The following is a 144,179-nucleotide window of genomic DNA, read 5'->3' on the forward strand; positions in this document are numbered from 1 at the left end:
GATCTGAAAATAAAGTAACCTAGCTGTTTGTTAATGTCATGTGGTATTCTGATGGTTAATTATATATGTAAACTTGGCTGGGCACAGTGCTAAGATATGTGGTCAAACATTATTCAGGATGTTCTGGTGAGAGTGTTTTTAATGAGATTAACATTTTAATCAGTGGACTTTGAGTAAAACAGATTGCCCTCCATAATGTGTGTGGTCCTCAACCAATCAGTTGAGAGCTTCAATAGAACAAAAGACTGATCTCCCCTTTCCCCACCCCCCCAGCAAGAGAGAATTCTGCTAGTAGAGGACTTTTGAACTTGAACTACAGATTTTGGACTTGCTAGGTTCCATAATCATGTGAACTAATTCCTTAAAATAAATCTCTCTGTATACACATCTTATTGGTTCTGCTTCACTGGATAACACTGACTAATACCTATATGGATTGATTTATTTAAACTCCTATACAATATTTATCAAATATTTAATGTATACCATACACAGTTCTAAGCAACAGGGATAGAGCGATGAATGATGTAGAGAAATTCTTGACCCCATGCAGCTTACATATTGGTGTGGGATAGACAGACAAACAGCAAGACCGCATAATTTCATGTAGTAATAAGTGTTATGAAAGAAAAGAAGCAGGGAGGAATGACCAAGAGTGCCTAGTGATGGAACACTAAAACAGACTGAAACTGATATCTTTTGTCTGCCCCTTCACATCCACTCTCCCCCTGTCCCTACCCTTCTCTCTGCTTTGGAAGGAGACTGACTCAGGAAGACTACATTGATTGGTAACCTAAGGTTTCTTGAGGATTTGGCTTCCTATAGCGATTGGAAGAAAATGAAGTCTGAATATTTATTTATTTTTGCTGCTTTCCTGTAAGGTGACCTTGGCTTGGCTTTGTCCTTTGTGTATAGGTTACTGTTCCTAGGACTCTACACAGCTGTCCTTCATTCTGGCTTCTGGTAACTATTACTACTCTGCACTATCACTTGGGTTTCCCCATACTCATGTTTATAAATAGTCTCCTTAAAAGTAAATCCTCAAATTTTCCTGTTTTGCATGTGTTGTCTGTGTCCTGTTGGTATCTGACAGATATAAAACCATCACAGAAGGTCTCATGGGGGATGATCTTAAGCTGAGGCCAACATGCTGAGAAGCAGCTAGCTGTGTGAAAATATTTGGAAGAATATTCCAGGTAGAAAGAAGAGCAAGAACAGAGGTCCTGGAGATAGAGACAAATATGATATCTGAAGATAGGAAGAAGGTCAATGTGGCTGGTGTGTTGAGTGACAAAGAGAATGTGGGTAGAGATCAGAATAGTAGGTAATGACATATACATTGGCTGGAGTAAACAAGATTAAAGCCTCTGAAGTGTTTCAAACAGAGGAGTAGAGCAATATGAATGATTCTTTTTATAGTAGAAGACCTCTGTAGTGGGCTGAGTGTGAGGACCTCCCCAAAATATGTCCACATCGATCCCCTGAAACCTGTGAATATTACCTTTTGGTAATTTGGAAAAAGAGTCTTTGCAGATGTAATTACATTAAAGATCTCGAGATGAGATTTTCCTAGATTATCCAGGTGTGCCCTAAATACGATGACAAGTGTCTTTGTAAGAGAAAGGCAGAGGGAGATCTGGGACATATGGAGGAGAAGGAGGATGTAAATATGGAAGTAGAGATTGGAATGATGTGCCACAAGACATGGAAGCCAAGGATTGCCCATAGCCACCAGAAGCTGGAGGAAGCAAGGAAGGAGTGATCCTCCTCAAGATCCTCCAGAGGAATCATGACTCTACTGAAACCTTGATTTCAGACTTCTGGCCTCCAGAACTGTGAGAACATTTCTGGTATTTTATGCCACCCAGTTTGGGGTAATTTGTTATAGCAGCCTCAAGAAGCTAGTACAACTTCCATGAAACCTTCATATAACTCACTCTGAAGATTAACCTTAACTTTGTTTTACCACTGGCTTCTCTTTGTTGCCTTCAAGCAGCTTGGGCTCCCAAGAGCATTTGAAATGGATGCATACCAAGGGGCAGTTATATTTATCTCCAACCTGTTTATACCAGTTCTACTTGTTTATACAATTATTTAATGATACAATTCAGCATTATGTAAATTAATGGGATGTAAATATGCATAACTACTTGTATAAGAGGATGAGCAGAGTTACAAATAGACTTAAAACTCATACAAAAACATCATGTGAGCAAATCACACTGGGTTTTCTGAAGGGATAAAAGAAGGAGCCCAGTGTAATCAGGAGAAGATTAGAGCAATAAAGAATAGGTCAACAAATGACAGATGGAGGCTCAAGATTTGGGGCTTCAAGATTCCCACAAGGAGACAGATAGTTGTGGATTATAGCTTAAGAATAAATGAGTAGGTTATCTGAGAAAAACAGTGACCTTCTCCTAGATCCAGTCTTATACACATAAACTTACAGCAATTCTGCTTATGATAGGGGCTAGACGTGCATCAGGATTCTATCATTTGGATCAGGGGCACCTTTACATTCTTTAGGTCAGTTTCTCTGAAGCTTTTATGTTAGATTCCCTAGAGCTTCTAAAAGTCAAGCTAACAAGGTCTTGGTCTTTTGGTTTATTGTACAGAATTCTAGAAAATGAATGAACTAATCAATAAACCAACTAACCAACCTGCTAACTAACAAAATAGAAAACAGAGAACTATAACAACAGACTCTTGAGAGTCATCATTTCTTTGAAAACTAACCTGAATATCTTAGAATAACTTACAAAAAGAGAGTTGATTAAAAATATAAATGTCAAATTATGTATTAATGAGACAACTGTAAACTGCAGAAAAATATTTTAAAAGTTTAATTAGATTCTAATCACGTATTGTTTTGAAAGTATCTTTACATTCTGACCCACTTTAAAGACACTTAGGCTGGAAATCATAGATGATTCACTGTGGGCGTGGCTTATAAAGGAAACGGGAAGCAGGACTCCAGCAGGAATCTGGACTCCAGGGAAAAGTGTTCAGTCTATGACATAAGACTAGTGAATCTATATACATTAGTAGTTTCAGGTTAAAATAAAATTCATGTACAAGTTATGTGTGTATCATTTATATCGTTAATATAAATTAATATTTTATACATTAATAAAACATTTTTTATGAATTTACCAAATACTGGTTCTTATCAGATTAAGAAGGCCTGTCTTTATCAGTACTGACAAATTTTTGGGTTACGAACACCTCGAGTTTTTCATTTTGAAATGTATCACCCTTTTTTCCCCATGTCTCTTTCTCACCCAACACACCACCCCAGTCTGCCTCAAAAAAAAAAAAGAAAAAGAAAAAGAAAACAGTCCGCCTTAATTTTACAACAGTCCAACACCTAGCATACTGCCTAGTGCAAAGTAAGGTCTGATAAGAGTTATTGCTTTAAACCGATTTGGGCATTGGCCTTCCGATTTGTTAAGTCAATCATTTCCTACTTGTTATTAGATTTTTTTTTTTCAGAGAAGGCTTCCTGATCTTTCAGTCAATTTAAAAATGGTTAAAGTCAGAGCCAAGGCTAGTGAACAAGAGTTGTGATCTGGTTAGGAAATACTGATTGGAAGTAGATAATGATGAAATAAAACAGTAGGGCAGCACTTCCTGTTTTGCTCACAAGCTGATTCTGAATGTCATTGTGACTTGAAGGAATTAAAATTTAGAGTGGATGCAAATAGGTGTTTGTACTTTTCCACTAAGCTCCTAAAGTGTAAGAGTTGCATCTATTTATTTAATAAATAAATGAAAGTTTGTTGAGTACTTACTGCTTGTCAGGCACTGAAAGTAAATGCCAAGGGTAATTTTATTTAATCATCCTACAAGTCCTGATCATGTCTGGAAACAGCATGGATTATGGGATCTGGGAAACCAAGTGGGAATTTCATCCCTAATCTGGTGAAATGTACTGAGCACCTAACATATGCCAGTCACTGCTTTTAGCACTTTACTTGTATTTCCTTTTCATTCCTCACATCATTTCCATGAGGTAGAAAAGTGTCATTGCACCATTTTCCTGAGAAGATTCAGAAGCACAACAAATAATTATTTTTCAGCTCAGATAAGTGACAGAGGCTTGATTTAAACCTGGGCCAACTCTAGAGCTTTTGTTTACATATCTGGTTTCCTTTTTCCAAGATTTTACTTTTATGTTAACCTGATATGCTTTATACTTAGTTTCTCAGTTTCCTCAAATGTAAACTGGGGAAATGAGAAATTTTGTGCAAATTAAAGGAGCTTGTTAGTGACTTGGCTCTAGATTAAAGCAAACAAACAAAACTAATGCCTACTCTTGTACACATGAGGTAACTGAAGCTCAACAGATTGAACTGAATGATGCAGGCCAGCGAGTAAGTGATAGAGCTCTACAAAATCCTTTGCATTATGACATTTTGATCTTTATATACCCACAAGGGTTCACCCTATGTTGTGAGTGTAGTATGTGCTCAATAAATGCTTAGGAAATCCAACTATTTAAAACTATGCTGATCTTCGATATCAGCATAGTATTTCGTAAATGTAAGTGTAAATGACATCGAAAAGTATTTCAATGTCATTTACACTTACATTCATATGCATTCATATATTCTGAGGTTTGCTCAAAATTGCTTTGTAGTCTTACCACATATATTCAAATTTATTAAAAATGTGGGGCTTCTAAGTCAATCTTCAGTCACAGTTGACATTTATGTTGTCACAATATTTATCTTGTTCTTTTAGGTTACAATAGATTTTTCAATTTTTTATTTTAAAAATAAACTGCAATAACATAAAATCGAGATATAATCTCCATCTATTTGAAAGCAGGCCCTATAGCTCTAAGACCTTCTGTTTTTGGTCATTTATACTCATTTCAAAGCCATCATTCAATGTCAGAGTCCAAAACAAAGGATTAAGGAGTACGGAGAAAGCTTTAAAGTTACAGAAGGCTGGAAGTATTTTTAAAATTGACAAATTGGATAAATTTAGCATAAAAAAACCTTGAAAACAAAGGCAAAGTTTGAGATACTAGAGAAATAAAAACAAAAACAAAAACAAATTTTCAAAAACATCTATGAAAATCAATGCACAAATCTATGAATTAATAATAACAAAAAATTATTCACGACCATTTTAATAGCTAAATTATTCACAATTGTATTATAATTATGAGACTCAGTGAGTGTAGGTAATATTCAAGGCATACAATTATTCATCATTCATTCATTTAAAAAATTTTTGAGAATGTACCAAATGCTTAGCATCATTAATTCAGGCAAGGATGTGGTGTTTACTTTTTCTTCTTTTGTTTGTTTAGAGCAAGGGTCTCCAAATGAGTGTGTGTGCCAAAGGAAGTATTTAGTATAGAGATTAACACCAGGAATCTTGCTTAGCATTCCAGATGGTTAGATTAGGGACTTGAAGTGGATTGAATAACAGACCCTAATTCTTCACTTTTCTCTGCCTCTCTCCAGTTCTGTCGCCTCATTGTGGGTAGATTGTATTCCCACCTCTTGATTCTGGGCTTAGCCATGTGACTTGCTTTGTCAAATGGCATGTGGCTGGAGGTGACAGTGTGTCAGATCTGAGCCTAGGTCTTAAGACATCTTGTGTGTTTCCATTCTCTTTCTCATTTGTGCTTTTGCCATCACATTGAAAAGAATATGTCTCTGCTTCCCCTTCAACCTGGACCCCAGAATAAATGCACAAAGATTAGAGTCACTCCAGTCAGCAAGCAAACCTGTAGGCTAAGACAGAGCCACCCAGCTGAGCCCAGCCTAGATCATTCAATACTCATCTGAGCTTCAGATGGTTAAGAGCAAATGATTGTTGCTTTTAGCCACTGCATTTGGATGTGTTTTGTGATCAAATGTTCTAATGGCAATGGCTGATTTCCCATCTGTTAGCTTAATTCTGCTGACCTCTTCCTATCCCCTCACTTCTCCAATTTCCTGATTGGTGAGTTTGGAAAAATAATTTGGAGACCTATAGTCAAGTAATTTCTTCTTCCTTTATTCCATTATTATGGGTGCACATGTTGGAGGAAGTCTTTGAGAGAATGTGACCACTGGTTGACCCTCAAGCTGGACCCGGCCAAAGGGTGGCTCTCCACCCTCTCTCCTGACCTTAGCATATGCACTTTGCTTGCCTTCCCCTCACTAAAAGCTATCTATGGACAATGCCTTGAAATAATAATATGTTGTTGGAACCATCTGGATGTGTACACGACTGAGCCCACTTAACGCCTGTATATAAACTTTAAGATTTTGGTGGGCAAGTTCGAAGCCTATTGGCCACCCAAGGCAAGCTTTGTAGGTAAGTTCACTTTTTTATTAAACTTGCCACTGATCAATCTGGAACTGTCTGCCTCTGCCTCTTTCTTTGGTCTCTTCTTGCCCTATACATATGGGGGCTGGTTTCAGATTACACCCAGGAGGCTCCTGAGGTTATGAACTAACTACTGTACATGGTACCTGCAGGGACATGTATTTTACTCCACTTCTCATCTAAGTTTTACAGAGTGGAATACAAACACACACACACACAAATACATATGACACATGTATGGAGACCTGTTCCATTTGGGACAGTCAGACTGAGCGGGTAAGTTGCTTAATTTTGAGGTTCAGTATCAGAAAGCTTACAAGACTACAAATATAAGCCATATTCATTAACATTAGCTTTATCAGTAATAAAATTTGTGTTTTAGCCCCATCTGCCATATGTTATCTTATTTCTCAATTTGTTCAGAACTAAGGAAAGAAAGGAGAATGCTAATCTTTGAGTCTCTTCAAACCCCAAGATATGAAGGTTGGGCCTGAAGGATTGGGATAGATGTTCCATGCAGTAAGCTTGGTGGAAAAGGCTCTTCCTTCAAGGTAGTGGTTATGGCAGTGAAGGAGCTGGAGTTTGGTCGAGTTCATTTCATTTGGGTGCATTAGGCTGTGAACTTTGAGAAACAGGATGTAATTGATTAATTAATTAATGTATGTATGTATGCTTGATAAACACTTATAAAGTGCTTGTTATGTGTTTTACAAATATGAAGTCATTTAATCTTTGTAACAATACTATATCATAGCATTATCATACATTACCATATCGTGTTACTGTATCATAGTGTTATCCTAGTTTAAGTGATGAGGAAAGCATCATTAAAACACAGAGGAGGGAAGTAAATTTCCCAAAGTTACATACTTAGTAAATGGCAGAGCAAGGATTCCAATCCTCGCATTATGTCCCCAATATTAATATTCTTAGCACTAAACTTTGTCTATACAACAGATATTAGGTTAAAAAACAATACTTGGAAATATTTTTGTTGTGTTCAACCAACCTAGTGTTGAGCCTATTATGTGGATATGACATGTTAAGCTTCATGATTTTTACAGGCATATGCTGGGATACAAGGCCATTTTTTTTTAGTTGAATTTTAACCACTGTCACCTGACTACCTGATTTAGGCCTTAGAGCATGTGGGCTTTTGAACTTAATTGATCTCTACCATTTAAGACAATTTTTTGTAAAGGCAAACAGTACGCTTTATAGAAGCACCACCAGATATATAAATCCCCATGCAGTAGGGCTTAGGCTTTGTTTGTTTTCTGCAAAAGTGAACCTCAGGAAAGATGTGGACCATGGAGTTTGGTATAGCAGCCCCTGGATGTAGTAATAGCATAGAAGTTCTGACTCTTCAGCAAAACCATGGAGACTGGTCTGGCAAGCAAATATTGGACACACTAGCTTCTGCAAGGAGAAGATTTCCGTAGTTATGGATTGCAGGCTCAATGATAGAAGGCATGGGGTAGCTGTTAAACCTTGACCTTACACTTACAAAAGCTTTGGCCTTAGCACATAGGTTGCTGTGGAAGTTAAAGTCATGCACTATCCTCCAGAGTGGCCACAGCACATGCTAGCTCTGTGGATCCTAGCCACAAACTCAGGTGAGGCTACAACTGGCCTCAGCAGAGGAGTGGGCCAACTTTCTGTGCCTTGATATTGAGCTATGAAAATGCATCTTTTCTTGAGCAGGGTTGGGCAAGGCAAACATTTCATCATAGAGAAAGAATCTTCTTAGCCTTTTAGATAGTAAAGGAGAGGAGTACATTTTTCCTTTCAAATGTTTGGCACATGAGTTGCCCATGAACTAGACAAAGGTACTAGGGCCCCAACTTCCAATTGTTAGTCCCAGGAATAGTCATGTAGTGGTAGACTAGGGGATCCAAATTGTATCCTTCTTTTAGGACCAGAGGCTAACCTTGGATGCATGGAAACGCTTCTGCATAAGTTGCTTTATGGTGCAAGTAACGAAGCATAGGCCTCAGGGTCCCTCTTATGTAGTTTCCCTCCAAAGCTCTCTGAAATTTCCTAGCAATGTGTTCATAAGGCCGTATGTTTTATAAAATTGGCAAAATTAAGCTATCTGAGCCATAATCAGTTATGACCATTAGTTATCTAGACTCTGAATTTCCCTCATCTGTCTTCCCCAGCTTATGGATGAGATGGAAGTTGCCATGGACATTTTTGGAGATCCAACTAAAAGGAAGTTAAAACACAGACACGTAGTTTGGACTGAGTGGGATATATGCATGTGGCTCACGATCACTTTCATGAAGGGTCATAGTATTTTTAGGCATCCAGATACAGGCCATGATTCCAAGAATATCCCTTCCATCTCTGTGCTAACCCACCGAAAGACATTACACACAGGAGCAGTATCAGAGGTCATAGTTTGTTTAGTAATTGAAATTCCATGTTATTTTTTGTTAATAAGAGGATGTTGCAAATTGTATAAACTTCAGACCCCACAAAACCTGAATCTGACCTTGTCCACAGGTTCACCTCTTCCAGATGGTCTCAAGTTAGCTCTTGATTAAATAATTCCCTGTGAGGCAAAAAGAATAGCTATGACAAATTTCACAGTGAGAAGTAGTAGAAGCAGGCACTGGGGCAAAGGACTAAAGAGGGAAGAGTGCACATTATGTCACTAGAAAGAATTCATGCATTAGCAATTATTTTCAAGGATAAAAGGAGAAATGGGAAATAAGAGAGATATATATTGACACGGTTATAAATATGGATATAGGTATATTTATAAATATATACTAGATGGGAGAAAAAGTTATTTAAAATACGTGGTGACCTGGGCTACCACTACTGAACATTTCTAAAACTTGCAAGAAGCTAGTAATAACACGTATGACATTCTCTGATGGTCAGTGCTTATAATGTGAATTCTATTTAGACTCCTTGAGAAATAAGATAAAGATAGAATTTACCGTGGAACTAAAACATAAGGGGAAGGAAAGAGACAGAGATGGAGAAAGAGAAAGACAGACAGAGACATAGATAGACAGAGACAGAGACAGAACGAGAGGCTTCTGGCTACTACAAAAGGAATTTTGGCCCAACCAAGCATCAAGAGTGTCTTGCTGAAACTGAGCCGAATAAGAAATGGGGAAGGATGAATTTTAAATTTGAATTTTCTTGAACTTTAATTCACAAGGAAGAAGAATTTCATTTTAGGCATTAATTCATTGTAGACTTTAACTTGTAAAATTATTCAGTTTTTAATTTTTGGATTTAAATACTTCCTAAAATTATGGGACACAGTTTAAATTAAATTTGGGACCATTTTCATACTGTTGACATTTTGAGTGTCTTAACTGCATTTAATCTTATTGTAGCATCACTAATAAGATACATTGTACAACATGGCTAGACATAATTTGAGATGGAAAGTAAATATAGAATGCATTTTAAACTTTAGGTTCTGACCGTGATTAAATGAAATAGTGCAGAATTACCCTCCTGTAATATAAACAAAAAAGAAATGGACAAAATATAGAAAGTAACTATTTTAACATGTTGGACAACATTCAGCATTTTTATTGATGCCTGAGAAACACAAAACAAACAAGGTGAGCCCTATGATTGTCCCAGCTTTCTGACTGGAGGAAATTACAGAATGAGAGTCTGTCAGGTGATGCCAGATTGACCAGCAATCTTGCTGAGTAGAAAAGGCAGGGATAAGAGTAAGGAAGGCCAAGGCAGCTATAATATGTGGAACTGAGTGTCCAAGAGAAAGGAGATGTCTAGAAAAAACTCTGAAATGTTTTTATAAGTGGTCTTCTTGAGTCTTTAGCTGAATACCAACCTGTTCATGTATAGAGTGGAATCCCACAAAGCAGATAATAAAAACTCAAGGAAAAAAGCATTACTGTGGACCTGTAAGCCAAATAATTCTCAGAGATCACACAGAGTTGGATATTATTATAGACCCCTATGGGAGACACCTTGTTGAATACACAGAACAATCAGTAGAGATAAGAGAGGAGCTATGCCATAAAAGATAATTTTTCCATATTAAATTCTGCTCCTCCTCAAAAATAAACCTTTAAAAAAACAATCTTCATGGTTTTTAAAACCCAATGCTTATTTTGACTTAGTATTATGCTCATCATTTATTTTATCATAGAATCACCCTCTATGGCAGAGGCATAACAGTAATTTTCATTTTCTAGGAACTGTATGACATATTAAAATGTCTGTTTGTGTAACAAGGCAGTTTACTAAGTATTAAATTAAATCTTCATTTACATTATTCTATAAAACTCTGGCAAGGACTATGATAAAATTATCTTCAATTGGATGTAATAATAAGCCATTTTTCAGTAAATCACAGTGATACCTTCCTTTAGAAAAATAAATGCAATAAATCAAGTCGATTTAAAAACAAGAGAATCAGATAATTTAAAGAAGCTTGGGGCTTCCCTGGTGGCACAGTGGTTGAGAATCTGCCTGCCAATGCAGGGGACACGGGTTCGAGCCCTGGTCGGGGAAGATCCCACGTGCCGCGGAGCAAATAGGCCCGTGAGCCACAACTACTGAGCCTGCGCGTCTGGAGCCTGTGCTCTGCAACAAGAGAGGCCGCAATAGTGAAGAGGCCCGCGCACCGCGGTTAACAGTGGCCCCCTCTTGCCGCAACTAGAGAAAGCCCTCGCACAGAAACGAAGACCCAACACAGCCAAAAATAAAAATATAAAAATAAATAAACAAAAGATTACTATTAAAAAAAACCAAACCTACAGTGGTCTTGAAATGTCAAATGAAAACCTTTAAAAAAAAAAAGCTTGTATTTTTTAAAACTTGCAAACCTTTCTGTAAAATAAAGAGTAGTCACTTGCCTTTCACTTAAAAAATCCTCAAAATTATTAAACTAAGACAAAAGTAACAAAACTACCTGCCAGATAAGGCCACTGTTCTTTAAAATAGTGAAGTAAAATCTATCAATTAAGAACATAACATTCACAGACTTCATTATTCAAATAAAAATCACTAGATTATAAAAAAGCAGAGAAATGTGGCCTATGAAGAAAGCATTTTCAGTAGAAACAGATCTCGAAATAACAGAGATGATAGAATTAATAGAAAAGGACATTAAAACAGACAGTATACTATGCTCCAGATATTTAAATAAGTATCGGAAAATATGATTACAATTTTAGAATGGAATATATAAAAAGATCCAAGGGAACCTGTAGAGATGAAAAATACAACACTGGAATGAAAAATACATGGAATAGGATTAGTAGCAATTCGGACACACATGAAAAAAAATCAACACACTTGAAGACACAGCAATAAGAATTATCCAAATTAAACTGAGAAAATAAGCACCATGTATAGTGAATTTAGCTTAGCCTATATACTATATATAAGATTGTTAATTTTATTAGTCCACTTAAAAGGTCCATGGGGGCCCAGATATTTGGTCACACATTATTCCAGGTGCATCTGTGAGGGTGTTTCTTGATGTCAGCCCTTGAATCAGTAGACTGAATAAAGCAGATTATCCTGCCTAATGTAGGTGACCCTCATCCAATCAGTTGAAAGTCTGAATAGAACAAAACAGCTGATCCTCCCTTGAGTAAGAGACAACTGCTTCTGCCTGACTGTTTGACCTGGAATATCAGTTTTTTCTGCCTTTGTATACAAACCAAAACATCAGCTCTTCTTGGGTCCCCAGCCTGCCAGCTTTCATTTTGGAACTTACATCATCGGTTCTTCTGCGTCCCAGTTTGTTGCCAGATCTTGGGACTTCTTAGCCTCTGTAGTTACTTGAGCCACTTCCTTATAATTAATCTCACCCTCTCTTTCTCTCTCTCTCTGTCTCTCTGTCTCTCTCTCTCTCTCTCTCTCTCTCTCTCTCTCTCTCTATATATATATATATATATATATATATCTAGCTCTCTGGCAAACCCTGCATAAACTAATACACTAATACTATATGTATATTGAGATGATTTTAAATATACTCCAGAGTGTGTCTGTTTATATATATATATATATATATATATATATATATATATATATATATATATATAAATATATAAATTGTGAACTGTAGCACAATATAAAGTGAGGACCCTCTTTTTGGCAGATGACCACCTTCTCGCTGTGTTGTCAGGTGTCAGAGAGAGCTGTAGCATCTCTTCCTTTTCTTATAAGGACACTAATTCCATTGTGAGAGTCCTACCATCATGAATTTATCTAAACCTGATTATCTTCCAAAGACCCCATCTCCAAATACAACCACATTGGTGGTTAGTGCTTCCACCTGTGAATTTGGTGGGGAGGTGCAGTTCAGCCCACAGCATCAATTATTTCTTCAGGATAAAAATTCAGATATTGCATATTTTGGTAGTTTGAATATATAAGAAAATATTTTTTTTTAAATATTAGAAACCTACCCTCTGAGAAAATTGCCCTGTGGCTCTGTTATATTTGCTTATGAAAGTGCCTGTTTCTCCAATGCTAAATATCATTTACTATTTTTTGCCAATATATTAAAATAACATGATAACTTCTTACCGCATTTATAAAGTTCTCATTAGTAACTAATGGAATAAAAATGATTATGCTTATTGGTTATTATTATTGCTCCATTTACTAATCATACACTTTGCCTATTCTATATTAAGATTTTACATTGTTTTATATTTTTGTTTTAGATTTTAAGCTGTCCTGTATCTTATTTATCAAACTTTTTCTATCATATGTTAAAATATTTTAAATCATTTTGTGCACAACATTTTCATTTTATGATAACTTATCATAACGTCAACATTTTTATGTTGAAATATAAAAATCAACCCCGTTGTGTAGCTTCTAAGACAGATTTAAGTGCTATCAGCAAGTGATGGAGGTGAAATATGAACCCAAGTGTTCTGATTCTGGAATTTTTTATCTTATTTCCCATGTTATAATACTATGTGACTCTAGGCAACTAGCTTAGCTTCTCTGATTTTTCATCAAGAGGGACAGGATAGCAGTATGTATTTTACAGGGACTGTGAAAGATAAAAAAGTAAAGCACTGAACACATGGTAGGTACAGAACAAATGTCAGTTTCCTCATTAAAAAGGATAAATTAACTCTTTGTATTTGGAAAAAGCATGTTGTTACCCAGTATAGCTTCCAATATTATGTAAATTGAAATTTCAGTTAGGATAGTCTCATGCTTCTTTCTTCTTCCCTCTACATCTGAAGGACCTGATGATACATGTAGGAGGAATGTAAAAAATGAACCATTTTTAAAAATCTCTGTGCTCTGAAGGAGTTTCTCCAGAAGGTGAAGTTCCTTCATTAGAGGCAGTTAATGACATTCTTTATAAAGCATTTCACATTAACCGGTCTTAAAAATCAAGCTCTTGTGTATGTGGTCACATTACCTGAGCCAACATTCTAAGCCTCCTGCAAAGCTAAAACTTATACATACTCCAGGAAGCACCAAGCCTGAGCAGTTCTGACTACCAGTGGAAAAACAGGCTCAAGGCAGTTCCAGGAAACTAAAACAGTAAAGTGGAAAGAGACAGTGGAACAATTCATTCCCCAAATTTACAAAAGAATCCTTGGTGGGGAGGAAAGCAAAGTGTTTGCTTTCTTTTAACTGCTGCCATTAAAAATGAAATTTATATTTTATTTTTAAAACCATGGCATTCCAAGCTGAAGGTTGACATTAGACCACACACCTTTAGTTGTACAAATAAACACATTAATCTCAGTGGAGCTGTGGATTTGCTTGTTTTGTATTAGTTCCAACCTGAGAATGTGCTCTGATTGCTTGGTTTTAAAGAAAACAAGATGTTAAAATTGGGTGAGTTGAAGCTTGCATGTTAATGTAATTCTTTGGGATTAATATTAGAAAATTGCTCTTCTATTTAAGGCGGTACCTGATGTGAGTGTTTCTTGTAGTTTTTCAGGACATTGTTTTATAAGTGTAAGTTGAGAGTAGACCCTGATATTCTCTGAGGGAACAGTTGCTACTTACATCTGATTATGGCTATAAGATGCTATGAATACTATATTATATGCCACTAGGTTTGCAGAAGGGAGAATGCTATTTTCCTCTAGGCTGGAAACAGATTTTCCAAGAAGGGTAAGTTGTCCTTCTCATCATCCTCATCTCCTGTTGAGGAGATTTTTCCTTCTCATACTGGAAACCAGAACGAAGAAAGAACTCTAGGTGGGGGTAATATTCTTGGTCTTGAAGAGGAGGGGTCCTGATGACCAGGAGAAGGAAAATGAAGATAGGTGTTGGGATAGAACTAATGATGTGGAAAGGCAGGGGGATTGAGAATCGGCCCTTCAATATGTGTGACAATCAGGGTTCATGATGCCTATGATATCTCTATCAATATGTACAAGTTAACTCTGGAAACTTGAAAAGGTCATTCTTTCAAATTATGTCATTTATATCCTATCATAATGACACCAAGTGACAAATCCAAGCCCATGAAGCTTAGGTGAAAGGTACTGAATCAGTGAATCTTGATTTCTTGGCCCAGCACTACTCCCTCCAAAAAATAGTGCCTTTCTTATTATTTCATTTGCTCCACTTGGTCAGAGTTCAACTTTCCAGCCTGATTATTTTCTTCCCAACAAAAAGGAATTTCATTAGAGTTAAGTAGTGTTCAATGTGTAAGCCCTTGGTTTCAAACCAACTCCCTTGTTTTTCAGAACTACACAAGGAAAGATGGTAGCACTGACAAATTGAGTTTGACACTAAAATAAAGCTCATATATCAGGTTTTCAGTGTAGACAGAACAAGAGAGACAGGATGAAGAGGTAAAGTCAGCAAACATCCTTGAGGACCAGAGCAGCACCTGTACTTGAGAAACAGAGAACACAGATTCCCCACTGATGTTTGGAGCTGAACAAGAACTGATGGAACCAACATGTCTTCTAAATCCAGTGGTTCCTGGAATGGAAGGGTACATTGAAGGCAGAAAGGACACCTTTATCTGTCACAAACGAGTAAAAAATGCAATGCAGGGAAAAGGCCGTTGACGCTGGGATCAGATTGACAAATATTAGAACACTACTCCTTCCACATCCCAGGTAACTTATTGGTCCTACTTGAGCACCATTTTCCTAACCAATAAATTGGGGTTAAGAATAATACATTAGAGTTGTCATAGCTGTCAAATGAACTAAACCAGAGGTCTTGAACTTCAACCCATGGCCAAATCTTGCCACTGCCTTCTTTTATAAATGAAGTTGTATTGGAACACAGCCAGGCCCACTTTTTTACATGGCTACAACTGCAGAGTTGGGTAGTTGTGATGAACACTGACCCTATTTGCCTACAACTACTAAAATATTTACTATCTGACTCTTTACAGAAAAAAATTGCTTTCACTTGAACTAAACTATGTAAATGAAACTAAACTAAGTAAAATACCCATGATCTGGGCACAAAAGTAGTAAACACTTTTGAGCAACTAGTGTTAATTTTGTTATTCCTGTTATTACCCATGAATACTCTACCCAGCTGATGAAAGCAATTGTAATTGTGTTAACTGTGACTTAAATTCTAAATCCACAATCTCAGAAAACTTGATTAGCTTTCTACCTTTGTGCTTAATTCATGCACAGTTTAAGCATATGGAATAATAATGTTCTTTATGACAATCTAACATGCAACTGCTAGTGTTTATTAGTTTCCCACCATAAGGAGCAGTTCTAAACTATGTGTTGTCATTAAGAATAGCATTTCTTCCTTCAGCACAAAGTCTAGATTTGAGGTCAGTTTAAAAAAAAAAAGCCTTTTTTCTATTTCTTACCTTGTTCTTTAGAACTTTTCTCTCCAGCTGTGTTCAAAGGAAAAGGAAGCATTGGCATTTCCCTTCTGATCAATTAGAGCAAGAATCATACACTCTATACCTCATTTCTCAAGGGTCTCACTCTGGTTCTCCTCAGTCTTCCCAAACTCTAAGCATCTCTCCAAAAGGTAGCACTCCCAGGCAATATGGTACTATGCCTGCTATATGGTGAAGCCAAAAGTGGGTGTGATTCTTACTAATGTATTAGAATGAGTAAAACCTAAGAGGAAGCTTCATGTCCCAATCTTCTTGCCACATATTAGTTTTTTTCTTGAAATATTAGTAGTTTGACTGTATCAGGATAAGAAAGTATTAAGTGAGAAGCACAAGAAGGAAGAAATGTTTGACAATTTTTATAATTTTCTATCTCTTTCACATCTTTCCATTCCTTTATGTATCAAAATTGCCAGTCATTTACTTGAAGACACTACTGAGTATTCTCTAAGACTCCAGTATGTTCTTGGCCCATACTTTCTCCTACCCAATGATGGAATTCTGAGATAGGGTGAACTTGATCTACCTGAGAGCTAACACTGAGGAAGTACACAGCAAATAAGAGCTGAGGAAAAAGCCTTCAGATTTGGAAATCTAACCCCCCTTATGCCACAGACTTGGGAACTGAAGTCCAGTGAGTCACCAGCTTGCCTTAAGCCATGCGGTAGGGAACGCAGAGGTGTCAGGTACCCTACAAATCTCAAGTTGCCTTCTTTATAAATGGTTAGAAAATATATCATCATACTATGTTTTATATAAAAGTTCATCAATATGCTGCATTTGGGGTAAATTTTTTATGAATAAAATAATATCCAATAAGGCCTTAAAATTATTTTTTATGCACCAATGTTTAGAGAAGAATGATGTTTATTCATTCCAGAGATATTTATTGACCGATAACCAGGTGTCAGAGATACATGAATAAATAAAGCAGATGAGAGTATCTGCCTTATGGAACTTACATTTTAAAGAGAGGAGCCAGAAAATTAGACAGTTGGCTTTCCATATCCATGGGTTACATACTATGAGCATACTATGTTTACCATCTTTGGTTGGTTAAATGCGCAGATGCGGAACCCGCTGTTAAGGAGGGCCAACTATGGGACTTGAGCACCTGCAGATTTCCACAGCAGCTCCTGGAACCAATCCCCTATGGATGCCAAAGGAGTACTATAAATGAATAAGATGTACAGTACTCTAACGGTGATAAGTTCTATGATAATACGTAAAGCTGAGAAGGGGAAGGGGTTGCTGGGTTAAAGATATCAGTCACCATTAAGTAGAATGGTTCACTAAAGCTGGGAGATGCTCAGCAAAGGACTAGGGGGAGGGAGTCAGCAGGTGGTGTGGAATTTGGGGAACGAGATTTCCAGGCTATAGGAGCATCAGAGAGAGGGCCTAGTGGCTGGATTCAAGTGAATGAGAGGGCAGCCCAAGAAAAGCTGAGAAGAATGAATGGGGAAGTCTGCATTGTTCTATAAGCCATTTTTAGTTGGACTTAATTTTGAGTGAAATGGAAGTCATTAAAGGTTTGCAGAAGTGTTAAGTGGTCTGAGTAAAATTGGCTGCTGTTTGAGAATAGATTTAAAGAGAAAAATATAAAACATGTTCTGCTACAGGAAAAGAAAAATGTTCAAAGTTCCTACCTGGTATAAAAGACTTTCCATAATCTCGTTCTATTGATACACTCACTCCATGTGACCTTTCCTCCAGTCAGATTACCTTCAAACTTGCCCAAGATCCTGCTGGCAAAATGGTGCTCTTTCTGCCTGTTCTTATTTCTCCATCTTCTCAGCAAAAAAAAAAATGTCTATGTAGTTTTCAAGATCCAACTCAATGAATTTTGACTCAGCTGCTAGAATACCTTTTTCAGCTGTGTTAGCTTGGTCCCTTTTCTCTGGGGATACGGCAGCATTGTGGGCATGCCTCAACCCAAGACTTGGCTCAGTGAATTGTTCTTATCCATTCATGTGTCTGCTTCTGCAGCTGGACTCTGAGCATGTAGACAACCAGTCCGCAGCTTGGAGCCTGTGCTCAGTGTATGTGCAGTAAATAAATGACTAAATAATTAAAAGAAAGAATGGATGAATAGGTTCTAGAAATATCTGTACAACATCGTTCCTATAATTCTCAATATGCTATTGTTCACTTCAAAATTTGAGAGGGTAGATCTCATGTTCAGTGCTATTACCACACACACACACACACACACACACACACACACAAACACATACAAATGAAAAAACCGAAGGACAGAGGAAACTCTGAGAGATATTTAGGTATTTTCAGCCATCATGTTCCCTAACCCCATGACACTGATGTTCTTAAACCTCAACATGGCATGCTTCTCCAGGCTCCCTCTCCTTTTTTTCATCTACCTTCCTTCTCAACAGCCTTGACTAGGGAGACTCAGCCAATGAAATAATTTTTATAGACATTAAATTTGAAAAAGCTCTTTACACTACCAATACAGAATGTGTTTCTTTAGAAGAAATGTGAGCATCTTTGATGAACTCTGTATACATCTATTTCTATGTCACCTGAGAGTCTTCTCACTTTTTTATCTGACCTTAGATCCTGATGTGCCATATTTAATTCCATCAACACAAACTCCCAGAATAAGGGAGCAGGGTAAAATGAAGAAAAATAAATATGAATCAAGATGCATCAGCTGATAGCTCACAGAGGTTCTCTGCACTGAACCATTAATTATGACCTGTGCAAATTGAGTTTAGACATACACAGACACCCTTCATACTATTACCACCATAATGTGGTGTCAACAAAACTGTTGAAAAAAAGAAGAAACTGAACAAATCAAGACCTGTACAAATGCCCCTTTCTTTCTCTATCTTAATCAGGTCATTTTCATCACAAACTATCTAATACTGGTTTTATGGAATTTTCTAAGTACCATGAGGTCATAAGACCATAGAAGAGTAGGACTAAAATTACATGAGGACCAGAGGGGAGAAAAAAAATAAAAGGTTATTTTGTTCCTTAAAAGTCAGTCTAGCTGGGCGCCACAAATTGATTTTTTGAGCTACTACAGTAAAACAAGTCTCAAAAATAAATGTAGTATAGGCAATGGTATATTTTCAACCATCGAGCTGAGCTTTAATTCCAGAATGCAATCAATAAGGTTTTGTGTTTCCATAACAGAACATGAGTAGAAAATCTGTGATGGGGGCATATGTGTTTATACAGTTGCTGATATTTCAGGCCAATGACTGCTTTGACAAATGACACCCTGCTTCCAATCAATAACTCATAAGCCACAATTTACTTTTTCTTTACCTTGAACTATAACCAAAAGGAGACAAACATCACTATAATTTCCACTTAAAACATGGGTAAGAGTTGATTGTGTGTGTGCATATATATGTGTGCATGGCTCAAAGGACAAACTGTGACCAATAAAAGCAGTAGATTCTTCTGTTGGGAACTGTGTGAGGACTTATAATTGTGGAGGGAGGACATACTGCTAGAGAAATTTGACAATATACATTATGTTTCTTAAGTACCTCATGTCCTTTGAATCAGAATTCCATTTTACTTGAATCTATCCTATGGAAATAACCCATTGTCTTGGGAAATGGAAAACTATATACAAATATGTTGATTGCAGCATATTTATAACAGGGGAAAATAAAAGCAAGCTAACTTTCCAGCAATAGTCATGGTGAATATCCTGATTTGGGTAGTACACAGCCAGTATTAATGCCCTGAGAAAATGCTAAGAGAAAAAAGTGAAAGAGAAATTTGGACCCTTGGTATTATTTCAAACATGCAGAAAAATATACAGAGCATGAATATAGGACATAAATATGCTAAAATATGTCCAGTAATGGTTTAAAGGTTTTAGGAATATGAGGACTTTCTTATCACTATGTATTTTCCAAATTTATTATCAATATGAGTAGCATTATTATTAAAATAAAATCTCTGACTTAATAACTTGACTTCCTAAAATAGTAAAATCAAGGAAAGAAACTGTAAAATAAAAGGCTAATACATTTACTTTCTAAACATTGATAAGGACAATTTCTTATTTTAAAAAACATTATAAATAAAACTAAATGTCAAAGTTCAAACTGGAGGTGGGACACGGAACATAGATATTAATTTTGTTAATATTTTTAATATTGAAAACATTTTAAAATAATAAAAAGTAAGTATTCTTAATATATTATATAACATTATTTATATTAAGAATATTTACTCATATGACGTTATAATATTAAGATTCTATTACATAATAATAGAATATATGTAAGTATGTATAGTATATAAAAATTCTTAGTATATAAAACCAGTAAAACAGACAAATCAAACATATCAATATAATAATCAAACATAAAATTTCTAAAAGAGGAAACACAAATGGACAATAGCTGAGGTTAATTCTAAGGGTAACCACTGAAAGTCTACTACACCAATACCAGGGACAGATTGAGACCCAGAGTGGACAATTCTGAGTCAGTACAGTGAAGTACGTTTAAACCCAATATTCTTCTGAACCCTCTGAGCTGCAGAAGTAGCCCACTTCTTCCGTTAATGGCTAGTGCTCTCCACTTGCTTACAGACAATGCAGAGAGATCTACGTTATAGAACAGCATGCAACTTCTTCAGGATTTCCCCCTACTTTCTTACCTGGCCATCGGACCAATGATTTAGATCAACTCACTAAACAACTTGACTTGGGAAGTGATGAGTCTGTTAGGTGAAAAAAAGATTAATTGACTTTTATAGTTAAAGAAACTGAGATATAGGTGCTGATTTTCACTTAGTATGGTTATGACAATTTTACATGGTAAAGAAGAAACACATCTTGGTTTTCATCTTCAGTTCTAAATTGCTGCACTAATTATATGTTTACTGAGATTTGTAAGAGAATAGTACATACCAATCCTGGAAGTATCAACAGAAAAATTTGGAGTTTTGTGTTCTCTTTTGCTAAGTTTTCTGTCATGATCTGTGATGAAATACATTTTTATTTATGGAGTGTTCATGCCATAAATCACTAACTGTTGAATTTCTAAGGATATTCAATCATTGCTGTTAAACTTTCAGTAGGCAATTATATTATGTATATTATATAGAATATTATTTTGGAATTCAATTATATATTATTTTTATCTCTAAATACAAAAAGTTACAGTAAATTCTAGAATAATGCAAATCAAGTGGGAGAGGAAATTTAGCCAATATCTGTATGGAATCTCATTTATTGTACCTTGAATTATTTTTCATTTTACTTGTGATTGTTTTTCTTACACCTAGGTCTTTCATATACCCTTCATATTTTTTGGTGGATTCCAATCCCTGGCATAGCACCCTTTCCATAGAACTTTATTGATTTTTGTTCCTAAGACTAAATTAATGACTTGAAAGCAAATTATATGTGCATTGCGGGATGCAAGCTCAGATACATTCATTTATCCATGGGACATGTACTGAATTCTTACTTTATGCCAAGAAAACTGCTAGGCACTGAGTATACTGTGTTGACTAAAGCATGATCTTTGTTCCCAAGGGACTCACATCTCTAAATGCCTTGAAATTAACAGACGCCAAAAACAAAACCTACTTGACAGCAAAGATCATCTATGAATGTTGGCTCTAGGTGGCAATAATAACTTAACTTCCTAGATAAAATCTTTGGTCTGGTGTTAAAAAAAATAATAATTAGATTTCATCACAACTCATTGTGACACTCAAATTGCAAATAATACCCCAAATTTAATACCATACTTCAATGTAATTTATATTATTCAGATCCAAATTTTACCAAAACTGTTCAATAATCTGTTATAGTCTATAATAGGCTCCTTTGCATACATTATGCAATATATTTAGTGCCTCCTTTCATTTCATCTTTTGTGCAAAAAGCCGATCACTCGACCCTGCATTGTACCAGCCCTTAGAACATAACAATGAATAAGATATTTCCTGCACTTGATTTGGAAAACATTAGTCTTATTTTAAGGCCCATCTCAACAATAAGTCCTTCTATGATGCCTTCCATGATTCATCTTAAAAGTATAAACCACTCCTCTGTTTTTACTCCTGTGATTCTTTGTGTTCATACTCAGAGAAGAAGAGGAGATATTAGAAAAAGATTTAACAGAAATACACAAAGGAAGCTCCTCAGTTCATGATATGAGCACAATTCAACATGTCATTGAGTTCAATGTTTCCTATTGGAAGAATGTATACATTGTTTTTAATAACTGTTCAATTTGAAAGTTGATCTCAAAGCATACCAGAGAAACATGGTCCATAATTCTGATGGTTTTGAGGCTTTGTGTCCATGCAGATATAAAATATTTACAGAAAACATAAAATGATTAGTGTGCACTCAACACGATAGTAATGTTCAATGCTTGTTGCAGTCCTCCAAATTTGTATTCAAGTCATAAATTCTCTACTCAGTACACCAAGTCTCAATGATCTCATCTGCAAAATAGTAATAATGTTTAACTGCATAAATTTATGGTAAATAATAAATGGCACAAGGAAAGCAAATGGCTTAAAATAGTGCCTGGTTATAAACGGCACTCAAAAAATGTTGATTTTTGTTTTACTAACTCATGCTTTTAAGTAAGGTGAGCTTCTATCTTCTATTTAGTGAACCATACTAAGAAACTTGCTTTCTGGAATTTATAGAGTGATGCTTATTCCTTGCTAGACCCATGTATACCTTTTAACTTTATTTTCTGCCTTCTGTTATTTATTTACTATTTTTCTAACTGAAAAATACCATACAAATGTAAGGGAAGTTGAAGTTGATTATAATGATATTATTTTGTACAAGATAATGTGGCTAAATAAAAATTGAATAATTTCTTAAATCCTAAATTTTTGATTAACAGCGTTTACTAGGTCAGTGACAATAGGAAAACCACCTTTAAACCATGTTTTGGTAATATATTATGCATAAAATATGTTGCTTGGAAGTTTCATATATGTAGTATCATTGTTTGGAAAACAAATTTGTAAATCACATGTTATTGTCATTTTTCAGTGAAGAAATTGAGGCTTCTAAAAGTAGTTAGTGAAAGTAACTTGGCTAGGATATGTGTGGTAATTCAACAGTGAGTTTCATGTATTTCCCTCAACCCCACCCAAGTTCCTTGTCCACAAAATGTAGGTGAGAATGATATTTAATTTTAGGGTAGACATGAGAATCAAATTAAATATGGTATATATAGATGTTTTGTGAAACATCTATTGATACAGTCATGCTATTGCTCTTACTCTTACTGCTGTTATTATTTCACTGATTATTTACTTCTTCAGTATTCTTTTACTTTTACCAATTTTTATCTTCTCTAAAACTTATCACTGAGGCTGTTCCTTCAGTCTTCTTCCATTCCTTTTAAGACCAAGCATTTCCAAATCAGTGTTAAAAGTATAAGTCTTCAGGTTATACTATTTACTGCAGTGAAAGTGTTGAAATCTCAATATATTTTGGGAAGAGAGTTTCCAATCTGAAAACATCACTGTAAGTCATAAAGCAGTGGAAACAATACATAAAAACCTTCATTTCACTTAATCTTCTGAGTGGATGTTGATCCTCATTCAGAAAGAATATCTATCATTTTGTTTTCAATTCAGACTTGCGAAGGAATAAGTCAAAACAGAAATAATCACAGAAATTGGCAGATATAATAAAATAATATTTGGCACTTGTCCTGTATTTTTTTCCTGTTGAATTAACCTCTGGTTGTTGAATGTCTGCACTTAACCAAAGAGAAAGAACATAGAAATAAAAGGAATACTTGAGAGAAAATCTCTCAGAAGGAGGGAAAAGCCATAACCTATGTCTTGACACACACACAATTTAATTTCCTTCTGTTGGATTCAGTTTAGAAGGTACTGAAGGTTGGTCAAAGTGTTACAGAATATTTATTCCTTGCAAAGAACACTGTGAGGCCCTGGAGTCAAATACAAAATAATAGTTTGTTTTCAGCATTCCATAAATGAAGTGACTTAATGCAAAACAATTCACGTTCTGAGATTCACTGAGGTCAATTTTGATAGAAGGTCATTGAATTGAATGATGTCTAGGTTACTTCTACCTCCAAATTACAAGGTCGTGAGTGACTATCGTAAATAACTTGAGGAAAATGGAGCTTTTTTTTTAGAACTTCCTAACATATTGACCTATCAACATTCATAATGAATTTTAAGTACCAATGTATGTATGTATGTATTTTCTAAATTCCATTCAAGTATGGTTTACAAGATACTGAATATCAGGCAACAAGGGACAGTGATCCTGAGAGCTGGGAAACAAGGGAGGTGAGTCCTACTATTTCCCAGTTTCATTGCCTTGAGTGTTTCCTGGATGCAGTGCAGGGATGAAGGACCCCAAGAATTCTTGCAGTATCTGTGAATTAAGGAAATAGGGTTGAGAGCTTCAGAGACACAGACATCTAGAGTTCAAATTCTGGAATACCTAGAGGAGAGGACAGCACAGACAAAAATCTCTGAACATCTGAACATAGTTATCTTTGAGTATTCAGCAGACCAGCACATGAAGGTGAAGAAACTATCTGAGACCGTGGGAAAGAAGAACATCAAACAGAGTTTGAAGACCAAAATTAGTGCCTATTCCCACAAGCCAAACCAGAAAATCCTCATGATTCTTGGGACATTGGGTCTTATCTCCAAGAAGAATTTTACACAAAAAGGTCTTGCCTCAGTAGTTGGTAATAATTAGCCCTAGATTAACAACTATTCTGACCATACCTAACAAATTTGAAAATAATTGGAAAGGATCCAACTATTTCCAAGAAACTGCTGTGTCCAACAAGAATGCTCAAGTGTTTTTATCAAAAATAGAACCACACAAGGTAAAATTTATAAAGTTTGGCATCTATTCAAAGATTACCAGACATAAAAATAAGTAAGAAAGTACAAACCATAATGAGAAGAAAAATCGATCAAAACCTGATCCAGTTGTGACAGATGGAAACCAGTTATTAGCAGACAAGGACATGAAAATAATTATTTTAAACGTATTCTATGTGTTTAAAAATATAAGTACGGGTAGAGAAGATATATTAAAAACACAAACTGAACTTCTAGAAGTAAAAATTTGAGATAAATGATATATTAGATGAGATTATTGCTATAATAAAGATTGCAGAGGAAAAGATTAGTGGACTTGAAGATAGAACAGTAGAAACTCAAATAAAATGCAGAGATAAAAGTGAAAACAACAGTAAAAAAATCAACTGAGCATTAGTGAACTGTGAGAAAAATGAAAACAACCTAAAATGATGTTATTGGAGTCTCAAAAGCAAAAGAAAGAAAGAAAAAAATTTTTGAAAAAATAATGATGGAAAATTTCTAAATTTGATGACCTCTATAAGCTCAAAGATCCAAGGAGTTCAATGAATCTAAGTGTGTTTGCTGCATGCATGTACACAGACACACAATATGAATAAAACTGCAGCATGCACAACATAATCAAATCGCTCAAAATTAATAATAAATAAATCTCAAAACCATAAAAGGAAAGTAAAGAAGGAAATTACAGAGGAACATTGATAAAGGTGATAGAATATTTCTTGCTCAAAACAATGCAAGTCAGAAGACAGTGGAGCAATCTTTTAAATTCTGAAAGAAAAAAAAAAACGGTCAACTTAGAATTTTATATCCAGATAAGTTATCTTTAAAAATAAAAATAAATTAGTTTTAGACAAATGATGGTTAAAAAATCACCAGCAGAACCACACTGCAAGGAATATTTTAAAGCTCTACAGGATGAAAGACAATGACATCAGAAGGAAATTCAGATGTACATAAAAGAATAGAGAGCAAAGAAAATAATAGCTACATAGATAAATACATAACATAGTGTTATTTTTATTTAAATCAATCTAAAAATAATTGTTTAAATAATCCTGTAATGCAGGTTTTACACCATATATAAAAGTAAACTATATAGCAGCTGTGACACAAACATTGGGGAGAGTTCAAGTATTGTATTGTAAGGTTCTTAAACTATTTGTGAAGTCATATAATATTACTTGAAGGTAGAGAGTAATAAGTAAAAGATGCAAAACTAAATAAACCACTAAAATTTTTTAAAAGATTATAGTTAATAAATCAATATAGGTAAATTGAATTATACAAGTTATTGAATTAATAAAAATAAAGTAGAAAAATAGGAGAAAATGAACAGAGAAACAATGGGATAAACAGAAAGCAAATAACAAAAAATTATATTGAAAACTAATCAGATCAATAATCACATTACATGTAAATAGTCTAAATGACACAGTTATCTCAATTTGACTCAACTTATCTCAGTTGGGATAAAAAAGGACAGCCCAACTACATGCTACCTAAGAAAACACCTTTTAAGTATAAAGGATCAAACAAGTTAAAAGTTAAAGGATGAAAAATTATATTCTTTGCTGGAGGGGGATTTCAGAGCAAAGAATAATGCTGGGTTAAACAAAGTCATTTCATAATGTTAATGAGATTAGTTCAACAAGAGAACATAGCAATCCTAAATGTTTATGTACCTAATAATAGAACCATAATACACATGAAATTAACAGTAATGAAATTGAAGAAGAAATAGTTAAATCCATAGTTAAAGTTGGAGATTTCAACATCTCTTTCTCAATAATTGATGGAATAATTAGACAGGAAATCAGTAATTATATCAAAGATTTGAAGAGTATGATCAACCAACTTGACATAACATTTATAGAACACACAATGACAGCAGACTATTATTAAGATAAATTAAAGAAGATTTAAATAAATGGAAAGGTATGCCCTGCTCATTAGTCAATAGACTCAATGTTGTTAAAATATCAATTTTCCCCAAATAGATCTATAGATTCAATGCAACCAGCAGAATTGGTTTTTCAATGAACTGATGAGTCAATACTAAAATATAGATGGAAATACAAAAGTTCTAGAAGGATCAAAACAGTTTTGAGAAAGATCACAGTTGGGAATTTGACTACACTATTTCACATAGTATTATGAAATTATAGCAATCAAGATAATGTGGTATTGTCAACATGGTATTTTCAGTGAAGCAGGTTAGAGAGTCTAGAAATAGAATATAAATATATGGACTACTGATTTTTGATAAAATAAAAAAGTAATTCAGTGGAGAAAGGGTAGCTTTTCATCAAATAGTGCTAGAATAGTTGTATATTCATATGCAACAAAATGAATGTCAATATGTACTTTATATCATGTACAAAAATTAAGTATAATGTATCATATGCCTAAGTGCAAAACCTTGAACTATAAATATTCTAGGAGAAAACTATTGTGACCTTGAGTTAGGCAAACATTTCTTAGCTACAACATCAAAAGCATGATCCATAAAAGAACAAATTAATAAATTAGACTTAATAAAAACCATGAAGTTCTGCTCTTTAAAACACACTGAAGAGAATAAGAGGACAAGCAACAGATTGGGAGAAAATATTTGTTAATCATATGTCTGTTAAAGGACTTACATTCATAAGACATAATTCTCAAAACTTTGTAAACAATCCATTAAAATTGGGCAAAACATTTGAACATTATTTTTCGCTAAAAAGATATACAGATGACAATTAAGCATATGAAAAGATGCCCAGTGTCACCAGTCATTAGGAAATGCAAAGTTAAACTTACAATGGGATACCATTACACACATATCAGAATGGTTAAAATTTTTAAAAAATGATTGAGCATGCCAAGGAAACTTATGAGTGTTTACAGAAACTTTATTCATAATAACCCGAAACTGGAAACGACCCAAAACGTCTATTAAGAGGTGAATGAGTGAACAGTGTTCCTTAGTATCCATATAATAGAAAACTATTCAGTAACAAATAGGAATGACATTGATATATGCTATAACATGAAGGAATCTCAAAATAAGCCTGGGTAACAGATGCCATACAAAAAATGAAAATGTATTGTATGATTCCATTTCGACAATTCAAAGAAAATTAAAGCCAATCTAGAGTGACAGAAAGCTGAGCACCAGTTCCTTGGTCGGGGGTGGATGTGTGGTAGGAAGGAGCTGGTCAGAAGGATTGCAGAGTACTAAAGAAAAATGGGTAAATTACATGAGCAATTTTAATTTGGAAAATTAAAAAATTTCAGATGCCTAATTAACCAAAATGTTCGGCCTTGGCACTAATAAATTAAAGTGAAGTGCTTTATCATAGGGAATATTTTTATTAGTCAATTGATCAAAGATTAAAAATAGGGCTTCCCTGGTGGCGCAGTGGTTGAGAATCTGCCTGCCAATGCAGGGGACACGAGTTCGAGCCCTGGTCTGGGAAGATCCCACATGCCGCGGAGTAACTAGACTCGTGAACCACAATTACTGAGCCTGCGTGTCTGGAGCCTGTGCTCCGCAACAAGAGAGGCCGCGATAGTGAGAGGCCCGCGCACCGCGATGAAGAGTGGCCCCCACTTGCCACAACTAGAGAAAGCCCTCTCACAGAAACGAAGACCCAACACAGACAAAAATTAAAAAAAAAAAAAAATAATAATAATAACGATACTCCATGGTAACAAGAATAAAGGAGATGGCCACTCACATAATTATCAATAAATATATAAATTGTTGCATTCTGTCTGAAGAACAATTTGTCTCCATGTAAAGCCCTAATTTTTTTCTTCAAATCATTGCCTAAAAGCTAATCTGAAATGTAGATACCTATTGATTCCAACATCTTCTCAACATTTTTATAATAGCAAGGATTTTATTAAAACATAAATGTCCAAAATTGGATACAACTTATGCCAAAATGCTTAAAATAATATTTTTGCAGAATATTGAATAATATGAGAAATTGTATGGTTATATATGTTCAGTGGAAAAGATGGATAAATATAAATGGAATAATTACTTGCAGTATAAAAAATATGTACTAAAAAATAAAGGAAAACATAGTATACTATAAAAAGTTAGTTAGGTCCATTAATGCTTAGAGATGGGACTGGAAGGATAAATGACAAACATACATGATGCTCTTAAATCAAGGGAGGGCACTGAACATTGGGAGGAATAGGAGAGGATATTTGGAAGGTGGACTTCGATGTTTCACTCTCTCTCTCTCTCTATATATATATATGTATGTTTAGCTACTTAACAATATGAATGTATTTGTACATAATATCCATAATATGCTAATACTTTTGTATGTGCTGAGGACTTCCGCATTACTACTGCTAGTCTTGACCTCTCCATTAGTTCCAGATGTATGCACACTTCATGAAAAGATGTAACTGTTATTCAGATTTAAATAATAAATTATTTTAAATAATTTATAGACAAATTGCCATATAATACCTGCACGCACATGTGCACACACATATACACATACACCCTTGCAAAATAATCTAGGGACAGATCTCTTAAATCAGGTTTATTTTGCAAGTAACCTAATAAGGCACTTTTTGCATATTGTTCACTACATCAGTACTCTATTCTTCAATTAAACCATCCTGGGAACCCCCTGGTGGTTAATGTATGAAGAAAATGGTACTGAGCACTTTTACTACTAATGGAAAGGGCGAAAACAACATGAATGGAATCTCAAGGATTTTGCAGTCTTGTCAGGATGACAGATAATGAAGAAAATGCCTTAAAATCAATTTCTCTTTGGACAGTATCGTTCTGAGAATACATTGCTTGAGTTTCTGTTGTTGAAGAGAAAAAGTGCTATTGATAAAAATCAAGTCAAAGCCATTTGGAATTAATTGGTATGAAATATTTGGCATGGACATTTTACCTAGTTTAAAACTTAAATGGGTATTTGGAAAAATCTTTTTATTGCTACTCTTATTAAGCCTCTAATCATTCCATTAACATTTATTTAGTGCCAGCCCTTGAGCAGCTGAAATCACACCTGCTCTGAAAAAAACTTTATTTTTCAAAGAATTTGCTCTGCTTAAAGCTCTGAATTTTATAAATAAGCTTTATGCACTTAAAGAGAGAGCATGCAAAACCCAGATAGTCTGTGAGTGGAGTTATTGTTGCCATGTAATGATGTATAATGTGTTCCATATTAACACCCGTAATTTTTTTCCTTAGCATTTCTGTACTCTGTGCCCTTGTGGTTTTCCCTTCCCAAGAAAACTCAGCACTAGAGAATCACATTACCATTCACTTGTCAGCCTTGAGCCCACGGCCTCTGAAAGTAGGCAGAGTTTGTTCTAGGCTGGGAGCCCACTGGGACCTGGTATTAGGAAGTAAGAATCACTAACTTTGAAGAGCCCCAAGGCTCCTCAGGGCCAATTCTACAGTGGAGCACTAGGCTACTTAACGACCAGGAATAAACCAAAGGCCACTCTGGGCCAGTCCCTTTGCTTAACTGAACCTTGATACTGTGCCTAATGGGTGTACCAAGGGACTTGGAGGGAAGAGCATGGTTATCTTTGTAATAAATAACCCTCTTCTATATTATGTGAGCATGAGAGATGTGCTTTTTCAAAGATCAAAAGTACCTCACAGCTGAACAAAAGTACCTCACAGAGGTAACTCTGTGACCTCGGGCAAGGTGCTCAGTCAACCTGAGACTCAATTTCCTCACCAGCCAAAGGAAGCTAATGATAGCTGTCCTACCTTGTCTGATGTGCAGTGACACTCTATGTAATTAATTTAGAAGCTATGAATTGAGGTTTGGGTTTGTGTGTGCCAGATTCACTAAATGAAAGCAAGGACACAACATGAATAAAACATGTCCCTACTCTAAGAGAAGAAGCTCACAGTTAATCAGGAGAGACAAAAAGGTAGCTAATGGTGCTAGAGGGTGGGGATGCCATGATGAAGCTACAGGATATATGCTATGGGAGGCTTAAATGAGGGAATAATTAGTTCTGCTGTGAGACAGGGAGTATGAGGAAAGTCTTTAAAGAAAGGATGATTTTGTAGCATCATCTTGAGAAATGAGTAGGAGTTTGCGAGTTAGAGAAGAGTTGAAGGACATTGCACAGAGTAAAGAGCAATCAATAAAGAAACTGCACAGAGAAGAGGTATGTGAGGAAAATGTGTGCATATCATGACATGCATGCAAGTGCTCTGCCAAGTGGTATACAAGTATAAGGTGGCATTATTATCAAAGCCACAATGAAGTTGTTTAAGAGCAAAACTCATCTCTCTTTCCTCCCATGCCCATGGCATAATTACTGGTCTGGTATTCATGACTTCTCTTCTTGTGTGGTTCTGCTAAATTCTTTACTTATGAAAGTTCATATATGCACCGAATTTGAAAAATTCAAGTAGCACTAAAAGTCTGAAAACACTCTACTCCCAACTCCCATTCCTCCCAAATCACTTCCAGTTATTATAGCTATTCTCTTTGGTATTTGTAAATAATATATCTAGACTGAGCTTGTTTCTTTTTTGCTTTGAGATCTTATCTATCGACTTCTTGTTATGAAAGATACAATTATAACCCTCTTTCTCCATCACTCCCCATTACATTTTGCCACTCCTATGCACCAAAAGTGATTATGTAACAGTTATCTCCTAAGTCATTATATAGTGTATATAAATTATGACTACATAAATATTGTTCAAAGGTGAGCCTTGTTGTGTACTGTCGTGTATTATGACAAATCATTTCCTTCCTTGTATGATACTATTAATTTACTCATCTTACAGATTGCCTTGATTATTTTAGCTTGGGTTTCTATGTATATATCCTTAATTATCCTCTCCACAAATAGATAATGGAAGTGTGAAACTGTTTTAAATAAGGACAAACACATAAGACCTTTTGATTTTTTCTTTGTCTTTTGTGGGGTTTGGAGGGGATACGGCTTCTTTTTCCAGTTTTCATTGATTTCTTTTTAGCCCTAATTTAAATGGAAATTTCCTTCTGAGTAGTCTTATGTGGAATGTCTTGTTTCCTGGATTACATGACTTCCTCTTTCTTGGTTTACTTCCTTGTTCAGGGAATTTTCTTCCCAGATTACTTTCCTAGGATATACAAAAAATTATTATGTTGTTAAGATATCCATGACTTAAGAATTTCTTTATTCTTACCCTCATTCTTGTTTGATAGTTTAACAAATAATAGAATTCTAGTTTGGAAACTCCTTCCACTCAGAATATGAAAGCATTTCTCCCTTGTAATCAAGTTTCTGACATGTGGTGCCATGGAGATGTACAACTCTGATCTTCCTGAAAGAAGGAACTTGAATTTGCCTGGGATTGCAGTGATGTTGTGATTACTGTGACATTGGGGAGAGACAACATTTCCCTGGGCATCTACAGCCAATGAGTGAGCTTGGTGAAATGATAGGAACTGTCCATTTCTCCCCAAGAGAAGGGGTCCTTGAATGGGCAGTCTTTTCTGGGGAGTTCCGCTTTGGGTCCCCTGAAACTTTGTCAGACCTATATTGCGATATGAGGTTCTTCCTACCCATCTCCAATTCTTTGCCTCTTCCTTTCACAGGTGTCAAATTTTCACCGTGGTCTTATCTATGTGGAGACTTTTTTTAAGACCTCATTTTTAGCCCCTTGCCTTACAGTACCCTCCACTTTGCCTGTTGTACTTAAGTTAGTAGGCAGGTAAGACTCAGCATTGCCCATTCTACTCTTCTAAGTCAGCTACAATGTATCCAACATATTTTTAATATTGTTCACAACTCTTGTCTGCTGAATCATTATAATGGGAACCTAGACACTCATTTTTATTCCAGCTCTCAGGAGTTCTGCCTATCATGCAGAAGGCTCACAACTGAGCCCTTCTCTAGTAGTTGCACTCAGCCTAACAGGGGCAACTAGTTTCACTGGAGTTCATGTCTCTTTCTGGTGGCAGCATGCATCCAATCACTGATTAATGTGTGGTTGTGATTATGCTTCAAGATGGCAGAGGAGTAAGACATGGAGATCACCTTCCTCTCCACAAATACATCAAAAATACATCTACACGTGGAACAACTCCTACAGAACACCTACTGAATGATGGAAGAAGACCTCACTTACCAAAAGGCAAGAAACTCCCCATGTACCTAGCCATGTGGCTTCCAGGGTCTTGGTGCTTCAGCCAGGTGTCAGGCCTTAGACTCTGAGGTGGGAGAGCCAAGTTCAGGATATTGGACCACCAGAGACTTCCCGGCCACACGTAATATCAATCAGCAAGAACTCACCCAGAGATCTCCATCTCAACACTAACACCCAGTTCCACTCAATGACGAGCAAGCTCCAGTGGTGAACACCCCATACCAAACAACTAGCAAGACAGGAACACAAACTCACCCATTAGCAGAGAGGCAGCCTAAAATCATAATAAGGTCACAGACACCACAAAACACACCATTAGAGAGAGTCCTGCCCACCAGAAAGACAGGATAAGCCTCATCCACCAGAACACAGGCACCAGTCCCATCCACCAGGAAGCCTACACAAGCCACTGAACCACCCTTACCCACTGGAGGCAGACACAAAGAACAACGGGAACTACGAAATTGCAAACTGTGAAAAGGAGACACCAAACACAGTAAGTTAAGCAAAATGAGAAGACAGAGAAATACTTAGCAGATGAAGGAGCAAAGTAAAAACCCACAAGACCAAACAAATGAAGAGGAAATAGGCAATCTACCTGAAAAATAATTCAGAGTAATGATAGTAAAGATGATCCAAAATCTTGGAAACAGAAGGGAGAAAATACAAGAAACATTTAACAAGGACCTAGTAGAACTAAAGAGCAAACAAACAATGATGAACAACACAATAAATGAAATTAACAACTCTCTAGAAGGAAGCAATTACAGAATAACTGAGGCAGAAGAATGGATAAGTGACCTGGTAGACAAAAGAGTGGAAATAATTACCACAGAGGAGAATAAAGAAAAAAGAATGAAAAGGATTAAAGACAGTCTCAGAGACCTCTGGGACAACATTAAACACACGAACATTTGAATTATAGGGGTCCCAGAAGAAGAAGAGAAAAAGAAAGGGACTGAGAAAATATTAAAGATATTATATTTGAAAACTTCCTTAATATGGGAAGGGAAATAGTTAATCAAGTCCAGGAAGCACAGAGAGTCCCATAAAGGATAAATCCAAGGAGAAACATGCCAAAACACATATTAATCAACCTATCAAAAATTAAATACAAACAAAAAATATTAAAAGCAGCAAGAGAAAAGCAACAAATAACATACAAGGGAATCCCCATAAGGCTAACAGCTGATTTTTCAGCAGAAACTCTGCAAGCCAGAAGAAAGTGGCAGGACATATTTAAAGTGATGAAAGGGAAAAACCTACAACTAAGATTACTCTACCCAGCAAGGATCTCATTCAGATTTGCTGGAGAAATTAAAACCTCTACAGACAAGCAAAAGCTAAGAGAATTCAGAACCACCAAACCAGCTTTACAACAAATGCTAAAGGAAGTGCTCTAGGCAGGAAACACAAGAGAAGGAAAAGACCTACCAAAAAAACAATGCAAAACAAACAAAACAATTATGAAAATGGTAGTGGGAACATACATATTGATAATTACCTTAAATGTATATGGACTAAATGCTGCAACCAAAAGACATAGACTGGCTGAATGGATACGAAAACAAGGCCCGTATATAAGCTGTCTACAAGAAACCCACTTCAGACCTAGGGACACATACAGACTGAAGGTAGGAGATGAAAAAAGATATTCCTTGCAAATGGAAATCAAAAGAAAACTGGAGTACCAATTCTCATATCTGAAAAAATAGACTTTAAAATAAAGTCTACTACAAGAGACAAAGAAGGACACTACATAATGATCAAGGGATCAATCCAGAATGAAGATATAACAATTGTAAATATTTATGCACCCAACATAGGAGCACCTGAATACATAAGGCAAATGCTAACAGCCATAAAAGGGGAAATCAACAGTAACACAATAACAGTAGTTGACTTTAACATCTCACTTTCACCAATGGACAGATCTTCCAAAATGAAAGTAAATAAGGAAACACAAGCTTTAAATAACACATTAAACAAGATGGACTTAATTGATATTTATAGGACATTCCATTCAAAAAGAACAGAATACACTTTCTTCTCAAGTGCTCATGGAACATTGTCCAGAATAGATCATATCTTGGGTAACAAATCAAACGTTGGTAAATTTAAGAAAATTGAAATTGTATCAAGCACCTTTTCCAACCAAAATGCTATAAGACTAGATATCAATTACAGAGGGAAAAAAAAGTAAAATATACAAACACATGGAGGCTAAACAATGTATTACTAAATAACCAAGAGATAACTGAAAAAAATCAAAGAGGAAAACAAAAAAAAAATACCTAGAAACAAATGACAATGAAAACACGATGATCCAAAACCTATGGGACACAGCAAAAGCAGTTTTAAGAGGGGAGTTTATAGCAATACAATCCTACCTGACAAAACAAGAAAAATCTCAAATAAACAACCTCACCTTAAACCTAAAGCAGTTAGAGAAAGGAGAACAACAACAGCAAATAAAACAGAAAATTAGCAGAAGGAAAGAAATCATAAAGATTATATCAGAAATAAATGAAAAAAAAATGAAGGAATTGCTCACAAAGATAAATAAAACTGAAAGCTGGTTCTTTGAGAAGATAAACAAAATTGATAAACCATTAGCCAGACTCATCAAGAAAAAAAAGGAGAAGACTGAAATCAATAGAATTAGAAATGAAAAAGGAGAAGTAACAACTGACACTGCAGAAATACAAACAATCATGAGAGATTACTACAGGCAACTCTATGCCAATAAAATGGACAACCTGGAAGAAATGGACAAATTCTTAGAAGAGCACAACCTTATGAGACTGAACCAGGAAGAAATAGAATATATAAAGAGACCAATCACAAGCACTGAAATTGAAACTGTAATTAAAAACTTTCCAATAAACAAGAGCCCCAAACAAGATGGCTTCACAGGCTAATTCTATCAAACTTTTAGAGACGAGCTAGCACCTATCCTTCTCAAACTCTTCCAAAATATAGCAGAGGGAGGAACACTCACAAACTCATTCTATGAGGCCACCATCACCCAGATATCAAAACCAGACAAAGTTGTCACAGAAAAAGAAAACTACAGGCCAATATCACTGATGAATACAGGTGCAAAAATTCTCAACAAAATAGTAGCAAACAGAATCCAGTAGAACATTAAAAGGATAATACACCATGATCAAGTGGGGTTTATCCCAGGAATGCAAGGATTCTTCAATATACACCAATCAAACATTGTGATCCACCATATTAACAAACTGAGGGATAAAAACAATAGGATAAACTCAATAGATGGAGAAAAAGCTTCTGACAAAATTCAACACCCATTTAAGAGAAAAACAATCCAGAAAGTAGGCAAAGAGGGAACTTTCCTCAACGTAATAAAGGCCATATATGGCAAATCCACAGCCAACATCATTCTCAATTGTGAAAAACTGAAACCATTTCCTCTAAGATGAGGAACAAGACAAGGTTGCCCACTCTCACTACTATTTTTCAACATATTTTTGGAAGTTGTAGCCACAGCAATCAGAGAAGAAAAAAGAAATAAAAAGAATCCAAATCAGAAAAGAAGAAATAAAACTGTCCCTGTTTGCAGATGACATGATACAATACATAGAGAATTCTAAAGATGCTATAAGAAAGCTACTGGAGCTAATCAATGAATTTAGTAAAGTAGCAGGATACAAAATTAATGCACAGAAATCTCTTGCATTTCTATACACTAATGATGAAAATTCTGAAAGTGAAATTAAGAAAACACTCCCATTTACCATTGCAACAAAAAGAATAAAATATCTAGAAATTAACCTACTTAAGGAGACAAAAGACCTGTATGCAGAAAAGTATAAGACACTGATGAAAGAAATAAAGATGATACAAACAGATGGAGAGATAAACCACGTTCTTGGATTGGAAGAATCAACATTGTGAAAATAACTATACTATCCAAATCAATCTACAGATTCAGTGCAATCCCTATCAAACTACCAATGGCATTTTTCACAGAACTAGAACAAAAAAATTTCACAATTTGTATGGAAACACAGAAGGCCCTGAAGAGCCAAAGCAATCTTGAGAAAGGAAAACTGAGCTGGAGGAAGCAGGCTCCCTGATTTCAGACTATACTACAAAGCTACAGTAATCAAGACCGTCTGGTACTTGCACAAAAACAGAAATATAGAACAATGGAACAGGATAGAGAGCCCAGAGATAAACCCACGCACATATGGTCACCTTATCTTTGATAAAGGAGGTAAGAATATATAATGGAGAAAAGGTAGCCTCTTCCATAAATGGTGCTGGGAAAACTGGACAGCTACCTGTAAAAGAATGAAATTAGCACAGTCCTTAATGCCTTGTACAAACATAAATTCAAAATGGATTAAAGACCTAAATGTAAGGCCAGACATTATAAAACTCTTAGAGGAAAACATAGGCAGAATACTCTATGACATAAATCATAGCAAGATCCTTTTTGACTGATCTCCCAGAGAAATTGAAATAAAAACAAAAATAAAATAATGGGAACTAATGAAACTTAAATCTTTTGCACAACAAAGGAAACCATCAACAAGACAGCCCTCAGAATGGGAGAAAATATTTGTAAATGAAGCAACTGACAAAGGATTAATCTCCAAAATATACAAGCAGCACATGCAGCTCAATATCAAAAAACAAACAACCTAATCCAAAATTGGGCAGAAGACCTAAACACACATTTCTCCACAGAAGATGTACAGATTGCCAACAAACACATGAAAGGATGCTCAACATCACTAATAGTTAGAGAAATACAAATCAAAACTGCAATGATGTATCACCTCACACAGGTGAGAATGGCCATCACGAAAAATTCTACAAACTTTAAATGCTGGAGATGGTGTGGAGAAAAGGGAACCCTCTTGCCCTATTGTTGGGAATATAAATTGATACAGCCATTATGGAGAACAATATGGAGGTTCTTAAAAAACTAAAAGTAGAACTACCATATGACTCAGCAATCCCACTACTGGGCATATACCCTGAGAAAACCATAATTCAAAAAGAATCATGTACCACAATGCTCATTACAGCACTAGTTATGATAGCCAGGACATGGAAGTAACCTAAGTGTCTGTCCACAGGTAAATGGATAAAGAAGATGTGGCATATATGTTCAATGGAATATTACTCAGCCATAAAAAGAAATGAAATTGAGTTATTTGTAGTGAGGTGGATGGACCTAGAGTCTGTCATACAAAGTGAAGTAAGTCAGAAAGAGAAAAACAAATACCGTATGCTAACACATATGTGTAGCATCTAAAAAAAAAAAAAAGAGATTCTGAAGAACCTAGTGACAGGAGAGGAATAAAGACGCAGACACAGAGAATAGACTTGAGGACATGGGGAGGGGGAAGGGTAAGGTGGGACGAAGTGAAAGTTTGGCATGGATATATATACACTACCAAATGCAAAATAGATAGCTAGCGGGAATCAGCTGCATAGCACAGGGAGATCAGCTCGGTGCTTCGTGACCACCTAGAGGGGTGGGAGGTTGACGCAAGAATAAGGGGATATGGGGATATATGTTGACATATAGCTGATTCACTTTGTTATACAGCAGAAACTAACACAACATTGTAAAGCAATTATACTACAATAAATATGTTTAAAAAAAAAAGTGTGGTTGCCAAAACCTGTAACCATGCCTCATTAGGGACAATTTATGGGGCCTTCCTAGCTCCAGAGATTCCTATAGGATCAAGTGAGTTTCTTATTTACAATTAGAATCACAGTTCAATCTCTCCCTATGCCTGATACTTACTTCCTCATAGGTCTTGATCCCAAGGACACTCCCTAATAAACTTTTTATCACACAGATCTCCATCTTAGAGTCTCGTTTTCCCAAGGAACATGAACTTAGAACACATCTCCATTGTAATTTCTTTGTCCTTTTGGTTTATTCCTTTTGAAAGCTTTTTCGTGTTATTTTAGTGAGGTTTTAGAGGAGATCATTCATACATTGAATCTGCCATTGTTAAACAAAAGTTTGATCCACATCACCTGTCCCAGTTTATGAAGAATAGCTGATAGCCCTTTTTATTCTTCTATTTACAAGCTTTAAGAGGAATTGGGATCAAAATAGAGAAAAGGTCCTCAAAAATCCATAATTAGCTCTATTTATAAACGTGGGGAACAGGTTTTCTAGTAGAAGGAGAAATAAAAGGACCAATGGTTCATGGTTTCTTTTTTATGGCCAAGAGCTAAATCCCTGACCAAGTACTTACCATGAATTTCTCAGTTTTCTAAGGATATAAGCATGGGGAAATTTAAGAAAAAAATTGAACTCTTTATTATGAGCTCAACATTTAGCCCAGATCTATTTTGGTCTTTTCTTGGAGATCCAGTGGAACTATGCTCTTTAGAAGTAAGACCTATTTTAGCATCTGCTTAGTATTGACCTTGGCTGGAACAGCTGACCCATGTCCTCTTTCCCATGGATGTCTACTTGGACCTACTTGCTAAGTCCTGCTAATTGCATTGCTGTGAAGCTGCCTTCCAAAATGGACAAAGCTCCAGGTCTATCTGCTCACCATGAAAATGGGACATGAAAGGGAGAGGATACAGAAAAACTTCTCTCCTCAGACATACATATATTCCCTTCTCTCTTTTCTCTTAAAATAAATCTAGAAGATCATCGACCTGTAGAATCTTAAGAAATTCACTTTGCTCTTGACCCTTCTCGCAAAATTTTACTTACCTGAATGGAATGTGGGAAAGATTCCTGATCTTTCCTTTAGGCTAGAATTCAAGCAAATGCAAAACTAATATATGCTCGGCTCATTGTTAATTTGAGAGATAGATTCAACATAGGTCTTATTTTATCGTAAGCATTTCCCCTTAGGATAGGAGTGCAGCTTGGTTTATAAGAGAAAAGAATCAGAGTAGTTGACAGAGCAGCAATGCCTTCTGAATATAGTTGACATTGTGAAAACCAAAATAGGCTGAGAAGAAGGATATGGGATATCCAGTTCTTAGCACTGCTCTACTAGGAATGGGTGGCTTATACTACAGCAGAAGAGGAATGAATTATTTCAACCCAAGCTGCATAAGGTAGTACTTCTGTGACATTTCTTAAGCACATTAACTGGTTTAATACTGCTGAAAAGGAAGTTCAGTCAGATGTCCAGACCAACAACAAACAAAGGTTTTGGTTACTTCTTTATCATTCCTGAATTTCACTGATCTTTTGTACCATAATGTAATGAAAGATGTGTTTGCGAGTCTTTCATGAAAAGAAGTGGAAGTGAAGAGGATACATTACTATTCATTGTATCCTTGCTATTTGCCATTCACTGTTATAGTTACCTTATCTTGTTTAATTCTCTTTTATTTTTTTTGCATTTATGATACTGCAGCTGCCTAAAGATGAAAAAACTAAGGTATAGATAAGTTAAGTAAGTTATTAGATATCACATAGCTGATAAGTAGCAAAACAGAATTAAAACACAGGTTGATGTGACACCAAAGTCCATGAGTTTTTGCCTCCCAGCACATTTTGTTAAGTTTAGTTGTAATGCTTATTTTTATTTTATAAGCAAAATGATGACGGAAAGAATGAAAAATGAGATTTGGACAGCTGTTCTTAATAATTTGTTCCTTTTTCATTACTTTTATTTCTTTTCACTATTTGTCTCAATAAATCTTTCTTCTATTCCAGCTCATTGAAAAATAAGATAGAGAACTCATCTAAAGAATAGAAGCAACACAGACGCAAGATAATCTGTCCTGGTAATCATATACATGACCATTATCCTTGAAGTCAAAGGCAGTTTAAACTCTGTTCTTAGCACCTCCAGGAGAATCATACATAAAATCTAAGATGCATCAGGATTGTCCCAGGAGTACAGACTGGGTTATTACTTATTGTTGATAAGCAGTTCACAGTACTTCATTTTTAAAGAACATATTGAGAGATCTACAATACAAAGTAAGTTATGGAAAGAACAACCTTACTGAAGAGCAAGTAACATCAATATACCACTAACTCTCTGAGAAATTATGATAGAAACATATTCTTCTCAGTTCCTGTTATAATAATATTAGAATAATGTTGTCAGAGTTAGATCTTTTCTTATATAAAATAGGATAAAATGATATAGTGAAATGGTATTATTTTAGAGTCAGAAATTCCAGGTTTAATTCTAGTTCATATGTTTATGCCTTGAGATGGAAATCAAATCCTGCTGCTTTTCTGAGCCTGAAACAGGGCTTCAAACCAATCTAAATCCTGGGCATGTTTGCAGCTCATGGGAATTTGACCTTTGCTTTACCCAGGTTCATGCTAAGTACTCTGGAAAGTGTTACCTGCAGGAAGTCCTCAGAGAGCATAAAGCTAACATGTCCAGAACTGTGAGGGGAGGGTGTGAGGGTGTTAAAAGCTCTTAGGAATAGCCTCAACACCTGATGTGAATCCCTGTGGTGAAACCCTACCTCCCTCTGTTGTAGGGAATGTTTTTCTACCTTATCTCCAGGTTTTCCATTAATGTTTGTCTTTAAAGAATAAAACAAGTTCTCTACCCAGGACTCTTGAATGTCTTTTTCAGTCACATTATTGGCTTATTATGTCAAGCATGCAGATCCCAAATTTATTTGCTTAAAATGAATTATGAATTATGACATCTTACATCACAGAATTTGTGTATTGGAGTTAGTTAGAATAAGAGTGACCCTCTCTGTGCATACCTGGCTCTTGCCTGCAACTGATTCACCGAAGGGTGAGCAAGTGACCAAGATATGCAATTAGAATTCCTTTCCAAACATTTTTGAACTAGAGTGAGAGAAAAAAATTGGTCTCTCTGATGGCAAAACCACTTGTTAGGTTAAGGAAATGCTGCTTTGTTTAAAAGAATAATGCCTATGTATAACAATGTATAGGGATGAGAGAGAGAAAATTAGTTCTAGTGGGTCCAGTTGTTCCTCAAGCCTAGCTAAATGCCTGCTCCTTACATTATTTGCTTTATCTACCTATGTCATCTATATTTTATTTAATTACATAACCCAGGAAATTATCTTTTTATTTAAATTATTTCAGTTTTGTTTCTGACTTTCGGTAAACAAGGATTCCAGACAATCTCTGTGTTTATAACATAGTTTGTAAAATGTGATGGCAATAATAAAATTATCATGATGAATGAATAAATTGATAAAATACTTATATGAAGCAGAGTATAATACCTAATGCTCACCAGCTGCCAACCCCGTTTAACCATTCTCTACTTACATAATATATATAATAAAATAACATCAAATGAAACTATTCATTACTGGTTTGAAATAAAAAGCGATTTATGAACAAAAATATAAATATATCAAAATATATAGCAGAACTTAAGAGATTTTAGAGGAAGTACATTTTAACCTAATTTTATAACTTTCTAAATGTGTGATTTGGGGCAATTTGCTTAACAATTTTGCACCTCCATTTCCTCATGTGTAAAAAAGGAAAGCTCGTTCTCATTTCACATTACTGATATGAGATGCAATGACAGGGCAAATGAAGTAAATACTCAAATGATTTTACTTTTCTCTTTTCCCTGAAAATGTCTATTCATACGTAGTCTGACTCCAGCTGTGATATGAAGTTTATGAATATAACTTCATAGAGTGACTCATGATGTCCAACATCAAGTCTATATAATGTATGTTCAGATGAGACAAACATAGAAGATATGATCCATCTCTTTACTCTTTTATATTTTTTTTTGAATTTTTGAATTTTATTTTATTTATTTTTTTATACAGCAGGTTCTTATTAGTTATCTATTTTATACATATTAGTGTATATATGTGAATTCCAATCTCCCAATTCATCCCATCACCACCAACCCGCCCCCGTCACCTTCCAAGTGGGAGCTACTCTTCCTTGCAGTGCGTGGGCTTCTCATTGCAGTGGCTTCTCTTGTTGCAGAGCATGGGCTGCAGGCACGAAGTCTCCGTGATTGTGGTGCATGGGCTTAGTTGCTCCACCTCATGTGGGATCTTCCCAGACCAGGGATGGAACCCGTGTCCCCTGCACTGGTAGACGTATTCTTAACCACTGTGCCACCAGGGAAGTCCCTACTCTTTTATATTTTAATGGTAAAAAAAGGGAATCCAACCCTTCCTTGGCATGGGGGGTGGAGCTTCCACCTGAAAAGAGTCAACATGCTATTCTGGGTTTTCATTCACTTTCAATTTCTTCCTCATATGAAGTTGATTTGGGTACTGATATAAATGTGGATGATAAGTAGGAGATTTAAGCCATCTCTTTTTTATGACAGGAGGGAAAGATAAATGTAGTGTAGATAAGAACAGGTGTATAGGTTTGCTGGCATCTGAAACTAACATGTATAAAACTGATCTACTTGTATTTTCGCCCAAACCGGCTCCTCTGCCATCCCTCCATCTCAGTTAAGGGCAACTGCATTCTTCTGGTTTTCAAGACCAAACATCTTGACGTCCTTTTTGACTCTTGTCTTTGTCTTATGCACTACATTCAACCTCTCAACACATTCTGGAAGCTCTATCAACCAAATATGTCCACTATTAAACACTTCTCACCCTTGCACTGCCCCTTTTGATCTGATCTACTTTGACTTCTGGCTTGGATTGCTGCAATTTTCTGTTTAGGATATTTTACCTAAGAAAATAATCTAATATATGGAAAAACTTTATCCAGAAATAGCAGATACTGTTTCAAAGTGTATGAACATATGTCCCTAAGTTTTATATATATTCTGTTAGTTGATTTCTAAATTAGAAATAACAATTTGTAAGGGCACAAACATTATTTCCTGATTACCAGTAATATAATGTACTCTTTATAATAATAAAAAAAGGGATGTGTTCAAATTTGTATTTATTTGATTACCATGATCTGAAGGCTTCCCCAGATGTGATGGCCCTTTATCTCTCTGGCCCCATACTCTATTACTTCTATACTCATTTAGTCTTCTCTGGCTACAGTGCCTTCCATAATAAAGGTCATAATTTTCGTTCATGGAATCTAATTAGGCAAACTTTCATAAGGATAAAGACTAACCTAGGACTTAGTGACAAATTTGAGCGTAGAACACAATTGCTACAAGAGAATCTCAATTTCTCTCTACACGTGTCTCTATTTCTTTTCATTGTAGATCAACTATCCTCATATGTGATAAGAACCATCACCAATTGCAGCTTCCAAATGACACACATATAATCTTTTACCAAAATTAATACAGAATTATTTATAGAAGTAAAGGACATTGGGACATAAATATAAACTATCCTGCTATAACCATTTTTGTGCATATTGATTATAGAAAACCTTAAACATTCACTGAAGTAAAATATAGTCAGAAATAATTGTTTCAAATACTTTTAAGTGTTGTGTTCTTTTTTTGCCTTAAATTGGTGATTTTTAAATTAATTTTATTGGAGTATAGTTGATTTACGTTGTTGTGTTAGTTTCTGCTGTACAGCAAAGTGAATCAGTTATACATAAACATACAACCACTCTTTTTTAGATTCTTTTCCCATATAGGTCATTACAGAGTACTGAGAAGAGTTCACTTTGCTATACAGTAGGTCCTTAGTAGTTATCTATTTTATATATAGTAGTATGTCTATGTCAATTCCAATTTCCTAATTTATCCTTCCCTCCCTTTCCCCCCGGTAACCATAAGTTTGTTCTCTACATCCGTGATTCTATTTCTGTTTTGTAAATTAGTTCATTTGTACCACTTTTTTATATTTCACATATAAGTGATATCATATGATATTTGTCTTTCTCTGTCTGACCTTTTTTGTTTAACAAAAATTTTCTATTATTCGACAGTGGTGTTCTGAGATGCGGTGACAATGTTTTCTCATCTCCATGTAGCCAGCTTTGACTTTAAAGGTGATGTATTTCATCCAGGGAAGAAAATATGGCAACATAAAGAAATTTTGACACAGAGCTGATGAATCCTGTTTTTCCTAGCTTGGACAAAATGATTTATAGAGTTAAAGGATATCAGTAAACATGGATCTGAAAGCTGCTGAAATATATGAATAATTTGACTGTGTATTACATTTTATGTCTGTATCTAAACACATTGAAAAATAGAGGGTCTAAGAAATAAATGCTTGAAACTCCAGAAGCAATAATCTAAGATCTTTCCCAATGTTTGTGGCCTGAGGTGAGGGGGCTTTTTTTTTTTTTTTCAAAGGACTGTGAGACTGCCAAACCTGCTTGTAGAAACTGATCGCAATTTTTAATCTAATGATCTGTGGTATTTCGTTCTACAGAGTTGGGTTGAATTCTATGTCTGACAACTAAAAGTTGCATGACTCTAAGTGTACCATTTATTTTTCTCAACTTGAATTTTCTCATTTGTAAAATGAAGTGTAGTGTAAACCCCAATAGGATTTTTGTTGTTGCTTTGTTTTTTTGTTTGTTTTTTGTAATGCAAGTGCCTGATTTAAATTTTGATTGTCCAGGCATCTATTTCAAAGGGGCATCCACTTCAAAGATCAAGCTATCTCAAAAAATCACACTGCCAACCTCCCCACACTGAGGCTTCTTTGTTTTAGAGATCTTGGTTAATTTTAATAACTGACCAATTGAGTTGCTTGTTCTCTTTTCTCTTCCCCTGCTTTAAGTTCCTACTCTTATGTTTGAAATTTGTTAATAAAGGATGAGCCCATGAAAACCTGGGTCACCACCCTTGACCCCAATAAAAGCAGAGTCCCAAATCCTCAAACCCGTGCATTGTCTCTCTACCTGTGACCTTGCTCTGTGGCCCCAGGTGTGCTATGGAATTTTCAGGTCTTGTAAGTAATAAACCTTTATTTTTTCACAGTTTCCTGATGGTTATTGCTGAGGGTATTGTTCACTCATAACAAGAACCACAAGAGCTAGTCCAACCGCAACATTGATTATTGATAGGCCAAGACTGGCACATAACAGGGGGAAATACCCATTTCCAGGGATGATGTTCAAAATATTAATGACTGGTACAGTAGATGCACTGATTACCCAGAAAGGATGCTGGTTACAGCACTGGTGCAGGTAATTGGAACCCCAGCTGGGCAAGTGTACCTTCTTATTTGCTGGATTGTGGGGAGCTCAGAAGAATATTGAGATATCTGACCAGGAAAGAACCAGGGCACTCGAGAAGTAGCTATTTATGATTTGTAATGGAAGCATTTCAATATTTTGACAACCAGGAGGTCTGCTCTTGTGTGTGTGCCTGATCTTCGGTCCTATATCACAATTTGTGTGTGTGTGTGTGTGTGTGAGAATTGCATGAGCAAATACATTTGAAACATTTTACATTGTGCTTGTACCTTAGTAAGAATTTGATAAACAATAATAGTAGTATTGGTAAGTTTAGTAAATCCTGCTACATAAATCACTTTAAGGAGACTATAATGAAATACAAGCTTTAGACTATAAGGAAGAAAACATGAGGGGATGGTGGAGATGGATTTTTAGAAACAATTCTTTTTGCTTTTCTTACAACAAATTCTTGAAGAAGCACAGTCCATCCACCAGCAATTGGATTCACGTGGGGCTACACCAACCACATGTCTTGCCTGCTGTACCCCAGAGATGGGCACAGGATCTGAATTACACCAAACACACACACTTGTGGGAACTTAACCCTTGAAGGAAGTGACACAGAATGTTGTTGAAATACTCAATTTTCCCAAGATATGACATCTCCCTCTATTAATCAATACATTTAAACGGTTTCAATAAAAGTCTCAATATACTTTGATGCCTGATTTATCAAGTGAGTTTAAAATTTGTGTTAAAAATCAAGGTTCAGATTAGCTATGATATTTCTAGAGGAGAGGAGAGAATACAGGAGAAGTAGACTTACATTACCAAACACAGAATTTTAAAGCTGTATTGTTCAAGGCGGTGTGATATTTGCAAAGCAAGATACATGGAGAGATACAGAGGCTAGAAATGGGAACTCAAGTATTTATGGTAATTTGAAATCTGCTAGAAATACCTGTGGGGAAAGGACAGACTGTCATTTATTTAATATATAGTATTTCGATAAAGGTTCTTTTCCATATGGAATAATAACATAATCAACTCATGTTACACACTAAAATAAATTATATATGGATTAAACACACACACACACACACACACACACCTCTCTACACATATATGAAAAATTATAGAACATCTTTAAGATAACAGAAAAGGGAAGGATTTCCTAAGACAGAGAGTGGAGACACCATTGAGTGTGGAAGGCCAGGAGTACCCCCTGTCCCGGTTGGGAGGGCCAACCCAGGGCTGCGTGGGTGCAGAGGGGCTGTGTTCTGGACACATCCTCACACCTTCACTTGCACTCTTGACCCATCATGCAGCCACCAGAATCAGAAGAATGGCCTCTTCCTCCTGAAATGTCCCTCTAGCGCCTCTACTGGGAAAGCTTAACATTGTGGGCTACACTTTTCACGGTAGAACGCCCTTTACAGTCAGAACTTTCAACATAAAGAAGAAACGCTTAAAATGCTTAAAAGAATTCTGTGCAGTTTTAAAGGAGTACATTCAGAACTAAGAGACAAGAAATATATAACTGGAATAGTATTTATTTAGCTCTCATGTCTGTGTGTTGGTGTTTTAGGCTGGGCTCAGTTTGATGGTTTTTCTGGTCAAATGTGGGCTTGCTCTTGTATTTGTGGTTTGGCTAGTTTTTGGATGATCTAAGATGGCCCTGACTATGGTTGTTAGGTTCTCTCCATGTGACTCATTTTCCAGCAGACTCACGAATGTCTATTCTAGAAGTTATCATAGAGAACAAGAAAGAAAGCAGATAAACACCGAGTTTTGAGTTGAGTTTTGAAATTGGCACACCATTATTTCTAATGCATTCTGTTAGCCAAAGTAAGTTCACAAGACCAACCCAGATTCAAGGAATAGGGAAATAGGCTCTGCCTTTTTTGACAGGAACTGTAAAGGGGAAAAAACTCAGAGGAAGATTTGGGCCATTGATCCAATTAATCTACCACATCATTATTGCTTTATTGTGCATATCTCTAAATTCTAGTATCTGAAGTCTGATTGTTCTGTTCCAGCCCACTTTTCTTGCTTAAGTGTTGTTTTCTTCTTCATATGCCTGGCTACCACTGACTAATTATTGATCATTGCTCTTGAGAAAATATTTTGGGGATTTTCATGAAGCAGGGGTAAACTTGCCCTCCTCCAGAGGCTCTATGTTTGCTCTATTAGGTGCCTGGGGATGCCACCATTTGGAGACTACTGCAAACCGAGGTCATGACATGTTTCTGGACCCACCCAGATGATGCACATGGGATACTGATGCAATACACATAAAGTTGAGTCTGTGGACTCAATTTTTCAGAAACAACAGCTCTTCTCTTCATTTCTTTTTTTTCCCTTTGTTCAACATCATGGCAGCCATATCTACAGTAGCCTGAATTTACAATAATATTGTTTATCTCAGGTTTATCCTTATCCTGTGGGTGAAGAGTTTTGGAATCCCAATAAAGCTGTTTCTAATGTTTTTTGCATATTGTATACTGCACAATTTCAGGGCACACAATTTACACTGTAGTGTAGTGGGATGCTGCCTCCCATCTTGGAGTTTTGCAATATAAAACCTGTGCAGTGGTACCTGATGGGCCTGTTCTCAGTTTAATATGGGAAGACTGGCTCCAAGATTGTTTTTGTTGAGTAGCCATTGTGACTGAAATTCTGTCCTCATCACTCCAGTAAATCATACAACCTTCAGTTCAAGCGTGCGGTATGTGTAAACAGCCATTATGTATGTTTGATGTTACAATAGTCTGATTAGTTCCCTGGGTTCAATCAGTTCTCCAAAATTCTGCCTGGCATTTTTGCACTACTTCTTCAACTCTTCCAAGCCTTTATGGTGATTAACAAATGTTTTACCTGATAATATTGATAGGTATTTAGTGGAAGAGTCAATGGGGTTATATGTACAGCCTCACTCACAGCCTTTTGGACTATGTTTTTATAAGATCATTTTTGGAAGTTGTGTGAGGATGAGTGGAGACCAAGGATGAGAGTAGGAAGACAGCATAACCTTTTTTAAATAATGCAGGCAATAATCTGGACCAAGGTAGGAGGGATACAGTTGGTGAGAAGTGATTTCTTACTGAGACAAGTTCAGTAAAATGTTTCTGTGACTTCTGCATATCCTAGTATCTGAATGATGACTTTTAGACCTTCAAGGTTGTGGACCAGGGCTGCAGTTTGATCCATGTTACCAGATGAAAGATAAATTCTTTGCGGTGTACTCAGGCATATCTGAGTACAAATTCCCTTCAATATCAAGTGTGATTAATGTTGTGCCTATATGTTTTAGAGTGTTATTTACAGGGAGAGAAATGATGGATGCAATAACGCATTTTATTCCATGATGTCAAATCATTAGGGTTGTAATGTAATCAGTCTAATTTGATTGGCAAAAATGTAAAGTTATAAGTAAATCAGTAGAGTGGATTTGCTTTTCCTTTATCCTTTCTTCCTGAAAACTATGCATTAAAATATTATAGTCTTATTTCTACTCTAAATATTAATAATCATAGCTCATCTTTGTTATTTAGTTTACACATTTATAAATATGCTTTTGTAATACCCTTAGATAGGGATTTCTGATTACTACTTCTGCCACTGCAAATACTAACAGCTTTTTAAGCAATTCCCTTGCTTACCCAGTGTGCTAACTCTAGTTCCAGAATCTAGCTGAAATTGATTGATATATAACTGTTGACATGTTATATAAATAGTTTCATTAGCAGGGGGAATAGGTAGTTTTGCACATTTGAAATTAAAGCATAACCAATTTTGTATTTTGCCCTTCATCATTTATTATACAAGTGGTTTGAATTATTATATCATAAACATGTTTTGAAGGTACTGTATCATCATTTATAATTATCAAATTAAGAAAAGAAAACCATTGCGTAGAGTTAATGTACCAATTACCCCTCATTCAGATAATAAGAAACACAGTCTTTGAGTGACCTAAATGCTTTCACAGCTAATTTAGGCAGAGATGGACCCAGTCTCCTAATTTCTTACCTAAGTAGCCGTGCTACTGGGTCCTACCACAGAGAACTCCTATCAGAGCATATTTATAAGTATGTAGAGGTGACATAAAAAAGTATCTCAATGAAGACAGTTTATAGCCAAAGAGGCTAAATTGAGGCCTTCTAAAAGTTTAACTCACCTATTTAGAAATATTCTCTCCTTTATATTTCTTCTTATTTTTTTTTTTAAATAAATTTATTTATTTATTTTTTGGCTGTGTTGGGTCTTCGTTTCTGTGCGAGGGCTATCTCTAATTGCGGCAAGCAGGGGCTACTCTTCATTGCGGTGCGTGGGCCTCTCACTGTCACAGCCTCTCTTGTTGCGGGGCACAGGCTCCAGACGCGCAGGCTCAGTAGTTGTGGCTCACGGGCCTAGTTGCTCCGCGGCATGTGGGATCTTCCTAGACCAGGGCTCGAACCCGTGTCCCCTGCATTGGCAGGCAGATTCTCAACCACTGCGCCGCCAGGGAAGCCCCTCTTCTTATTTTTAAAACACATATTCTAAAATCTTGAAGTCCACTTGAGAATGACTACTATTTTAAGCTGAATTACAAGAGTCGTTTTAAATACATTTTTCCCCACTCTGTTTGGGAATTTAGACATAATCTCCAAGAGCTATGAGGTTAGGTGTTCAAGAACCATTGACCTACCCTGTGATCTGGTCCAGTTTCTTCTAATAGCTCTTTTGGGCCATGGAACAGATGGCCGGGTTAACCTGATGACCATCCCATCTGTTTGAATGAACTAAGTTCCCAGCTGACAGAGTAATTAGAGGCCATATTAATGCCCGACCAGGTCTGTTAAAGACTGGTTGGGTGGTCTGTTGGCTGGATATGAACAATCTCAATATCAGTTAGACTCACAAGCCAGACATTCCCAAATAAGCCAGAGGCATTCAGGAAATTATAGCTTTAAATGGTGTTGAAAAGAGTTTGTTTTCACTTAATAAAATGAACTTAAGTTAAATTGGACTTTAACTTGGAGAATTGGACCTTCTCCTTTTTTAATTCAAGTCTCTTTTAACTTCATTGTACATTTTTATAGAAAATATGAGCTTTCCCTTTGGAAGCTAATTGCACTGAAAAGTTGATGGGTGATAAAACCAACTAACCCCATAAGCCTTTGGTGGGATATCATGTAGGCTACAAAATCATATTAATTTATTTCAAAGAATATGTTCTTTCAAGAGGTCTGGAATATCAAAACTGATTTGATGCCTTGATCATTCAGAGGAATTCAGGAGAATTCAATTTGCCACCCGACATGTATATTGAATGTTACTGCTTCAAAACACTTTCACTTTACTTCATTTACTCTTCACAAAGATTATTCTCTTCAATTTTTAGAAGAATAAATGGGGATAAGTATAATGGGGCTCAGAGAATGTAAGGAAATGTCAGAATGGTCATAATTTTTATTGTTTTTAGTTTATTAGATGTTCCCACCCCAGCTTCCTAGTTTTCTGAAAACCAGGCAGAGTTGCTGGATCCACAACAGTTATACTGCACAAGTATGAGAGTAACATTCTGGGGTGGTGGTTCCCAAAGACTCTTTTGGTGACAATCTTTCTAAACAACCCCTTCATTGTCTTACAAAGCATCCAAACTCAACACTGTCTCAGAAGTGTATGCAGATTTCTCTTCATCCAGGCCAATGGGGGGAGGGACATCTGGCAAACCCCACATGTTGCATTCAAATTAAAACAATTAAATACTATTTATGTACTGATATACTTATTGGTTTTGTTTTTTTTTTTTTTAATACACATCAGTGTATACATGTCAATCCCAATCGCCCAATTCAGCACACCACCATCCCCACCCCACCGCAGTTTTCCCCCCTTGGTGTCCATATGTCCATTCTCTACATCTGTGTCTCAACTTCTGCCCTGCAAACCGGCTCATCTGTACCATTTTTCTAGGTTCCACATACATGCATTAATATACGATATTTGTTTTTCTCTTTCTGACTTACTTCACTCTGTATGACAGTCTCTAGATCCATCCACTTCTCAACAGATGACTCAATTTCGTTCCTTTTTATGGCTGAGTAATATTCCATTGTATATATGTACACTTCTTCTTTATCCATTCGTCTGTTGATGGGCGTTTAGGTTGCTTCCATGACCTGGCTATTGTAAATAGTGCTGCAATGAACATTCGGGTGCATGTCTCTTTTTGAATTATGGTTTTCTCTGGGTATATGCCCAGTAGTGGGATTGCTGGGTCATATGGTAATTCTATTTTTAGTTTTTTAAGGAACCTCCATATTGTTCTCCATAGTGGCTGTATCAATTTACATTCCCACCAACAGTGCAAGAGGGTTCCCTTTTCTCCACACCCTCTCCAGCATTTGTTGTTTGTAGATTTTCTGATGATGCCCATTCTAAGAGGAGTGAGGTGATACCTCATTGTAGTTTTGATTTGCATTTCTCTAATAATTAGTGATGTTGAGCATCTTTTCATGTGCTTCGTGGCTGTCTGTATGTCTTCTTTGGAGAAATGTCTATTTAGGTCTTCTGCCCATTTTTGGATTGGGGTGTTTGTTTCTTTAATATTGAGCTGAATGAGCTGTTTATATATTTTGGAGATTAATCCTTTGTCTGTTGATTCGTTTGCAAATATTTTCTCCCATTCCGAGGGTTGTCTTTCCGTCTTGTTTATGGTTTCCTTTGCTGTGCAAAAGCTTTGAAGTTTCATTAGGTCACATTTGTTTATTTTTGTTTTTATTTCCATTACTCTAGGAGGTGGATCCAAAAAGATCTTGCTGTGATTTATGTCAAAGAGTGTTCTTCCTATGTTTTCCTCTAAGAGTTTTATAGTGTCCAGTCTTATATTTAGGTCTCTAATCCATTTTGAGTTTATTTTTGTGTATGGTGTTAGGGAGTATTCTAATTTCATTCTTTTACATGTAGCTGTCCAGTTTTCCCAGCACCACTTATTGAAGAGACTGTCTTTTCTCCATTGTATATCTTTGCCTCCTTTGTCATAGATTAGTTGACCATAGCTGTGTGGGTTAATCTCTGGGCTTTCTATCTTGTTCCATTGATCTATGTTTCTGTTTTTGTGCCAGTACCATATTGTCTTGATTACTGTAGCTTTGTAGTATAGTCTGAAGTCAGGGAGTCTGATTCCTCCAGCTCCATTTTTTTCCCTCAAGACTGCTTTGGCTATTCAGGGTCTTTTGTGACTCCATACAAATTTTAAGATGATTTGTCCTAGCTCCGTAAAAAATGCCATTGGTAATTTGATAGGGATTGCATTGAATCTGTAGATTGCTTTGGGTAGTATACTCATTTTCACAATGTTGATTCTTCCAATCCAAGAACATGGTATATCTCTCCATCTGTTGGTATCATCTTTAATTTCTTTCATCAGTGTCTTATAATTTTCTGCATACAGGTCTTTTGTCTCCCTAGGTAGGTTTATTCCTAGGTATTTTATTCTTTTTGTTGCAATGGTAAACGGGAGTGTTTCCATAATTTCTCTTTCAGATTTTTCATCATTAGTGTATAGGAACGCAAGAGATTTCTGTGCATTAATTTTGTATCCTGCAACTTTACCATATTCATTAATTAGCTCTAGCAGTTTTCTGGTGGCACTTTTAGGATTCTCTATGTATAGTATCATGTCATCCGCAAACAGTGACAGTTTTACTTCTTCTTTTCCAATTTGTATTCCTTTTATTTCTTTGTCTTCTCTGATTTCCGTGGCTACGACTTCCAGAACTATGTTGAATAATAGTGGTGAGAGTGGACATCCTTGTCTCGTTCCTGATCTTAGAGGAAATGCTTTCAGTTTTTCACCATTGAGAATGATGTTTGCTGTGGGTTTGTCATATGTGGGCTCTATTTTGTTGAGGTAGCCTCCTTCTATGCCCACTTTCTGGAGAGTTTTTATCATAAATGGGTGTTGAATTTTGTCAAAAGCTTTTTCTGCATCTATTGAGATGATCATATGGTTTTTATTCTTCAATTTGTTAATATGGTGTATCACATTGATTGATTTGCGTATATTGAAGAATCCTTGCATCCCTGGGCTAAATCCCACTTGATCGTGGTGTATGATCCTTTTAATGTGTTGTTGGATTCTGTTTGCTAGTATTTTGTTGAGGATTTTTGCATCTATATTCATCAGTGATATTGGTCTGTAATTTTCTTTTTTTGTAGTGTCTTTGTCTGGTTTTGGTATCAGGGTGATGGTGGCCTCATAGAATGAGTTTGGGAGTGTTCCTTCCTCTGCAATTTTTTGGAAGAGTTTGAGAAGGATAGGTGTTAGCTCTTCTCTAAACGTTTGATAGAATTCACCTGTGAAGCCATCTGGTCCTGGACTTTTGTTTGTTGGAAGACTTTTAATCACAGTTTCAATATCATTACTTGTTATTGGTCTGTTCATATTTTCTGTTTCTTCCTGGTGAAGTCTTGGAAGGTTATACCTTTCTAAGAATTTGTCCATTTCTTCCAGGTTGTCTATTTTATTGGCATAAAGTTGCATGTAGTAGTCTCTTAGGATGCTTTGTATTTCTGCAGTGTCTGTTGTAACTTCTCCTTTTTCATTTCTGATTTTATTGATTTGAGTCCTCTCCCTCTTTTTCTTGATGAATCTGGCTAATGGCTTATCAATTTTGTTTATCTTCTCAAAGAACCAACTTTTAGTTTTATTGATCTTTGCTATTGTTTTCTTTGTTTCTATTTCATTTATTTCTGCTCTGATCTTTATGATTTCTTTCCTTCTGCTAACTTTGGGTTTTGTTTGTTCTTCTTTCTCTAGTTTCTTTAGGTGTAAGGTTAGATTGTTTACTTGAGATTTTTCTTGTTTCTTTAGGTAGGCTTGTATAGCTATAAACTTCCCTCTTAGAACTGCTTTTGCTGCATCCCATAGGTTTTGGGTCGTCGTGTTTTCATTGTCATTTGTCTCTAGGTATTTTTTGATTTCCTCTCTGATTTCTTCAGTGATCTCTTGGTTATTTAGTAACGTATTGTTTAGCCTCCACGTGTTTGTCTGTTTTACATTTTTTTCCCTGTAATTCATTTCTAATCTCATAGCGTTGTGGTCCGAAAAGATGCTTGATATGATTTCAATTTTCTTAAATTTACTGAGGCTTGATTTGTGACCCAAGGTGTGATCTATCCTGGAGAATGTTCCATGTGCACTTGAGAAGAACATGTAATCTGCTGTTTTTGGATGGAATGCCCTATATATATCAATTAAATCTAACTGGTCTATTGTGTCATTTAAAGCTTCTGTTTCCTTATTCATTTTCATTTTGGATGATCTGTCCATTGGTGTAAGTGAGGTGTTAAAGTCCCCCACTATTACTGTGTTACTGTCGATTTCCTCTTTTATAGCTGTTAGCAGTTGCCTTATGTATTGAGGTGCTCCTATGTTGGGTGCATATATATTTATAATTGTTATATCTTCTTCTTGGATTGATCCCTTGATCATTATGTAGTGTCCTTCCTTGTCTCTTGTAACATTCTTTATTTTAAAGTCTATTTTATCTGCTATGAGTATAGCTACTCCAGCTTTCTTTTGATTTCCATTTGCATGGAATATCTTTTTCCATCCCCTCACTTTCAGTCTGTATGTGTCCCTAGGTCTAAAGTGGGTCTCTTGTAGACAGCATATATATGGGTCTTGTTTTTGTATCCATTCAGCCAGTCTGTGTCTTTTGGTTGGGGCATTTAATCCATTCACATTTAAGGTAATTATCGATATGTATGTTCCTATGACCATTTTCTTAATTGTTTTGGGTTTGTTTTTGTAGGTCCTTTTCTTCTCCTGTGTTTCCCACTTAGAGAAGTTCCTTTAGCATTTGTTGTAGAGCTGGTTTGGTGGTGCTGAATTCTCGTAGCTTTTGCTTGTCTGTAAAGCTTTTGATATCTCCATCAAATCTAAATGAGATCCTTGCCGGGTAGAGTAATCTTGGTTGTAGGTTCTTCCCTTTCATCACTTTAAGTATATCATGCCACTCCCTTCTGGCTGGTAGAGTTTCTGCTGAGAAATCAGCTGTTAACCTTATGGGAGTTCCCTTGTATATTATTTGTCATTTTTCCCTTGCTGCTTTCAATAATTTTTCTTTGTCTTTAATTTTTGCCATTTTGATTACTATGTGTCTCGGCGTGTTTCTCCTTGGGTTTATCCTGTATTGGACTCTCTGTGCTTCCTGGACTTGGATGGCTATTTCCTTTCCCATGTTAGGGAAGTTTTCGACTATAATCTCTTCAAATATTTTCTCTGGTCCTTTCTCTCTCTCTTCTCCTTCTGGGACCCCTATAATGCGAATGTTGTTGCGTTTAATGTTGTCCCAGAGGTCTCTTAGGCTGTCTTCATTTCTTTTCATTCTTTTTTCTTTAGTCTGTTCCGCAGCAGTGAATTCCACCATTCTGTCTTCCAGGTCACTTATCCGTTCTTCTGCCTCAGTTATTCTGCTATTGATTCCTTCTAGTGTAGTTTTCATTTCAGTTATTGTATTGGTCATCTCTGTTTGTTTGTTCTTTAATTCTTCTAGGTCTTTGTTAATCATTTCTTGCATCTTCTCAATCTTTGCCTCCATTCTTATTCCGAGGTCCTGGATCATCTTCACTATCATTATTCTGAATTCTTTTTCTGGAAGGTTGCCTATCTCCACTTCATTTAGTTGTTTTTCTGGGGTTTTTTCTTGTTCCTTCATCTGGTATATAGCCCTCTGCCTTTTCATCTTGTCTATCTTTCTGTAACTGTGGTTTTTGGTCCACAGGCTGCAGGATTGTAGTTTTTCTTGCTTCTGCTGTCTGCCCTCTGGTGGTTGAGGCTATCTAAGAGGCTTGATGGGAGGCTCTGATGGTGGGTAGAGCTGCATACTTATTGGTATATTGATATACCTTCAGACTGGCAAAAGTTAAGAAGTCTGATAATATCATACAATGACAATATGTAGGGAAATAGAAACTTTCATTCACGATTGGGAGTAGTCTAATTAGAGCTACTTTGGGGAGCAATTTGGCCCACCTAAATGTCTGGATGAATGGATAAAGATGTGGTACATGTATACAATGGAATATTACTCATCCATATAGACGAAAAAATAATGCCATTTGCAGCAACATGGATAGACCTAGAGATTGTCCTACTGAGTGAAGTAAGTCAGACAGAGAAAGACAAATATATAATATTGCTTATATGTGAAATCTAAAAAATGGTAGAAATTAACTTATTTACAAAACAGAAGTAGAGTCAGAGTTGTAGAAAACAAACTTATGGTTACCAAGGGGGGAAGGGTGGGGGAAGGATAAATTGGGAGGTTGGGATTGACATATACACACTACTGTATATAAAATAGATAACTAATAAGGACTACTGTATAGTACAGGGAACTCTACTCAGTACTCTATAATGAACTATATCAGAAAAGAATCTAAAAAAGAGTGGATATATGTATATGTGTAACTGATTCACTTTGCTGTATAGCAGAAACTAACAACATTGTAAATCAACTATACTCTAATAAAAATTAATTAAAAAAATAAAATGCGCATTCCCTATGTCCTGATGATTTCTCATCTTTATAAATAGCTGAGAGAAACTTACATATTTGCTCAAGGAAACCTATAAATCTATGCTCATTTCAACATTGTTTCTAAAATGATTTTTTAAATAAAAAATTCTAAACATCCATTAAAGAGTATGAGTAAGTAAAATGCAATGTATTCATGTGAGAGAATAGTATATATTTTAAAAATAACACATTAATTATTTTATCCCCTTGATGTTAACATTAAAAGGATTCCAAAACTAAAGTTGAATATTAAAAAATCAATTGATTAATGATGTGTTTATGAATTTAAATATACATAAAACTATACTAAGGAGAACCTATATTTACTGAGTGCTTAATACATGCACTCTTCACAGGACTTCAGATGTTCATAATTCTTATGATATCCTTATATCCTTTGAGTAGGTAGCACAATTTCCCCACTTCATAGATGAGAAAAACAAGTTCCAAGGATAAAAAATATTTCCAAGTTCCCACAGCTAGAATAAAAATGAGTCTTGTTTTGCACTCTTCCAATATTCTGCAAACAATAGCAAGCTGGTCATAGGTGTGTGTGTGTGTGTGTGTACACGTGTGCAGATGCACATGTAAATTATGAAATGTTAATGACAACTTTGGTTAAGAAAGGAAAATTGGACTGGAACTGTTCTTCTAAAGAGACTGTAATGCAAACTCTAATGTTTTAGTTTATCATTTAAAAAATAAAAAAAAGAAAACATGGTGGAATATAAACACTGGATGACTAATATTATAAAACATGTATTCTATGTACCTCCTTAAATAATTAGTGCAATTAGTACTCTTACACACACAAGCTATGAATAAAAGCATAAACTACAATATATAACAGCATTTTTCTTCCTATAGGTGTATGACAAAATTTCCCAACACAGTAACTACTTAACGTTCTAGATTTTATAAGTGTTTATATCCAAGAGATGGCATTGATCTTTAGTTTCCTTGGGATAGTTTAATGATAAATGCAGGCTTGAAAAACATCAACATATTGCCAGTTTAGCAAAACAAAAGGCATTTGTTTCAGATGGAATTAAACAAAAGGGACTCAAATATTCTCTATGCAAATGAATGCATTGAGAAAAATAAAACCTCCCTCCCATGCGCATAGTTAAGAGATCCTGAGACTCACTCATACATCTGTTACAGTGATCTCAATCAAGCCACTGCAATATTCCTATTGTTTTTTAATATGTTGTGAGCAGTTTTCTCAGTAAGATCAAGTTAACATTTACTGAACCCTATCCTTAGTGTTGTTGGAGAATTAAAAGATGAATAAAGCATAACCGTTATATTTTTGGAGCTCAGAATTGATTAGAAGACTCTTTTAAGCACATGCATAATTATAAATTAGCCTATTATGGTAACAGAAGTGTTATAAAATTGCTCTGGGACTGCAGGAGAGAAAGCAAGTCATTCTAACTAGAAAGACTGGAAAAAAGACTTGCAAATGTTCCATTGGGACTTCTCTTTGAAGGTTACATAATATCAGAGTGATAGAGACAGAGGGAATCTCTATACAAATATTTTTATTGCATTTTAATCCACATTATGATTGTTAATTGGTAAAAGCAATTTAATAACCACATTACAGCACACATTTTGCGTACACTACTACTTATTAGCATGGCTGTGGTTGCTGGCTAATACTTATTGAGTGATTACTATATGACATCAACTAAGAATTTTATATATCTTATATTTTTTTTCATCCTTAAATGAAGACTACGAGGTGTGTGTTATTATGCCATTTTACAATAGAGGAAACTGAGGCTCAAAAATATTAAATGACATCTAAAAGTGACATGTTTGGTTTTCAGGCGCAGTTCTGCTTATTTGAAGACTGTGCTCTCCTGAGAGTAACTCTACTATCTAAATGAGGAAATGAGTAAGTGACAGAAGACAGATCCCCACCCCAAAGACAGTCCAGTTGAAAAGAATTTGGTCTTTCCTCCTTACAGTAGGACCCTACAATGTTGGTAAGGCATGGAGAGATACAGATTTTAGCTGGAAAGTACAGCCCCTAAGGCAGGAAAATATCTGTATAGGAATAATTTTCAAAATTCCCAACCTACATGAAAGAAAGAGAGGGAGAGAGAGACAGAAAGAGAGAGTGAGCAAGGAAGAAAGGAAGGAGGGAAGGAAGGGAGGGAGGAAGGAAGGAAGGAAGAAAGGAAGGAAGGAAGGAAAGAAAAAAGCTTGATTCACACTGAGAATTTCCATGTGAATGTCCTGCTGATCCTTCAACATTTATATTCCTCAAACTTAACTGACTGAATCCTTCTTCATGATACTTAAACTGTGCCATCATCCTTGTTGTCACAGACACCAAAACCTGGAAGATGTTCTTGAATTTTCCTTTCACTCATTACCCACATCCACTTTCTGCCCAAATGGTATTGATTTTATTTCCTAAATACGTATTGAAATCAGCCCCCTCTGCTTCCTTCCCACCAAAGTGAGCCCATCAAGCCCGTAATGTTACTTGTCTTGTCTATAAAGTCCTTATAATAAGACTTCTGCCCATTTACATTTCTTCCTCTTGTTTGTCAGCTACACCCCTGCCAAGTTGTCTTGTTAAAAGAAACCTGATTCTTACATTTGTGGTTAAATCATTGAATTTTTATTAATTACATCATGCAAAATCCTTTGCTACTAGTTCCCTGGTTACCTTATAGCATGACAGTGAAGGGTCAGGATTCCACAATCGGGTTGCAGGTGTGCTGGTGCTTCACTCATGGCTCTGACACTTTAGCTGTGTAACCTTGGACAATTCATTTAACCTCTTAGTGTCTGTTTTCTCACGTCTGAAAAGATGATAATGATATATATCTAATAGAATTGTTGTATGGATTAAATGAGTTAATACATGTGAAATGCTTAGATTAGTGCCAACAATTACTACTAAGTGTTTGCTATCATATTATTTTAACCCCATCACAAATCTACTTGCTAGGGATACAGCAGAGCCCAGGCATACAATACTCGTTCTCTGACATGTTTTTATCCTTTTCTATCTGGCAAACTCTTCTTATTCTTGAGTAACTCAGTGCCAATATCTTTTATGCCCTGATTCCTTCCTTGTTACCCCTACACAAGATCAATAGTTTCCTTCTCAGCTTTCCCAGAACAGTTTGTTGAGACTGTGATTATAGTATTTATAACACTGCATTGTAAACTCTGTTAAGTGTCAACCAATCACATCAAACTCCCTCCAGAACTGAACTTGGATTTTATTCTGCTTTGTTTCCCAGCAGTAAACACAGGGCTGAGAGAAGAGTGACATGATCATGAATAAAAAAAAAAAAAAGGTAACACTGACAGGAGGAGAAATGTATGAATGGAAAAGGAGAAGCTAGATGCAGGGTAACTTGTCAGGAGGTTAATCATGAAATACAATAAAGACATAAAGACAATGGAAATGAAACAGTCATTTCTAACAGAATTTGGAGGTTGAACTAAAAATATATCATGGGTAATGGAGGCTAAGAGCTATGTCAAAGATAATGCTTTCACTTGGGTATAAAGAAGGAGAACTTGGTTTTGTACTATTGTCAATTTTCTTGCAACTCCAACTTTTTCCTCCTCCTTCTGCTTCTTCCTTGATCCGTAGGTCCACATATGCTGATCACTATATATGTGAAATATTTAGACCATATATGAATGGCATAATTTCAGTGATGACTTCGAAAGTGTAAATCAGTATATAAATTGTAGCATAAGCTATTGAAAAGAGGGTGAGGCAGAATTCCTGGCTGTCTGCTCTAATGTCAAGTTTATTAGTTGTGTGATTCTTTGATCTCTTAACCACCAAGTGAGGCTGTATAATTGCTATCATAAGATGCAAATGATGAACACGTGCAAATCCATTTTGAAAATTATAAGAAGCTCTACAAATGGGAGATATCACTTTTCTTATTATCGGAGTGTTGTAACAGGTTTCTACATAATAAGTTTAATTTTGTCTTGCTTCTAGGGAATGTACTACTTATATGGAGATTGCATTTATTTAATCTGGTTGAGGTCTCTAGGATATTACTCAAACTTCAACAATATTTGCCTAAACTTAGTAACCTGATTTGTTACAAAGTGCTTTTTTTTTTAACATATGCAGGGAATGTGTTTGTATTTGAAGGAAGTATGTTTATATCTTTTAAAATTTCAGTAAAAAAATCAAATAGTTGGAGTCATTTCTTCATGTTACTTTTGGCTATTTATATTCTACAGAGTACCAAAGTCAATAGCCTTGTCAAATCAAGTTAAACTTTAACCTGCACCCAACCCTTGTTTGATTGGGTGGAGGGCAAGCGATACTCTTTAAATATGCCTGGAGAAAGACAGGGAGGACTTGCAATAAAGTGTTCTTGATGTTATTTTTTGACATAGTGTTAAAATATGCTTCCTTCACATCCTTTGTAAGGAACTTTCTGACATTTCTCCCAATCTAAAATAACTTGTGGTGACCTTCAATTAAGTACAATTAGATGATTAATTAAGACAAGGCATAAAGACTACAGTAGCCTGTGACAAAATAATTGTAAAGTAACTCTAAAAGTGTCTTAGCTAAGCTAACATATATAGCTATTTCGAAGACGACATACCGAGCAATTACTGGATGATGTTTCAAACAAACTCCTAACATTTAAAACCCCTTTTGAAAAATATGTACCAACATATACTGCAAAATAAAGACATGTAAAATAAGGATATTTAATAGCAGTAATATTGTAATTATTATCACCATGAGAATGTTAAGAACCGTGAAGCATCTGAGTCGCCAGCCAGCATTTCACGGATGCAAGTAGAAGACATAAGACTCCTGTTTCAAAGGTGAAGAAGTATTAATTACAGATGGCAATAACAGTAGTCCGAGCATCAGCAATTTTGTACCTCTTCCCTGAGACCCAATTCCTATAAGGTGATGTGAAGGGGCCAGATGACACCTGTGTGTACAGTAAGTTGCATTACAGGAGGGAAATCCTGAGGTTAGAGAAAGCATGCATTCCCGTTGTTACAGATGGAGACACTACGCCTACTTTTCAAAACTGCATGCAAAAAGTCCTTTGCTCTGGAGAGAAACACTATGTCTATCTTCCAAGATGTTCACTATACTAACGTCCTTAAAAAGATAGTCTGGAAAAAAGGACCATTAATGCCTTACTTGCAGGTCTTACAGAAACACCTAGATAATGACTGTCTCCCAGAGAGACACTCCCCTTGAGCTCTGAGGGCTAACTACCTGTTAGTTACTTTAGAGTCTTAGGCAACTTACTACTCACAATTCTCTAAGTTTCCTCATCTGTAATGGAGATAGTAATATTCCCTATCATAGAGTTACTGTGAAGATTAAATCAATTAATACATGAAAAAACTTTAGAACTGTGTATACACTGTAAGCACTAAAGATGTATTACTTATTGTAGATCAATTATATTATAAATAATTTATTTACTTTTCTTACTTTAAAGCATTACTTAAGAACTGCAGAGTCTCTCCCATTTTAGTTGAAGAATTTATAGGTAAGGCCTTAGCCGTTCCTGGGACCACTTGTCCTGAGGAGCTGCCCCTCAGAGTTCCTTGAAGAGTCACCAGATGCCACAGAGCTTGGTAGTTGGAGCAAGGAATTGGTACTTGGGAGCTGACAGGCTCCATGCAGTAATCCGTGTGGCTGACAGGGTCTTGGTGCTCTGGCCGGGAGTCAGGCCTGAGCCGATTAGTTGGGAGAGCCGAATTCAGAACATTGCTCCACGAGAAACATCCCGGCCACGTGTAATATCAGTCGGTGAGAGCTCACCCAGAGATCTCCGTCTCAACGATAAGACCTGGCTCCACTCTGTGACCAGCAAGCTCCAGTACTGGACACCCCATGCCAAAAAACTAGCAAGACAGGAACACAACCCTACCCACTAGCAGAGAGGCTGCCTAAAATCATAATAAGTTCACAGGACACCCCAAAACACACCACTGAACACAGCCCTGCCCACCAGAAAGATAAGATACAGCCTCATTCAACAGAACTCAGGGTGCTTGGAAGCAGGCACCCAAGATACAGTCCCATCCACCAGGAAGCTTACACAACCCACTGAACCAACCTCACCAACTAGGTGGCAGACACCAAAAACAACAGGAACTACTATCCTGCAACCTGCAAAAAGGAGACCCCAAACTCAGTAAGTTAAGCAAAATGAGAAGACAGAGAAATACACAGCAGATGAAGGAGCAAAGTAAAAACCCAACAGACCAAACAAATTAAGAAGAAATAAGCAGTCTACCTGAAAAAGAATTCAGAGTAATGATAGTAAAGATGATCCAAAATCTTGGAAATACAATGGAGAAAATACAAGAAGTGTTTAACAAGGACCTAGAAGAACTAAAGAGCAAACAAGCAATGATGAACAATACAATAAATGAAATTAAAAATTCTCTAGAAGGAATCAATAGCAGAATAACTGAGGGAGAGAATGGATAAGTGACCTGGAAGATAAAATAGTGGAAATAACTACTGCAGAGAAGAATAAAGAAAAAAGGATGAAAAGAATTGAGGACAGTCTCAGAGACCTCTGGGACAATATTAAACACACCAGCATTCAAATTATAGGGGTCCCAGAAGAAGAAGAGAAAAAGAAAGCGATGGAGAAAACATTTGAAGAGATTATAGTTGAAAACTTCCCTAATATGGGAAAGGAACTAGTCAATCAAGTCCAGGAAGTGCAGAGAGTCCCATACAGGATAAATCCAAGGAGAAACACGCCAAGACACATATTAATCAAACTATAAAAATTAAATACAAAGAAAGGATATTAAAAGCATCAAGGGAAAAGCAACAAATAACATACAAAGGAATCCCCATAAGGTTAACAGAAGATCTTTCAGCAGAAACTCTGCAAGCCAGAAGGAAGTGGCAGGACATATTTAAAGTGATGAAAGGGAAAAACCTACAGCCAAGATTACTCTACCCAGCAAGGATCTCATTCAGATTTGACAGAGAAATTAAAATCTTTAAAGAGAAGCAAAATTTAAGAGAATTCAGCACCACCAAACCAGCTTTACAAAAAATGTTAAAGGAACTTCTCTAGGCAGGAAACACAAGAAAAGGAAAAGACTGACAATAACAAACCCAAAACAACAAAGAAAATGGTAATAGGACCATACATATCAATAATTACCGTAAAGGTAAATGGATTAAATGCTCCAACCAAAAGACATAGACTGGCTGAATGGCTACAAAAACAAGACTCATACGTATGCTGTCTACAAGAGACCCACTTCAAACCTAGGGACACATACAGACTGAAAGTGAGGGGATGAAAAAAGATATTCTATGCAAATGGAAATCCAAAGAAAACTGGAGTAGCAATTCTCATATCAGACAAAATGACTTTAAAATCAAGATTATTAAAAGAGATAAAGAAGGGCACTACATAATGATCAAGGGATCAATCCAAGAAGAAGATGTAACAATTGTAAATATTTATGCACCCAGCATAGGAGCACCTCATAAATAAGGCAAATGCTAACAGCCATAAAAGGGAAAATTGACAGCAACACAATAATAGTAGGGGACTTTAACACCCCACTTTCACCAATAGACAGATCATCCAAAATGAAAATAAATAAAACACAAGCTTTAAATGACACATTAAACAAGATGGACTTAATTAATACTTATAGGATATTCCATTAAAAAACAACAGAATACAATTTGTTCTCTAGTGTTTGTGGAACATTCTCCAGGACAGAAAATATCTTGGATCAGAAATCAAGCCTTGGGAAATTTAAGAAAATTGAAATCATATCAAGTATCTTTTCTGACCATAACGCTATGAGACTAGATATCAATTACAGGAAAAAAGCTGGAAAAAAGATGTAAAAAATACCTACACATGGAGGCTAAACAGTACACTATGAAATAACCAAGAGATCACTGAAGAAATCAAAGAGGAAGCTAAACAAAAAAAATCTAGAAACAAATAAAAATAACCCAAAATCTATGGGATGCCGCAACAGCTGTTCTAAGAGGGAAGTATATAGCAATAAATCTTACCTCAAGAAACAAGAAAAATCTCAAATAAACAACCTAACCTTACACCTAAAGCAATTAGAGAAAGAAGAACAAAAAAATCTCCAAATTTAGTAGAAGGAAAGAAATCATAAACATCAGATCAGAATTAAATTAAAAAGAAGTGAAGGAAGTGAAAGCAAAGATCAATAAAACGAAATGCTGATTCTTTGAGAAGATAAACAAAATTGGTAAACCATTAGCCAGACTCATGAAGAAAAAAAGGGAGAAGATTCAAATCAATAGAATTAGAAATGGAAAAGGAGAAGTAACAACATGACACTGCAGAAATACAAAGGATCATGAGAGATTACTACAAGCAACTATATGCCAATAAAACTGACAACCTGGAAGAAATGGACAAATTCTTAGAAAAGCACAACCTTCTGAGACTGCACCAGGAAGAAATAGAAAATATAAACAGACCAACCACAAGCACTGAAATTGAAACTGTGATTAAAAACCTACCAACAAAAAAAAAGACCAGGACCAGATGGTTTCAGAGGTGAATTCTATCAAACACTTAGAGAAGAGCTAACACCTATCCTTCTCAAACTTTTCCAAAATATAGCAGAGAGAGGAATACTCCCAAACTCACTCTACGAGGCCACCATCACCCTGATACCAAAACCACGCAAAAATGTCACACAAAAAAAAGAAAACTAGAGGTCAATATCACTGATGAACATAGATGCAAATATCCTCAACGAAATATTAGCCAACAGAACCCAACAGCACATTAAAAGGATCATACACCATGATCAAGTGGTGTTTATCCCAGGAAAGCAAAGATTCTTCAATATATGCAAGTCAATCAATGTAATATACCATATTAACAAATTGAAGTAGAAAAACCATATGATAAACCCAATAGATGCATAAAAAGCTTTTGACAAAATTCAACACCCATTTATGATAAAAACTTCCCAGAAATAGGGCAGAGAGGGAACTTCCCTCAACATAATAAAGGCCATATATGACAAACCCACAGCCAACATCGTTCTCAATGATGAAAAACTGAAACCATTTCCACTAAGATCAGGAACAAGACAAGGTTGCTCACTCTCACCACTATTATTCAACATAGTTTTGGAACTCCTGGCCATGGCAATCAGAGAAGAAAAAGAAATAAAAGGAATCCAAATTGGAAAAGAAGAAGTAAAACTGTCACTGTTTGCAGATGACATAATACTATACATAGAGAATCCTAAAGATGTTACCAGAAAACTACAAGAGCTAATCAATGAATTTGGTAAAGTAGCAGGATACAAAATTAATGCACAGAAATCTCTTGCATTCCTATACACTAATGATGAAAAATCTGAAAGAGAAATTTAGGAAACACTCCCATTTACCATTGCAACAAAAAGAATAAAATACCTAGGAATAAACCTACCTAAGGAGACAAAAGACCTGTATGCAGAAAACTATAAGACACTGATGAAAGAAATTAAAGATGATACAAACAGATGGAGAGATATACCACGTTCTTAGATTGGAAGAGTCAACATTGTTAAAATGACTATACTACCCAATGCAATCATCAGATTCAATGCAATCCCTGTCAAACTACAAATGGAATTTTTCACAGAACTGGAGCCAAAAAATCGCAAAATTTGTATGAAAACACAAAAGTCCCTGAACAGCCAAAGCAATCTTGAGAAAGAAAAATGGAGCTGGAGGAATCAGGCTCCCTGACTTCAGACTATACTACAAAGCTACAGTAATCAAGACAGTTTGGTACTGGCACAAAAACAGAAATATAGATCAATGGAACAAGATAGAAAGCCTAGAGATAAACCCACACACATATGGTCAACTTATCATTGATAAGGGAGACAAGAATATACAATGGAGAAAAGAAAGCCTCTTCAATAGGTGGTGCTGGGAAAACTGGACACCTACATGTAAAAGAATGAAATTAGAACACTTCCTAACACCATGCACAAAAATGAATTCAAAATGGATTAAAGACCTAAATGTAAAACCAGACACTATAAAACTCTTAGAGGAAAACATTGGCAGAAAACTCTATGAGATAAATCACAGCAAGATCCTTATTGACCCACCTCCTAGAGAAATGGGAATAAAAACAAAAATAAACAAATGGGACCTAAGGAAGCTTAAAAGCTTTTGCACAGCTAAGGAAACCTTAAACAAGATGAAAAGACAACCCTCAGAATGGGAGAAAATATTTGCAAATGAAGCAAGTGATAAAGGATTAATCTCCAAAATATACAAGCAGCTCAAGCAGGTCAATATCACAAAAACAAAAAACCCAATCCAAAAATGGACAGAAGACCTAAACAGACATTTCTCCAAAGAAGATATACAGATTGCCAGCAAATGCGTGAGAGGATGCTCAATATCACTAATCATTAGAGAAATGCAAATCAAAACTACAATGAGATATCATCTCACACTGGTCAGAATGGCCATTGTCAAAAAATCTACAAAAAATAAATGCTGGAGTGGGTGTGTAGAAAAGGGAACCACCTTTCACTGTTTGTGGGAATATAAATTGATACAGCCACTATGGAGAACAGTATGGAATTTCCTTAAAAAACTAAGAATAGAACTACCATATAACCCAGCAATCCCACTACTGGGCATATATCGTGAGAAAACCATAATTCAAAAAGTGTCATGTACCACAATGTTCATTGCAGCTGTATTTACTATAGACAGGACATGGAAATAACCTAAGTGTCCATTTACAGATGAATGGATACAGAAGATGTGGCACCTATCTACATAATGAACATAGATGCAAATATCCTCAAAAAAAAAAGAAACAAAATTGAGTTATTTGTAGTGAGGTGGATGGACCTAGAGTCTGTCATACAGAGTGAAGTAAGTCAGAAAGAGAAAAAAATACCATACGTTAACACCTGTATATAGAATCTTTAAAAAAAAAAAAGATTCTGAAGAACCTAAGGGCAGGACAGGAATAAAAACACAGACGTAGAGAATGGACTTGAGAACACGGGGAGGGGGAAGGGTAAGCTAGGACGAAGTGAGAGAATGGCATGGACATATATACACTACCAATTGCAAAATAGATGGCTAGTGGGAAGCAGGCACATAGCACAGGGAGATCAGCTCAGTGCTTTGTGTTCAACTAGACGGATGGGATAGGGAGGGTGGGAGCGAGACACAAGAGGGAGGAGATATGGGAATATATGTATATGTATACAGCAGAAACTAACACACCATTGTAAAGCATGTATACTCCAATAATAATGTTAAGAAAAAAAAAAGAACTGCCAATACATGGAAAGAGACCATGTCATATATTCTTTTAGGGGGTTAAAATATAGTTATTTTTATTTGATTTTTTAAAAATTTGATGGTAAAAAATTACACATTTTATATCTGTTTAATTTATTTATAACCTGTTGAGCTTTCCTAACGTGTTCTATGTTCCTGCACTAATTTTGTTACATATATTATTTCATTTTCACAGAAAGCTTGGAGTTAGATGACATTAGCCCAAAGAGCTAAAGCCAGGCTTTTAACCTAGTACTCTGTGTGCCCTAAATTTACACTTTTTCCTATTAGATATAAAGTCCTCTCTCAAGGGATATATCTTAACCTTTGAATCTATCACAGCACCTTTACAATGACTATGTGACAGTAATAATTTCCTCTTTATCTAGTGTTCTGTAGTTATAAAAGCATTTCAATTCATTATCTCTTTTATAAATTTCCCTGCTTTAGTGTTGAATAAGCTAATTTCAGAGAGAGTTGAGTTTCTGACACAATGTCACAGCACTTGAAAATAGAAGAGGAAGGCTTCAACCCACGTATCCTAACTTGCCCCTTTCTCTGGCAGAACACACTCTTTGGCTGTGTCTTTCCCTTCTCCTATCTACTCATGGGGACACAATTTCATTGCTTAACACTTTGGAAAGACTTCCCTGCCTAAATGAGATGGTCTCTAGTATAAGGGAATAGTGATGCAATTCTCAGTGATTCCTACTAGTGAGCCTGCTATAAATTAGTGAAAAAGTGGACAAGGCAGTTTGAATGAGAGGTCCTGGAAAACTTTTTCTTCAAGATGGACTCATGGATCCCTCAGCTCTTCTAGGCACTGTCCACATGGGCACGTTGGATTCTTTCATGTGAAATCAGGTTCACGAATTCAGAGAAAGAAGGCTCAATTTTACTATAAAGGACACCATGTTACTTCAGTCTTGTGCTAAACTGCAGCCAATTTTTCACTCAAAAAAGACAACACAAAAGTGATGGTATTTTTAGATGGACTTGTGGCATATATTTGTATAAAGTGGGTAGTATTAAGTCATGTTGACTAAGGAACCATGTAGCAGTTTTGTAATATTCCAGAAGTCAATGGGTGATTTAATCAGTACCCAGATTTAATCTCCTGACAGAAGACAATAAGACATATATAAGATGTCAGTGTCCTGAACAGTTAAAATGTGATTTTGTAGTAGGTCTCTAGTTCTAATAGGTAAAGTGTTAGCCTTGGAAACTGAAGATGATCCCAGTGATAGCTAGGAGCTTGATCTTACCCAGTTCAGACAGGGACTAGGTACTGTTTAGTGGGTATGCAGGTGGCCAGCACTTTTTGGCTGCAAGGCTCAGCCCAGATCTCATTCACTATTTAGCCCCAAATAGAAGTGAGTAAAAGTGCCCCCAGAAGGACTTTCCCAAGATAGAAGAGCTTGAGCTTGCATAAAGATAGAAGGTCCCAAGAGATCCTAGTACTGAATTATCAAACGAGAAGCCTGAGTTTCGGTCTACAGGGAGTTAGGATTCTCCTAATGAGAAAGTAATATGCAAAACATATGAAAATGCGATGAGATCATAGACCAAAATAATTAAGAGATATGTGGAAAACAAAGCTAGAGGAAAATATGTATAACTTTTTCAGAACTTCCATGTGGTATCTGGAATAAGATTGGGGGTCAAGAGGTAGGAATGACTTTTGGATACAGGAGGTATTATGTATAGGGCAAAATTTATTTCAGATCCATCCAACTGAGGTCTGAAGATAACAATATGCTTTCTGCTCTGGGGAAGACTAGCTCATAAAATAAAGAGACTAAGCCTGCTTCTAGATAGACATTTGAAGGGATGCCAGACAGGTAGAGAAAGCAAGGGATGACAGCACCTTGCCAGGCAGTAAAAGAAGATTAAGATGATTTCTACACATTATGAAGTCTTGAAATTCTAGCTGTGATGTAAATTGTGCCCAGGTCATTAAAGCCAAGCAAAGAAGAAGATTTTGATTTTCACCTCAGTGATTGTTAAGGAAGTATAAAGCAAACATGATCAAGTTTTCACCTGTCGGAGTCATGAGATATCTTTGAACTTTGCTACTAGCAAAAGTTTGGAAAGCATTCTTTAATTAGGATTTTCCCAGCATAGACATGATTAGAGACACTTTAGTTTTTACCCATATGTATGCATTCACTTGGTCTAGCCACTTATTAAGTCAGAAGCACTCCTCACGTTCTCAGATTTATGGGAACAGCAAAAAGCAGGAAACTAATTTAAGGGCATGCATTCCAATTTGGTTTGTTATAATGAGATACTGACAAATCCATCCCAAGTAGAACATAGCTGTATATTTTACTTTTATAATTATTTGGTTTTTGTTTAAATAACAGTTGCCCCATCTGAGTTTGTCCAGAATGCAGTCAGGAGATTGCAGAATGTATGTCGGGGGGTATCATGCCTACATAGCTACAATGTCTGGCCATCATCAAACAGCGACATTCTGGTCTGATGAGATGTCTACAGGTACTGTTATTTCTCTCCTCTCTTTCCAAGACACCATCTGGTTATCGTATTTCCATTCTCTATTTTATCGTTTCAGTAAATGTCTCCTATCTGCCCCTTTCAGATCAATTTTCCTATTATACACAATGCTTGGCACCATTTTTATTCTTTCAGCCACTCCTTAAGTCAGATTTGGATTTCAGAAAGGCCTATCTTTTCTATTGGAAAATTTCAATTAGCCCCACTACCCTTAACCATAGGAATTCCTGCTGGATCTTTGTTCCCAGTTGCCATACAAAATAAAGCTTATCCCGAAAACTTATAACATCCATTCTGTTTTATAACAAATATTGAACAGAACAGAAATTATAGTAGGTTTTCCCAGGCATCAAGTAAGAGATATCTGGAAATATTCTTTCTTGCTGTTTGAATCCTAGAACATGATATATTTATGGAATAATCTTTACTATGTACCTCACCGTGATTTGCTGCCCAACAGAATTACAGCTTTACTTTACTGTTCAGCTGGGACTGGAAGCCTTCCTGACTAAAATTGAGTCTGATTTCCTGGAGATCATCTCACTCACTTGGCCTGTGCTAGATCTCTAATTTCTTAGAGGATTGAACTCTGATCAGAATTTCTAAGGATTGGCTGAGTGGAGTTCCAGTGGAAAATTCTCCCAAACTTCACCATTTGGCTACAAGTGTTGTCACCACCTGCGTACTCCCATTGCCTTGCTCCTACTCCCTAGAACCTACACTCTGATATAAGGGCCAAATCAGAGAAAGTATGAGCTCTCCTGGTCTTTTGGACACTATACTTTGAGTTGCTTTCCTTTCCTATAACGAAGGCAGGTGTTCCAAACTTATTCAACATAACTTACATAGTAAAGCCCCTGAGTGAGGACAATTTCTGACATTATTAAGGAGAACCTAGCAACAGTTTAGTGCCTCTTTAATAGTGGGCTCTTTCTTAGCTCACTTAACTCTCCAACCCGAGGGAGCCATGAATGAAGGGCAGTAGCGGAGCAAAGGGGTCAGGTCTTAAGCTTCCCTTGGTCCCATTAGCAAACCATCTGCTGAGCTTCAAGAATGACTTCTCACAGAGCCGTTTAACATGTGTTGTCTCAAACTGGCCCCAGGTGTGGGTCATGCTGTCCAGGAACACACAAGTATTTTAAAACTTTGCAAGCAACCAGAGCTTCTAGGTCACCTTAATTCAAGACCAAATAAACAAAGTTTGGTAAGAGTCAACATGGTCACCTCAGTTTTTAAAGGATTAAAAATTTTAAAAGAGAAAGAACTAATAGCTTTATTTGATATGAATTCTGGCATAAGTAATGTATATGTCAAAAGAGACTTCTGGACTATTGAAGTTAGGCAAAAAATAAGAGAAGAATGAATCTTTATTTATATAAAATAATTTAAAGTTAATTGTGGATTATTTTTTGATGACTTCCAAGTTCCAATTTATATGTCATGAGACATTTGTGTGTAAATGCAATGATTCTTTTCTGTTTGAGATGGAGACAAAGACCTATTATGTGACACTCCTGTTTATCTTGAATAACTATAATCTTCAATAGTAGTTCTATTGAACTAGAGGAGAGACTTCTGGTCTTCCTGGCTTCTACCCTTGAGTCTTTCCTAAATTATCTCTATTGTTGTATCAATACAAGCTTGAATATACCAAACCTGTGCAATCATGTGATGATGGTTGAGTTGTTTGTGTGTTTCAAGTATGATAAATATGGGTTTTCAATACTGGTAACTTTCTCACATAGAGAAACACTGATGTGCATGTGTTCAAATGAATGAATGAGAACATTCACTGAGAACATTCATGAACTCAATTAATGAGAACAGACTTCCATGCCAGGAAAGGGTATCTACAATACTTTTTTATAAATACTTATAACATGATTTTTCTTGCTGACAAACATTGAGAAATGGAAAGGTCCTTGTATTTACTTTTCTTAATTTTCACAAAGATGTTTATTTACAGGCATCTAATCTTCTCTACTATACTTACAGCCATGGTTGATGGTTTCAGAATGTGTAAGGAGAGAGAAGGGGTGAGTGAAAACATGTTATAATTTATCATGGTATGAATACATGGCATCGCACTAAAAAATAACACTCTTCACTAAATATAGCAGTATATACATAATTTTATGGGTATAGCTTAATAAAAAATCTTGCCACCACGTATATTCCTAAATGATTCTAAGGTACATTGTGAAAATACAAAGCTGAATAAACTATACCTCTGCCATGGCATATAGTAATAAGTGTATTTAGTTTTTGAAGATTGATTGAGCGGTACACTTTTGATATGAGAACTTTGCTGGTTAAAAATTTTAGAAAATCACTCTCACTACCTTGTGGAGAATGGGTTATTGTAGGACAAGTGTAGGAATGAAGAAGGCTGGTTAGTAAGTCATTGCAGTCATGTGGGCAAGAGAGAATGATGACTGAAGCTAGGGTCAGAGAAATGGAAATATTTAGAACATAATTTGATGCTAAATTATAAGACTTAATTATGAGTTAGGTATTGGAAGATGATAGGAAGAGAAGACTCAAGAATGATCGATTGGTTTTTACCTTAAAATCCAAGTGGATGATGGAACCATTTATTGGTTGGTTAAAAGATTGATTTAAAAAAATAGGTTCATACATGGAAAGGATTTGATTGTAAGAGTTTGATTTTGGATATATGAAGTGTGAGATATCCAAGTGAAGATATAAAGAAGGCAGTTGAACACAGAGAAGAGAAGAGTTGTAAAGGGAAAATTGAGAATTATCTGCTCAAAAAATGAATCAAGCCACAAGACTCAATGAGATTGACTAAAGAAAGCATGTGGAAAGGGAAGAGAAGAGAACTCAGGATAAGTTTTCTTTTCAGTATAAATACGTGCCAAATGATAATTAAATTTATATAATTTACAAAATTTTAAAACTCAAATTATTTTCTAGATCTAGCAATCATAACCCCAAATGAAATCCCAGGGTACAGTGACATGTAGAGTTTCAGCAGAGCAAGAGAAGGAAGCAAAGGAAACTGAGAAGAACCTATCAATGGGATAGGTAAAATTGGCAAGTTGTGACATTCTGAAAGCCAAGAGAAAAAAAAAAAAGGAATTGATTCCCAAAACATCATTGATGTTGAGGGTCTGAGACCAGGACCAAATTGATTTTTTGTTGGTTCATTTAAGTAAATGTAGGCATTTATTATGGAAGGTATTTATTTCATCTCTCTCTCTCTCTCTCTTTGCCATCTTGGCTATTTTGGACTAGACAGTAAGAAATTAGATGTGTTTGCTAGGAAGAAAACAAGGATTATCTTTGTTAACACAAAAGGGAAAAGCCCCAGTTTTCACTTTTACCAACACAAGCAATAACAGGCTAGGCAAGCAGTTCTAGAAGATCTGGTTCAATACACAGATACATAATGTTCCAGGTCTTTGACTTTGGGAAATCTACTCATTTCTCTGAAGCTCAATGATATTTTTCTGTATTAATATAATAATACTAATGTTTGTGTGTGAATGCATAGAGATTATTTCTGTAAAAAGCTTGACATCTGGTAATGTTTTATCCGTGTAATAAATAAATCCAAAACATCTTTTTCTTTTTTTTAATACATGACTTTAATTTATTTTATTTTATTTATATTTTTGTCTGTGTTGGGTCTTCGTTTCTATGCGAGGGCTTTCTCTAGTTGCGGCAAGCGGGGGCCACTCTTCATCACGGTGCGCGGGCCTCTCACTATTGTGGCCTCTCTAGTTGCGGAGCACAGGCTCCAGACGCACAGGCTCAGTAGTTGTGGCTCACGGGCCCAGTTGCTCCGTGGCATGTGGGATCTTCCCAGACCAGGGCTCGAACCCGTGTCCCCTGCATTGGCAGGCAGATTCTCAACCACTGCACCACCAGGGAAGCCCCCGAAACATCTTTTTAATCTTGTGGATCATATGTTTATTTCAGCACCCACAAAGCAGTACTTGCTGAAGTTTCAAGATGTGCCTTGTACAGAGGTGGCTCTTTCTGGACACAGAGGGCTGCTGAGTCCAGTGACTTTAGCTTTAGTCCAGTGACAGTGAGCACAGCAGGGGCTACCCACTCTTAGATTTTTATCTCTCAGCTTCATGTGCTCAGGGTTCCCCTGGCTCTGCCTCTTGCACCATCAATGACTCACAGTGCATACTGGGGTAAGTTCTGTAAAGTCCCAAATTAGAAGTGTCTTCGCAGCAGAATGTCAGTTCTAACGCCAGCACATCTGCATTGGAAGCATATGGATCTATCTTTAATCAACTACAGAGCATAGAACTTCAAGCACGTGTCAAAGAATTTAGCCATAAAATGACTCTAATCAAGCAATGCCAAAAGGCTGCCAAGCTCATCATTTTTAGAACAGTGCACCTCAAACTAGCTGTGGTGAATGGCCCTTGAAAGAAATTCTTTAATATCCAGTCCTATGGTGTATAACCAGTATGTAGCTAATACCACAAGTGAGTTCCATGCCCGCTTTGCTATAAGCAAATCTGTTGGTCATTCCTAGGTTTACTGGTCAAGTCTGGTGGTCTTGATAATGCTAAATTGTCATGGTAGTTTCTATACCTCTCAATTTCTGTACTTAACTCCTCATGGACAGATATCGGCCTGTGAACCATATTGGAATTAAAACTCAAGCCTCTACTCACCTGCTTAGATATATCCATTGGCTCCCTTTCCCTAATAGGTTAAATAGGTTTAAAAGGTGTTTTAAAATTCTCAGCGAGGTTGTTTCACATAGCATTTTATTTAATTCACCATTTACAGCCCCTATCATATTTATCACTAATTTTCTGTTTACACGACTGTCTACTGGCTAAACTTTGTCTTCCTGGAGGGATGCCACAGGATCATAAGCGTACATATATCCCCAGCAACTAGCACCATGCTTGATGCATATAAAGACCTCAGTAAACTTATTTGGACACAATATATATGTATTAAGACCTGCCATGAGGCAGGATCCGTTCTAGATACTAGAAATGTAATGATGGGCAATGCTAACAAAAATCCCTCCTCTCAAGGAATTTTAATATCATTGGAGAAGAAAAGACAGGAAGTGAGATTAAAAAAAAAAAAAAACAACAGTAAAATACATAGTTGGTTAGTTGGGAATAATTACTAAGGATAAAAAAATAAAACAGGGACAGAAAGTTTTTGAAATTGTGTAAATATTTTCCACATGATTGAAAGTAGCGGTGAGTCAGAACTCCTTCATCGCCTGATTAAAATAGTATCTTTCTAGTTTCATTTCTCACGTCTATGACCATACAGAACCTGAATCCTTTTTTGAATCAATTATTTCTCTCTGGAAAGCTTTCTGTTGTTTCTACCCAGGAAATGCCAGCTTACCATTTAAGACCCAGGTCAAGTATTATCTCTGAGAAACCATCCGTGACTCCACGGGAGGGTGATAGTTCCCTCCTCTCAAGGATTTCCCAACATCGCTGTAGCTCAGGCAGGATCACATTGCCTTTTGATTATTTGCTTGTGACAAGCTGTCTGCAAGACTCTGCAAGGGTTAGGAAGCAAAGGCCTTGTTTTTCTTCCCTTCTCAATTCCCAGCGGCCAGTGTGGGATCTAGGATATCAGGGAAGCTCAATAAGTACCTGTTGAAATAGATTCAAAGGAAAATGAGTTGAGAGAAACTATCTAAGGAATATAAGAACTTCCTGTTTCTTGGTTTTGTGAGTTTGTCCTTGGCAGACAGTAACACACTTGGACTATAGTAGTTTAAACACCTACACTGATGTTTCCCTGAATATAATATTACATTTTTAGAACAGATAATGTTGAGATAAGAAATATCTTCAGCTCGGTGCTTTGTGTCCACCTAGAGGGGTGGGATAGGGAGGGTGGGAGGAGATATGGGGATATATGTATATGTACAGCTGATTCACTTTGTTATAAAGCAGAAACTAACACACCATTGTAAAGCAATTATACTCCAATAAAGATGTTAAAAAAATAAAAAGTAAAAAATAAATTAAAAAAACTATATCTACATCTTTGACATATTGATCTCCCCAAATTACACATTTAAAGATCCAAGTGATGATATTCTTCTGGAGTTCTAATAAGAAAAAAAAAAAAAGAAAACATATATATAAATATTCTGAATTGATGTTTAGAATGCTGCTTCTGTAGCAAAGTGCCATATGTTCTCTTATGTGACTTTTAATTTCTCACATGGACCCAGCGAGGTAATATTTAAAATTTTCAGATGAGTAAACTGAGTCTGGGATCTTTCTCTTAACCATATAAAGAACCATCATTTACAGAGCACTTGTTAAGTGTTGGTCACTCTGTCAAACTCCTCCTCTGATGCATTAACCTATTTGGTTCTTCTATGGCCTAATCAAAGACTTGAGCAATAGAGAGTCTACAGGATCATAGCCCAAGAACACACATTCAGAACTTTGAGTCAGTCCTGGCCAGTCTCGTTACCAGAGCCCACTGTTGTAGCCAGTATGCTGCTCTGCCTCATACTCAGGTAACACGTGTGAATCAAGTCATTCAATCCAGGGGCCAAACTCTGTGTCCAATACTGTGGAGTATTCTTCAGTGGTTCTGGGCAACCCAAGCTAGCCACAGGCTGGCCACCTCTTCTGCAAATATTTGCAAATGCCAACATGTATAATACCTAATACTAATTGATGCTTGTCTTATTTGTATGAATATATTATTGATGCATCACATTCATACTGAAAACTATGTATATACTCAGTAACTGCACAACCTGACGCATTTTCCCAAATTGAACACATTTGGTTGAATAAATAGAGCGTTACCAGGATGGACCACAGAATCTTCCTTGGTTTTCCAGTTACTTTCCCTCGCCCCCATTAAGGACCTCCCACATTCTGACTTACAGCAGAATGGATGCATTTTGCCTGTTTTTCTACATTTTTCTACATAAGTGGAATCATTTTGTATTACTAATCTTGTGTATAGCTGACCCCCTTTGAGCCTACCCAGACATTCTGGATACAGTGCAGCATAGTCGAAGGAGTACCAGGCTTAAGGTCAGAGACTTCATGGTGCTGGTCAGTCTGTTGCCAACTTGATATCACAGAAGAAAAGCTACCGGCTTACTAGATCCTTTAGTGCTTCTTCCAAGTTCTTGAAATTCTCAGTGGCTCCTGGGTGAGACTGAGGAATCACCCAGTCCCAACCTTTGGTGCAACAGGCTGAGATTGCCAGCAATGGATCCCCCGACTTTTGCTCCTCCAGCCCTAACAGCTGTGTGTGAGCCTCTAACTACTTGCATTAATTGCCTTGCAAACTGAAATCTGTTTCCCTGACCAAATTCTGATAGCCTTAGTACATTACCAGAATTATATCATATATTAAGCTTATGATCACTCATTTTACCTATTTTAACTTGTTTTCTAACCTCTAAATTGAGACAGTTGAATATGACAGTCTCTAAATTCAGTCCTAATTCTAATATTACCATATCTGTGATTATGAACTAAACTGTGTTCAGAGTGGGATCCCCGATAACATAGCAGCAGAGAGAAGTGGGGACCTTGGCATAAGAATCCCTGCATTTATGCTCCATCCTTGACTAGTTGTGTGACCTTGAAACAAGTTTCTCAAATTCATGGAGGCCCCATGCATTCATCTGTAAAAGGGTCATAAGTATTTCTTACTTATAACAATGGTGAATAAGTTCAGTGACTGATATTTAGCAAACATCCAATAACTGTGTAATGCCATCTATTCTTTTTACTGTATTTTACAAGGCCGAGAAGATACATGATACATTTAAGAAAAAATATTTCAATGGTAAAATAAACACTAATTTGCAATTAAAGGAGTATTTTTCAGTTATCTGGAAACGTTAACTCATATGGAATATTTTGTCCTTCAAGAGGTGGGAGAAATAGGTGAACTGAACTATATTGAATCAAAATGATGGTCTATGTAATATTATTCAGAATAGATTTCTTTTTTTTTAAACATCTCTATTGGAGTACAATTGCTTTACAATGTTGTGTCAGTTTCTGCTGTATAACAAAGTGAGCCAGCTATACATATACATATATCCCCATATCTCCTCCCTCTTGCATCTCCCTGCCTCCCACCCTCCCTATCCCACCCCTCTAGGTGGTCACAGAGCACTGAACTGATCTCCCTGTGTTATGCAGCTGCTTCCCACTAGCTATCTATTCTACAATTGGTAGTGTATATATGTCAATGCTACTCTCTCATTTCATCCCAGCTTACCCTTCCCCCTCACAATGTCCTCAAGTCCATTCTCAAGGTCTGCATCTTTTTTCCTATCCTACCACTAGGTTCATCAGAACCTTTTTTTTTTTTTTTTGACTCCAGATATATGTGTTAGCATACAGTATATGTTTTTCTCTTTCTGACTTACTTCACTCTGTATGACAGACTCTAGGTCCATCCACCTCACAACAAACAGCTCAATTTTGTTTCTTTTTATGGCTGAGTAATATTCCATTGTATATATATGCCACATCTTCTTTATCCATTCATCTGTCAGTGGGCACTTGGGTTGCTCCCATGTCCTGGCTATTGTAAATAGTGCTGCAATGAATATTGTGATACATGTCTCTTTTTGAATTATGGTTTTCTCAGGGTATATGCCCAGTAGAGGTATCGCTGGGTCATATGGTAGTTCTATTTTTAGTTTTTTAAGGAAGCTCCATACTGTTCTCCATAGTGGCTGTATCAATTTACATTCCCACCAACAGTGCAAGAGGGTTCCCTTTTCTCCACACCCACTCCAGCATTTATCGTTGTAGATTTTTTGACGATGACCATTCTGACCAGTGTGAGGTGATACCTCATTGTGGTTTTGGTTTGCATTTCTCTAATGATTAGTGATGTTGAGCATCCTTTCATGTGTTTGTTGGCAATCTGTATATATTCTTTAGAGAAATGTCTATTTAGGTCTTCCACCTATTTTTTTTTTTTTACAATTTTTTTTTATTTTATTTATTTATTTTTGGCTGTGTCAAGTCTTAGTTGCAACACGTGGGATCTTCGTTGTGGGATCTTTCACTTTAACACATGGGCTCACTAGTTCTGGCGCATGGGCTTATTTGCCCTGTGGCATGCGGGATCTTAGTTTCCCAACCAGGGATCAAACCCACGTCCCCTGCATTGGAAGACAGATACTTTACCACTGGACCACCAGGGAAGTCCCTTCTGCCCATTTTTGGATTGGGTTGTTTGTTTTTTTGATATTGAGCTGTATGAGCTCCGTGTATATTTTGGAGATTAATCATTTGTCAGTTGCTTCATTTGCAAATATTGTCTCCCATTCTGAGGGTTGTCTTTTATTCTTGTTTATGGTCTCCTTTGCTGTGAAAAGCATTAGGTCCCATTTGTTTATTTTTGTTTTTATTTCCATTTCTCTAGGAGGTGGGTCAAAAAGGATCTTGCTGTGATTTATGTCATAGAGTGTTCTGCCTATGTTTTCCTCGAGTTTAATAGTGTCTGGACATACATGTGGTCTTTAATCCAATTTGAGTTTATTTTTGTGTATGGTGTTAGGGAGTATTCTAATTTCATTCTTTAACATGCAACTGTCCAGTTTTCCCAGCACCACTTGTTGAAGAGGCTGTCTATTCTCCATTGTATATTCTTGTCTCCTTTATCAAAAATAAGGTGACCATATGTGTGTGGGTTTATCTCTGGGCTTTCTATCCTGTTCCATTGACCTATATTTCTGTTTTTGTGCCAGTACCATACTGTCTTGATTACTGTAGCTTTGTAGTATAGTCTGAAGTCAGGGAGCCTTATTCCTCCAGTTTAGTTTTTCTTTCTCAAGATTGCTTTGGCTATTTGGGGTCTTTTGTGTTTCCATACACATTGTGCAAATTTTGTTCTAGTTCTGTGAAAAATGCCATGGGTAGTTTGATAGGGATTGCATTGAATCTGTAGATTGCTTTGGGTAGTATAGTCATTTTCACAATGTTGATTCTTCCAATCCAAGAACATGGTATATCTCTCCATCTGTTTGTATTGTCTTTAATTTCTTTAATCAGTGTCTTATAGTTTTCTGCATACAGTTCTTTTGTTTCCTTAAGAAGGTTTATTCCTAGGTATTTTATTCTTTATGCTGCAAAGGTAAATGTCAGTGTTTCCTTAATTTCTCTTTCTGATTTTCCATCATTAGTGTATAGGAATGCAAGAGATTTCTGTGCATTAATTTTGTATCCTGCTACTTTACCAAATTCATTGATTTGCTCTGGTAGTTTTCTGGTAGCATCTTTAGGATTCTCTATGTATAGTATCATGTCCTCTGCAAACAGTGACAGTTTTACTTCTTTTCCAGTTTGGATTCCTTTTATTTATTTTTTTTCTTCTCTGATTGCTGTGGCTAGGAATTCCAAAACTATGTTGAATAATAGTGGTGAGAGTGGGCAACCTTGTCTTGCTCCTGATCATAGTGGAAATGGTTTCAATTTTTCACCATTGAGAATGATGTTAGCTGTGGGTTTGTCATATATGGGCTCTATTTTGTTGAGGTAGCCTCCTTTTATGCCCACTTTCTGGATACTTTTTATCATAAATGGTGTTGAATTTTGTCAAAAGCTTTTCCTGCATCTATTGGGATGATCATACAGTTTTTATCCTTCAATATGTTAATATGGTGTTTCACATTGATTGATTTGCATATATTGAGGAATCTTTGTATTCTTGGGATAAATGCCTCTTGATCATGGTGTATGATCCTTTTAATGTGCTGTTGGATTCTGTTTGCTAGTATTTTGTGGAGGATTTTTGCATCTGTGTTCATCAGTGATATTTGCCTGTAGTTTTCTTTTTTTGTGACATCTTTGTCTGGTTTTGCTATCAGGGTGACGGTGGCCTCATAGAAGGAGATTGGGAGTATTCCTCCTTCTGCTATATTTTCAAAGAGTTTGAGAAGGATAGGTGTTAGCTCTTCTCTAAATGATAGAATTCACCTGTGAAGTCATCTGGTCCTGGGCCTTTGGAAGATTTTTAATCAGAGTTTCAATTTCAGTGCTTGAGATTGGTATGTTCATATTTTCTATTTTTTTCTGGTTCAGTCTCAGAAGGTTGTGCTTTTCTAAGAATTTGTCCATTTCTTTCAGGTTTTCCATTTTATTGGCGTATAGTTGCTTGTAGTAATTTCTCATGATCCTTTGTATTTCTGCAGTGTCAGTTGTTACGTCTCCCTTTTCATTTCTAATTCTGTTGATTTGAATCTTCTCCCTTTTTTTCTTAATGTGTGTGGCTACTGGTTTATCAGTTTTGTTTATCTTCTCAAAGAACCAGCTTTAGTTTTATTGATCTTTGCTATTGTTTTCTTCACTTCTTTTTCTTTTATTTCTTATCTGATATTTATGATTTCTTTCCTTCTGCTAACTTTGGGGTTTTTTTTGTCTTCTTTCTCTAATTGCTTTACATGTAAGTTTAGGTTATTTACTTGAGATTTTTCTTGTTTCTTGAGGTAGGATTGTATTGCTATAAACTTCCCTCTTAGAACTGCTATGGGTGCATCCCATTGGCTTTGGGTCATCGTGTTTTCATTGTTATTTGTTTCTAGGTATTTTTTGATTTCCTCTTTGATTTCTTCATTGATCTCTTGGTTGTTTTGTAGCATATTGTTTAGTTTCCATGTGTTTGTACTTTTTACACTTTTTTTTTCCTGTAATTGATATCTAATCTCACAGGGTTGTGGTCGGAAATGATACTTGCTGCAATTTCAAATTTCTTAAATTTACCGAGGCTTGATTTTTTTACCCAAGATATGGTCTATCCTGGATAATGTTCCATGTGCACTTGAGAAGAAAGTGTATTCTGTTGTTTTTGGATGGAATGTCCTATAGATATCAATTAAATCCATCTGGTCTAATGTGTCAATTAAAGCTTGTGTTTCCTTATTTATTTTCAGTTTGGATGACCTGCCCATTGGTGAAAGTGGAGTGCTAAAGTCCCCTAGTATTACTGTGTTACTGTCTATTTCCCTTTTTATGAATGTTAGCATTTGTCTTCTGTATTGAGGTGCTCCTATGTTGCATACATAAATATATACAATTATTATATCTTCTTCATGGGTTGATCCCTGATCATTATGTAGTATCCCTCTTTGTCTCTTGTAATAGTCTTAATGTTAAAGTCTATTTTGTCAGATATGAGAATTGCTACTCCAGCTTTCTTTTGATTTCCATTTCCATAGAATATCTTTTTCCGTCCCCTAACTTTCAGTCTGTATGTGTTCCTAGGTCAGAAGTGGGACTCTTCTAGACAGTATATATACGTATCTTGTTTTTGTAACCATTCATCCAGTCTGTGTCTTTTGGTTGGGGCATTTAATTCATTTATGTTTAAAGTAATTATTGATATGTATATTCCTATTACCATTTTCTTAATTGTTTTGGGTGTTTTTGTAGGTCTTTTCCTTCTCTTGTGTTTCCTGCCTAGAGAAGTTCCTTTAGCATTTGTTGTAAAGCTGGTTTGGTGGTGCTGAATTCAATTAGCTCTCACTTGTCTGTAAAGATTTTAATTTCTCCATCGAATCTGAATGAGATCCTTGCTGGGTAGAGTAATCTTGGTTGTAGTTTTTTCCTTTTCATCTCGTTAAATATGTCCTGCCTCTCCCTTCTGGCTTGCAGAGTTTCTGCTGAAAGATCAGCTGTTAACCTTACGGGGATCCCCTTGTATGTTATTTGTTGCTTTTCTCTTGCTGCTTTTAATATTGTTTGTTTGTATTTAATTTTTGTTTGTTTGAGTAGTATGTGATTTGGTGTGTTTCTCCTTGATTTTATCCTTTATGGGACTCTCTGTGTTTCCTGGACTTGTTTGATTATTTCCTTTCCCATATTAGGGAAGTTTTCAACTATAATCTCTTTAAATATTTTCTCAGTCCCTTTCTTTTTCTGTTCTTCTTCTGGGACTCCTTTAATTCGAATGTTGGTGCATTTAGTGTTGTTCCAGAGGTCTCTGAAACTGTCCTCATTTCTTTTCATTCTTTTTTCTTTATTCTGCTCTGTGGCAGTTATTTCCAGTATTCTATCTTCCAGGTCACTTATCCATTCTTCTGCCTCAGTTATTCTGCCTTTGATTCCTTCTGGAGTATTTTTAATTTCATTTATTGTGTTCTGTTTAATTCTTCTAGGTCCTCGTTAAACGTTTCTTGTATTTTCTCCCTTCTCTTTCCAAGATTTTGGTTCATCTTTAGTATCATTACTTTGAAGTCTTTTTCAGGTAGACTACCTATTTCCTCTTCATTTGTTTGGTCTGGTGTGTTGTTATCTTGCTCCTTCATCTGCTGGATATTTTCCTGTCTTCTCATTTTGTTTAACTTACTGTGTTTAGGGTCTCCTTTTCTCAGGCTGCAGGTTCATAGTTCTCGTTTGTTTTGGTGTCTGCCCCCAGTGGGTGATGTTGGTTCAGTGTCTTGTGCAGGCTTCCTGCTGGAGGAGACTGGTGCCTGTGTTCTGATGGTGGGTCTGGATCTTGTCCTTCTGGTGGGCAGGGCTGCATCTGGTGATGTGTTTTGGGGTGTCTGTGAACTTAGTATGACTTTAGGCACCTGTCTGCTAATCGGTGGTGTTGTGTTCCTGTCTCGCTAGTTTTTTGACATGGGGCATCCAGCACTGGAGCTTGGTGGCCATTGGGTGGACCTGGGTGTTAGTGTTGAGATGGAGATCTCTGGGAGAGCTCTTGCCAATTGATATTACGTGGGCCCAGGAGGTCTCTGGTGGTCCAATGTCCTGGACTTGGCTCTCCCACATCGGAGGTTCAGGCCCGACACCTAGCCGGAGCACCAAGACCCTGCCAGCCTCAAGGCTTGGAAGAAAAGGAAGAAAAAAAAAAAAACAAAAACGAACAGATAGTACCCCAAACCAAATGGTAAAAGAAAAACTAAACAGACAAAATCATACAAAGATACATACACACACACACTCATAAAAAGAAAACAAACAAGCAAAAAACAACAACAACAACAAAATCTAAAAAAGAAAAAAAAAAAAAACAGACAGAACCATAGGACAAATGGTAAAAGCAAACCTAAACAGACAAAATCACACAAAGCAATATACACACACACTCACAAAAAGAGAAAAAAAGAAATAAAATTTTAAAATTTTAAAAATAATAAATTAAAAAAGGGAAAAGAGCAACCAAACCAATGAACAAATCCACCAATGATAACAAGCACTGAAAAATAAACTAATATAAACATAAACATAAAAGCAAAAACAAATCAGATGCAGAAAGCAAACCCCAATTCTACAATTGCTCCCAAAGTCCAGCACCTCAATTTTGGGAACTTTCGTTTTCTATTCAGGTATTCCACAGATGTAGTGTTTATGAAGTTGATGTGGGGATTTGATCTGCTGCTCTTGAGGCTGCAAAGAGAAATTTCCCTTTCCTTTCTTTGTTTTCACAGCCCCTGGGCTTCAGCTTTGATTTTGGCCCCACCTCCAGCTGAAGGCTGCCCTCAGGCATCTGTTCCCTGCCCAGACAGGAGGGGGTTAAAACAGCAGCTGATTAGGGCTCCCTTGCTCACTCAGGCTGGGGATAGGGAAGGGTACAGTAGTCATAATTGGAATGCAGGGCATGCCTGGGGCAGCAGAGTCTGACATGACATTGCAACAGCCTGAGGCTCACTGTGTATTCTCCCGGGGAAGTTGTCCCTGGATGACAGGACCCTGGCAGTGGCATGCTGTGCAGGCTGACATGGGTGTGTCAGTAGCAGACAGCATCTCAGGCTGGTGAGTGATGGTCAGCACCAATCCTCTGTGCAGGAATCTCTCCACTTTACCTTCTGTACCCCTGTTGCTGTGCTCCCCTCTGTGGCTCTGAAGTTTCCCTCCCTCCCACCCCCATCCCCACCAGTGAAGGGGCTTCTTAGTGTGTGGAAACTTCCTCCTTCACAGCTCCCTCCCAGAGGTGCAGGTCCCATCCCTATTCTTTTGTCTCTGTTTTTTTCTTTTTTCTTTGGCCCTATCCAGGTATGTGGGGATTTTTTTTTCCTTTGGGGAAGTCTGAGGTTTTCTACCAGCATTCAGTAGGTGTTCTGTAGGAGCTGTTCCACATGTAGATGTATTTTTGATGTATTTATGGGGAGGAAGGTGATTTCCATGTCTTACTCCTCCACTGTCTTGAAGGTTGGAGTAGATTTCTAGTATTGATTAATGTAATACGTTGATACAGGGGACTAATTTTGATTATCTTGAATTTGTGTTCTAAAGAAACTTAAGAAGGCAAAATTGGAGACATTCAGCCTATATGCTGACCCAATGTATGTATTATCAACTTGCAGTCAGAAAGTAAGGAGCCCACTTCCAGCTTCTGTACAAAGATAGCAGAATTAACAAGGTCACAGAAATATTTACACTCTGACCATAGAGAAGAAAATTAAATATCAACACAAGGATTTCCATGCTACACAAATTCCTTCTCTACCTAAAACCACTTTTAACACAAAACATTAGAACACACACACACATGTGTGCGCATACACAAGATGATAGCATTAAATGAAAATTCATGTTATTTTGGTAAAATATTATTATTTAATTATTTTTTCTGTTTTCTCCATATTTTGCTTGTTCTAAAAGAAAAATAATACTTTTAATTTAAATGATTCTAACTCTAGTAAGCCACTTAGTTTCTCTAAGCATTAGACAATCATTTTAAAGGAAGGGAAAATTATACTTGCTCTATTAGTCAGAAGAGACTGGTTGTGTTATGGCAACAAATGACCCCAAAGTCTTAGTGACTTGTAATGACAAATATGTATTTCTTGCTTGCTTTGCATTTTGATCCCAGGACGTGTAGTGATGGAGCTGATCATTGCAGTTTTTCAGAGCCCCACACTGATGAAGCAGCAACTGTCCTGAACATTAGTAGTCACTTGCCAGAAGGAAAGAAGACTACAGAGAAGCATGACATGACACCAAAATGACATATGTTACTTCTCTCCTTGGTTTATTGACCAAAAACTAATCCAAAGTCCTCACCAAATTTCAAGTAGGCAAGGAAATGCATGTCCAGAAGGAAAGAGAGAGAATTACTTATGAGGAACCCTCTTAACTGTCACCCCTGCTCTACCATCTTCACTGGACATTGTGAGGCTCAGAGGAGATAACTATATGAAAAGATTTTGCAAATTATAAAGTATTATTAAACATAAGATATAGTAATGATATAATAAATATACTTATTAAAAAATTAGAAAAATGTGGGACTCTGGATTAGATTTCATTTACTGAAAAGTTGGAATATTTTGTGGGCTGAAAAAAATGTTAAGAACAACGTACCTTATATACTTGTGGTCTTATATTTTTATTGTGATACCTATAAACTTTCTTTCCCACTTTGTGCACTTAACAGTAACTCATGTTCATATTCCCATCCCTCTGATTAATTAGGACCAACAACTGTGACTACATTTTCCTATTAATTTTTCCATCATGAGAGTTTCATAATGTTGACTATAACAGCTGGCATTTTATCATTTATTTCACTTTGCAATTTTTACTTTCTACTTGTATACATTTTCTCACATATGTTAATGTGAAGCTCACATAGAAAATGAGGAACACGTAACAAACAGAGGTTAAGACTTTGTAATAGTTGATTTTCCTGTGGTTATAAATGATACAAGATGCTGAGCAAATTCAAAAGCCATTTGAATTTCACTTCCTCAGTTGAGTAGTTGGAAAGTATGCTGTTCTTAAAGGGATATGGTATTACCACACTGAAACCCCCCAGGTTATGAATTAGATTTTCCAGAAGTCTAAGTCTAAGAGTTAGGAGCAAGACAGAGAAACAGAGAGAGAGAGAGAGAGAGAGAGAGAGAGAGAATAAATTCTTTGAAATTCTCTAGTTGTAATCTACATTCTCATGCAGCCTGCCCATATGTCATTTTTCTGATGCCTGCTGTTTCCATTAACCAGATTTGTACTTTTTTGGGATAGCCTGAGTAGGTTTCTCCACTTTTCATTTTCTTTTCTCTTTGTAAATGACCACAATTTTTAGACAACCCCTATAAGCTTTACTGTATTTTTTCTGTTACAGCTTTGTGACATGTTCTTCTTTTTGATTCACAACTTATCTTGTAAATATACACAAGTAGTCAACCTCTCATAACTTACTGGACGTTATCTTAAATCAATCAACACATATGTGTTGGATACCTGCTCCATGCATACACTGGCTAGTCCCTGAGAAGAGTGTAAGTGCAAACAGAAATCCCTTGGTCTTTTGGATAAATCAAGTATATAATGGGATTAGTTATAATATTAAATGCAGGTGCTATTTTCAGGCACCTATTATTTATTCTAAATGATATTAAGCAATTTTACTCTCTGTATCAATTAACCTTCACAGTGACTGATAAGAATATATCACCCTCTCTTTTTTTTTTTTAGCCTATGAGGATATGTTTGGATTGCTAAAGAAATTTGCTCCATGTCACATATTATTACATGGCAGAGGCTGGAAATCAGTTCTTAAATCCAGATTCTATGCAAAGGGCAAAGCTTGGGGACTGATATTTCAAACCTAAGAACAGGCATTAATACATTAAGATTAAAAAGTGAAATATTAGGGCTTCCCTGGTGGCGCAGTGGTTGAAAGTCCACCTGCCAGTGTGGGGGACACAGGTTCGAGCCCTGGTACTGGAAGATCCCACATGCCGCGGAGCAGCTGGGCCCGTGAGCCACAATTACTGAGCCTGTGTGTCTGGAGCCTGTGCTCTGCAACAAGAGAGACCGCGATAGTGAGAGGCCCGTGCACTGCGATGAAGAGTGACCCCCACTTGCCACAACTGGAGAAAGCCCTTGCACAGAAACGAAGACCCAACACAGCCATAAATAAATAAATAAATAAAATTTTTTTTTAAAAAGTGAAATATTAAAGAATAATTTAATTCAATGATACTGGAGGCATCACAATCCACTTTGTGATTGACAAGCATGTACTAAAAATAGTAAATGATATTGTTTGTTCATATGTCTAAAGAGACCAGAGAGATCACAATGATTTGGAATTTGCTGTACAGACTTTATGAGGATTTTATTAATCTTACCATAAGTGGTCCCATCACTGAGGTGAATCAGACATCTATACTGCGACTATGCTAGATTCAGGAAAAATTCATTTTTTCTTTTTTTTTCTTCTCATTTATCTGTTGTTCAACCTTATGCAAGCTTTTTATGTCGTCTGAGCTTGTGCTTCCTTGTTTGTAAACCAGAAGTAATGATGTTCACTCTATCTATTACACAGACTAGATGAGATAATAGATGTGAAAACTGGAAATGCTTAAACTGCAGTGCAGAGTCTTAACAATTTGATTGTTAAGTATTAACAATTTGACCTGATAATGATTTTTTATAAACATCTTTATTGGAGTATAATTGCTTTACAATGTTGTGTTAGTTTCTGCTGTATAACAAAGTGAGTCAGCTATATGTATACATATATCCCCATATCCCCACCCTCTTGTGTCTCCCTCCTACCCTCCCTATCCCACCTCTCTAGGTGGTCACAAAGCACAGAGCTGATCTCCCTGTGCTATGCGGCTGCTTCCCACTAGCTATCTATTTTACATTTGGTAGTGTATATATGTCAGTGCTATTCTATCACTTCATCCCAGCTTACACTTCCCCTTTCCCCATGTCCTCAAATCCATTCTCTACATCTGCGTCTTTATTCCTGTCCTGCTCCTAAGTTCATCAGAAACTTTTTTTTTTTTTTTTAGATTCCATATATATGGGTTAACATATGTTATTTGTTTTACTCTTTCTCACTTCACTCTGTATGAAAGACTCTAAGTCCATCCACCTCACTACAAACAACTCAACTTTGTTTCTTTTTACAGCTGAGTAATATTCCATTGAATATATGTGCCATGTCTTCTTTAGCTATTCATCTGTCAATAGACACTTAAGTTCCTTCCATGTCCTGGCTATTGCAAATAGTGCTGCAATGAACACTGTGGCACATGTCTCTTTTTGAACTATGGTTTTCTCAGGGTATATGCCCAGTAGTGGGATTGCTGGGTCATATGGTAGTTCTATTTTTAGATTTTTAAGGAAGCTCCATACTGTTCTCCATAGTGGCTGTATCAATTTACATTCCCACCAACAGGGAAAGAGGGTACCCTTTTTTCCACACACTCTCCCGAATTTATTGTTTGTAAATTTTTTGATGATAGCCATTCTAACCTGTGTAAGGTAATACCTCATTGTAGTTTAGATTTGCATTTCTCTAATGATTAATGATGTTGAACATCCTATCATGTGTTTGTTCACAATCTGTATATCTTCTTTGGAGAAATGTCTGTTTAGGTCTTCTGCCCATTTTTGGATTGGGTCTCTTGTTTTTGTGATATTGACCTGCATGAGCTGGTTGTATATTTTGGAGATTAATCCTTTGTCACTTGCTTCGTTGGCAAATATTTTCTCCCATTCTGAGGGCTGTCTTTTCATCTTGTTTAAGGTTTCCTTAGCTGTGCAAAAGCTTTTAAGTTTCCTTAGGTCCCATTTGTTTATTTTTGTTTTTATTCCCATTTCTCTAGGAGGTGGGTCAATAAGGATCTTGCTGTGATTTATGTCATAGAGTGTTCTGCCTATGTTTTCCTCTAAGAGTTTTATAGTGTCTGGACTTACATGTGGTCTTTAATTCATTTTGAGTTTATTTTCGTGTATGGTGTTAGGAAGTGTTCTAATTTCATTCTTTTACATGTAGCTGTCCAGTTTTCCCAGCACCACTTGTTGAAGAGGCTGTCTATTCTCCATTGTATATTCTTGCCTCCTTTATCAAAGACAAGGTGACCATATGTGTGTGAGTTTATCTCTGGGCTTTCTATCTTGTACCATTGATCTATATTTCTGTTTTTGTGCCAGTACCATTCTTTCTTGATTACTGTAGCTTTGTAGTATCTTCTGAAGTCATGGAGCCTGATTCCTCCAACTACATTTTTCTTTCTCAAGATTGTTTTGGCTATTCAGGGTCTTTTGTGTTTCCATACAAATTTTAAGATTTTTTTGTTCTAGTTCTGTGAAAAATGCCATTGGTAGTTTGATTAGGATTGCATTGAATCTGTAGATTGCTTTGAGTAGTATAGTCATTTTCACAATGTTCATTCTTCTAACCCAAGAACATGGTATATCTCTCCATCTGTCTGTATTATCTTTAATGTCTTTCATCAGTGTCTTATAGTTTTCTGAATACCAGTCTTTTGTCTCCTTAGGTAGGTTTATTCCTAGGTATTTTATTCTTTTTGTTGCAATGGTAAAGGGAGTGTTTCCTCAATTTCTCTTTAAGATATTTCATCATTAGTTTCTAGGAATGCAAGAGTTTTCTGTGCATTAATTTTGTATCCTGCAACTTTACCAAATTCATTGATTAGCTCTAGTAGCTTTCTGGTGTATCTTTAGGATTTTTTGTGTATAATATCATGTCATCTGCAAACAGTGACAGTTTTAATTCTTCTTTTCTGATTTGTATTCCTTTTATTTCTTTTTCTTCTCTGATTGCCATGGCTAGGACTTCCAAAACATTGTTGAATATAGTGGCAAGAGTGAACATTCTTGTCTTTTCCTGGTCTTATAGGAAATGCTTTCAGTTTTTCACCACTGAGAATGATGTTTCCTGTGGGTTTGTCATATATGACCTTTGTTATGTTGAGGCATGTTCCCTCTATTCTCACTTTCTGGAGAGTTTTTATCATAAATTGTGTTGAATTTTGTCAAAAGCTTTTTCTGCATCTCTTTAGATGAGCATTTGGTTTTTATTCTTCAGTTTGTTAATATGGTGTATCACATTGATTGATTTGCATATATTGAAGAATTCTTGCATCCCTGAAATAAATCCCACCTGATCATGGTGTATGACTCTTTTAATGTGTTGTTGGATTCTGTTTGCTAGTAGTTTGTTGAGGAGTTTTGCATATTTATTCATCAGTGATATTGGTCTGTAATTTTCTTTTTTTGTAGTATCTTTGTCTGGTTTTTGTATCAGGGTGATTGTGACCTCATAGAATGAGTTTGGGAGTGTTCCTTCTCCTGCAATTTTTTTGAAGAGTCTTAAAAGGATGGGTGTTAGCTCTTCTCTAAATGCTTGATAGATTTCACCTTTGAAGCCATCTGGTCCTGGACGTTTGTTTGTTGGAAGATTTTTTTTTTTTTAAGAGATTGGAGTTTATTTATTTATTTATTTATTTATTTATTTATTTATTTTTGGCTGTGTTGGGTCCTCATTTCTGTGTGAGGGCTTTCTCTAGTTGCGGCAAGCGGGGGTCACTCTTCATCATGGTGCACAGGCCTTCTCACTATCGCAGCCTCTCTTGTTGCAGAGAACAGGCTCCAGACGCGCAGTCTCAGTAGTTGTGGCTTACGGGCCTAGTTGCTCCGCGGCATGTGGCATCTTCCCAGACCAGGGCTTGAACCCGTGTCCCCTGCATTGGCAGGCAGATTCTCAACCACTGAGCCACCAGGGAAGCCCTGTTGGAAGATTTTTAATCACGGTTTCAATCTCAGTGCTTGTGATTGGTCTATTCACATTTTCTATTTCTTCCTGGTTCAGTCTTGGAAGGCTATACATTTTTAAGAATTTGTCCATTTCTTCCAGGTTGTCCATTTTATTGGCATAGAATTGCTTGTCATAGTCCCTTAGGATGCTCTCTATTTCTGAGGTGTCTGTTGTAACTTCTTTTTCATTTCTAAATTTATTGAATTGAGTCCTCTCCCTCTTTTTCTTGATGAGTCTTGCTAAAGGTCTATCAATTTTGTTTATCTTCCCTAAGAACCAGCTTTTAGTTTTATTGATCTTTGCTATTGTTTTCTTTGTTTCTATTTCATTTATTTCTGCTCTGATTTTATGATTTCTTTCCTTCTACTAATTTTGGGTTTTGTTTGTTCTTCTTTCTCTAGGTTCTTTAGGTGTAAGGTTAGATTGTCTATTTGAGTTTTTTCTTATTTCTTGAGGTAGAATTGTATTGCTATAAACTTTCCTCTTATAACTGCTTTGGCTGAATCCCATAGGTTTTGGATCCTCATGTTTTCATTGTCATTTGTTTCTAGGTATTTTTTGATTTCCTCTTTGATTTCTTCAGTGATCTCTTGGTTATTTAGTTGTGTATTGTTTAGCCTCCATGTGTTTATATTTTTTACAGTTTTTTTCCTGTAATTGATATCTGGTCTCGTAGCGTTGATAATGATTTGATGTGATTAACAATTCAGCACTGATTCGTAAGTGATATGGAATTACCTCATTGTTTACACTATGTTAGCTTTTCCAAAAAGAGGAAATAGTGATCTACGTTGTGATATGACAATATTAAAACCAAGGAGAAACCTTGCTCCCTCTGAGCTATTCCTTCCATTTGCACTTGTCCATAGAGTTATCTTTCATTTCTGGTTTCAGAGGGTAATCTTTAAACACAAATCTGACTGAAATACCTCTAAAGTTGAGTGATTGGTTGTGGTTTGTACTCCAGTTGCCAGAATTTCTCTGGCATATTCTCAAGTTTTATTGATTCTCAAGTTTTGAACGAATTAATATAGATATGTATAAGTGGCTAGAAAGTTTGAAGAATGTTTGGCTGGCTTGTTGGATGACATTAGGAGTGGTTCATACACAGAAGCTGAGTCCATGGTTCCTCCCTTCCTCCCTTTCTCCCTTTCTCCCTTCCTTCCATCCATCCTTCCTTCCTTCCTTCCTTCATTAGAAAGTGTTGATTGCTCAGCTCAGGATAGCCATCATGATAGATGCATGCAACAAGGGTCTTGCTCAAAAAATATAATCCCTAGCACAGAAAAATATATAATCCAAAATATAAATACAGATGAGTTTTGAGGGAAATGTGGATTAATATGAATAAAAATTCAAAAAAGTTATAAATTTTTTTGAAGGAAGAGATGAACCAAACACAGTTTTATAAAAAAGGTTATATTATATGATGGAATACTGTCGGGTTGAAGGTTTGAATGGGAAGGGAGTGCAAAATCATGTTGGCCCAAATCCACTTGTGCTGAAGAAGATATTTGGCAGTGTATGATGGTTCCTTGCCCAAATGTGATCTTCCTTGCCTTTATATTAGTCAGCTAACTTCTGAAATGCTCTCTTAACTCATGATAACAAATTATAGTGGTAAGAAGACTTATGCCTGGGTTTTGTGTGAAACATTTCACAACTGCATAGTGTATGGGTCTGCATTTTACTTAATGTCTTTAAGCCTCACCAGACTCATGTATAAAATGAGAATTACAATGCTTACTTTGTAGGAACACAGTGCCAGACTTACAGTTCAAGCTCAAGGGATGTTTCTCTAATGAATGAATAGGTACTATAAATGAAATTCAAGAACAGCTGGGAGTATGTGTGTTTACAGGGAAATTGGATAAACTCTGAAACATTTTTCAACTCTTTTCTTCTAATTAGTGTTACTTTGTAAATTTTGTTGTGCAAGATTGGAATATTTTGACATTTGGGAGAGAGGGCCAGGAGAGATAAAGCAGAGAGGAAGGTTGTACAAAAAGGCAATACTTAGTTACTTTTACATCGTATTGAGTTCATTTGAGTGCTTCCTCAAACTCATTATCTTACAACATCCTCACAGTATCTTTGACAGGGAGACCTATATATTTGACACAGTATAGAGATTACACTGATGAAATAAATGTTCCATACTGGGGTTTGATATGGAAGTACACATTTTCAGATATATCACGCCTTAATATATATAGCAATTACACGGATGATCTACTATCCCTGAACTAAAATTACTCTCTCTATAAATAATCTGCAATTTGGCAGGATTTTGCACAGATGCCTTAGTGCCCTCCTCATTATGTGTGTGTGTGTATGTGAGCATGCACACATTTATTTTCAACATTTGCATTTTTTATTGACTCTTCACAGTTTTTGGCAAGTTGAAGGGCTTGTGATGGTTAGGGAAAATGGGTTAGTATTACAGTTGGCTTGCATGGAATGCCTATGCCAAAGATCAGTTTACACTGTTTAGTTTCTGAGCTGTCACTCTCCAGTGGATTGCCATCACTCTAAAGTACACTTGGCTAGTGAAGGAAATTATTTGAACTGTGTTGGAGACCTCAGTCAATGGTCCAGTAATCATACTGCTACTTTCATTCTAAATGAACCATCTCAAATAACTTTATCACATGAAATTCCTTTCTCTTAAGTGATTTCTTTTAATAAGACAGTGTACCCACTGAGAATCACCACCATATCATATCCCCTGTTCACATACCACTTCTCAGTGCACTGTGACCAGTCCCCACCCCAGGGACTGTGCAGAGGAACATCAGTCATCCATAAAACAGCTAGGAACACCAGATTTAAGGCCCTACCTGAGGAATCTTGACAGTATTTATGTCAGAATCAACATGAATACTGTCAATACCTATGACAGTATTTATGTCAGAATCAACTAGAAATCACCTTATACTATTGAGATTTTGATAGGCTCTTTGAGATAAAGAGTTAAATGCAAAAATATAAAGAGCTCTGACATGAATCTGGTTTAATTACTATAGATAAATAACTGGATCCCCAAATAAAAGTGTATTTTCTTTTTTAAAAAATCCATTAAATAAAATAAATTTCAAGTGTGTTTTGAAAAACAAAATCACGGTGAATATTGAGCTATTTCAATCATTACTTAATGTTTCAATATTCTCCCCCATGTATGTGTTAACAATATTATAATCTTTTATCCATATACATTTGTGTAGTTGTGTATGCTTTTATATATGTGTGCATGTATAAAGTTCTTAGGAAGAATATAATTTATCTAAGACTCCTAACTTGAAAGCTTGGTTTCTTTGCATTTTACATCTAATTATCACCAAGTCTGATAGAATTTACAAGTACAAAGATGTAAGAAAATGAATGTCTGCATGGTTAAGCAATCTCAAAATATTCTTAGTACAGGAAAATTACATGAAAGATATATATACATATATGTATACATACATATATATAGTGTGTGTATATATATACACACATGTAATATGCATATACATAGTGTGTGTATGTATACAAAGGTATATATATTATATTGCATGTATATGTATATCTCTCTATATATGTATCATATATATTATAGGCATATATAATTTGTATTATAATACATATATATATTAATATGTATGTACATATATATTTGTGAATTGTTTCTTGCTTTAACATGCCTAGGGAATTTATATTTACATTAGTGTATCAAATGTTCTGAGGTATCCTGCAATAAAGAAAGTCTTTTAGTGTTATTTAATCTGAAGTGGGAATTATTCAAAATTTTTTAACTCAGAGCTATTTTTCCATGGGCATGCGTAACCACATTATGTTCTTGCAGAAGGAGTATTCTACTGTTCCTACTTTTAGAAATGTTAAATTAGACACTTTGTATAAAATTTCTAATTTACTCTTAAAACATATCCATGGGTTACTGTAGGGGATAGCTGTTATTTTTGCTAAGCAAAACCTTTTTACTGGCAAAATAATACATTGAATTTCCTTTGGGGGTAAAAAAAAACACTCCTTCCTACTGCCAACATCAACTTCAGGGGCAGGACATATGTGATTGAATAAGGTGCTTGAGATACAGCTTCAAACAAAACAGATAAAAACATTGCAGTGATAGAATGTACAGACAAACAAATGTAGAAGTGAAATATAGAAAAGATCAAATGGTGACAAATGAAACAGAGAAAAAATAAAGCAGGGGGGTGGGAATTGAATGGTAGAGGTTGGACATGTTGCTTCATTACCCATAGTAATTTATGGAGAGGAAAAGGGATAATCAGAGTTCTAAGCTTATTGTGGTACCCAAAATAAATAGGGTTAAAATAATAAGATTGGTTCTGAGGTATCCATTCAGTAAACATTTATGGAGTGGCTACCATATGCCAGGCACAGTTTAGATGTTGCAGATATGGTTATTAACAAAACAAAGATCTCTGATCTCATGGATAGAGTGTTGTGTTGGAAAATGTTTGAGAACTGGCTCTTCAAAAAAATTAAAGGAAGACCTAATTTGGAGCTTTGTGAACTTCTCTGATTTAGCCAACCTGCCATGACCAATTGCAAGATACCACTTACATACAGAGTAGGAAAGAAATGTACACAATTAGATCTTGAATGAAAGTAAGAACAGACTCAAGCATACCACTGCATATATCTTATATTCAATCATGCAAATATAAATGTACTAAATGGTAAGTTAACATATGCATTAGATGATGACATGTGCTGGTAAATAAAAGAAAGCCTAGCAGTATAAAAGGAAATCAGAAAGCTGAAGCGGTGGGGGGAGGAGAATACAGTGGTAAATAAGAAGGCTGAGATTGACCTCACTTATAAGATGCCATTTCAGCAAAGATTTTAAGAAGGTTAGAGACATGGACAATAAGATGTAGGGAGCAAGAGTTTTCCAGGCATGAGGACACCTAGAGTACAGGTTCTAAAATGGGCACATATTTTTGGCTTGTGTTGAGGGACAGCCTGCAAATCATTATGCCTGGAATAGAATGAGTGAAGGGGAGATATTAGATGAGGCAGGGATTCAGATCATATGTAGTCTTATCGACCATAGAAATGGACGTTAGATCTTATTCTCAGTTAAATTGGGAGCCATTTTAGAGTTTTGTGCACAGAGTGCTTAAAAGTCATGGTCTGTCATGACTCTTAAAGAATCATTCTTGTTGCTAGGCTGAGAATAAAGTAAAGGCCAAAAAAAATACCAGTTAGGATTCATTCAAGTGGTTCAGACCAGGATAGTAACGGTGGAGATGGTGATAAGTAGTAGCTGGATTCAGAATACCAGTAGACAGGAGAGCCAACAGGGTTTCCTGATAGGTTAAAAGTATCCTGTGAAGGAAAAAGTGAGGATAATAATGATTCTAAGATTTTTGGCCTGAATGAAAGGAAACATGTAGTTGTCATCAAATGGGATGGGGAAAATTTTGTGGTGGCAAAGTGTGGGGGTGGGCAATGGGGCAGGACCAGGACATGAGTTTTAGACATGTCGAATTTGAGATGTTTTTAGCACCCATGGCGGATATAAAGTAATCAGTGGATATATGAGTCTGGAGTTTGGGAGAGAGGCCTGGGCTAAAGATAAATATTTGGAGTATTCTGTATATAGATGATTAAAAAGCCAAGTATCTGGAAAGAAATACTAAATGAATAAGGGCTAAGTAGAGGATTCTGCATGAAAGACTGAAAAACAGTGATCAGTGAGGTAGGATAAAAACCAGGAAAGTGCAAGATCCTGGAAATCAAGTCTGTCAAGGCAGAAGGGGGACCGATTATTTAAAATGGATCTCGGAGGTCAGGCTGAATAAGGTCTAAGAATTGAAAAATGGATCTAGCAATGTGGCAGTTATTGTTAATATTTACAAGAATCATTTCAATGGATGGAGGGTAAGAAAGCTTCTTAGTTGGTCCCAGAGAGATAATAGGGAAGAAGTGATATCAGGGCCGATTTTAGAGTGAGCCTGTTAATTGAGAAGAAATCTTTGGGGCTTTTCCAGGTATATTCAGAGTTTGATACTATATATTCAAACCTATCCTCAAAAATGGCCAACCCTGGAAAAGGGGAAGCTTTACCTAGAGAGTAAAGCAAGGTGGCATTATCTAGAATTTACACTTGAAACTCCCTTGTTCTCTTTTGTCTCTTGCTGATGGAGATGCAAGCAGGGTCAATTTACCAAAAGCACTGGAGAGCAGTGGTTAAGCTAATCAATATATTTCACTTTTCCAGTCCAATGATTAGGGAGCAAACCAGTGAGAGTTAGGTTCCCATTTTTGGGTTACTTACTGTAGGAGAAATGTTCTTCTACTGCTGGAGTGAGTCTTTGGTGGTGTTTGTGATATCTAGTTATATAGTGTTCTTATGCTTGCCTGGGTAGATCCTGGATGTGACAGAGGCCACCAAGTGGATCTGACATAGAGCCAGGAAGTAGAGAGATGCAGAGCCTTCTTGTCCTCAAGTCTTGAATCTAGCCATTCAGCCTCCCCTAGATCTGGCCATTTCATTTACCTAAGCTAATAAGTTCCCTTTTTGGCTTAAGCCAGTTCAAGTCAGATTTTATGTGAGGTTTTTACCTGAGCCAGTAGTTATTATTATCACTGCATTGGTCCAGATGAGAAAACTAAGGCTTATTTTTCAGTGAATGACTAAATGCCCAAACTTACACAGCTAATGAATGAAACCAAGTGTGTCTCGGGGCCACACCTTTTTCTTATTCTACTGTGGGAGAAAGTGACAGAATAAAAGAGATGAAAAACTAACTTCTTAAGAGTCTGCAATTGGATGGGACTTTCATAATTATTTTTCTGATCCTCTTATGTGGAAACTTCACCTTAGAGAATGGAATAGCATGCTCAGAGTCAGAGGGAGAGGATTTAACCAGCAAAGGAGAAACTGTACTTGGTTTTCAATTGTTGGTATTTGGTTTGCACCCAAACTTCAAGATTCTTTCAACTCCATGTGATACTGATGAGAAAACAAACAAATGAAAATAAATTTATAAAAACAGATAGTATGACATTAGAGGTATTGAAGAAAGAGTGCTTGAATGGCACTTAAGAAGAAACTCTGGAAAATTTAATTAAGGCAAAAGGCCAATTAAGGTGAAATCCATATCTCCTCTACGTTAGTGTTAAGAAGGTAGAGAAAATTACAATTGTTTAAGTAAATGGCTGAATATAGTGGGTGTCATGGGAATCTGGGGTTTTATTAAGAAAGCCAATGAGGGGTAAATTCTACTTAATAGTGCTTCCTAAAGAAGAACTGATGCAAAAGGGCCTAACTAGGGAGAGAAGACCGTGGTTCACTCTTAGCCTTAGAAGTTGAGTTCATGACAATTTTAAGGTGGGAACAGCAGGGAAAATAGGTAAGATACATGAAGGGCGAAGTAAAATGTTGTTAATAAAAGCACATTACTATTTTCTATATACTAGTATTTTTCAGGATGTCCTGACATTACAAAGCATCATATTATCTAGTCCATGCCTCAGAAAAAAAAAGTAAATAAATAAACATGTAAAGCAACAAACAGGAGGAACACATAGTCATCTAATGTAAAGGTATGAAACAGGTCTTACTGATCACAACTTACTTCACTTATAAGTGAAGTGTACTTATAAGTACAGTATAACATTGAAAAGTCACACCTTTTCCTTTTTTTATATATTTTTAGGTACCACCTCAGCTGCTCACATGGTCAGCTGCTCTACTTTATTGAAAAATCTGCTGAAATGTCTGCTCTTCAGAGTAGACATCACTGGTCATCCTTATTTAAAATAGCACACAAAGGAATGTATATAACAAAACAGAAAAGGACTCACAGATATAGAGAGCAAACTAGCAGTTACCAGAGGGAAGGGGAGAAGGGTAAAATAAGGGATTAAGAGATACAAACTTCTATGTATAAAATAAATAAGTGAAAGGATATACTGTAGAGCACAGAGAAATATAGCTATTATTTTACAATAAGTTTAAATGGAATATAATCTATGAAAACTATTTAGTCACTATGCTGTACACCTAAAACTACTATAATATTGTAAATCAATCATACTTCAATTAAAAAAAAAAAAAGAATAGCCTGGGAAGAGGGGAAAAAATAGCACTCTCTAATCCCCATCTCTGTGACTTTCTTTTTATTTACCCTTTGGTATTATACTTCAGAACACTTACCTCTGCTTGAACTTAAATAATGTCATCAATCTGTTCTTTTCCTTTAACATATGTTGACCCCTCCCACCGCTAGAATATGAACTCAGAACTCAGTAGTCTTATTTACTACTATATCTCCAGAACCTAAAATGAGTATATGTCAATAAATATTTTTGAATAACAATGAATTAGCATTAATTTTTAAGTGGTAGAGTATTTTGTACTGATCTGCTACTTGTGTTTTCTCCTGATAATAATTGGAGATTTCTTACTATTAGCTTTGATAGGGATTTCTCATTCATTGCAATGAAGAGTATTCCATTACATAAATGTAACAAAATATATTTAACAACTTCCTTTTGGGTAGATCTTTTTTTTTTTTTCTTTTTTAAATAAATTTATTTATTTTATTTATTTATTTTTGGCTGAGTTGGGTTTTCGTTGCTGCGTGCGGGCTTTCTCTAGTTGTGACGAGTGGGGGTTACTCTTCGTTGTGGTATGTGGGCTTCTCATTGCTGTGGCTTCTCTTGTTGAGGAGCATGGGCTCTAGGTGCACGGGCTTCAGTAGTTGTGGTGCGCGGGTTCAGTAGTTGTGGCTCGCAGGCTCTAGAGTGCAAGCTCAGTAGCTGTGGTGCACAGGCTTAGTTGTTCTGTGGCATGTGGGATCTTGTCAGACAAGGGCTCGAACCTGTGTCCCCTGCATTAGTGAGCAGATTCTTAACCACTGTGACACCAGAGAAGCCCTGGGTAGATCTTCTAATCTTTTATCATTAGGAAAAAGAGAGTTGCAATGAATCTTATTTTTAAGCATTTTGTAATTACATGTGAGCCTATTTGTAGAAAAAATGTTTAAAAACTGAATTTCTGGGTAAAAAAGTATGGGTATTTGATAATTGTCATTTTGTCATCTAATGAAGATTGTAATAAACTCTCATTAGCAATAAAGGGGAGTGTTCAACTCCTTGCTATTATACTGTTATCAAGTGTTTTTGCTCCTTTGCGATCTGAGAAGTGAAAAATGATGTATCCCTGTAGCTTTATTTTTTATTTATTTTTTAATCTTTTTATGTCTTATGCATAGCTGTGTTTGCTCTTGTGTGAAATTTGTTTTGCTGATTATTCTAATGAACTGTTGGGATTTTCTTATTAACTTTTATTAACTGTACATTAAGAGAACAAGACCTTCACTTGTAATATGTGCTGTAAACTTTTTATCCAAGTCATGTTTGCATTTTTACTTTATTTTTGCCTTGCACAATGCTTATATTATGTATATTGTCATTTTTAAAATGTTATGGCTGCTAGCTTTCATCATTATAAAAAATATATTTTCCAAAATATACTTATGAAAAAAATCTTCCTTAAGTTCTTATCTTTTTTAGATCACTTAAATTCCTAACTCATTCTGGATATTTTTCCTTTTTACTTCTATATAAAACATCTTATGCATTTAACTTTACACCAGAAACTTGAGAAAGGAAGGCATAGCCTCTCCTTTCAGGGATTAGAATTTAACGACATCAAAATAACTATATAGGTTTATTTTTTAATATTGTTCCTATGTCAAGCACTGAAGAAAGTGAATTAAATGAATAATATATTTCTATTTACTTTCCTGTCACTTCCTATAGTTTTCCTATGTTAATGATGATATCTTAAACTATTTATTAAATATATATTTAAAATGTCTTGATCTGTATTAGAACTGTAAGCTTTATCCATAAATAACCCTAGTTTTTCTTTATTTCTTGTTTAGCTCATTTTTGAATGATATTTAGATTTTATTCCACCCTTTCATCTATATTTTCTTAGTATAAAATTGCCCATCCTTTTATTTTTCAACTTCTCTAAGTCAAGTTATAGTCATATCCTTTTCCTTTGTAATCTGTTGTGATATTCTTTGTATATAAATAAGCAATTGGTCTTAATTGTATCTCAATTTATGTGACACTTTCTGCTTTTACTGCTCCTTTTTACAATCCTTTACTACGTGAAGTGTATTTTTTTGTTATTTGTGTGTGTGTCCCTTGATAATTTAGAATTATGTTCCATTAATTGCTCTTCTTAATGTTACTTTTATAACTACAACTTTATATAAATTCTTGCTATTTCACTGATTTACGCAGCAACTATTGAATCTTCACAATGAGCAATTATAAGATTACAACACTAGTGTCTTCATTTAGTTTCTCTCAGAAGCAGATCTTGAAGCAAAGATTTCAAGTGTAAGGTCGATCATTTGGAAGGTAATGGTAGGAAAGTGGGGAAGGAAGAAAGACACTAAGGTGGTATTATCAAACCAGCTCCCACCACGGGTGACTGGAGTGAAATCTTGCTGTGAAATTCTTAGGACCAGCGCAAAACACTTCTCAGAATCATCTCATCTGAAAGTGAGGGAACTGTGGTGACTATAAGCCAATCCACACTGGTGATTTTTTGAGGGCTGCTCCGAGGGTTGATAATTTCCCTGAACTTCTGGCTTTTCTCACAGAGGAAGTAACATCAATAACTGAGAAAATAGGACAAAGAAGTGCAGGTACTCAAAGTTGGAATTTTCTTTCCTAATATTGAAAGGGATTAGAGATAATGATGGAACACTCATAGCATCTACTACAGCCCTACCACCCTGTCACCACACGGCTTTACTCAGGTCCCATGTCAAATTCCTGTCAACAGTTATTTGAGATGGTGGCCTATCCCAAGTTTTTTTGAAAAAGGAAGTCTTACAAAAGAAGACTTGATAGGACAAGCTCTAGTCCCAACTGCTAAAAGCTGGTGCTAGAGGCTTGATTGTTGTACATCTCCTCCTGCCTCTACCACCTGTCCTAGATTTCCTTTATCGGCATTTCTACTCCTCTCTGGCTTTGATGACCTTATTAGGTTGTGGTTGCTACAACTGCTCCTTTACTACTATCACAGGACAGACCATGGAGGCATCAAGAGGTGCCCACAGCAATTCCTTGAATTCCGTACTTACTGATCCCTATAACCCTATATAACAGCAACATTATCTTCTCATGATTATTGAGGTCAATTAACTTTACCAATTATAATAACTCCTCTTTTTTTTTTTTTTTTGCCTGTTAGTCTACTAGCATGAAGATCACATGGTGAGAGACATAGTAGAATTCTCACTGTACCTCTGGAAAAAAGCATCCTACTGCCCGTGAAACTAGACCTCTAAAGTCCAGCAAATCCTAAAACTGGAAGTAGTAGGCACAGAAAGCACACATTCCCCAAAAGGTCACTGAGAGTGATGACGTGTGAGGTCACTCCTACCATCTACCTCTTGGATTCCGGACCTTATTTACCTACCGCAGGACCAACATCATATCATGCAGTTGGTTAAAATATACATCAAATATTGAAGGGCATCACTTCAGACCCATAGGGTACCATACCTGAGCTGGCATCTTAGTTATATCCTGAAGAGTCTATCCCAGTGTTCCCGATGGATGGCAGCATGCTGGTGATAGAGTGAATGGAAGAACCGGTGGATCCTGTGCTCATGTGCCAAGTGTTACCCTTCCTTGTTGCTTTAAGTCAGTCCCTCGGTCTGAGATAGTGTTATGCAAAATCCCATGACAATAACCTAGTGACCTTTCACATACAGATGCTGGTCAAAGCATTCAGAATAAGGAGTAAAAATCCATTCTCAGAATAGTTGTCAATCTCAGTAATTATGAAATAGACTCCCTACAGGCAAAAAGCATCCAGTGAAATCAACTTGCTGCTCAGTGGCTGGTTAGTTAGTCTTCTGGAAAAGATAATACCATATAACAGCGTCAGTGTTTGTCTCTGCTGCTGATGAGTTGGGCATTTAGTAGTGGCAGTAACTAAATCAGCTGTTTAATCCATGCACTATCTCCACCCATGCCACCATAGCTTCTCCGTGCAAGGGGTAGCTGAGGAGAGAGGCTGGCTACTCCTCACAGATGACAGATGAGGCCAGCTGTCTCCCTGGTTATTCAGTGCCTCCATTGCTGTGACCTCTCAGGTTGGAGGGCATAAAGATCTGCACACTTAGCATTCACCCTTGAAGTACCATCCATATGCCTCTTGCTCTAAAATCTTTTTCTTCCATCTTTTAATCTTGCTCCTTTAAGGACACTGGCCAACAAAACAAGACATTGATCACTGTCTATAAGTCCATATATATTCTTCACCCATGCCACTTCTCTCTATACATCAAGTTGATGAATAGAGGTTTAATGTTTATAGCTCTGCCATGTAGGAGGATTTTACTCATCGGTATCTTTCAAAGCCACTTTTGAATGAAGTTGTAGTGCAACAGAGGTCCATTCTGAGCTTATATGTACATATCAAGATAGCTCATTCATAGAGTAAGCTGGTGACTCCCGCAAGGCCATAAGAGTGAGCTTAGTGGAAGAGGTAATTATGACAAAAATAGGTGACATATAAGTCTATGCCACCTGTTTATATAAATGGCCTGTGCCCTCTGGATATAAATGGGTCACAATGAATTGTTGCTGTGCCCACCTGACTCTGACTTGGTGAGTCTGACAATAGTAGCTCTGGCCAATTTTGTATAATAACTTGGTGTCCTATAATCATGAACTCAGTTTTACCAGGGCCCAACAACATGTCAGGCATTGCTTTAAAAATAGTGAAGTTCTGTGTTGCAGAGAGTATGCCTTTGTTTCAGAACCTTAGAGATTTGTGCTCTGACTCTATTAAGGTTTGCCAGACTTCACAGTTTTTATATCTAGGACAGACACTTGTACCTGCCATATAGGCCACTTGGGAAGACTTTTGTACCACAGTCTGACAGCTTTCTTTGTCACCCAATATACAAGCCACACCAGGATTCCCAAGCGTGGTATCCTGTCTTCAAAATGTGAAGAACCTATCAGGTACTGTTTCTCCTTTTTAGTGGTAGGAGGTATATAATCGCTTGTCCTTTTTTCTTGAAAATGATGTTCTAGCATTCCCCAGATCAATGGGCACCTACAAATTTTATCAGTGGAGCTGGTACATAAATCATTCATTATAGGATTTATCACACACCGTCTAGTATGCATATATTCAACCAGAACATCCAGTGCACTTGCCATTTCCTGCTCTTCAAGTCTGTTTACCATGATTCTTCAATACAATGGATCAGCATGATGTTCTGGAATATCCAGAAAATAAACCATTGACTGAAAGGGAAAGTAGGTGACCTTAAGGAGGAGCTGATATTTCTACATATATATATTGGCTTTTAAATCATGCCCTCATTTGTTAATTAGCTGATGTGTGCTATTATTTCTTCCTTAGTGTTTCAATTGCACTTAACAGTAACCAATTCCACAGTACTTCTAGGAACTACCGTATTTTATCTCTCAAATGATAGAAATACTGCATTAGTTGGGGCATTCCCCTCTATTTGTATCACATCCACAGGTGAGTGCACCACAGGTGAGTGAAATCATGAGACCCATGCTAATTAAAACACAGCAAGTATTAGCACCTCTTACCCCAAAAGTAGCATCATTATTGTCTTCCAGTTGGTAAGTGATCCGATTTCAGAATCCATCCTGATTATCTGCTTTGTAGAACCATTTCTCATACCAACTGTCTTAGTTTGTTTTCCATCAGAATCAGGACCAGATTCAAGGATTTTTCTGAGAAGAAAAAGTAGGGATATAGCTAGGAAAGGAAGGCAGACCTCAAAAGGGCCTACTATTGCTATGAGTGAAAAATCTTGAGCAGCCAGGGTAGAACATGCGTTTGTATTTCAGGGTTGTTCACCTGATGCGAAGAGTCTTGGTTGAGGGCTGATCTAAAGGTGTGTTAATTTCCTGGCACTTCTTGATGCCACTTGGATGGGCAAAATGTTTTCCTTGCAACAGAAAGCCAAGTCCTCAAGCAAAAACAAAAGAAAACAAAAAACAGATGCTGGTAATTGTAATTTGTGCTGACCATTGAAGTAGTAAGAAAGAAGGGAAGTAGGTGGGAGGTTGAAGTGTCTGCTGTAATTAATTATTTTTTCTTAATAAAATGATTGCTTTTTCTTATTATTCTCCTATTTAACTTTATACATTTAAATGTACTTGCATCCTTGTAACTTGATTTACCCACTTTAAATTATATAATTTTGAGAGCTTCATTATAAGAGATGAGGACATGTCTTCTTAAATGCTCTCTCACACTCTTTTTCCCTTTACTTTTTCATTTGTTATTTGCCATTTCTCTCTTTCTAGGTTTATAACATTTTTATTCTTTTCATTAAATATTTAGTAATACTGGTTTCTTAATCTTAGCCCTATAGATGTATGAGTTCAAAGTCCACCATGGGCTCCTTTCCCAGTGATTTTCTATTGATCTTAAGTTTTGCTAAAGTTTGTCTTCTAATACTTAAAAAAGGCTTATTCAAAATTTGTGATTTCTTGTATGCTCAAAAATATTTTATTATAAATCTAACTACCTATTCAGCTTCCCTACTTGGACTGCCAATGTTACAGTTTCAAAAGTGGGCTTCTAATCTTCCCCCCTACCAAATCCCAAATATATTCCTCCCACAATTTTCCCAGTAAATGGCAAGTCCATTTTTTACCCAGTGGTTTAGAACAAAAACACATGGAGTCATTTTTAACTCTTCTCTTTTTATTTACTTTTTTAATAGAATTTATTTTTTAGAGCAGTTTTAGATTCAAAGCGTAATTGAGCAGAACGTACATAGATATCCCTGCCTCCAGTCATGCATAGCCTCCCCCAATATCAACATCCCCCACCAGAATGGTGTATTTGTTATAACTGATGAACCTACATTGACACAACATTATCACTCAAAGCCTGTAGTTTACATTAGGGCTCACTATTGGTGGTGTGTATTCAGTGAGTTTGGGTAAATGCATATTGCCATGTATCCACCATTATAACATCATACAGAGTAGTTCGTCTGCCCTAAAACTCCTCTATGCTCTGCCTATTCATCCCTCTCTCTCCCTTAATCTTTGACAGTCATTGATTTTTTTAACTATTCAATAGTTTTGCCTTTTACAGAATGTCATATAATTGAAATCACACAGTATGTAGCCTATTCAGATTGGCTTCTTTCACTATGTAATATACATTTAAGGTTTCTCCATGTCTTTTCATGGCTTGGAAGCTCATTTTTTTTGGCTCTAAATAATATTCCATTGTCTGTACACACCACAGTTTATTTATCCATTCATCTACTGAAGGACATCTTGGTTGCTTCCAGGTTTTGGCAATTATGAATAAAACTGTTCTAAACACCCATCTGCAAGTTTTTGTGTGGACATAAGTTTTTAATACCTTTAGGCAAATATCAGAGCACAATTGCTGCATCTTATGGTAAGAGTATATTTAGTTTTGTAAGAAACTACCAAACAGCTTCCAAAGTGGGTATATCATTTTGTATTCCACCAACAATGAATTAGAACTTCTCTCTTATTTTTGAATCCTATAGTCAATTCATAAACAAATATTTTTGGTTTTCACTACTTACATGACTACCACTTAGGGTCAAGCCACCGTCAACTTTAACATATTATTTAATAGCCTCCTAAATAGACTCCTTATATTTGCCTTTGGTCATTTTGTAATACAGAAGATAGAACAAGGGAATTAAAATATGCAAGAGATCATGTCAATCATCTTGAAACTCTCCAATGTCTTCCCATCTCAGAGTAAAATCTCAAAGCCTTAAAACAGCCAACATAAAAATAGCCTTTCCACATTACCTTCCTGACCTCATCTTCCTATTGCCTCCTCCTCACTCTGTTCCATCCATACTGATCTTCTTCTTGTTTCCTAAACATTCCAGGCACATTTATGCTTTAGCACCTTGGTAGTAGCTATTCTCTTTGCTTAGAATGTTCTTTCCCTGGATATATGCAAGGCTTACTCCTTTACTCATTCCTATTTTTGCTCACATGTCATGTCTCATTAAGGCTCTCCTGGGCACCCTCTCTAAAACAGCAGTGCTTTTGATAATCTCTATTTACTTTCTATGCTTATTTATTTATTTATTTATTTATTTTATTTATTGAGCATTTATCACTTAAATGCAGTGCTTTTGATAATCTCTATTTACTTTCTATGCTTATTTATTTATTTATTGAGCATTTATCACTTATCACCTCCTCCCATTACACATATATTGCTCAATTTTTACCTCCAATTGGAATGTAAGCTTTGTAAGAGAGGGATTTTTATCTGCTAGTTATTATTATTGCTGATATTGTATTCCTTGTACCTAGAATGTTTGACAATAATAGGTGCTCAATAAATATTTCAGAACAAAGGAATGAATGTTGACTTTATAATTAGACCAAATTTCTTCGGGCTAAAATTCTTGTTTCCCTGAGGATGTTGGAACAACATGTTCCTCAGTCTTCTAACAGTAAATGTTGCTATGAATCATTTTGAATCTAGCCTAATTATTTTCTCATGTAGATGATCTAATCATTATGCCTAGATGTCCAAAGTATTCTTTCTCCATCTTAGAAGACCAGTAACTTGAATTTTTCTCTTTTCAAAAAGTCTTACATTATAGGGTTCCCTTTCAACATATATAGTTAGGTCTTCTTTTACATCTGAAAATATTTACTAAATCATAGCTTTAAAAACATATTTATTCAATTTTTGAAGCTACCTTTCACAGTACGTGTGTGAAGTCATTTTTTTCTTTCCTTTGTTTCATATCTGCCATCTGCAATCTTTTAAAATTCTTTGTCATTTTTCTCTCATTTTTTCTCTTTCTGTCTTTCATGGCCTTACTGCACTTTGAGCAGTTTCAATTTTCCTCTGTGCTCTTTCCAATGCAGACATGTTTTGTAGATGATATTTATCCTTTCCACTTATCTCCCACATTCTGTCAGCTCATGTTTCATCTCTTTTGGTTAACTTGTTGCATCTTACTAGTACAGTTTTTTAAAAGGTATTTTTAAAATTTTATTTATGATTCTGTGTTTGCGCATACATTACATCTGTTCTATGGCAATATTTTTCTGGTGAGGCTTAGTCATCCTTCACATTTTGCTGTTCCTTTTATTCTTATTTCTTGTAGTATCTTTGTAGAGATCCTTTACTGCTTCCTTTTTAATGGTTTCTCATCTTTGAGTGGGGTGGGTTCTTACAGGACAGTTATTTTCAGGAGAATTTGGGTTAAGCTGGGGCCAGAATGGGTTTCTGTATCAACAAGTTTTCCCACATAACAGCATGGGGTTACTTATTTGGCAGGGTTATATGACTGTGAATTTTTTGTGCCTTTGCTTCTTCCCAGAAAGCAGAGATCAATTGCAGCCAGGTTGGTCCCAAGTCAAGGTTCCTCCTTCCTGGGAAACTGCTTCAAGCTTTCCTGAAACCACTTACTTTGCCTACATCTCAGCGTTGTGGAAGGAGTGTCAAGGATGCTAGTCTGCATACCCTATTCTAGTTGCTCAAAGAAATGAGTGTTGGTTTGCTCTTTATGTATTGCACTTCCATTTGGGAGCTATTTTTGCTAACTTTATTTTATAGATTTGCCTTTTTCAACAAGTGTCTCTGCTCTTCACTGCATTTGGCAGTTCTTTCTCCTCTACTGTTATTTAAGGTCATAGGTATCTTTAAATCTTTTAAAGGTAAATTTAAGTCCTGTGAACTTTTGCTGCATCACACTGCCTCTCAGAGACTTTTTGTGCACAGATTTGTGCAAGAAGAAGAAAAGGGAGCAAGACATGGATACTTAAACTGCAACAATAGTTAATGCAGAAGGAGAAAAAGTGTTGAGAGGATGAAAAGGAGATCCAACAGGGGGCAGACAGGTAGAGGGGGACTCAGGATGTCTACTGGGTGAATGCTGGTGATCATTTTGGTTTAAGGCATTTGCAGGCTCTCCTGATAGAGTGCTCCAGCTCACTGAATATTGAAAGGTAAAGTTTATGAAGAGGATGAGTTTGAGATGGGAATTTTCTAATGTATATGGCAATTAGAAGAAAGTATAGATGAAATTATTGAGATAAATTATGTATTATCAGAAAAACAGAGGGTGGTATATCAGCATAATTTGTATGCTCTGGGTCTAAGGAGAGGAGCCCCATTTGGAAGCAGATAAGTAAGAATAAGTGAAGGACAAGAAGAACTTTGCTTCTCTGCAAGAAATGTGGAATTGGATTATTTTAATGATGATATTTTAATGGTATTATATTTCTGTTGTTGTTCCTACAAAAAATTCTTACTGTTATTTTATTGATTCATGTAACACACACTTATTAAGTCTCTTTTATATGTCATTCCAGGTCCTGGGGACAGAGTGATGGGGAGCCGTAGTCTTTGATTATTGTCTTAATCAGTTCATAATGCTATAACAGGAATCCCATAGACTGCATGACTTAAATAAACAAACATTTATTTCTCACAGTTCTGGAGGTTGGCATGTCCAAGTTCAAGGTGCTGGCAGATTTGGTGTCTTTTGTGTGTGACAGATTTGGTGTTATGCTTCCTGGTTCTTACTGTCCCCTCACATGGCAGTAGGAGGGCAAGAGAATTCTCTGAGGTATCTTTTATAAGGACACTAATCTCATTCATGAGGGCTCCACCCTCCATGACCTAGTCATCTTCCAAAGGACCCATCTTCTGATACCATCTCATTGGGGGCTAGGAGTTCAACATATAAATTTTAGGGGGACACATTCAGCCCATGGCAATTATGATTCTTCATGAAAAGAATAGAGTGAATATTCTTTTTTTTTTTTTTTTTTGGCTTGGGATAGGGGACCCAAATGGGAATAGCTGAGAGCCTTATTTGTCATTTCAGCAAATACTATTGAGAATCTATTAGGTGCCAGACACTTATTTGGGCACTGGAGATACAACAGTGAATTTGGTCATTCAGACGATCAGATTCATATTTCTCATATATATTTGGTTTTCCTCCATAATTCCTGGCTCACAGCTCTCAATGGAATTCCCTAAGTGATAAAAGTTTAAAGATGCCTCTTATGTTAATGAGGTTACTTCTGTAAAGCACCTAAGCATGGTGGCTGGTTGCCAGTGGAGCCAACCATGGAGGGTTGAATCTTTCAGTCCCACCGCCCCCAACCTCTGGGGAGAAGTGAGAGGCTGCAAGTTGAATCAGTTGCCAATGGTCAATGATTTAATCAACTATGTCTATGTAATGGAGCCTCTATAAAACTCGAAAGGACAGGGTTCAGAAAGCTTTTGAGTTGGTAAGCACATGGTAATTTGGGGAGAGTGAAGAGCCTGGAGAGGGCATGGGAGCTCGTGCCCCTTCCCACACAACTTGTCCTATGCATCTCTTCCATCTGGCAGCTCCTGAGTTATAACTTTTAAAGTAAACCAGTGATCTAGTAAGTAAAATGTTTCTCTGACTTCTGCGAGCATCTCTAGCAAATTAACTGAAACTGATGAGGAGGTTGTGGGAACCTCTGATTTATAGCCATTGGGTGAGAAGAACAGATAACAACCTGGAGTCTGAAGTCCAAGGAGGGGATTGTTGGAACCTTTAATCCATAGCTGGTTGGTGAGAAGCACAGCTGATCACCAGGGCTTACAACTGGCATCTAAAATGGGAGGCGGGCAGCCTTGGAGGACTGGACTTTAATCTTGTGAAATCTGTTGCTGTCTCTGAGTAGATAGTGTCAGAATAGAGTTGAATTGTAGGCACCCAGTTGGTGTCAGAGAATTGCTTATGGGTGTTGGGAAGCCTCCCTCACATATGCTGGCATTGAGTCCAGGAACCCACAAAACTCCTTTAGGGGGAAATAAAAGCACTTACAAATATAAGATGATCCTTTTTTGAGACAGCAAACCGTAAGAATATTTTATAGGTTAAGAATCACTGGTCTAGGGTTTAGTACAAAGACTAAATAGATGATGTTGCAGACAATAATTGAAGGAAAGATAAAAGCATATCATGATTTTTGAGTACCAAAAAGACTATACTGACCACTCTCTGTCACAAAAATTCAATGAGGGACTATCATCCTCATTGTACATTGAAGGTATCCAAATCTCAGAGCTTAAAATACTTTGACCTGAGTCACACAGGTGCCCAGTGGAGGGACCTAAGTTCTGGCCCAGGCTTCTGTAACCTACTGTACCTCACTCAATTGCCTGCTAAATTATTGCCCATTGAGATTCCAGGACTGTGGCTTTATCCTCCATAAATAAAGACACTCTGTTGTTCTGTTTCTGTTCTCCAGCTCCAGCTGTTCTCACTTATGGTGAGGACAACAGAACTCTTCTTCTTCCTTTTTTTTTCTGCTCACATGTCCCAAAGTAAGTGTTAATTAATAAAGCTGTTTAGTTTTCCAAACATCTGAAAGGCATTAAAAAATATGAAGACTTGAAAGAACAGCCTTTCTTCTTTTCTAGCCAGTGATCTGAAAACCCTTAAAGGTGATTGTAGGTGCTGGAAGACGTAAATAGAAGCAATTTGTGACAAAACATGTCAAGACTGAACAACCATGAAGAGTTTCTCCATCAAGTAAATGGTGCTAAACAACAGCTAAAACCAGCCATTGAAGGCAGTATCTTTTCACATAAAAGAAATATTAATTTGACCAAACGTTCCAAGACCTTGTTAGGTAAACATAACTCCAACACTCTGAATGGCAAAAAAAAAAAAAAAAAGAGAGAGCGAGAGAGAGAGACATGTGGCAGATAGAGCTGTTCATAGCTAAATATATTAAAACCAGAATGTATGAAGAGCATTCCTTTGTTTACTCTGGATTTTATAGTCTTTGTTCAGAGCCAAAACAGCTGCGTTTTCCAACTTTACTTCAGAAACTGGTCTTCGGTCTCTTGCACTGGGTGGGTATTTATATGTGCCTGTATTTGTGTGAGTTCATGTATTCGAATAATACAGCATCTGAGAAATTATGTCTCTCTGTACTCTCTGTGCATGTTTTTGTGAGTGCTGGGTTTGCAGGCACATGTATGATCCTGTGGATAATCAGAGGGACACACTTGGATTTGTGTACATGCATAGGTGACTGATCCTGTGTGTTTGTTTGTGGATGTGTGTGTCTATGTGCATGCAATTGTGAAGGGTTGCATGTGTGAGCAAATTTAAATGCTTAAGGGTGTGTGTATGTGTGAACACCTGTGTGGAGAGGAATATGAGTACCCCTATGTTAAAGCTCCTTGATTCCTATGTAAGCCTGCATGTGCAAGCCCAGCTGTATATTCATATTTGTAAGAACATGTGCATGCATGTTTGTGTTGTGTAAGTCTGGGGGAAGGTATGGGGTCTGGCGCCAATGTCGGATAATGACAAAATGTTACTGGAGGGACTGTTTCTCAACCGTCATGCTTCACTGTCAGTGTAGAAGCTGTTTCCAGAAATGGCTGCTGTCAATTTGTCATGCTGTTAATTGATGTCAAAGCTGTGTCTGTTGGGTCTGGCACTCAAGTGTTAAAGTGAAATTTCCAAACAAGTCCAGACACCCGGAAGCTGTCCTGATTTTACAAGGTGATTGAAAACAGATATTTTTAGGGGAAGAAATAAAGGATTACATTTTTGGTGATACTTCATGTAGAGGCCAGTTTGACAGGTCTATCTGTAACTCATCTGGGGTAGGTTAGCAGGGTGAGGACGGGACTGGAGGGGAGACAGAGAATTGGGTAAGAGGGCTGCCAGCTAAGCTCCAGCAGTGACAGCTTCTCCTTGCATTTTCCCAGACTCTGAGTATCTGTTAACCACTTCAGGGCTTTTTTTTTCCCGCCAAAGAGTAGGATTCTAGAACTGGATGATACCGTCCTTTGTTTAGATTTGAGGAAACTGAGGCCTGAAGTGGAAAGATTACTCCGCTGGTGTAAGAGGCAGACTTCAGATTATAATACAAATCAATGAACTGTGAGAACTCTTTGCAGAATTCAGGTTTTTATTTCCTTCTAATATTTTTTTTACTTTCTTTTTTGCTATCGATCAGTGTGTATTAAAAAAAAAGTATTCAAACAAACCGGGGGATTGACAACTGCTGGTTTCATCGGGGAAGGCAAGGAAGAATGCTTATAGGACAAGATTCATGGCCCATCATTTCTTTTCCTCGTTCCTGTGCAAATCCTTTCATCTGAAATCCAAACACACAAATACTCTTCTCTCTCCACTGGTAGTTTGAAACATCGGTATAGCATATAAAATACTTTTTTACCAGATGATAGTTTTAATTCCCTTCTTACCCATAATGCAGAATTTAACTGAACATTATTTTTATCAATTGATGCTATAAGTAAATTCATTTGATATATGTTTATATTTTTGCCATTCATGATAAGGGTGCAAATGCAAATTTATAACATACATGGCAATGTAAACTATATTTTATAGTTTGCAAAAATACTTGTGTGGTATACACAAATTACTAACTTACTCTATATATAAAGAAACAGATTTAGAGCTAGTGATATAGTTAGGGTGAATAATTAAAAATGATTTTAAGCATGCATTTCCCAAAATAACCAAATCTGCATATGGCAAACCAAAAATGCAAGTACCTTTAGAAGGGGTGAAAATGTTTATCCCAAAAATAAAGGTATGGCTTTGAATGGGAACATTACTTGGAAGAGATATCTCACTATCTATAATCATAGTGCTAGTGGGATGTTTAAACTTCTACAAGAAGATCAAAACACCCTCCTCTCTCTTGAGGACATTACTATTCCAAGTCATCAGAGAATAAAGTTCCAGTTTGGTTAGCAAATCTATGAAATATGTTAGGACCTCTTTTGGTGACTGTGTGTTTTTTTCCTCCTTGAATTGTCTCTCTTGGTCTATGGTGCTTTGGAGATTTCTCAATATTTCATGCCCCATGGAACTGGTGAACCAAGTCAAGCCCAAAGTTGCCTACTACATGGGGTACCCTGAAGGGGCAGCCCAGGTGAAAGACGCTGTTTAGACCATTTGTACACTGAGTAAGGAGCATTGTCCTTCCCTCTGTCTTCAGAACACTGACATCTACACTCACAGTCAGAACTAAAAATAAGCCAAGAAGGCTACTCTACCTGAATTAAGACATATCACTTAGATCTGTGGCCAAATAATTAATATATAATAATTACTTGCAAAGTCTTAAAGATCCATGACTCTCAACTTTGGTGTCACATTAAGGCCATCTAGGAGAGTTTTCTTAAAATCTCAATGCCCAGGAACCCCAAGGATTCTGCTATTTGATCGGAAGTTAGCTGAGTTCTTAGGCTAGATGGAATCCACATTGAGACTCAGTGTGAATTAACCTAGAACAGAATGGCAGAAGACAAAATAAAGTCTAGTCATATTATAAAGCTTATTATAATTTATACATTAACTTAGAATGACACCTCCACAAGTCTTCTTTGGGGACCTGTAGTACTGAGAGCTAATTTTGGGATTCAGAGATTGAAGGACCAGGATACCACCTTTTCATCAAAGACAAGGTTAACATCAAACAATTTATAATGAGCTCAGTTAAGAGGAGACATTCTTATCTCCTCTCCACACTCTTCCCCAGGCCAAACCTCTTGAAACATTGGTGACATGGCTTCTGCCCTTCCCCCCGCTTCCTTAACCATGTCACAAAGTTGTGACTTACAGGATTAGCCCAATTGGAAGAAAGAACTGCTGCTCCTCTGTAGTGTAAGTCTTTCTTAGCCTCTGATGGATCTTTCTGCTCATAGAACAAAGTGGTTATGCTTTGTCTCTGGTTCCACATCAAAAGCATACTAGTGTCAAGGTCAAGTTACATCTTTAAAAACATGTATGGAGGTCTGTATCTCACTGGCCTCAGCTAGGAGGTAGCAAATTCCCTTGGAGCAGCTGAGCAGGATATGGTCTGTTAGTCATTCTCTCCTTAAGGCAGAGCATCTTGGTGGTTTAGATCCTGCCACTCAAAATTTCAACCAGAGACCAGAAATGCAGATTCTTCTGGAACCACCCCAGGACCAGTGAATCAGAATGTTCATTTTCACAAAGTTCTCATGTGATACACATGCACATTAAAGTTTTTGAGAAGCACTCATGCAGGTCAGTGTATCTTTCTCCATCCTGACTGTATGATAAAATCGTATGAGGAACTTTTACAAGGTAAATTAAAGCCCAGTTTCCATCCAAGACCAATTAAATCAGAATCTGTTGGGTGGGACCGGAGCATTAGTATTTTCAGAAGTTCCTCACATGAATGTGAAGGAAGGATTGAATGGCTCTATGTTAAAGTCCAGGAGCAAAATATTTAAAAGTCTATTTTAGACACAGATCTAAGTTACAAATCCAAATTCGTATATACCAGCAATAAAATCAATATTTTGATTTTTATCTTAATGATTTCACTCTGTATATTTTAATTACTTCTGGACACATAGGAATGAAAACCAGTACTTTATTTTGTTCCTTTTAGATGTCAATAAACCATTAGGTCATATCTGAAATCCCATGTGGTATTACAGGAAAATCATAAGCCTGGACTCAGACAGAGTCCAGTGTGGTGGACACACACTGAAATAAAAATATTCTTTAGTTCTTCTACCTGATAATAAGGGTCAATTAGAGTTATAAACAGGAAGAAGCTAGAATTCTGTTGATCTTCCCAGCATTATTCCTCCAGCACTTCTGGAGCTTCTTCCACACTCACTGCTCCTTTCTTCATACCCTTGTCATGGTGTCCAAGAGTAGTCATTTACATCTTATCTAACCTCGAATAGAATATTTCTCTGTGTGAGGGTTAGATAGAGGAGTACCGCCAAACGGATAGGCATTTTGAAACTTTAATTCTTTCTGGGTTGAGTAAGGAAATACACAATGGTGATAGATTTAGAATCATCAGTGAACAAGGGTGTAGGGCGCAGGTTATAAAATCTTCCCAACCACTTCTAAGGTGGCCTTAGACAACAGTTACCTATCCTCATACAGAATAAAGACCATAATCTGACAGCCTCTCGGAAAAAACTGACCTGCATATATATTTTAAACATTTGTTTTAAATTAGCTTCTGAAAGTTAGAAATTGTGATCACATATAAATTTTGGACTTCTGACTTCTCATAGAAAATGGAAAGAACTGGAAATATATTTTCCTTTACAAAGCCTTAGTAGTTAAGAGACCTTAAGCAAGTCATACAGCTATTTGGAATCTCAGTGTCCCTGTTTATAAAATAGGGATAAAGATATTTGCTTATCTCACATAGTTATTGTGAAAATTAAGTGGAACAATATATGAAACTTTCCCTGCACATTTTCTGAATGATAGTAGGATCTCAAAAAATGAAGTTTTATATCATCATTATTATTCAATTATTTACAAAAATATATTGGTAAAAAATACAATAATTTTGACGTTAAATGCCAAGATTATCTCTTCATTTATTCATAAGAACTGCACATACTAGTTCTTAGATTTTATCTATTCTGATCTAGTCTGAGTTACCTGTTTCTTTTAATTTTAGTTATCACTTTTTAACATGAACTTTTGATCGATTTTGTTCTCTTCAAAGTTATACAGACTCAATTTGGATTATTCTGATATCCATGCGCTCTGAACAGAATACTTTCTATAATGGTGGATGTGGAAAAACATATAGTCCTTTTGAGCTTTAGACAAACTAAATACTTTTTGAAGACACTACCCACCACCCCAATGGACATCACTAGTTCAACTAGTTCAAATTATCGTGTTGAATATGGGTAGCCTTGGCTAAAAAAAAAGGTTTTTTTTTACAACTTTCTACCTGAGCTGGAAAAATTTTTTAACTGTTTTAAGCCCACTGTATGCAGTTTAGGACACATTGGTATGTATGACTAATTTTAATATGATGTTTAGGACATGAACAAAAAACAGTTTGGCATCTTAGAAACAAAAATACATTGATGGTCATCTTGTGTCTGACCCTGGGCTGGACAATGGGGTAGAGAGGACAAAAAATGTTTAAAAACTTAATTTACTGCCTGAAAATCCCATCTCAGCTGTGTTTCTCTGGTGTGAGATCTTGACTTTTCTGAGTAATTAAAATGGAGACAGCAATTTGACATATTCAGCTGCTAAAACTTCTTGGAGGAATAAATACTACCCACTGAGAGAAGTCAGCCATGATGTCTAGGCTTCTTTACATCAGACAGTGACTTAATTGAAACATAGCTGCAGGATTAAAAACACAGCAATGCTTAGACTTTTCCAACATTTTCACATCTTTTATCCAATAAAATCCATAAATCAACTCCCTAAGAAGTTAATGAAGTTAATTATTTAACATAAATTAGGTTATGCTCTGCTAACCAACAACCTCCAAAAGTCAGTGGCTTAATGAAATAAATTAACTTCTTGAGGACTCAACTTCTTACTTATTGAAATTCCAGGTGACTCATTGACCCAGACTCTTTCTGTATTATAACTCTATTATCTCAACATGTGGACTCTTCTGGATGTAAAGAAGAGAGTCAGAACAACTTTTTCCATTAGAAATCGAATGCTACCACAGATGAAAGGTGCTTTGTATGAAGCTTGGTAGCATCCTTTCATTGATCAGAGTTTAAGGAACTGGGTTATGTACTCAGATCCCACTTAACAACAGTGGGATTTGAGCGCTATTTGGGTTTCATTAGCTCCAGTATTCTCTTTAGTAAATGGGAACAGCTATATTTTCTTTGCATTCAATGAGATAATGCATTGAAAGCTCTTTGAACATTATATAATGCAACACAAAAATGAATTATTATTAGGTGATCAAGATATCCTCTATTAAGATAAGGTTTTTGTGATGGTCATTTGTATGTGTCAACATGGCTAGGCTATAGTCCCCAGTTATTCAATCAAACACTTATCTAGGTGTGTTGTGAAGATATTTTGTAGATGTGATTAAAATCTATAATCAGTAAACATTAAGTAAATATTATTCTTGATATTCTGTGTGCCTGATTCAATCAGTTGAAAGGCCTTAATAAGAAATTCCACCTATGGACTATAGTTTCAGCTAACACTGGAGAATTCCCTAATGGCTTGCCCTATGGATTTCAGACTTGAACAGCCCCCAAACACAGAGGATTTGATTTTTTTCTTAAAATGGCTGATGACACAATGGTCTACATAATTTGATTCCTACCTTTAAGGAGTTTCTAATGTAAGATGGTAACATAATGTCACCAAAACAACTACAAGATAAAGACAGCAATAATAAATGACACAAAAATGAGGACTAGGGAAAAGGAAAGTGAGAAAAGTGACATGTTACAATATTTTTTATGTTCCATGAACTAGACTAAGGTTTTAGTGTCTTTATAGTTGATCTCATTTAACACACAGCCATCTCATGATCTGTGCAATTGACAATTTTGAGGAGGAAATTGAAGGCCAGAAACTTGATAGCATTTTCCCACATTTCACAAGAGAACAGGAACCAAGACTTAAATTCAAGTCTTTGTGACTCCAAAGAACATTTTTAACTGTATTTGGTAAAGATTCAGAGAACAGATGAGGAAAGGGGAAAGGAGAATAAGATGCTCATCAGATATTTGGGAAATTGGCCCCCTTCCACTTAAACTGGCATTCATTTGTCCATATCACTTCCCATATATAGGAAGACTCTCCATTCTCTCTGCCTACCTGAAACCTTCCAAAAAACCAACACAAGGAGCCAAAGTTTCATGAAAATTTTATGACCTTATAACTTAAATTTCATCTGTCAATTTTTTTTTCTTCAGACTCCTGAGTCTCTTACATTCTGCACTATGTTTACATGTGACCATTGTTAGAGATCTGGCACATCTGAGTATAGAAGAGCCTTAGTAAATATGAACAAATTGAATGAAGGTTTATATTTTTAGCTTATGTTCTGAACTCTGTGTGATTCTAGCCCCGACTCTGCTACTATGTCACTCTGGGCAAGTGACAATATATACATAGCTCTTAAATTTTCATCTGTGAAGTAGGTGGTTTAATGGTCTTTAAAGCACTTTGCAAGTCTAATGTTCACTAATTATTTCAAGAAATATCTCTCTGGATCTCTCTGTTAGTCTTCTGGACCAACACTAATGATGTTGAGTTTAAGATATAATATGAAAGATATTAATTGGAATTATATATGTAATTAATATGTTAGTGTTTATATTTAATGGTGTATTGCCTGGCGTGTGGTAAGCTTTAATTTTAAAAAAAAATCCTTTCTTTCTCCCACCCTCCCTCCCTCCTTCTCTTTTTTTGCACTACTCTGAAGCCACTGTCAATGTAAATTTGATCTGGCACATCAGCCATTGTCCTAAATCCAGAGATGATGTGTTACCTGTCTAAAAGGCAACAGATGAGACTCTTTGCCAAGACCCTGTACTCTATATCACTGTTTCATCCTTCATCGTCTCCTGGAGACAGATTAACAATCCTCAATGGTTTCACAGAATGAAAGCATTGCTATTATTTACATTTACTTTCTTCCCACCTGCTTCTGAAAAAAGAAAATGGTTTGTAGTCAAACCGAAGGATAACAAAAATTTGCATGCTCTATCAATCTTTCTGTCTCCTGAGATGGTGAGATTTGCGAGGACAGAAGGCAGTAGTAGAAGGAACACTAGATAAGAAGATAGAAGACTGGTTTCTAGGTTAAAGGAAATGATTTAAGGACAAGTGCTTCGTGAGTGGAAAATGCTATCTACACATCAGGCATCCTTATTATTCTGGGTGGTTAGATTTTGTTTGTTTGTGTTTTTATTTGCCATAACTAGTGTAAATGTTTGGGATTGCCATTTCACCCCTAAGTTTACTCTCTTGGAAAATGATGGGTTTTAATTAAATACTATCACCAACCTGATATCCAGCCTAAAGATGTCTGTTTGCTACAAAAAATATTACCTCTTAATTATAGACAACTTATTGTGTCCAGTAATAATAGATAATAGATATTACCTTTTGGCATTTGAGAGAAGAGTAAGTCCAACCAATTGGAAATAATTGTGATAAATATGGTACTTAAAAGTTTTTTTTTTTTTTTTGGTTGTTATTATTCCATGTTTGAACCTCATTTTGATGTCATAACTCAGTCCTCTGTCTTTAATCTTTATATTGTTGCTTATTCCCTTAGGCAGAATCCATCCATGGTTCCAATGTGGCTATCATGCTTCCAGTCATCACATCCAAAAGCAAAAACTGGACAGCATAGTACCATCTGCATCCTCTCAAATGGGTCACTATTTTCAAGAGAGAGAATGTTTCTCAGAAGTGTTCTCAGCAGTATTTCTCTTGTGTTTTTGCATGCCAAAGTCGTGTGACACTAGTCAATGGCTTTGGTGGGGAAATATCAAGATTGTTCTAACCCAGTCAGGATTCACACAAGATCGGTATGGCTAGCAGACCAAACTCCCCTGAAGCCAAACCTTTCTGATATTTGAAGACTGGGACTAGGTAAAAGGAAAAGAAGTGTGTGGAGAAGGTAGTCAGTGGTGTCAGCAGTACTCTCTCATGCCCACTGGTCTCCCAGTCCATCCTTCTACCCATCTTCTCCAGGTTATTGCCAGTCCATTGCTAAAAGCAAAGTTTTAATAGAGTCACAACACATCTTCTTGAACTATCCAAACATAGTTTTGAAAAAGAATAAATCAGCAGAGCAAATTCAACATATATGTGAACAGATGCACACATCCAATGCATATAGATGTGTATAGATGCATGTATTAATTAAACATGTATAAACAATTTACTTATTCAATATAAATATTGAAATCATATACTTTTTTTTTTAAGATTTATTTATTTTTATTGATTGATTGATTGCTATGTTGGGTCTTCGTTTCTGTGCTAGGGCTTTCTCCAGTTGCGGCAAGCGGGGGCCACTCTTCATCGCGGTGCACGGGCCTCTCACTATCGTGGCCTCTCTTGCTGCGGAGCACAGGCTCCAGACGCGCAGGCTCAGTAGTTGTGGCTCACGGGCTTAGTTGCTCCGCGGCATGTGGGATCTTCCCAGACCAGGGCCCGAACCCGTGTCCCCTGCATTGGCAGGCAGATTCTCAACCACTGCGCCACCAGGGAAGCCCGAAATCATATACTTTTACATACTGGATGTGGTAAATAAACATCTCATATTATAGAAGAAATACTTTAAAAAGAACTGTTGAAATTATATAAATCTATTTACTTGTGTGAGGGTATATGTATTTGTTTAATGTGTATTAGAGTAAATATCTGTAACGTATATTAAAATATACACATGAACAAACACATGTATGTGTGTGTGGTTTGTGAGAGACAGAAAAAAATACTTTTATTTGCCACAGCTTTAGTTAGCTCTTGTAGTAGGACAAGATTTCTGCTTGCTCCTCATTGCAATTTCCAAACTATGTATTCCACTAGCTATATAAAAAAGCTTCTTTTAAGTATGTGTCATTAAATTTTATCACCCACTACTCCCTTCTTTATTGCTGTCATCAACTACTCACCAGTTAGTAACCCTTGTACATTGATGTCTTTACCATCTGGCTTACAGTCTTTTTCTTTATCACTAACTCCTGTTAACATCATTGATGGGCTTCACGGCTACTGTGATGATAGTATCCAATAGCTTGGACTGCCATGTTCTTGACATTCCAGATCCAATGACCTTGTCATTCCCTGCTCCCATTTCTAGTTCCCACTCCCGTAGACTTACTCTAGATCTTGTCTCATCCATGACTGCTCAACCTCTAAGATATCTATTTTAAGTGTCCCAATCTGTAACAACAATTTTTTTCTAAGTAAGAGCCACACTTTCTAAATAAGCCTATTTTCTCCTCTCTGAGAAAACTATTTCACATATTTGTCTCTCTCCTGAAAATGTCAGCATTCACTGTGCCCACATGCAAGTGTAACCAATGACCATAGCTAATATTGCATGAAGCCAGTCATTTAAGTATGATTTTATCTTTCCATCACTAAGATTCTGGCCTGCTTGCATCTGTACTTATATTCTCATTCTTCTATCCTGTTCAAATATATGGACTTTCCCTTCTCTCTAATGCCAACTTACTCTCCTCTAGTCAATTTATTCACAGGTAAAATGATCCATTATGTTCTTTATATTCTGTATTATTTTCTGTAATTTCCTTAAAAAATAAATTTTCATATTCTTCCACTATCCATTTATTGAATTGTCTCCCCTTGCTCAGCACTTCAGGTGGTCTGGGTCGCTTGCCAGGTAGAGTAAGCCAGACCCTCATTCCTGAATCCCTGAGTCTTTGGGTGCTTTGCCTTGTCAGGCTATGTGTGTAGCAATTGCCTATCCACTATTCTCTAAGCACAGAAGCACCTACTGATGCCGCAGGTCCAGGGAGTGTACTAGACTAGGTGAATCCAATTCACATTTCTTGCATTTCCATTCTGCAAAATACTGTGACTAATTTCTGCTTCTTCTATAAAATTCCCCCTCTACTGAGCCTTCACTGATGGTTCAGCACATGGGTTATTACTCTACATACTTAATTCTATATTTTATTCAATCATTTATTGTTGCTTTATAGGTGTGATTCCTGACTCTTCCTCTGGATGGCAAGGGATTTTGTCTTTTTAAGCCCTAGATATTATCTTCACTGACCAGATATAAGCACTTGTATATGACTTCCATTTATAAAGTGAATTTTCAAGCAAAAATGTTATTAATCTCCTATTAAGCCAACTGTCTTTGTCAGAAGCACTTGGGTAAATGGTTCCAGCTGCATTGTTCAATTTTTCTGTCATCTGTTAACTTGTGATTTTTTTGAAATCTGTTTTTGTCCCCAGAGTACTTACAGGTCTCACTAGAACTCTCCTCCAGCTGGTGACACCTATACAGTGGTTTATTTAAACATCTAATCACTGCTAGGGAGGTGGCAAAATTTTTACATTTCTAAGAATTTCACCCTAGTGTTTTTGTTTTTGTTTTTTTCACACACACACACTGTATTTTATTTTTGCAAGAGATAAATACACTGAACCAAGCACTGTACATGGATGACCACAACAAAAGCAACAATGATTGCAATTACCAAACATGAAACACACTCATACTATGTCATAATATTGACATTCAGTCCAGTAACCCTCCACTGTAACAGCTCCTTTACTTTGCAGTGAAAATTGATTTGTATATTCTTTGCCTCTGAGTCTTTGTGGGATTTTTTTTTTTTTTATTCAGACAGAAAGTCACAAAAATTATACTCATCCTCATCAGTTCACTCAGTCCCATGTAATTAATTTTTTTTTCATCTTGATCTTTTGTTAGCACTTTTATGAGTTCATCAGTTTTTCATTAGAGTTCTGAAAATGCTTATTCATTCAGTTCAGCAGTACAGTCAGTTACCAGAAACCTGTACTTGTCAGAGTCTTTTCCATGAATTTCTTGAGGATGAAACCCTTTTATAGGAACATATTTGCAAAAGCATCAGAGTACACCCAGAACTGTCTGTAAATGACAAAAGACTTAAAAATGACCACAGTTAAAGATTTGATGAAAGTTCATAATAATGCAGTTGACAAGAAAATTAGTTATTTCTGAGATATACATTTTAAAGTAATAACTAGGATTATGACTTATAACATTATACCAGAACATATAAGATTTTTAGAAATTTCATGTAATGTCTGAAACATTTATAGTAACATATTTCCATACATATAACCCAATGAAAGTTTAGTATTAGTTGTTTTGTTTGTTTGTTTTTTTATACTGCAGGTTCTTATTAGGCATCAATTTTATACACATCAGTGTATACATGTCAACCCCAATCGCCCAATTCAGCACACCACCATCCCCACCCCACCGCAGTTTTCCCCCCTTGGTGTCCATATGTCCGTTCTCTACATCTATGTCTCAACTTCTGCCCTGCAAACCGGCTCATCTGTACCATTTTTCTAGGTTCCACATACATGTGTTAATATACGATATTTGTTTTTCTCTTTCTGACTTACTTCACTCTGTATGACAGTCTCTAGATCCATCCACATCTCAACAAATGACACAATTTCGTTCCTTTTTATGGCTGAGTAATATTCCATTGTATATATGTACCACCACTTCTTTATCCATTCGTCTGTTGATGGGCATTTAGGTTGCTTCCATGACCTGGCTATTGTAAATAGTGCTGCGATGAACATTCGGGTGCATGTGTCTTTTTGAATTACGGTTTTCTCTGGGTATATGCCCAGTAGTGGGATTGCTAGGTCATATGGTAATTCTATATTTAGTTTTTTAAGGAACCTCCATATTGTTCTCCACAGTGGCTGTATCAATTTACATTCCCACCAACAGTGCAAGAGGGTTCCCTTTTCTCCACACCCTCTCCAGCATTTGTTGTTTGTAGATTTTCTGATGATGCCCATTCTAACTGGTGTGAGGTGATAACTCATTGTAGTTTTGATTTGCATTTCTGTAATAATTAGTGATGTTGAGCATCTTTTCATGTGCTTCATGGCCGTCTGTATGTCTTCTTTGGAGAAATTCTATTTAAGTCTTCTGCCCATTTTTGGATTGGGGTGTTTGTTTCTTTAATATTGAGCTGAATGAGCTGTTTATATATTTTGGAGATGAATCCTTTGTCCGTTGATTCATTTGCAAATATTTTCTCCCATTCTGAGGGTTGTCTTTTGGTCTTGTTTATGGTTTCCTTTGCTGTGCAAAAGCTTTGAAGTTTCATTAGGTCCCATTTGTTTATTTTTGTTTTTATTTCCATTACTCTAGGAGGTGGATCAAAAAAGATCTTGCTGTGATTTATGTCAAAGAGTGTTCTTCCTATGTTTTCCTCTAACAGTTTTATAGTGTCCAGTCTTACATTTAGGTCTCTAATCCATTTTGAGTTTATTTTTGTGTATGGTGTTAGGGAGTATTCTAATTTCATTCTTTTACATGTAGCTGTCCAGTTTTCCCAGCACCACTTATGGAAGAGACTGTCTTTTCTCCATTGTATATCTTTGCCTCCTTTGTCATAGATTAGTTGACCATAGGTGTGTGGGTTTATCTCTGGGCTTTCTATCTTGTTCCATTGATCTATGTTTCTGTTTTTGTGCCAGTACCATATTGTCTTGATTACTGTAGCTTTGTAGTATAGTCTGAAGTCAGGGAGCCTGATTCCTCCAGCTCTGTTTTTTTCCCTCAAGACTGCTTTGGCTATTCGGGGTCTTTTGTGTCTCCATACAAATTTTAAGATGATTTGTCCTAGCTCCGTAAAAAATGCCATTGGTAATTTGATAGGGATTGCATTGAATCTGTAGATTGCTTTGGGTAGTATACTCATTTTCACAATGTTGATTCTTCCAATCCAAGAACATGGTATATCTCTCCATCTGTTGGTATCATCTTTAATTTCTTTCATCAGTGTCGTATAGTTTTCTGCATACAGGTCTTTTGTCTCCCTAGGTAGGTTTATTCCTAGGTATTTTATTCTTTTTGTTGCAATGGTAAATGGGAGTGTTTCCATAATTTCTCTTTCAGATTTTTCATCATTAGTGTATAGGAACGCAAGAGATTTCTGTGCATTAATTTTGTATCCTGCAACTTTACCATATTCATTAATTAGCTCTAGCAGTTTTCTGGTGACAGTTTTAGGATTCTCTATGTATAGTATCATGTCATCCGCAAACAGTGACAGTTTTACTTCTTCTTTTCCAATTTGTATTCTTTTTATTTCTTTCTCTTCTCTGATTGCCGTGGCTAGGACTTCCAGAACTATGTTGAATAATAGTGGTGAGAGTGGACATCCTTGTCTCGTTCCTGATCTTAGAGGAAATGCTTTCAGTTTTTCACCATTGAGAATGATGTTTGCTGTGGGTTTGTCATATATGGCCTTTATTATGTTGAGGTAGTTTCCCTCTATGCCCACTTTCTGGAGAGTTTTTATCATAAATGGGTGTTGAATTTTGTCAAAAGCTTTTTCTGCATCTATTGAGATGATCATATGGTTTTTATTCTTCTATTTGTTAATATGGTGTATCACATTGATTGATTTGCATATATTTAAGAATCCTTGCATCCCTGGGATAAATCCCACTTGATCGTGGTGTATGATCCTTTTAATGTATTGTTGGATTCTGCTTGCTAGTATTTTGTTGAGGATTTTTGCATCTATATTCATCAGTGATATTGGTCTGTAATTTTCTTTTTTTGTAGTATCTTTGTCTGGTTTTGGTATCAGGGTGATGGTGGCCTCATAGAATGAGTTTGGGAGTGTTCCTTCCTCTGCAATTTTTTGGAAGAGTTTGAGAAGGATAGGTGTTAGCTCTTCTCTAAATGTTTGATAAAATTCACCTGTGAAGCCATCTGGTCCTGGACTTTTGTTTGTTGGAAGACTTTTAATCACAGTTTCAATATCATTACTTGTTATTGGTCTGTTCATATTTTCTGTTTCTTCCTGGTGAAGTCTTGGAAGGTTATACCTTTCTAAGAATTTGTCCATTTCTTCCAGGTTGTCTATTTTATTGGCATAAAGTTGCATGTAGTAGTCTCTTAGGATGCTTTGTATTTCTGCAGTGTCTGTTGTAACTTCTCCTTTTTCATTTCTGATTTTATTGATTTGAGTCCTCTCCCTCTTTTTCTTGATGAGTCTGGCTAATGGCTTATCAATTTTGTTTATCTTCTCAAAGAACCAGCTTTTAGTTTTATTGATCTTTGCTATTGTTTTCTTTGTTTCTATTTCATTTATTTCTGCTCTGATCTTTATGATTTCTTTCCTTCTGCTAACTTTGGGTTTTGTTTGTTCTTCTTTCTCTAGTTTCTTTAGGTGTAAGGTTAGATTGTTTACTTGAGATTTTTCTTGTTTCTTTAGGTAGGCTTGTATAGCTATAAACTTCCCTCTTAGAACGGCTTTTGCTGCATCCCATAGGTTTTGGGTCGTCGTTTTTTCATTGTCATTTGTCTCTAGGTATTTTTTGATTTCCTCTTTGATTTCTTCAGTGATCTCTTGATTATTTAGTAACGTTTTGTTTAGCCTCCATATGTTTGTCTTTTTTAAGTTTTTTTCCCTGTAATTCATTTCTAATCTCATAGCGGTGTGGTCAGAAGAGATGCTTGATATGATTTCAATTTTCTTAAATTTACTGAGGCTTGATTTGTCACCCAAGATGTGATCTATCCTGGAGAATGTTGCGTGTGCACTTGAGAAGAACGTGTAATCTGCTGTTTTTGGATGGAATGTCCTATAAGTATCAATTAAATCTATCTGGTCTATTGTGTCATTTAAGGCTTCTGTTTCCTTATTTATTTTCATTTTGGATGATCTGTCCATTGGTGTAAGTGAGGTGTTAAAGTCCCCCACTATGATTGTGTTACTGTCGATTTCCTCTTTTATAGCTGTTAGCAGTTGCCTTATGTATTGAGGTGCTCCTATGTTGGGTGCATATATATTTATAATTGTTATATCTTCTTCTTGGATTGATCCCTTGATCATTATGTAGTATCCTTCCTTGTCTCTTGTAACATTCTTTATTTTAAAGTCTATTTTATCTGCTATGAGTATAGCTACTCCAGCTTTCTTTTGATTTCCATTTGCATGGAATATCTTTTTCCATCCCCTCACTTTCAGTCTGTATGTGTCCCTAGGTCTAAAGTGGGTCTCTTGTAGACAGCATATATATGGGTCTTGTTTTTGTATCCATTCAGCCAGTCTATGTCTTTTGTTTGGAGCATTTAATCCATTCACGTTTAAGGTAATTATCGATATGTATGTTCCTATGACCATTTTCTTAATTGTTTTGGGTTTGTTTTTGTAGGTCCTTTTCTTCTCTTGTGTTTCCCACTTAGAGAAGTTCCTTTAGTATTTGTTGTAGAGCTGGTTTGATGGTGCTGAATTCTCTTAGCTTTTGCTTGTCTCTAAAGCTTTTGATTTCTCCATCAAATCTAAATGAGATCCTTGCTGGGTAGAGTAATCTTGGTTGTAGGTTCTTCCCTTTCATCACTTTAAGTATATCATGCCACTCCCTCCTGGCTTGTAGAGTTTCTGCTGAGAAATCAGCTGTTAACCTTATGGGAGTTCCCTTGTATGTTATTTGTCGTTTTTCCCTTGCTGCTTTCAATAATTTTTCTTTGTCTTTAATTTTTGCCACTTTGATTACTATGTGTCTCGGCATGTTTCTCCTTGGGTTTATCCTGTATGGGACTCTCTGTGCTTCCTGGACTTGGGTGGCTAATTCCTTTCCCATGTTAGGGAAGTTTTCAACTATAATCTTTTCAAATATTTTCTCTGGCCCTTTCTCTCTCTCTTCTCCTTCTGGGACCCCTATAATGCGAATGTTGTTGCGTTTAATGTTGTCCCAGAGGTCTCTTAGGCTGTCTTCATTTCTTTTCATTCTTTTTTCTTTAGTCTGTTCCGCAGCAGTGAATTCCACCATTCTGTCTTCCAGGTCACTTATCCGTTCTTCTGCCTCAGTTATTCTGCTATTGATTCCTTCTAGTGTAGTTTTCATTTCAGTTATTGTATTGGTCATCTCTGTTTGTTTGTTCTTTAATTCTTCTAGGTCTTTGTTAATCATTTCTTGCATCTTCTCAATCTTTGCCTCCATTCTTATTCCGAGGTCCTGGATCATCTTCACTATCATTATTCTGAATTCTTTTTCTGGAAGGTTGCCTATCTCCACTTCATTTAGTTGTTTTTCTGGGGTTTTTTCTTGTTCCTTCATCTGGTATATAGCCCTCTGCCTTTTCATCTTGTCTATCTTTCTGTAACTGTGGTTTTTGGTCCACAGGCTGCAGGATTGTAGTTTTTCTTGCTTCTGCTGTCTGCCCTCTGGTGGTTGAGGCTATCTAAGAGGCTTGATGGGAGGCTCTGGTGGTGGGTAGAGCTGACTGTTGCTGTGGCAGTCAGAGCTCTGTAAAACTTTAATCCACTTGACTGTTGATGGGTGGGGCTGGGTTCCCTCCCTGTTGGTTGTTTTGCCTGAGGCAACCCAACACTGGAGCCTACCTGGGCTCTTTGATGGGGTTAATGGCAGACTCTGGGAAGGCTCATGCCAAGGAGCACTTCCCAGAACCTCTGCTGCCAGTGTCCTTGTCCCCACAGTGAAAGAGAGCCACCCCCTGCCTCTGCAGGAGACCCCCCAACACCAGCAGATAGGTCTGGTTCAGTCTCCCCCAGGGTCACTGCTCCTTCCCCTGGGTCCCGATGCGCACACTACTTTGTGTGTGCCCTCCAAGAGTGGGATCTCTGTTTCCCCCAGTCCTGTCAAAGTCCTGCAATCAATTCCCACTAGGCTTCAAAGTCTGATTCTCTAGGAATTCCTCCTCCCGTTGCCGGAACCCCAAGTTGGGAAGCCTGACGTGGGGCTCAGAACCTTCACTCCAGTGGGTGGGCTTCTGTGGTATAAGTGTTCGCCAGTCTGTGAGTCACCCACCCAGCAGTTATGGGATTTGATTTTACTCTGATTGCGCCCCTCCTACCGTCTCACTGTGGCTTCTCCTCTGTCCTTGGACGTAGGGTATCCTCCCTGGTGAAGTCCAGTGTCTTCCTGTCGATGATTGTCCAGCAGCCAGTTGTGATTGTGGTGCTCTCGCAAGAGGGAGTGAGAGCACGTCCTTCTACTCCACCATCTTGGTTAATCCACCCTAGTGTTTTGCCACAGAGTTTTGTATCCTCATTATTATATACATCCAGTTAAAAATTAAACCTAGGAGGTCCCTTCCACATAGCAAGAGTTCTGGGAGGGAATTCCATTGAGACTATCATGATAACAACAAGGGCAAGTTTCATATAAACTTTAAACGTTTTTTCTATTTTTCTGAGGATGGTTGTATTTTCTTGCTTTTGATATGCATGCAGGAGGCACGTTTGTGATACTATTTATACATGCACTTTGAACTCTGGCAGAGCTGAGCTCAATTCTGGCTCTTCCATTTACTGGCCAATGGGACAGTTGGCCTCTCTGAGAATCATTTTTCTAATCTGAAAAGCATGAAAGAAGCCATAAACAAAACAAAAACACAGCCTACAGAGTGGGGGAAAATATTTGCATACAATGCAAACAACAAGAGATTAATCTCCAAAATATACAAACAGCACATACAGCTCGATACCAAAAAAACCAAACAACCCAATCAAAAAATGGGCAGAAAACCTAAATAGACATTTCTCCAAAGAAGACATACAGATGGCCAAAAGACACATGAAAAGATGCGCAGCATCGTTAATTATTAGAGAAATGCAAATCAGAGGTACAATGAGGTATCACCTCATAAATCAGAATGGCCATCATCAACATGTCTACAAATAATAAATGCTGGAGAGGGTGTGGAGAAAAGGGAACTCTCCCACACTGTTGGTGGGAATGTAAATGGGTACAGCCACTGTAGAGAACAATATGGAGGTTCCTTAAAACACTAAAATTAGAGCCACCATATGATCCTGCAATCCCACTCTTGGGCATATTTCTGGAGAAAACCATAACTCAAAAGATACATGCACTCCAATGTTCATTGTAGCACTATTTACAATAGCCAAGACATGGAAGCAACCTAAATGTCCATTGACAGATGAATGGATAAAGAAGATAAATGGAATGTTATTCAGCCATAATAAGGAATGAAATAATGCCATTTGCAGCAACATGGATGGACCTAAAGATAATCATACTAAGTGAAGTAAGTCAGACAGGGAAAGACAAATATCATATGATATCACTTGTATATGGAATCTAAAAAAATGATACAAATGAAATTATTTACAAAACAGAAATAGGCTCACAGACATAGAAAACAAACATGGTTACTAAAGGGGAAAGGCTGGGGGAGGGATAAGTTAGGAGTTTGGGAGTGACATATCCATACTACTATATATAAAATAAACAACAAGGATCTACTGTATAGCACAGGGAACTATACTCAATATTTTGAAATAACCTATATTGGAAATTAATTTGGAAAAGAATATGTATATATTATATATACGTGTGTGTGTTTGTTACAGCTGAATCACTTTGCTGTGCATCTGAAACTAACACAACATGGCAAAGCAACTATACTTCAATAAAAAAATGACAATATTAATATAATCTCACAGGATTGCCACATGTATTCAGTCAAATAATGCATGTGAAGTGCTCAGTACAGACTTAGAATAAAAACCCAATTAATACTGGCTGTTTTTATTATTGCCATTATCATTTAGAAAATCTACACTAAGAAAATCTTACTATACCTATTAAAATGTCTATACCCAAATATTATTTATCACTGTGTTATTTATAAAATTACATAGTAAATAACAATCCAAATGAGCAACATTAGAATGAATCATATATATGATGAGACACATTTCAGTATTAAAATGATGTTCATAAATACTTTGAAATAGAATTTAGATGTAGTTTTGCTTCAAAGTTAAGTAATTGAAACAGAAAATAAGATTTAATATGTAATATGAAGTTAGTGACATATAAATAAATTATCCACACATATAAACATGGTTGATACAAGTCATGATGATGTTTAGGGTAAAGACATATGGCCTGAAGGTTTTGTTGGCAGTGCTGGCAGAAGAGAAGCACCAGAGTGGCTTACCTGGACATTTTCATATCAGAACGATAGTGTAACATATTGAGAAGAAAGGAGAGAGGTAATGGAGCATAAAGATGGCAGCCTCAGCCTAATTTGGAAACTATGGATTCTACTTCCTTACCTCATTAAGGCATCTAGGGCAAGCCACTTTCCTTCAATGGATCTATTTCCACATCTGTAGCAAAAGACCACACTAAATTAAGGTAAAGAAATAAAAACGATAGGAACTAACATTTTCTGAGAGCCTACTAAGTTCCATGCAAGTTTCCTATTTTGCCTTTAATTCTCACAACAGCCCGTGCAGAATAGCTATTGTTATTCCTTTTTTATAAGACAAGAGACAGGCTCAGAAAAAATAGGAATATTTCTAGGTTTGCACAGATAGTATTCTGTAGAGCTGGGATTTGCACATGATTTTATCAGGTCCTAAAAATCAAGTTTCTTCTTTTAGACCATGGGACTTAATAGGAGACCCTCAGCAGAGGGAGGAAGAAAAGAAAAGGCTATATTACTCAGCTAAAGGATATAGATAAAGGGAACCAGCAAGTAAGCCAAGAAGGTATTACAGAACAACATGCTTTCTTACATAGCTTTTTTTTTTCCTGTTTTCCCTTTATGTTTCTCCTTGCTTCATTCTAACTTGCCCCTCAGGCCTGAGTCAACTTCCTCAAGCAAAAGTGTGAGCTCACTACCTTGCTCTAAAATGTCTCCACTACTAAGAGGATAGTGTAGGTTCCTCAGAATAGTGTTCAGTATCCTCTTGCTCTGGTCTGACCTCATACCCGTACCAGCATTATCTCCCATGATACTTATATCAAACATCCACTCTAGTCTGGCTGGTCCCCCAACATTCCCCATTTGCACACTATGACCTATGACTGTATTTTCCCTTTCATAAGGTTTTTAATGTGCCATCTTCCCCATCCACCTCCCTGGGAACACATGCCCTTCTGTAAGCTTGGAAGGCTTAGATTCTAATCAAAAAGTTCTTGTTCTTCTCTGTTGAAAAAGGTACTGAGATCACTTTAAGACTGATGTGGCCATATTTGGGGGAGATAGAGAATCTTCAACTTAAAGTGGCTTGTAGGTTCGAATGCCAGAAAAGCTGCTGGAAGCATCACAGAAACACAGCAGGATGGAAAATGTGAGGATTAATTTTATGCTGTTGTTGAATACCTCAAATTGCAGTTGTTAGTTACAGCATATTGCTTATAATGGTGATACGTGAAAATATACAATTGCTGTTAATTAATTTCATATATCTAGTAATTTATATGTAGGTTTTTTACTCTATAAACTATATTAGTGCATTTGTGTTTATATAGTTTTATAGCTTATATACATGAATAATACATGATTTTAATTTTAACTTTATTTTAGTACTATGAAAACTCTTTTTCTCTAGGGAATATAATGAGTGATTATTTATATTTGAAGAGCTCTTTATATTTTAAAATATTTTTAGGTTTGTATGTTATTTGATTCTTGAAGCAGTGATTAAAATACTTAAGAAATTGAGGGTTAAAGAAGTTAAGTAATTTACCTCGAGATACAGAGCATCCAAGAAGACTCCAGATCAGGATACATGATGAACAGTTCCATTCCCTTCTCCATACATCATATTTCTTTTCATAAAACAAGTAGATGATTTAAAGTTCAAAGCTTTGGGTATTTTTCAATCTATTTCTAGAAGGTGGAAGGTGGGGAGTGGGGCACCTGTTCTTGCTGATTGAATTTTGAATTTATTTTCTTTATTCCAAATTATATAAAAAGGAGAGAATCCTTCACTGATTGCCTTTCCTCTGGTGAAAGTCCATTCTGTGTTTAGCAGACATCTTTTTTATAACTATGCCATTTTAAAAAAAATTATTTATTTATATATATTTTTTCATTTATTTATTTTTTGGCTCTGTTGGGTCTTTGTTGCTGCATGCAGGCTTTCTCTAGTTGGGGAGAGCGGGGGCTACTCTTTGTTGCAGCGTGCAGACTTCTCATTGTGGTGGCTTCCCTTTGTTGTGGAGCACAGGCTCTAGGCTCGCGGGCATCAGTAGTTGTAGTACACAGGCTCAGTAGTCGTGGCGCATGTGCTTAGTTGCTCCACAGCATGTGGCATCTTCCCAGACCAGGGCTCGAACCATGTCCCCTGCATTGGTAGGCAGATTCTTAACCACTGTGCCACCAGGGAAGCCCTACCATTTTGTTTTGATATTCCTTTTAGTTATATTTACATTCCTAAAAGCCAAATTCATCAGCAACTGCAAATAAAGTCACCATCATCATCACTCACAATATTAGTTTCACCAAGTGCAAAATATAAAGGATGGCTTGGCTGAGACATATTGATCGTATTTCTTTGGAAAATCATGAAACTTCCTCTGAGATATACTATTTGTCACAACTGTATTTTTAGCCAAGAATAGTGAATAACTGATAAAATGAAATATGGTAGGACATAATTGGCAAATGGAGAGCATTTTGAAGTCACTCAAAGTAGTTTGAATTTCATTTCTGGTCATGGTTTATTTAACACTAGCTGCATACTCAGAGTCGTGCACAAAAGATTGATGATCTTTTAGAGCAATTCCTAAGTGTAATATTATGTCTTAAAGAATTATGCCACTCTCTTTAAGGTTGCTGAGAAAGATGTCAGGAGGCATCAATAACAGTTCAAGTATTACTAACCATCTGCCTTTTGTAAATCAAGTGGACAGAGGGTTTCCCCATACAACCCCTAAAGGAATTACATGATCCTGAAAGACATTTACTAAAGTATTTGTATAAGAATATAATTTGTTATCGAGAGGTAATGAATTTTGGAGTAATGTCCCAAATTCTAGATGTCCCAAGAAGAAGAATGAAATAAAAATAATACAAGGATCTACTCAGAGGAGAATTTCCGTAAGCTTGGTGTTGACATCACTGTTTCAGTTAGTGTTTCCTGAAGAATAATTTTTGTTCCTAAGCAAGTCATAAATGTTCTGTCTACTGAGTGTTGTTCTAAATTGTCCTCCTATGTCCTAAAAACATTTTTTTTAAGGCCCTCTCAGTACATATATTACCTCCAGGAAAGAATTTAGTCATTGAGAATCTTCAGATCTTAGAAACTTGAGAAGAAATTGATGTTTGTAATAAGTGCCTTCTACACACTTTCTCATTTCTCTCTTGCTTGTTTTCTTTCTGTTCTTTATCTTCTCTTCAGGCAGTTGGATATTTTGAAATTAGTATAGGTTTAAAGTCAGAAAATTTGACTGGAGTTTTAGATCTGGTATCTATTAGCTTTGAAGTGATGGACAAGTTACTTAGCATCCTGTTGCTTCAGTTGTTTCATCTATAAAATGGAAATAACAGTTTCTAAGAGCAATGCTTAGGAAAGGATGCAGAACAGATCCTCATTAAGAGTAACTTATTATTATCAAGTTTTTAATCTTCTAAATGAGAGATTCCTTTTTAAAACTGGAAAGAAATATACAAATTTGCGTTTACTTAGTTGTTTTGCATCTGATAAAAAAGGTAAAGGGATCTGAAATGCTTTGGTAAAATGGTTTTAATTATCTTTTCAGGGAAGACACTTTGTTTTAGCATATTGGAGTCAGAGGATTTGGGTTAGAGTCCTGATGAAGAATGATTCTATCTGTGAACAAACTATTTGGCACATTTGAGATGCTGTTTCTATCTTTGAAAATTATAATAACTCTCATATATGTAGGTCACTGTGAAACTCCATATAAGGTAGTGCAGGCAATTGTATAGCTCTTAAAAATGGAAAAGGGCTATATTAATGTTAGTTGTTGATATCAATTATCACAATTAGTTGTTGATATCACAATTATGTTAATATCATATGAGAAACAAATGGATTGTCATCTCTCCCTCTTTTATCTGTTTCTAGAAAAAAAGAAGACATCATGCTTTTCTCCCATGCACTGAATTCAAAATGGTGCCTCCCCATAATGAGTTGCATTCAAAGCCTCAAAGCTATTGCTTAGAGGAAGAAAAGCCATCATACAAGAGTCACAAGTCTTTGACAGTCTGTCCATTAGCTGCTCTGACGAATACAGTTAAGACTTTCATGGATCTTTCCTTTGAGTACTGAAGAGTTTACTGGGAAAAATAAGTCTAAACACGTACACACAAGCACACACACATAAGTTATAGCTACATGTTAGAGGAGCTCAGAGGAGGAGAAAACACCACTATATGGTAGAAAAAGCTTATGAATGAGGTGACATTTGAACTGTGTGCTAACTATCAACTGGGCTGAGTCTTGTGCGAAATTAAGGAGAGGCAAGCATCATTCGTAAGGAAACTATGATGAAAGTGTTAAAGAGAGGTGATTGGGAGGAGAAGGGGAAATATATAGGATAAAGAGAAACTTTGTTTTGATTAGTATCTTGTTTACTGATGGGAAATGGAGTAGGCCTAAAAATTGGCAGGCCTAAGAAGTTGGACTTTATCCAGAAGATATGGTAGAACTAACATAAATTTTAAAGCCAGGGTAAATGTTATCAGAACTGTGCTTTAACAAGATGTCCTATTTTAGTCCAAGTTCTAGCATAAATTTTGGAGCTGTTGCTCATGTATGAATGTCTTCTTCTCACCTTAATCAGGCAGCCCAAAGACCCTCCCACTCCTTTTCTTCCCCAGCATTCATCTACACACAAGATTCCTCTCCTTCCCCAGTTCCCACAAACCTACCCACCCCAGTTCTTCGGCTTCTTTCTATCCCAGTCACTAAGATGTCGTCAGCCATCTCACAACATTTACAGATCTACTCAGTGCTCTGCAATGTCTTTTCGGTTCCTCTAGAGAGATTCCACTGCTTCCTCATTTGTGTTTGCCTGACTCTGTCCCTGAAGCTCCACTGTAGCCTAGTGCCGTAATGTAGATGTACTGGTTTGTTTGCATGCTGGTTTCCCCAAATAAACATGAGCCTGTCGATGAAATGGCTCAATTTTTCCCTCCTTTTTTGTAAGTCCACTTTAATTCCCTTTATTAGTAACAGACACAGTCTTTTAGTTATGAGGTATAATACTGCTAACACTGAATTCCAGAAAGTGTAATTTGAAATTAGTACTAAGGTGCTCTATCACCTTAAGGTCTAATGCATTCATACTATGGTATCCTTTAAATAGGCCTATGCTTTGTTTGTTTAATGTTATGTTCATTCATTTATTAAGTACCTATTTATTGAGAGGAAGTCACGTTATGTGAAAAGTAGTCTGGGGCTTCCCTGGTGGCACAGTGGTTAAGAATCTGCCTGCCAATGCAGGGGACATGGGTTCGAGCCCTGGTCTGGGAAGATCCCACATGCCATGGAGCAACTAAGCCCATGAGCTACAACTACTGAGCCTGCGCGTCTAGAGCCTGTGCTCTGCAGGGGGAGAGGCCACGACGGTGAGAGGTCCGCGCACCGCAATGAAGAGTGGCCCCCGCTCGCCGCAACTGGAGAAAGCCCGCACACAGAAACGCAGACCCAACACAGCCAAAAATAATAAATAAATAAATAAATAAATAAATAAATAAATAAATAAGTAGTCTGAAGTGAATATCAATAGAACTAAATTCTGGCCTTACTTCTTCCTCCAAGTGGATCTATGACCTTAGACAATCATTTAAAATGTGTAGACCTGAGTTTCCTAGCTATGAACTGAGCCATTGGTTGCATGCTCCCTACCATTCCTTTCAGCTCTAGCTGATTGGTCTCAGCTCTAGCATGCTATAATGTGCATTGTGCAATGCAAATGAAGTGTTCTTGTGACCATTAGAAGAAAGAAAGCTGTTGAAGTTTGGAGGAACCTAATAATTCCACCTTCCTACCCACCAGATTATAGACCAGCTGACACACAGGAGCTGGGTAAACATTAAAACATATGATCCACTTGATTTCTAATAGATAACAATTAGAAGCCTGACCTTGAAGTCAGAATAGGGATTCTTGTCACCTCTTCCTTGAGTTGAGCCCTGGTATAGATGGATATTCAAGAGGATGGTAGGAACTTAAACACCACAGCAGATGTAGATGAGGAAATGTTCTCAGCTTGTGGGTAGATCTCTTTAAAGAAAGACAAAGGGCAGAAACATACATTACCTTTAACTTTCATCAGTAATCAACAAACATCAGTAACCAACAAATATCCAGCTTCCACACATGCCAGCAACTCCTTCCACGCTTCAGGGAGTAGCGAGTGATGGGTAGCAAGAAGAGAGGAAAAATCTGTCCCAGCATTTCCTGGAGAGGTGGAAGGATTGAAGGGAATTTTTTTTTCTAGACAGAGAAGAACACCTTCCACCAACATCATCACCATCACCAACACACACACACACACACACACACACAAACACACACACACACAGCCTGTTCAACAGAATGCATGTGATAAGGTTGGTTTTAACAGAAATGATCAGAAGTTTGTTGTTCTTTAGGTCCTAGAATCAAAAGATGCCATTGAGATATAGGAGTTGCAGATATGCATATGCCATTTGGAGCATTTATCTTTCTGGTTTCATATCCACCTTATAAGATATTTATTATTAAAAATTCTAGCAGGTTCAAAATATATTCATTAGTTCAGTTTTGAAACATACATTGTCTGGTAGAAATGTTTACTGAACTTGATTCAAAGGCAGAAACATAAGGTATTACAATAATAAGCCCGTCAATGCTCCTTCCCTGTCTCTAAACAAATAAATAAATGAAAAGAACAGAGGTATAGCCTCTCTTTACTACTCCAGATACCACCTTTATGCATTTTTTTCATGTGCTGCTCCTCTGACCTATAATGTTCTTCCTTAACTTGCCTGCCTATAAGTCCTCAAAGCTAAAGTAGCCTTCTCAACCTCCTTACTCATTAAGAAGCCCCAAATTTCTCACAACCTCAACTAGGATGTCTTCCCTCACCTCTGAAAGTATAAAGTAGTCTCTCTCTCTCTCTCTCTCTCTCCCTCTCTCTCTCTCCCTCTCCCTATCCCTCTCCATTGTTGTGTCTCCTGTAATTCTCTGTTTAAGGACTTATCATGTTGCATTCTAATTTTGGTTCATTTGTCTCTCAAGTCACTAGTCTGTGCTTTGCTTAAGATCAGAGATATACACATAAGAGGTTTCCAATAAATCTTTGTCCAATGAGTAAATAATTGATGATTCTTTGTCCAATGAATAAATAATAGATGTTTTAAATATATCCAGGTAAACATATATCTGGAGAAAAACATGGCCCGAAAGGATACATGCACCCCAATGTTCATTGCAGCACTGTTTACAATAGCCAAGACATGGCAGCAACCTAAATGCCTATCAACAGAGGAATGGATAAAGAAGATGTGGTACATATATACAATGGAATATTACTCAGCCATTAAAAAGAATGAAATAATGCCATTTGCAGCAACATGAATGGACCTAGAGATAGTCATACTGAGTGAATTATGTCAGACAGAGAAAGAGAAATATCCTATATCACTTATATGTGGAATCTAAAAAGAAGTGATACAAATGAACTTATTTACAAAACAGAAACAGACTCACAGATTTAGAGAATGAAGTTATGGTTACCAGGGGAGAAGTGTGGGGGGGAAGAGATAGTTAGGGAGTTTGGGATGGACATGTACACACTGCTATATTTAAAATGGGTAACCAACAAGTACCTACTGTATAGCACAGGGAACTCTGCTCAATGTTATGTAGCAGCCTGGGTGGGAGGGGAGTTTGGGGGAGAGTGGATACCTCTGTATGTATGGCTAGGTCGCTTTGCTGTGTACCTGACACTATTATAACATTGTTCATCGACTATACTCCAATATAAAATAAAAAGTTAAAAAAAAAAGATTGCTGCCAAATTTGGGGAGGCTTCTATTACATTTATTTCATCATAAATTCCAGGGTATTTCAAGGTGTCTTGTATAATGACTAGTCTTTAAAAATCTTTAAATTGACTACATTCATTAACTAGCTTGTCATCAGTGTCTGCATCATGGTGGCATATTATGAATTATGTTATCTTTACAATGTCAATATTTCATGAAAAACAGCCAGAAATTAAATTTTTTTTTTCCCAATGTGTTCTCATGAAAAAAAAAAAAAGAAATTTTAAAAATGCAATTAACTAGTTTGGTTTTATAGACAATTTTCTAAACCCAAATGTATTAAGGTTGGAATTCTTGAGAAGAAAAAAACTGAGAAAGGGAATTGAATTCAAGTGGTTTATTTGTCTTATGATGCCAGAAATCATGGAAGGAGTGGGAAAGTAAGATAGGAAAGGGAAGAAAGTCAATAAAAGTAGTGCTAATTAACTGTTTGCCATTTTGCGTCACTGGGTCTCAATCTTGCTAGAGACCTCTGGAAAACTGCAAACAGCAAACTTCAGGACTCTCTCACCCAACAAGCAAGGCTGCTGTTTTTTGTTTTTTCTTTTTAACATCCTTATTGGAATATAATCACTTTACAATGGTGTGTTAGTTTCTGCTGTATAACAAAGTGAATCAGCTATACATATACATATATTCCCATATCCCCTCCTTCTAGCGTCTCCCTCCCACCTTCCCTATCCCACCCCTCTAGGTGGTCACAGAGCACTGAGCTGATCTCCCTGTGCAATGCAGCTGCTTCCCACTAGCTATCTATTTTACATCTGGTAGTGTATATATGTCTATGCCACTCCCTCACTTCGTCCCAGCTTACCCTTCCCCTTCCCCGTGTCCTCAAGTCCATTCTCTATGTCTGCATCTTTATTCCTGTCCTGCCCCTATGTTCTTCAGAACCTTTTTTTTTTTTTTAAGATTCCATATATATGTGTTGATGCTGATGTTTTTAAGAACCCAACTTCTGTTAATAATTAGTTGAATGCTGCTTCTACATTGCTAATTCATTGGTACTTTCAGTCTGTTCCTGTGGGAGCCAAGTCTATTCCAGTGGCCAGACCAAGCCTTTGGGAAAAATTCCCAGGTACTCATAATAGGAAGTCACCAAGTCAGTAATACACAGGAACATTGAGTGCAAAAGGAATGAGTATAATATCTGGACAATATCTTCAGGGATGGCCAACCCATATTCAGAAAATATACCAATTCTTGTAAGGACAAGTGGCCGACCCTGTTCAGATGATAGAGTTCTTATGTAATTTGTCTCTAAGTGGCTCATTTGTCTTCTTATTATATATTACCATAGCAAGGGCTCGGTTTCTAACTTTAATGGTAGATTTGACATCAGCATGATAATCGTAATAGACTTGATAATGGAAGCCGATAATGTTGCACCCATGAATAACCGCCATTCCTACCATCATGGATGCTCACTATGAGCATATTGTGCAGGTGCTCGGATGAACAATAAAAGAGCCTGGCCACCCTCAACTGGATGAGTTTATCCTGTTCATCTAGTTGTTCAGGGTTTCTGCTGAGATGGTTACTCTTTCTGGTGGACATTGACCTGAGACAAAAAGATCTACACCTTTTGGGCCCATAGATCTAGTCCCAAACATCTTCCTGATGATTTTCTTATTTCATTATCCTCAATGTCCAGTCTTCTCCAGGCTAAGTCATTTACCACTGCTCAGGCATCTCTGTGTGCATTCTTACCTGTGACCATTTTCCCACCAAATTGATGAACATTTGCACTGCTAAAGACCTGCCCACTAGGGAGGAATATCCACCATCACTATATTTCATGGATATCCATGGTTGGGATTGTACTGCAAAAATTGTCATAACAACATATGGTGTAGACCCATTTATGAACCAATTTCAGGTTATTCTTCTAAATGTCAGCTGGTCCCAGGGAACACTCAATAGGGTCACATGTATGAGCTGAGGAGAGGATTGGTCATGAGAGTCCAGTGACGTAAGGATATAGGCCACCCATTTGTACAGGTTATTTGTACTCTACTGCTCTGCTCATGCCCAATTCCCACAGTACCACTTCCATAATATGATACATTAATGCTGTGATCTCCTGAAAATAATTAGCTCATAATGGACTCACTGTATGGAATAAAGGATACTTTATATGAGCTGACATATGTGCATACCCATTGCATACTCAGTATGCATGTCTAATGGTCTGTTACAGATTTTCTACTAAAGTTCAGTGGTAGGTCAAAATTTGTTGTTCAAAAGTGAATAGTGCTCTGGTATAAAAAAAAACAGCATGTCTTCAGAAGCTTGACAGAGCTGTCAACATGTTGTAGACCACCAGGGATAACACATAAATACCTTCGCCTTCTCGAATGCACCCATTTGAACCACTTCCTGAGCTTACTGCAGAAGGCTCTATTGCTCTACTACACTTAAAACTGGCATCTTAATGAGTCAACTAAGAAATGATTCAGAGCTATATTGCTAAAATGGTACATGGTATCTTCAAAACTCAAAATGACCATCCAAGCACTGTCTCAGTTTCCTAGTGGTAGGAAATACAAGGTGAAGTATCCTGATGTCTCAGTATTACCCAAGCTCTCAGA

This window comes from Balaenoptera borealis (assembly GCF_965194805.1).
Source record: "Balaenoptera borealis genome assembly, chromosome: 4".
Lineage (NCBI taxonomy): Eukaryota > Metazoa > Chordata > Mammalia > Artiodactyla > Balaenopteridae > Balaenoptera > Balaenoptera borealis.